General features: G+C 33.4%; 2 protein-coding genes and 1 pseudogene across 2 annotated transcripts; 2 read left to right on the top strand and 1 right to left on the bottom strand.

Annotated features, from left to right (window-relative positions):
* Positions 1–3348: 3348 nt before the first annotated feature.
* Positions 3349–15996, top strand: LOC148598915 (melatonin receptor type 1A-like). Its single transcript, XM_088560266.1, has 3 exons — positions 3349–3393; positions 12206–12491; positions 15158–15996. The coding sequence occupies exons 1-3, from the start codon at positions 3349–3351 to the stop codon at positions 15994–15996; spliced, it is 1170 nt and encodes a 389-aa protein (XP_088416392.1).
* A 4611-nt stretch (positions 15997–20607) lies between these two features.
* Positions 20608–22493, bottom strand: LOC148598914 (uncharacterized; annotated as a pseudogene).
* A 6313-nt stretch (positions 22494–28806) lies between these two features.
* LOC148598913 (cullin-associated NEDD8-dissociated protein 1-like) lies at positions 28807–75655 on the top strand. Its single transcript, XM_088560064.1, has 32 exons — positions 28807–29007; positions 38600–38701; positions 42002–42069; positions 42490–42602; positions 45039–45139; positions 50954–51020; positions 51689–51787; positions 52786–52912; positions 54402–54564; positions 55019–55128; positions 55881–56035; positions 56787–56895; positions 57267–57452; positions 58074–58185; positions 58875–58968; positions 60515–60632; positions 60997–61128; positions 61525–61558; positions 62100–62199; positions 63095–63180; positions 64482–64682; positions 65741–65905; positions 66229–66296; positions 66694–66788; positions 67311–67414; positions 67877–67944; positions 69254–69443; positions 69898–70086; positions 71195–71266; positions 71888–72059; positions 72726–72872; positions 75061–75655. Exons 1-32 carry the CDS (start codon positions 28966–28968, stop codon positions 75189–75191), a joined length of 3720 nt encoding a protein of 1239 aa, XP_088416190.1. The 5' UTR covers positions 28807–28965; the 3' UTR covers positions 75192–75655.
* The last annotated feature ends 45461 nt before the right edge of the window (positions 75656–121116 follow it).

The raw sequence follows: 121116 nt of genomic DNA, 5'->3' as shown, positions 1-121116 counted from the left end.
CAAAAATCATACATATTTGTCTTTATATCCTTGGACTTTTAAAACCTTAAAGATTTAACCACGAATCAGGGATTCTCAAACAAAAATGCGACTCAGGGGTTCATGATAAGGTTGGATTTCGTAATAAATTTGACAATACATAAACTGTGAACTTTGAACTTTCAATGGAAGCATGTGCAAACATGTACATGCATGCTTTCACAATATTTATGTCTTATGATGTTTAACTGTGCTCCAGGCTGATGCTTATATACTCCTACATCCTAAGAGGTTGGAATTCCGTTCCTCCATACCCCAACCTCTTACGTCCGACGTTCTTTGAAATCGGCAGAATTGTAGTGAACTATTTTCCCATTTAAAACGTTTTATACAGTTTCTATACCATAACACGGGAGAAGGTGACTAAACTGAAGAAAAATAATGACCTACCTGATGAGAAAACCAAATATCCTGGAAATCTTTTGTAAACGCAATTAAAATGAACCTCACGCATTTTTGTATTTTGTTTTTAGCCTTTTGAGTGTGTAATTCCGGTTGATAAGTTACGGATTTTAAAATTTGCGAAACGAACATATTAAATTAACCAACGAATTGCCTTTCGATAGGTTAAATTTCTTCTATGTAAATAAAAGACTTAAAATATTTTAAAACACATGTTTAGCTAATTCACATCTGCGGTGGCTTTCAACACGCCAGATGCTAGAGGTCAGGATCGCACCAAGTCAGAAAATAGCTTGCCAGACAACCTCTAGCATTGCTGGAGTAATGCTTGTATTGCAATATCCTCTGCAGTGAAGGATCCACTCTGTGAAAAGGAGAGTGTCAGCTGGGGTCTTCAGAAAAGGGGATGTGTGCAAGGATATTATTTACCATTTTTTATCAATTTTACACATGAAAATGACAAATTTTCCAATAAAAAGGGGTGTGCCAATCCCACGGATTATACTAAACGAGTTGATAAAAACAAACCAGATTCCTTGTCAGAATTCTAACGCAAAAAGAAGAAAGAAGTTCAGACGCAATAAAAAATTCAAAGATTTTTTTTTACCTCTCAAAACGACTCCAGTTTTAGTAGATGTGTGAATAGCTCACGATGGTAACATAGTTGTTATAGAAATTCAATATTTGCTCAAAGGTAACATCATTGTCCAGGCCAGGGGCGGATAAAGAATATTAAAAAAAGAGAGGGGCTCTGATCAAGACGTTTAAAAACAGGGGAGACAATCTATCGTTTGCTATATCTACTGTCTTTAAGTTGTTACATACTTACTTTTTTACTGCGTAAACACACATGTACAGAGCAGTTGTAATAAGTGGTTTGTACATTGAATTGTACGTTACTTTTGACAAGGTAGAAAAGTTGTTTTGAACATTTAAAATATCATAGTTTAATTTTCGGACAGCTAATCATGTCTGTCTGCTTCACGCAAAGAATGAATAAGTGAGCCCCTTTATGGTTCACTCTAATTCTGATTTGTTATAATCTAAATACCAATAAGAATTAAACTGAATATGGAATCACAAATGTAAAAGCATCTTCGCTACCATAGGGTTACGGTCTTGCCTCCTCCCTTCATGCTATGGGAGGGACAGGACCGTAACCCTTGCCTAATGAAGATGCTGTAAAATCTTGGAATCGGAAATAAGTCACTCATAACTTGGAAACTTCCTCGGTTTATATGATAGTAAAGGCCGATTTTATTGCAAATAATCCATTTACAAATAAAAATCTTTGTAACGTTCTCTTTTTCACCGTCATATACTAGATGACTTTTAAGCAATGTCAGAGTTTCCTTCTTTCGTTTAAACCGGAATGACATCATTTATATAAGAACAGATCGACGGGCGCTGAAGGAAACACAGAGAAAAGGCATTAAAATTAATAATGAACCAATGCATCTGGACCAAACCCCCAGTTCTTTTCATCAAGCCTGCCTTGCTAGTTTATTCTTTAAATTTATATATGTTATTATTATGACTATTTTTGTATTTTTGGTGATTTGTCTTGACTATGAATATCCTGTTCTTTATTCCAATTTCCTCAAAACGAACATTGTTGGGCGGTCGATCATTGAATAACAGAAAAAAAATATGTTAAACTTTTATCTATCTGCTTAAAATGCACTTAAAATATTGATCATGTCAAAAATAAGTTACTTTGGATAATATTCATGCTTTTCTGTCGTACCAACAGTTCGGAAACAGAACAGATTGTCCGGAAAATGACTTTGTATTTTACAATTTTAGTATAATTAGTAGTTAATATGTAACTTCAAACACATTTTGTAAAGCTCACCTTGTAGATCGAATAGAGAACGTTGTGTTTATTTTATTTTTTATTCAGTACAAAATACTTAGATAATATTCAACGGTGTCTTATTATCTCTTAATCATTGAAAAATGCACTGAAATGCACCAATTTTTAGGGGCAATTTTGTTCTGTGATTAAATGGTCAACTTTTGACGGAAAAAGTTCTTTTTCACATTTTTGAAATTCTATACATGTGACTTTTACATGTTTGTAGGTTTCCTGAAATTATTTCACTTAAATTACTTATAAGTGTATTGGGGTCGATTGATCTTTGACACCTCCTCTAATTAATGCAAAATAGAGGAAAACTTTACTGTTTTTCACTTTGATAAGTACGATATTAAAAAAAACTATATTGATTTATCTTTCCATTGACATATGATTTAGCCGTATACCCTCTAGGCCCACTAAACCCGAAAACTAAAGCATTTTTTATGTCTGTTCGCAGTACTATATCGAGGCATAGACAAATTAGGTGTATTTAAATCTGGAAATGTATTTGATTTCTTTAAGAGTATGTAGAACTATACAAGGTAACTGTTCATGGTAATAGTGCATGTGAAATATGACGGTAGATAAATATTCCCAGAAATGAAAAAAAAATGAACAAAAGTACGGTTTAATGTATTAAACGTCATCGACGAAAACAAAGGTTGGAAACACCTGTCTAATAAGTTAATTAGAATAATTTCACACAATTATCTATATTCCTACACGTGTTAATTCCGTTTATAATGACTGCAGTCTGCAATTAGCGCCCAGTTAAAAACATATAATAAGTAAACGTTTGCGAAAAATAGTCCCAAAATACCAAGGGAAGTGAAAACTATTAGAATGACCATTTTTTAAAACACATTTGCAGTTAACAAACTGCTAAAATGAAATGAGTATCGATTTTCTCCTTAACAAATAATCAACTCTAGTCCAATCATGTGCAAAAAGTGATAATTTTGTTATTTTCTGTAAAACGGTATTTTCTTGTCATTTCAAAACCTGAACACATTGACAAAGGACGGACAATACGTCAGTTTACGCTCATGGCGATCGAAGACCAAGAAGGTGTCTTTGATTGTATAGATCAGGTAGGCAATGAGTTTTTTTTTTATTCTATCAAAAATAATTTTAAAGCGTTCATTATCGTATGCCGAGGCACCTGACACATTTGCCATATTTCTTGTTATGCAGCGCGTACACTATAACGGGACGCGAACGAACATGTACTTTTCTTGTGAACAACGGATTGGTGTAAACTTGTTGATCACCTGTCAAACGATGAATTTATCAAAGAACGACTATGTAACGAAGCACATTGACAACGATTTTTTTACCTTTTTTAACGAATATGGTATAGCAGGTAATTTTGCGCGGTGTTAATTTTAAAATTTTTAAAAACGTAAAAATAAACTGCTTGAAAGATTTGCAACCATGGACGAAAAGGGATCCCCCCCCCATCTCCACAAAGTGCTTTTGACTTCGAAAAAAGATACAGAACCCATATTTTTTTTTCGAAAATACAGACTCACTACAAGATAAGCTCTTACTAAAATTAACAAAAATATACGATGGCCACAGTCCTCAGTACGATCATGTTATCTATAATTAGATTATTTTAAAGTATTTTACATAATTTTACTTTCATAAATCAATTGATAATAATATTCATCACCTAGTTCCTGGTTATTTTCGCAATCGAAATTATATTATTATTTGTTGAAAAAAACACACACCTATTTAAACTATAAATGACTATTGTTAAGTAGCAGTCCGCCTAAGAATCATGCAATTTTCACTGAAAATGATTTATTGATGTCAGATGTTTTATCCAAATTGACTTAAATCAGTTGGATATATCAGAAAAACAATGAATAAAATGGAAAAATTAAAAATGTTTACACCGTTACCATAGCAACAACCACTCCTTGGCAACCACATATTTAGGGCCTAATAATCACAAAAATGTCACAATTTGAATGTATTTTTTATATCTAATGGTGGAAATTTACCAAACTAAATAATTATATTAATGAAGTGTGCATTATGGAAAACAATTTCCAATAAAGGACAAAGCAATCTGATAGGTTAAGATCTGGTTACCATAGCTACAAAAATTCTTAATTTCTGACAATTTGAAATATACGAAAATAGGCTATGTTTAGACCCGTTTTGCTAACAAGAGCAAGAAGATATTATCCAAATGTATGCATAAATGTGTAGTAGGTGCTCTCACTGAAACATATCAAAAATAAAAATATGTAGCATATCTTTGTTTTTTGCTCATTTGGGCCTTAAATCACTCCCATAAAGACTTTTCTTCTTCTTAACGCTTTTTATACAAACTTTGTCCAGACCATTACTTTTCTGTCTTTTGACCTAGACTTCTAATATTTGGTATGTTGGTATATCCTCTCGAGGCAGAGTGTCGCGTTCCAGAGTGGGTGACCTTTGACCTTGACCTTTATATCAAGATCAAATAACATTCAAATTTTGGCAAAATACGATACACAATTTTTTCTGTGCCATTACTTTTTGGTCTTTTTACTTAGATATCTGACCTGTTTGACAATTAAGTAAATCACATCAAGTTAGAGTGAAATGTTCTAGATTGGATGACTTTTAACCTTAGCCTTTGACTCCAAGGTCAAATGACATACAAAATTTTGGCCAAATATCACACAAAATTTTGTCCGGGCTATAATTTTCTTTTGTCTTTCTTCTGAGACATCTGATATTTGGTATGGGGTTATGTTTTCTCAAGGCGATGCGCCTCGTACTAGATTGGTTGAATTTGAACTTGACTTTTGATCTCATGGTCAAATAACATATCAACTTTTGACTTGATGAGTGTTAATGAGGACAGATGTCATATGACTGATTCTAGATTGTTTTTTTTTTTTATTTCTGTGTTTTGAGAGAATTCAATCAGACCCAAGTAGAATATTTCTTGTTTTTGTTGATCAACTCATGACATTATATCCCATTTCCACTTTTAACTCCTGTTTTACTGAAATGCACATCTTCTTATCAAAATGTCCCAGGATTACATTCTTTTGATTTCCGCTAGAATCTTGGTTCCCATGATTATTCTTGTAAAGATGAACATGTAGGTTTTTGTTTACAGAATATTTCCAAATGTTTTATGATTTTGTTGTTTAAAATAATACACAATACTGTGACTTACTCAACATGGAATTTTGTGCCAGAAATTTAGATAAGAACAATTGGAAAATCAACATTAAATTTTATAATATATTATAGAAATATTATAAATGGATAACTAGAGTCTTAAGAGAGCCTGAATCGTTCACCTTGTTTACCATTTGCTTATATAAGAAAAAATGGCAATGAGATAGGCTAAGTTAAAATTAACTGAATAGTCAAATGCAGGAAACGCTTTTGATAGCATTTTATGACCTGAACCTGAATTTTGCTGAAGGCAACAGTTTTTGAAATATTTTTATAAAACTCTTCTGACCCCTATGTTCCATTTTTAGTATAGGCAACCATATACATTTTTAATGGATTATAAAACACAAGTCATTTCAAGCACAATATACTAAAAAATTAATATGCTTTATTTCCATTAACTGATCATAAATGGTTTAAGAGAAGATTTTCAAAATTGCACATATACATGTGGAAAAATTAAGAATTGTTTCAGGAGCCATAACTCCTACATTAGTAAACAAATCGTTTCGAAAATGTCGGTATTGGTCAATCTTTTAATACTGAACTATATAATCCTCCAAAAAGGGCATCAACCTTTGAGTTGTTTGCAAAAAATTGCCTTCTGACCCCTATGTTCTATTTTTAGTAACAGGGGTTATGTTTTTATCACGGATCAAGAATCCCAACATTTATTTTTTGTGGAATACCATACAGAACAATTGTTTTTAGGAGAATATTTTCAAAGTTGTACATACGAGGAATACCAAAAAAACTTTTATAGGGGTCATAACTCCTACATCAGTTGTAAATATCGTTTGCCAAATTTCGGCATAGGTTTTCTCTCAATCCTGGACAATATTATCCCCTGCAAGAATTACGCTAAAGGCAACGGTTTTTTGAGTAATTAAAAAAAAATGCCTTTTGACACCTATGTCCTATTTCTAGTAACGGCGGTTATGTTTTTTTCACGGATCATAAACCCCGACAGTCATTTTGTGCACAATTATCTAGAGGAAGAGAATTTCGAAAATTTGTCGAGGAGGACGCCAAGTGATGGCATAAGCTTACTTGGCCTTTGGCAAGGAGAGCTAAAAATAACAAATGTTTGTTTACTGGCCTGTTACTCTACATATATTAGTTGTAGCTGTCTAGAAACTACGTGAGAACCAAACATGGGTAACCTAAAGTTATACATTTCATATTGTATTGGCATTCAAGAATAAATTGCATAATTATAAAATATGAACTACTTTAACTTATAGTTAAGAAATTTACATGATCTTTCTACTTATTATTGCCCATACATGAGATCAGAAGTAAACTTTAATACAGTCAATGAAATGTAAAATATAGGTTGCAGACTTCGTTTGGGTGCTGATTTAATATCCTAATGTATCCGTATATGACTTCAGTTATATAATCCTGCCATTTATATTTAATGAGGTATGATACCAAAAGTACCAAATCGTGATGTTTTTACAAAAAAATAAGTTTTTCGTCTTCTTTGGCATATTCCTTTATATATTTTCCCTATATTCAACTATGCTGGAACACAGACATAAACATGTAGGTAGATTGATAAGAGAAATACATTTAAAACGCCAGACTTTGATTAATTTAAGTTTTAATTAATCTGAATTAAATATCATCTATTGGAAACAGAATGTAAACTTGACCTGTAACTTATTATTGTGAACTTATCATGTCATTATCTGCAAGCATTTAGGAAAAAAGTCCTTAGAACGATTATTTCTGTAAATTTTGCTTAGTTCAAGTCCCGTAATTTCAGTAAAATCATCGAAGTGAAACCAAACACAAACTTGTATTGTAACTCATCACGGTTAATTCATAATAAATATCATGTCAATATCTGCAAATGTTCAGAACAAAAATGTCAGGAAAACGGTTATTTCTGTGACTTTTGATGATTACAGAGAACGTAATTTTGGTTAAAATTATCGAAAAGTATGCTTGTCCTTTAACTTATCATTGTAAATTATTAACCAAAAAAATATTTCAATATCTGCAAGTGTTTAAAAAAAAGTCCGGAAAACTTAAGATGGACTGATGGACTCACGGTCAGACGGACAGGTCAAACACAATTTACCCTACGCAACCGCATTGCGTGGGGTATAATAATTTAAGCTCAGAGTTCTTCTCCTTTGAAATTAAGAGAACCCATATTCCATAACAGATGTAAAAGATTAGTACTGCTACTGGAGTTACGCACAATCAGGTGATTAAGGACAACTGATTCTTTACATTTACGACATACTGTAAGGTGAAATATTGCATGAAATCAGTCATCAACTTAAGCCCAAATTGTGTATGTCATTTGACCATAAGGTCAAAGGTCATGTTCAAACGTCACACATCTTAATTGGTACATGACACTCAACCTTGGCGTGAAATACACACATACCAAATGTCAGATATCTTAGTAAAAAGGCAAAAAAGTTATGGCACAGGGAAAACTTTGGTGGTATTTTGCCAAAATGTGTATCTTATTTGACCATGAGATTGACAGGTTAAATTCAGGTAAAATTTCATCTATTCTGGTACGCAATACTCCACCTTGAGAGGATATACCAACATACTAAATATTAGAAGTCTAGGTCAAAAAGACAAAAAGCGTTATGGTATGGACAAATTTTGTATGAATGGCAAAACTTTGGTATGTTATTTGAACATGAGGTCAAAAGTCAAGTTCAAATGTCAACCACCCTAGTATGTGGTGCCTGGCCTTCAGGTTTTATAATTCCATACCAAATATCAGATGTCTAAGTGAAATGTTTGTCTGGTATTTGGCCAAAATTTTGTATGTCATTTGATCTTGGAGTCAAAGGTCAAGGTCAAAAGTTATCCCATCTTGAACATTACACTTTACCTTCATGTGATTTACTTACATACCAAAAATCAGATATCTTGGTAAAAAGACAAAAATCAATATGACCAAGACAAAGTTTTTTTATGGCATTTTGCCAAAACCTTTATGTTATTTCTCCTCGGGGCCAAAGGTCAAGGTCAAAGGTCACCCACCTAAAACATTGTGATATACTAAAATGCCAAAGATCATGTATATAAGTAAAAAGACCAAATAATAATGGCACAGATAAAATTATGTATCGTATTTTGCCAAAATTTGTATGTTATTTGACCTTGATGTTAAAGGTCAAGGTCAAAAGTCTACCACTCTGGTATGCAACAATCTACCCTGAGAGGATATACCAACATACCAAATATTAGAAGTCTAGGTCAAAAGACAAAAAAGTTTGGTCTGGACAAAGTTTGTATGAAAAACGTTAAGAGGAAGAAAAATCCTTACAGGGAGTGATTTTGGGTGCAGATGAGCAAATAACACAGATATGCTACATATTTTTATTTTTGATATGTTTCAGTAGAGAGCACCTACTACACATCCATGCATACATTTTATTAATATCCTCTTGCTCTTGTTAGAAACACGGGTCTGAACATAGCCTATTTTCGTACATTTCAAATTGTCAAAAATTAAGAATTTTGGTTGCTATGGTAACCAGATCTAAACCAATCTGATTGCTTTGTACTTTCTTGTAAATTGTTTGTCATAAGACATACTTCATTAATATAATTATGTAGTTTGACAAATTTCCTCCATTAGATACAAAAAAATACATTCAAATTGTGATGTTTTTTGTGTTTTTGGGCCCAAAATTGGTGGTTGCTAAGGAATGGTCGTTGCTATGGTAACGGTGATATATTTTTCATTTTTTTATATTAATTCTTGTTTTTCCATTAAATCCTACATTTTGCAAATCAATTTGGTTCAAATGTCTGACATCGATAAATCACCCACTGCATGATTCTTAGGTGGACTGCTACATAACTATCAAACATGTGATTAAGTGAAAGCTGTATACCGTTGGAATCAGGACAAATAATAAGTTCTGAACATTTGTCACAAATGGTACTTCTAGTTCTTTATAATCAATTAAACTTTCCAAAAACCCGTAAAAAACGTCATAATTCCGTATGTCAGGTGTAATACAGTGTAGGTGCAAAAAAGCTAAAATAGTGAATTGCGCTATTGCAGAGGTTACAAAATTCGCCAAATTTTGCATGGAAGAATAATTTTATACTTTCTTTTTGAGATAATTATCGAAATTGCGTTAATTTTAGGCAAAAAAAAATATTCAATGCAAAAATGAAAGTGTTGGTAAATGGTCAGATTTCTAAAAGTATTCAGTAATCAAATTATGTTATTAATGTAAGAACTTATTTACACAATATTCTTTTCCGATTAATGTTTCCTAAAAATGTACACACTTTCAACAATTCTACGTCGGCATTTGATAACATTTTCAGTACAAATAAAAAAGTTACGTCTTTCTGAAAATTTCTACCGAAATGTCAGCTGTCAATATTTTCCGGGTTCGTTGAGAAAATGTCATGCTCCAATTAACGCAATTCTACAATCAATTGGCGATTTCTTCTATGAAATAATGATACTTTGTAGTTGTACATACACTTTGGAATACACATATTTCATTTTTTATGGTTTAAACTGTTTAAAACGGACAAAATTCAAACAAAACAAATGCCTAGCAATTTGTCGAACTTTCACTTTTTGAACGTTTTGAACGTTTTCCGTCGATCGGGAAATTGGTAAATAAAACGGAAATAATTTCCGCTTTAGATAACAATAGACACTTATACTCGTCTCTGCAATTACAAGTAAAGAACATGCAACTGAAAGAGACAAAAAAATCGAAATGAAATGGATATAAAATGACTAAGAGTATCTGTATTTTGTGTTATTAACAAACGAAAGAATAAACAAAAACAAAAAAAAAGAAACAAAAAGAATAGAATATTTTTTTATACTTAAGGAATTCGATCGGAGTAGAATGACTGAAATGCAAAATAGGATTGACAGAACTTTAAAAATGTATAGAAAAGTAGAATGCTAACAGATAAAATGAATGCAGGAAAGGGAGTCATAAACATTTTTTTTAAATTGGAAAACGCAAATGAAAAAAATATCAATGAGCGGCTATCTAATGGGTGTTGATGAAAGTCCGATTCTCTGATGGATAGAAAGCGCTTTCATTCGAAATACTAAGTTGCGGAAGGTCCAAATTCTGTATATTAAAATGCACATTTTAACTTATCGCAGGAGAAAGTTGCTATGTTCTCTCTCGAAACAGAGTTGCATTCCACGCTGCGGTGCACATGCAAGTGTAAATTTAATTTACCGGTAGTACTGATAATCAAATTAATTAATGTTTTCGATTTTCTAAGAAATGTTCAAGATGTTTCAATTGCTACCAATAAAAAAATATTGTATATTTTGTTTTACTGTACCCGTGTTTCAATAAGCAAGCAAGCAAGAAACGAAAAGTGTCAACAAACGTCGAATTCTGATGTTACGGAATGTGACGCAATAGTGTGCGTAACGTCTTTTAAAATTAAGTTGCTGTACTTGGGCATGAAGGCGGCAGCAATGACATAGTCAGTGCGCCAGTGTTCAAACAAGCATTCGAAACTCTAATAAGTTTGAAACTGTGAATATTATAACTTTTTTTTAACAAAAATACAACTGTTCTGATAAAGTGACTTTTCAAGAATGTTTCGGTGCTCCTACATTTGAAAATTGCTTTTAGGGAGCAAACACTTGATTTTTATAGGAGCCAGATCAATTTTTTTATCCCACCTTTTTATTTTGAGAAGCTTTTTTTCTTCGATCCAATGCGCCGAATATTTTTTTTCAAATATAAAATAAATATTAGTATAATATTAGATCTGCGCTTCCTTTTTACTTATTGGCGGGCCTGCTTTTTCATTTCAAAATTTATCCGAGCCCCCATTTAATGGTAGATCCCTTAGAGCCTTCCATTTATCGGCATTGACAGATTTTTTATGATGACCTACCATATAATATCATCATGTTCTTGAGCAAAACATCAGCTCCAATCGCCATGTTTAAAACACAATGATAAAGTTGTATAGATGAAAGGCAAAATAAAATGTGTGTCACTAACGTTTGAAACAAACCAAATGTATTCACACAGAAAATAAACAGGCCAAAACATCATATTCACTTCTAGTCCGAATTTCCTCTGACCCTGCAACCCTGCTCTTTTTTATTTGGGTATTGATATGTCGAGTTCGGACTAATTCACTTCTTTTGATTAGTAAAAAAAAATAGAGGAAGACTCAAAAACTATCAGAAAATATTAATTTATTTTTTTACGGAAACGTAATCTTAACCTATGTATGTTTATTTGTTTGAAGCGATGAATTTTCTCTGCAAGGACAGTCACTTTTTAATACTTCTGGGTCATTACTTTTTTTTCGTTAGTATATTGGGGAACCTTAAGGGAAATTAAGATAGTACATGTAATAGCCGTAGAGCACACACCGCTTCGCTGTTCGCTATAATTGAAATAAATGAATTATGAAAACAACAATCAAGATTAATAATTGAAGTTATTTTACCTTCCCAAAGAAAACGATCATTAGACAAAAACAATTTCAAGAAGTCGCCCACTGTTCAATTTCTTGTGTGGTAAATTGGATATCAGGGCTTCCTTTTCATCTTTCATAGATTAATATGACGTAAGTACGTTAGACTGCATTGTTTACTGTTGAATACTAATATCCCCTCGATTAATTAGATGTCCAAGTAGTTAAGTTGTTTTCGCCTCGACGCCCTATATCTATTTGTACATTTTGTTCTTATTTCTTCAGCTGCTGTCGAACACTTCATTGACACTTAGGAACCAGTCATGTCCAGTCATAGAAGAGAAGAAATTTATTCCCTTACCAGCTTTAATAGATACCGACGTCTCCTTGGCAACACTGTATGTCGCCATCATGGCTGTTGCATTGTTTATCGGAACGTTTGGAAACATAATGATATTGCTGATAGCTGGCTTGGCAAGAGGGTTGAACAAGATCGGGAAAGAGTTCATGGTGAATTTGGCCCTAGCTGACCTGTGCGTGTCAGCCATCGCAGACCCAATGTGTATAATAGGTAAACAATATTAAAAAGTTTGGTACTGACCCTCTCAATTTAAAGTATTTTCAGCAGATCAGTTTTCAAATTTAACACATTTTCCATATCAGATCCTCCTTATCTATTTTTTAAAAGTTCCAAATGTGAAATGTTGTTACAACCATTAAAATCACCTTAATCTCTTTTAGGGTGAATGGGTGAAGTTGGATGTACTGGGATTTAGATGGATGGAATGGGTGTAGTTGGATGTACTAGATAGATGGAATGGGTGTAGTTGGATGTACTAGATGGATGGAATGGGTGTAGTTGGATGTAGTAGATGGATGGAATGGGTGTAGTTGGATGTACTAGATGGATGGAATAGGTGTAGTTGGATGTACTGGGGTTGTCATTATTAGTGTTGTAGTATGTGCTTTGGAGTGATGTAGCTATTCAATTTTATAGCTCAAACTCTATAAGATATAAATTAAACAAAAATCAGATAAACTACACGGTCTCTGTAAATGTGTTTTATCAAACTTTCGAGGATGACAATTCAATACTTTACTATAACTAAATTCAAATTCAAAATTTTAATAAAACTAATGCACATTATATATGTAACACTTTGACCACAAGTAATTTGCCATCCGATTGTTTATACCTTTTTTGAGTCTTCCCATATCAAAACAATCGCTGTGCATGGTGTGATCAAATGCATATGATGATGATTGGGGTTTTTTTACGGTCTTGACTATCCTTACGGATCTCGCACGACCGCCCCTTACGGGGATTCTGTTATTAAATGTCTGTTAGCAGTTGGAGGTAGCGGAGCCCAGCCTTCGGGATATCCAACCGAAGAACACCGCCAGAGTATGTCCTACTAGCGGCTGCTCTGTTGACGCTCTAGCCTATTCCCAGACCCCACGTGGGTCCGAGAGCGTTTTCCCACTCTAACTGTTTGGGAGTACGTCAACGTGAAGAGTGATGCATATGATTACATTTATTGATTGGATAATCGTCTTTATACCTGATTTTTCATGAAAACACATCTTCGAACTATTATATAGGCCACGCCTACAATTAAGTGGGTGGACTACTTTTATTGATCACTATGCATTGCCTATTATCTGCGTATATCTAAAAAATGAAGGAATAAAATAACTTGAAATAAACATATGAAATGTAACTATAAGAACTGAATGTTTCATTTTTGATCTTTCGTGGGTGTGTAGAAGCGTTGATCGGTCGCATATTTTGGACATTAATTCATTAAAAATGTGCTAAGTTCAACACTTTTCCACGCCGATGAAACATCAAAAATGAAAAATGCAATCAGTATTTGAATTTTATATACATATCGTATTTAATAATTTGTAGTAAAACACGGTAAACGCGTTATATGGTTTTCTCTTAATTGAACGTTCGTCAAACACGCATCAATCGGCGGGTAGCTTGGTTACGCAGTTTCTCCGATTTAAATTTCGTCGTCTCTTTTTATTCGATAAAATCAGAAAACGAATGTATATTAATTGATCATCTTAAATTTCAACTTCAAAATTTATGTTTGATCTGGTTCAGACAAAAAGATCTTTAATTCTATATTCGGTGTAATTTTCGTATAACTGTAGACTACTGTATAACAGTATGGACCGGGAGCAGTAATCTACAATTTCTTGAGATTCTTCAGTTTCCAAATTGTAAGGGTTTATTAATTGTCTATCCTTTTTGTGATTTCAGCTCAATGTACACCGACATTTTATCCCTGTCTGTCGAGGACTACCTTGTACGCTGACGTGAAGATATATTCGCAGCGAACCTGGTGTGTTTCGACAGATGTCGGGATGTTCCCGACAAGTTGGATGGAATGATATTGTTTTTTTTCAATTTATCCTTCCGTAAATGTTATCACATATTAGATGAGGAAAGGCTTGGGGTTCCGAATAAAAACAGGAAAGATTCGAAAGCACTGCTTTTGTCTGGTATGCACAAAAATATTAATATGTGTTTTGGTTTGAGCTGGCTATTCAATTTTATAGTTCATACCTGTATCGTATAGGGTACATGTACCTGTAGAAGCTAAACAATATAATCAGATATACAACACGGGGAAAAATTGCAACATATGTGTTTTTCATATGTCAGGCCTTTCATTAAGAGGCGGTACCAGGTAATTTTACCCTTCTAAACTACTGAAAGGTACCTCCAGAATTTTAAAATTTTATACAGTTTTATTAAACAAAATGATGAAAAGTATCTCCTACAAAACCAAAGGTACCTGCATAGTATAAAAATAATGAAACCCCTGATATGTTTAGGACCACCACGAAAAACATATGAAAGACATGTTTTCAATTACAATATAAATATATTTATGATACACTCTCATTAAATAAATAATAGGTAATGTTTACTAGATGATTTCAACCATTACATGTACATGTTTTCATTTTAATTGGGGGCAAATTATGCAGTTCACGAGTTTTAACGGGCAAAAAAATACATGTAGACATATGTTTTCATACCGATCCTAAACATGTGTTTCCGTATGTTTTGAAACATATGAACATATACATATATTGCCATTTTATTGACTGTGTAGAACTAACGCTTTGTACGTTTTATTTACAAATATAAATCGCTACGATTAACACGAAAACCTGAAAGTTCTTCTGTAAAACTACCTTGAACTCTTAATGTTGTAGGTGTTGTGAAAGGGGAACACTTTTTCAACGGAGCCCCATGGCTTTGCCAAACCGTAGCCAGTTTGTGTCTGACAGCCTGCTTCTGTGCATTTGCTAGCTTGACCATGTTGTCTCTGAACAGATACATCTATCTTTGCCACAACAACGTGTATGATAGGATGTACGGACGGAAGACCTGCATCGTCATGTGCCTTATGTGCTGGGTATTTGCCTTCCTCTGTGAATTTCCCAATTTCTTAGGGTGGGGAGGGCATTACTTTGACCAAAAGAGCCATCAATGCATCTGGGACCGAACCAGCAGTATAAGTTACACCCTTTTCGTAGCGTTTGGTCTTATTGGTTTTCCTCTTCTGACGATGATGGTTTGCTTCATTTTGATATTTCGTCGGATTTGGAACACCAAGAAGGCCCTCTACGAAGTAGACATGGAGAGAGATGGTAGGATGGTAAAAGTGATGACCGAAACAGCCCGAACAGCGAAGACCATCTTTGTTATATTTCTCGTGTTCGTCGTCTGCTGGACTCCGTACGCCACAGTGATTGCGATTGACATAGAAGACAAGCTCAATATGAAAGTTCATCTTTTCATCACTCTCCTAGCTCATCTTCATTCCAGTGCTAACTTCGTCGTCTACTTCGTTAGTAACAAAAGGTTCCGAGTAGCTTTATCGCGAATCTGGGGATGTTATACCGACTTGGCATCATCTACAACGTCAGAGACGAAAAGTTCAAACGTTCGAGAGTCATCGGATAGTGGTTTCAATAAATTTTACCAGTGCAAGGGTCTGAAGAATGAAGGAAGCAATAAAAGTAGCTTCAGTGATGATTGTCACATGTAGTCCTGACTCTCCTTCAAATAAAGGACTATCCACTTAAAACTGGTTGATTACCAACACTACCCCTACCTAAAATTGCCAATATATACATGCACCTCTTCAAAAGTAGAGAAAATATCAATTTGTGTTTACGTGACAATTTTTAAGTGATCTTTCAACCTCCGGTGTTATCTCTCGGTTCCCTGAATTAATGACGTTGTCAAGAACTTATGATTTTCTACATTACAATGAACGATGCATTAAAATACTACTTAATCAGACTGTCTTTAGTTATACTTTAGTTGAATTTTAGAGGATGCAGCAAGAATCCGATTTATGTTTTCCTACTCGAAATAGAACATGTAATGTTGGTACAAGTAGGTAGGAGGTTTTATAATTATACCCTCGCTCCGAAGGAGAGGGAGGTGTACTGTTTTACCCTTGTTTTCGTGTTTCCGTAACAATTGTTTCCCTGACAGTTTTCTCAGCAACTACTGGGCACAGCGGCTTGAAATGTAACACTTTCTTTCTGTAGGTATGCCATAATGTAGAATCCATTTTCGGAAAAAAAAGATAACAAGTTCTTTTTTACCCAAGGATTTTGTTTATTTTCCTAACATCGTGATTAAAAGAGGGGATTTCACTAGTGAGCCATCGCTTTCTCGTTTTTCTTCTGCTAAAAAGTAGGTAGTTTTTTTGTTTGTAAATCGAAATCGGTTGATAATTTCTAGCCGTGTTTTGCATCAAGAATGGCCGGAAAAAAATTACAAAAGTTATTCTAAGCCTCCATAGAGATGCTCTATATGTCTGACTTCCCTACTTGTCGTACTTAAAACAATTTTGGTCATTTCTATTATATGTAATTTGTACCTGGCTTCAAGGAAGAAAATTTAGTATTTATACATGCTACTGCTTTTCCCAACTCTTCGTCTCGTAGTAGAAACAAATAGAAATTTAAAACCAATCAAATAGAATCAAAGAATACTTACATTAACGTTACAATGGCATGAAATTAAAGATGTTAAATTCTATTTTCGTTTCTTGTACAAAAATAGACAAAAATCAATAAAAAAGGAATTACTTCTTGTTTGAATCAAAATGACGGAACCACTTTTCGGTTTGATTAAAAATTGGCCCGAAGTATAACTCAACTTGTCATTAAAGTCGACAAACGATAGATAGAAGTCTTACAAGTGGTCTGATGTTAAGGTCACTGAGATTCTAAGGTCTGTATATCCAAGAGAATCATTGGGATAGCCCTGGTTTTAGGAGTTTTCGTACAAAAAATCTGACAGCGGACCATTGAGTATCATTCTCTTTAGAGAGGAACTCGTTCGCAGCAAGATTTTTTCGTATCATTCTCCAGTGGTGGACAGCTATTCTTTTCACCATGATCCTCTGCCCATTAAAATAGTATTTTTGTTCGTTCTGTTATTGCATGAAACGCATTTGTGACTGGACGTTAAACAACAATCAGTCATGGCCTGCTAATATTTCAGGTTATGATGTCGCCCGATAACTTGATGAAACCAGATTTTTACCAGATGTTTCTTTCATTGTTTTGCCTGTATTATTTAAAATGTTTTATGATGTCTAGTTATGTCATAATTGATTCCCTATAGTAAATGACGAAGGCAGAATTACATTGCCACCAGGAAAACATGGGTCAAGTCAGTATTCACAAAATGTCTATAATTTTTCTGTCGGAAACAAAAATAATTCTAAATAATAACTGGATATCAGAAATAGAATATGTAAGACAGCATATGAGACGTATATTATATAAATTTGGTCTTAAATATAACGAGTTATGGTGAATATGTTAAAGAAACAACATCCCATCGGAATGAAAAATGTCAGCTCAAAGCAACCCATGGGTCCTCAATGAACGACGAGGAAACCCTCACACCACAGGGTAGAATGCAGCTGGCCCTAAAACATATTATACCCATAGGTACAATGTACAGCGAAATAGTTGCCCTCGTAGACTCCAGGAACATAAAAGAAAACTGAAAGTGAGCCAGAAATTCCTGACAGGCGCAAAACAATTTCGGCGGGGTTAAAGTACTGTAAGTGTTATAACATCCCCATCTTTAAATCTGGCCTCTATGGAAAGTATTATACAATTAAGCACACCTAAAAAGCCAGTCTTTCAGGGAACGATGGCGCATCGTCAGAAGTCAGAGTAGTGTCTTGTAACTATTGCATAACTTAACAACTGAGACACATTAACACTTTAAAGGAAACTTATCATTTAAAACAAAAATCGTCTCATTTGTCGTATATTTTTGAACAGAGATCATTACTACTACCAGTAGCTTTGTCTGTAGGCTCTTTGATTTCTAGATCTGGTGGAATAATGAATGTAACTCGTTCTCTAAATTTAGAATCGCCAATATATCGATATGCGTAATTACAGGATCTTACTTCTTTAACTAAGTCTTATTCCTTTGAAAAAAATGCGGACGCGTAAGTCATTTGTTCTACAAATCAGTTAATAATGTTTTATTTTATTGCAATCCGCTTTTAATTGTTCTTCTTGGAAACCAATCTGCTAATATACATGTAACCTACGGTGATGAAGGTAATATGTCCTCATGTGGACTGCCAGATGACTGTTTTGTGTTGTCTTTAACGGGAGTATGCAGATCACATGCAATTTATTTAATGCATTTTCAATATCATTTTACATATCAGTAATACTGTTTTTCTCCACAATTCTTAAATTTATAAGTTGAAGCTGCATGGAAACTTTAAAACAGGCTTAAGAGTTTAACTTATCTTCTTCCAGTTTTCTATTGAAACAGGTACATTTGTATGGTTTCATTTGCATCTCTTACGGGGCGCCGAATGGGACTTGATCTTTTTGTAATCAAAATCAATTTTGTGTCACAAAAGTCTATTCTGTACCACAAAATTCAATTTTGTGAGACAAAAGTCAATTCTGTGGCGATCACAAAATTCAATTTTGTGAGAAAAAAGTCAATTCTGTGTCGATCACAAAATTCAATTTTGTGACACAAAATTCAATTTTGTGAGACAAAATTCGATTCTGTGTCACAAAAGTCAATTCTGTGTCACAAAATTCAATTCTGTGAGACAAAATTCAATTTGTGTCACAAAGTCAATTTTGTATGCAAAGTAGTTTACGGATATGCAAATGAATTCAAAATATGAAGCATCATGTACACGTATATTACAAACTTAAAGCATTCACTATAATACAGTGGATAAGGTACGAATGTGTACGGGTTATAATAAAGCACATGAAGAAATATCGGATATCGTAATTGTATAACCCACTGTGTCACTTTATCTTGAATCTAAAGATAGATCACTTGAACATTTGTAAACAAAAGGGAAACGAAATTTAGACACATACTATGTCGGTTTTTCATCTCGCCCGACTTGTTCCACCGAATTCCTTGTGTCAAGCATCAATAGTATCGGGATGAAATAAGGATTCTATCTGTATCAAGCAAAAAATCGTGAGGGATAGTGGAACCAAATAATATTTCGTCGACTTGGAAAGTTTAACAAAGTTCACCGCACAACATATTTCTAATATGACTTTCTTGGCTAATCTGACGATTCATTTCTTTTTCCATCAAAATCTGGGACAAATACATTAATACAAACTATCTTGTCAAATTTTAACAAATTCTGTTTCGATTAACAAGTCCGGCAAAAGCATTTTATAGTTGAAGAAATGATCACATGATTCACCAGGGGAAAATCCAAATAAATCGAAAGTAGAAAAATCGCGTATTTTAAAACCTGTTATATCAAACAAATATCATAGAAAACGTATAATAGCAATTTTAGTAATTTCAAAACAGTTTTTCTGTATAATGCAACTTAAGATTTTTTTTAATTTCACTTAAAACGGCCTTTATTTAACCGTCCTGCGTTGCTTGAAGTTATCGGAAACTGTAACCTGCGTCTGCGAGACCCGCGGTTACTCTAACTAATGAGAAACCTTCTGACAAAACTCGTGATGAGAGAATTCATTTTCATATCCAAATGATTCTGTAAACTAATTTGCATACAAAATAGACTTTTGTGACACAAAATTGTCTTTTGTGACTCAAAATAGACTTTTGTCTCATAAAATTGATTTTTGTGACACAAAATTGAAAATTTGTAGTATGTTATAAATTTTGTTAATCAGAATTCATTTTTGTTGAACAAAATTCACTTTTGTCTGTACAAAATTGAATTTTGAGTACAAAACCACAAGAGTCCCAATCGGCGCCCCGTAGGCAATACCGATAAAACCAAGATGACCGTCTGTGTACTCAAATCTATCTAGTTACTCGTGGAAATGTCAAACAAAGTTCGCTTTTACCCAACTATATTTCTACCAGGCCACTAGGCTAAGCATAACACCTCGAATGTTAATTAAATTGTGCTGGTAGAGTACAGAGCCAGAAGTGTCTCATATGATTAATACATATTGCTCGATTCACATGATTATCATAAATATTCGGATTCAGATTTAATATTTTATCAATGTCTCACCACTTGTACAACATAATACATGTCAATGTTTTAATAAAACATAGTGTTATCTATACTTTAAGACATCCTGACGACGGACATACAAAATGACCTTTGCATAGACAGAACGCTAGTAATGGCTTGAAATAACCTGCTGATAGACATACAAAATGATGGCTATTTTGCATATAGACAGAACGCAAGTGATGGATAACTCGCATATATGTATAAATAAAAACAAAGACAAATTTTCAATTTGCCGACAGCCCGTCGTACGTGATAGAAAAAACATAGAAAGTGCACTGTCTACAGTCCCAAAACCTTGGAAATCTTGAGGCGATTCTCGGTAGAATCTACTATGTAACCGTCCTTTCTAGAGTCAAATTTCCATCTGCCATGTTTCTTCAAACATCGATCACTAACATCCGCATTAGCCCCTGCCGTAGCGCCACCTGACCTAAAGGAATGAAGACCCACATTACAAAGGGCAAACCAATTTAAATTTACTCTTCTCAAAATCGACTCTCTAGCCGCCGTATAACTTAGTTTCTTATTTTTACTAATAAGTTTGCATGTTTTGCCTGATCTATAGACTGGTCTAAACAAATAATAATTATTATCGGATTGACAATCAAAACCTGCCAAATTTATATATCGTAAAAACATATTGTACGGACAAGCAACTGTAGTACCTTTAGAAATTAAAACTTCTGAACTCTTTGCCTATACTTTTTTGAATGTGTAAAACTAGATGCGACTCATGTATATCAACATCAGAAAAATATAACGAACTAACTTCGTCATACCTGAGAAATCCGGCAAAACTTAAAAGCATCATACAAAGGTCCCTAACAACAAGTAAATCTGCAGAATGTTTGAAAGTTTCACAAATGTTTACAAGCGTCTGGGTAGACACGGGTTCCTTTTTATCTGTCTTTTTAGGTGCAACCCTTTTTGAAGATTCGAGTATGGATGTAACAAAAGTGTTAGTAGTAGGATCTCTAAGTCCGTTTATCTCACGCGCCCATTTTATACCATAAATTGCATTGGATACAGGATGAAAAGTCGAGCCATTGTTCAATAAATGTGTCAGATAAAGTGCTACGTGAATGGACTGAGCGAGTAATGCAACAAGACCTTGTGAAATAATAAAACGTTCCCATCTTTTAAAAGCTTTAAATAACAGTTCACTGTGTTGTCACTTTTACAGCTGACCAAAAGTTCGCACATTTTTTGATACAGTTTATACATGTAGCTGTCAATCCTGACTCCACTGTCTTGACATGCTTCCTCCACTGTACGAGTTAAATTTATGCCTTGTTCTTTTGATCAGCCAAAGCTTTTGGGCAGTTTCTCACCCAGTGTCCATAAACATTACAATAAAAACATCTACCAGGACGAACATCAGGATTTGGCCCATCGCTGATAACTGGAATAGAATTTCCTGCCTGAGGTTGTGCTGTTCTAGAATACGGAGTACTCCTACGTGCATCTGATCGTTTTTTAATTTTTTCTTTCTTAATCTTGTTGTCGGCGCGTGTTTGCGCTTTATGTATTCTTTTCTCGTCTTCCGAGTCCTCTGCCAATGGGTTAGAAATATATTCATCTACCACACGCCAACCAGATTCTGACGAATCAGCTAATTTAATCAGTTTTTGCCTATTTTTAATCAAATCCATACCTTCTGATATCTTTCTTTTGGCATTAGTAACATTTTCCGTCGTCATATCCTTTTCTGTAATCTCTGCGTGCGCTTCCCTCATTTTAACGAAAACTTTCTGGTTGTGCTTATACTGCTCTTCATTACCGCGTGTTTTAAACTTGTATGATTCGGCCATATTTTCGTCAATTTTTGCAATCTGTGTATCAGACAGTGCCTTTTGGTTCTCGTGAATGCGGCGCTGAAATCCATCCAAACGTGTATCTAAAAGATTAGACATACTGTTGAGCGTTTGGTGCTGTGAGGAATCAATGGCATGTTGTACTTTTGGTCGAATTGCTCTCTGAATATTGGCGTCCATCTTGCTAACTTGAACGACGGCTAGAAAGTGAGGAACGAATAGAATACATCTAACAATCACGGATAAAAATCAGTCCCCTGATTGGACATAAAAACCCACGTGACTACCAAATATCATGCATATGCATACCGACAATACAATATTTTCCGCTATACTGCGAAACACGGGAAAATACTAGTATATACAATAATTAAATATTATCATATACTAAAAGTACATGTGCCATTCTATAAAGAATTATGAACGACCATAAAATATAAATTAGTTGAATAAGACATATATAAACGCACTTGTGAAATTTTAAAGTGATTAAGCCTAGAAGGTAAAATGTTATCATCAATACAGACAACTATTTCTTCTAAAAAAATAAAGCATGTTTTGGCAACTATATCAAAGCATTCAACACTTTGAAACAAAAAAACAAATTTATCATCATCAGATCAAATATCAAACTCTCGATTTACACCTTTGACATCATATAATAATTTTTCTCGCAAATCTACATATAGAGGGCAAGCAAATAACACATACTTCTCATCCTCAATCTGATCATTACATATAAAACATACTCGTTCATTGACCTCTTTATTTTCGTAACGACCTGCTTCAATACGTAAGGGGGCTACGCCACATCTAAATTTTGCAAATGCACCTCTATATCTTTCAGTAATAGTTTTACTTAAATATAATTCTGTTTCAAAAGTAGTTTTAAAAAGTTTATAATTTCTTATTTTTTTACCAACATCATAAGGATAAAATTCTCCGTTGCCATTCAATTTTATACTAATGAAACAGCAAATAAATTCTTATAAAATATATTATGTAAATCAGTATATAGATCTAAGTCACATTCTCTAAAACACCAATTTTTCTTATTACTGATAGCATTTCTATGGCACCATATGAAAACTCTATTATTAATTCTATCCATGGGCATAACATTAACTTAAGCCCAGTGTCTAAAAACACAGCTCCATTGTTTAACACTCGGAAGTCTCCAGCCCATACCCCTATTAATGGCATCATTAGGAGTATATTTACCTAGACCCATTAAATAACTATCGGCTCTGTGCTGGACAGCATTTGTACATGTAAAATCTCTGGTGCCCCAGATCGCTGCACCGTAGCTAACAACTGACCAGACTAAGCTATCATAAAGTTTTGTAAAAGTTTTATACTGGAAATCTCCGTGTGTTTTACTCTTCATAATTAACAAACTAAGAGCTCTACTGGTTGACCTTGCAACAGCTTTTGCCATTTCGTAATAATCAAGGTGCTCAGTCAATAATAAACCAAGATAAATATAGCTAAGAAGAACACATATTTGTTTGTCACCATATGAAACAATTCTACTTGTTCTATTCATAGAAGGAGTTCTAAAATGTAAAATTTTAGTTTTATCTAAGTTAACATTAAGTAGCTTTTTATTACACCATGTATTAAGCAGATCTGATAACAACTGAAGGTCATTTTCTGACTCTGAGTGCTGTATCATCTGTATATAAAGGAATCCAATGCCTTTACTCTTTTGTTGAACAAGTATAAGATCCCGCCATGTAGCTTAGATTGTTTTTGGATTCCAACACAAATTAGGTGTCTTCGGACTTCTCTCTTGAAAGAAAATTCGACGATGTCATAAGGAACTTGTGAACGTACCGCGTTTGTATGTATGATTACCCAAATTATCTTTGAATCTTTTTTCTTTCATTAAACATTCGTAGTAATATGCTTTCCATACAAAATCAATGTTGCTAGAGGCTTTATCTGCAGGGACAACATATTTCTCATGAAGGGGGAAGAGACATTTTTCAGCTTCTTCGTCTTTTCATTTAGGTTCCGACGTTGTACCAAAGATCTATTAATTATTACATGGCATTATCCATATCGGTCCAGGTATCAACCCGAGACCCCAATATCAGACTGAGGGTTTTCAGTCCGCTGACATATGGGTCGAGGGACGATACCAGGGCCAATATGGTAATGCCATATAATGATCTATTTAACACATATTTTAAAAAAGGGAAATAGTTTTTGTTCCATTGACAATGTTAATGTTAACTAGATTCAAGTAGATCATTTTTATATCAACCAAAGGTGATCTTCCAGTCTTTTTAGCTTTCCTTCTTGTGTTTGGGTTTTTCATGTCACTGACGAATGTATAAGTGTCATCTTTATTGATATCTCTCAAGTGCCGGACATCCTCTTCTTCAGACATGTTTTGGGTTGTAGACGACCGAAAGCGTGTCATAACTGAGGTCCAATTGCACGCCAAGGTACGATTCTAGTGTCCTATGGATTTTCTGTAGTAGAGCCATATTAGGCACTCATAAAATCCATACCATAATGGAGGGCATAATATGCATGGCATATACAGTCATGGTCATATCAAGCATGCAAAATGGTACATATTACTTTTCAAGATGTGATAACTGCTTTTACACAATCTGAGAATTCTGGCTCCTGTTTCCTGTCTTTTATTATTTCTCCACGCTTTTTCATAATCTTCAACTGTATCTATTGTGATGTTAAAATTATGGTACGAGCAACTATCGGTTTACATGCTGTAGTTCTCTGAACTTATGACCTTTTCAGAGATTTTCATTTTGATTACTTTTTAGATCACCAAAGATGACATGACAAGAGGGTTTGAAAAAAACTACAGTAAAAGCGTACACTTTCAAGTTTGGTACGGCCTGTTGTCTTTTGTCATATTTGTCAAGATTTGTGTATTCTGTATCGATCTCAAGAGTTCAACAGATTTTTATAGTTCGTTTTGTTGTTTTATCCCACCACTGTCTCAGGTATGTTCAAGCCCTCACAAACATTTTTAACCCCACCACATACTTTATGTGCCTGTCCCAAACTAGGAACCTGCAATCAAATAGTCGTCATTGTTTTTTTATGTTCTTCGTTATTCGTTTTGCGATTTTACTATAGGTCGATTTTCGTCTTATATGAATAGCTTCATTTCATTTGTTTTGTGGCAAATTACCACTTGTTTTAGGATTTTGAGACTGTAGGGTGACCCGTTTTATTGTTAGTTGCTTGGTATTTGGTGGATGACTGTCTCGTGTGCAATCATACCACGTCTCCTATTTTTATGCTATAGATATATTTGAAAAAAGTGCACAAAAAGCGTGTAAAGTGGAACTCCTGTGGTTTACAAAAAAAGCATGAAATAAAAAAAAAGAATCAAAAACAAAACGAAAATAAAATCGACACAAAGCAAACAAAACAATAACAACAACAAAACAAACACAAAACAAAAACCAAAAAAACAAAAAAAAAGCAACAAAAAAAACCAAAAAAACAGAGCAACAAAAAACCCCAAAAAAACTAAAACAACAACAACAACAACAAAACAACAACAACAAAACAGAAACAAACAACAACAACCACCCCAAAAACAATTGCAAGGCATAAGAAAAAACCGCTCGCGCGCACAAAAGACTAACGAAACAAAACGACGCACATGCGGTATTATGGGTCTCATATGATGCGTCTCTTTCCATAAAAAGTCGTACGTCATCAAATATTGGTTAAAGAATATTACTATGAGTGTTACAGATATGTGGTGAACCGGATAACAGTTGGAAATAAAAAAAAAAACATTCACTGTTCATTCGCAATCTGGCATTTTTATATTTGCATTAGTCGTGTACCAATAAAGTAAAGAAAGCTTTTTATCAAATGTCCCTGAATCGTCTTTCTAAAATGTTCGGGGAGTTAGAATTCCTGGTAATCTGTGGAAGTTTGTTTCACAGTTGAACAGATGCTGGAAAAAATATTCAGAGTAGAAATTAGTATAAAAGAAGAATACATTTTATCTAAAGTGAATTTTTAAATCTATCAAGAATGAAACGCATCTTTTGTAAGATATTAATCCTACAATAGGCATTTTTTTTATTATTTGTAATCAATGTGGTCATGCCAAGAACCATTATTTGAAAAATGATACAAAGATGTTTATTGGATTCTACTTCCTGCTGATCCTCGCCATTCATTATCAAAGTGGGTGTAATGACTTTACTGACTTAGGTGAAAGAATCAATGTTTCAGTGGGTGTAATGACTTTACTGACTTACGTGAAAGAATCAATGTTTCAGTTTTTGTATTATATACACATACAATTGTACAAGTATTAAAAACAATCAACTTATAATTATAAAGAGGAAATTTGTGTTTAGTCCACGAATATATTTTTTATTCTGCTGGATCCAAGTTATGCCAAATATTGGACTAAAATGAGGAAATGATAAGCTGCAAAGTTGACCTGGTCATCTTGCACTAGAGTCGGCCCGGGTATTACACATTCGCGTACTTTGGTTCTGTGAAAAAAAAATACTAAGAAAACCCCCATGATCTTATCTTGAGATTTTAAGATAAATTCATAGCAGTCCATATTTTTTCGTCGAAATTCAGATTTGTTTGAATAAACTGTTTTATTCAGATTCGTGACACAAGTCATAGAATTATATATATTTATTTATATATATTTAACTCCTTGCACTAGTATATGTATACATGATATTCAAGCGGCGAAAATTGATTCACTGACGAAGTAGAAACACTGCTATGTCATTTCGTCTTTGCATGTACATGTATATTATAATAGAATTGTAATGTAATATAAATATGTCTAAAATGCGATTTTTATTTCTTACTGAACAAGTTCAACGGTACGCATGTGTAGTTAACTTCATTACACATTCAAACATTATTTCTCAACCCAGACAGCATTCCTACGTTGGGCCAACGTTGGTTCAACGGAGTCATTTACGTTGGGCCAACGTAGGGTACAAAATGTTGGCTCAACGTTGTAAGTGCAAAGAGATCCAACGTTGGTCCAACGTAATGCCAACACTGACTCAACGAATCCCCAATGTTGGCACAACATAAGTGCAACGTTAACCCAACCACGTGGCCAGACGATTGTATTCCTTAAGATATTAGAACATGATTTTATTGTGTATTTCCTGGTCATGCCGCAGAGTGCTGATGCTGTGCACTCCTACAGATTAAGTGCTCTCATTTTCCCTCAGTTTATCATTTAAAATTCTTTACAGTACGAATATATCAATGACAAGCTGATTGTAGTTCACAAGATTAAAACAGGAAAATCGATTATAAAATTAGCTGATTCTATGAGCATTGGCATACTAATTATTGAAAATTTGCAATTGTTTTTGTGATATGAACACTCCATACGCAGGTGCTGAAGGGATGTTGCCACATATGAAAGGAAAGTTGACAATTTTGAATGAAAAGTCATCACGTTTGTCGTAAAGTTTGGTGAATAGTTTTTCTTTACCATCGATTTCTAAGAGTAGGTCAAGATATGAGGCTGACTTCACTATGTTATTAAGTTCTAAATATTAAATGCGAATATTTGTTGCATGAATATTAAACATGCAGTTAACAGAACCCAAGAAAAGAGCCAACAAGACTTTTTGAAAGAAGTAAAATTATATTAATAAATATATATATATTTTGGTTTTTTAAAGTTGGGCCAACGTTGGCCCAACTTAGTATCGCAGTTTAGATGCAACACAATATTTGCTTTCATACATCCTGATTTGCTTTCTAGTTTTACTTTCTTGAGACCGACATACATTTATGCATCAAGAATAATATTAAGTCTTTTTAAACATATTTGTTACCATAGTCGTTTCGACGTTGGTTCAATGTTGGTTCAGTGTTGGCTCACTGTTTGGCTCTGGGTTGGACAAATGTAGAATAATGCAAATAATGTAATCATGGTTTTGATTTAAAATCAAAATTTAACAATACCCTCACGCAGAATTCGCTTCTTAAACAAGTTTTTAAAGAGAAACATAAAATGAAAGGGTTGTTCAAATATAGTAAGGTCAACGTTGGACCAACGTTGGACCTACGTAGAACCTTTTTATGATATGAAAGTATTTAAAATTTAAAAATGTCGTGTTTAATCATTTGGTTGTCAAATAAAAACCATTTTGGTGAAAAATAAATCAAGAAGAAACATTTCCATAACTACGGACTACTACATTGGGCCAACGTTGTCTTGCCAACGCCAACTAAAAGCCAACGATCCAACCATCAGCCAACGTTGGCTCAACGGAGGCATGCTCTCTGGGAAGGAAGGCGTATTGAATCAATGCTGTATTATGTGGCAAAAAATGGCTTTCCGACTATAAAGTTTCGGCAAGGATTTATATTTAATTCCTTGGTTTCAGTATCAATCTCAGAATCCCATATTTTTTTCAATAAAAAAAAACGGTGTCGTTCAAATATCATCAGATTTGGCGGGAAATATCAGTGTTATGTCCCCCTTGTCAGCAGGCGGCGCTGTTGATCGGAAGCTGCCATTTCTCTCCAGTATAGAAAATTTCTGGCATGGAAGCCGACAAAAACTGAATAACAAGAGTAACGCATTTCGATCTTCGACATTTGTTAATCTAGAAGACAAAAGAAGTCCACAGAACCGTCCACCATGGCGAGTGTATCGTATCACATCGCTAATTTGTTGGAGAAGGTAGCAGACTACTTATGACAATTTCAAGTTATGAGCTAAGGTTTTGATTGAAGTTTTTTTTTAAATAACTATCATATTTCAGTACTGAATTTCAATGCCTTTATATACATTCTATTGCTGTTTTAATGCCATTTCCTCTGTCCCTGACTGTGCATAATTATATGAAAACTATAACATCATTATGCTGTTAGTGTTAGACTATTAGTAATACTACTACTAGAGTATATAGATCTAAAATGATTGCAGATATCTACTCGAGGTCCATTTGCCTTAGTATCTGTCCCCATGTTATTTCTTTTTATCTAAGCCTGTTTTATCATAAACATATAATTGTCCGGTGTATGGTTTAAGTAGGAATATTGTATCTGCTTATTTGAATCATATCATGAATAAGTGAAGAAACAAAAAAGAGAAATACATGCATATTTTTAAAATTTTGTTGCTTCTAAATCAATAATAAAGTTTTAACAGTAACCATACATAGAAAAATCAGCTTAATACTGTGAATTTATATGTATGTTTCAAACAATGAATAGATCCATCAGCTTGAGAACAAGACCTGAAATTATAAGGGTTAACCCCCAATTATACTGGGGTACCCCCATTCCATTGGTCAAATTGATATTCTTCCGATCGAGTTACCGATCTGACCAGATGAGGCTAATGTTAATTATAGAAATAAAATTCAGACATTCTATGTCTGTAAATTATGTCATGTGCATGTCTTTATTTAATAATTACATCAGTGAATGGAAATCAAATGTCAACTATCTGCCATTATTCTTAATGTACCCCAAGTCCGTGCATTTTTGGTGCAGAGATTAAACAAGTATGGGTATAATTGGCCACAAGCCAAAATTGTGACACCACCAGGTGTTTACTTAGGAATTGATATAATTAGATTTTTATATGAATTAAATGCTTTAAACTCTTGTTTTTTTTTTGTTTTGTTTTGTTTTTGTTTTTTCTATTTCTTACGGCCCTCAACGTACTTAAGTCTACCATTATTTAGTATCGTCAAAATGTAAACCTGGATTAATCGGAAACCAAAGTTGATATAATTTTTAAAGAAATTCGTAAGGCCTTAATTTTATCATTTCCTGTTGCTACAATACATGTATCAGGTAATAATATTATACACCTGACCTGTCACCAGATTGTTATGAATTGTAAATTACAATGTTCAAGAAAATCGAATATTTGCGAACTCCTTATTTTACTGACAATCTATTTAACGCAGTTGTATTTTCTAAGTGAAAGAACGGATTTGAAGCAGACACGTTCAACTTTAACTTATGGTCTATAAATAACCAATTTAGATATCGTGTCATTTCAACAAAATTTGAAAGTGGGAAGCATCGTTCGAAGATAATATATGATCCAGAATTATTGAACCGCGTACTTCATGAGTTTTCAAATGGCAACAGATTTAACCGTGTATTATCCGAGCACACGTTAGCCAACTATAGTGATGGGTAAAAATTTACCCTCTTAAGTTGAATATACAGTTAGTTCTTTTAGATTTAGTGCACCATAGACAATTGAACGACATATTTCTTCTGTTTCTTTTTTTTCTTCACTTAGTTAAACAATTTTGACTACGATTACTGTGTCCGTTATTATATAATAACAGTAGCATACAAATTATAAATTGAAATGTTCAAGAAAATTGAGTACTTGCGAACTACTCATTTTACTGATGGATTTCTTATTTAATAATTCTAAAAAAAAGAACAATTTTAAACCAATAACTATTAGAATGCTTTGAGTGTGTCAGTTTCTTATGCAAATTTGATAAACGCCTTTGTAATATCGTCGACCAATCAGTGTGTTTCACATTTTATCAAAAGGTGTGTCCCTGTGTTTATAGCATCGTATGAGGTAAATTGACATTTCGTTGACACTGCAACAATTATCGATTGACAAACTTGCATAATATGCCTTAATTGCATAGATAATAAGAACAGTAATAATACTTGAAAGTATTTAAAATTCGACACCATCATTCAAAAAACATGTAACTTTAAGAGACATACAGAAATGTAAAATTATGCTTTCTTAAATTTTTCATACCGTTGACGTTAAATCATAACTTCATTTTACGAGTCAGACTTTTTAATTAAAACTAATTTACATGTAATTCCCACAAATAATTGCATATCAAGTTATTAATTAAAATGCACTTCGAAAGTGGATTTCTTTTAAAGTGTTTTATTTTGAAATCTCGTGATTTTTTAGAATCTTCTGAAACTTTATTCCAAAAACATTATTACTTTCATTTTCAAAATATCCATTGTTAGTTTATAAATATACAAATAGATGAATGACACAAGGGCAATCATATTTTTATTTCAATAATTAAATGTTCAGTGTTCTTGTAAAATCATGCTCAAAACAAGTATTTTTTTTCTTTTTAATAAACGTAATAATCTTGTAAAGTATTTGTGATTTTCATATTATAGCCACCTAGAAATAAAATTAATTAATGTGTTTACAACATTAACTTTAGTATTGTCTGTGTAATTTCACTACTTAATACCTGAGCATGTCACACTCAGCCAATATACAGGAAGTGGTGGATTAACTGCTAATTGACAAGAAGGAATTGTTTAATAATATTTAGATTGAAGAATAAAAAGAAACTGAATTTAATGTTTTATGATTACAGAAGCGTATTAGGGACATCCAAAATTATATTTTTAAATCAAAATTTGGCCATTAAAAATCCCTTATAAAATAGTGTTAGAATCCCCCAGATATATGTAATCTGATAAAAAAAAAAAAAAATTCTTCTATTATGAATTTTATGACTAACTGTATATAGAATAAATTAAACTAATTGGTATCTTTATTTACACTGGTGTGCCGACTTAGTAGGCCTTTTTTCTGAAATTCTCCAATACATTGAAATACTAACACGAGACAAAATTGAGTTAGAAAATTTCGTATTTTTGTGTTATTTTTGCCTTTCACCTGTGGTTATTGAAATGGATACATATTAAATTAATCATAGTAGAGAGTATTATTCAAATTTTAATATATTTAAAATTCGTAACACCAGCCCACAGTCGTTTCGATTTTATTTTCAAATTTCATGAAGGTTGCACTCATCATATATCTCGTTTAGTTCTTTACGGTTGATGACAAAAAAAAGAGAAAAAAAAACAATTAATTATTATTACTCCTCAATCTTAGTACACACGTGCACGAAGGGCTAATCATGATTTAATCACCTACATGAATATGTCTTCTAAGGTACATGTAAGTGTCGTTATCTAATAAGCGCCGGTTAACTGTCCAGTTTCATTTCACAATACTTTAAACCACACCCTCAATATTCCTATAATTTATTACCTGTCAATCAACGTTACTGCATCTTTACTTCAAACCACACCCTTGACATTTTATTTAATTGATTACATGTCAATCAAAGGTCCGAGATAGAACACCTGCATCTTTAGCCACCGTGAGAAATTCATAGCAAAATAATGCAGTTCCTTAAAAGGGGATGCTGTTGTAAATAGATTCATCTTTCAAAGGTACTGCACATCCAATCTTAGCTGATTTTCTCTAAGAATTTTTAATATTATAAGCAAAAGGAGGGTGCACTTTTTCCACCACATGGTTGTTAAAGTATTTTTCTCAGAATTCATCTTACAAGATTAGCCCCGTGCAGTTCCGGGTGTTAAAAGAATAGGCCTGCAGCAGCGCTAAGCTTGTCGTAAAAGACGACTAAATAGTGCTCAGAAACCTAGCCGGGGGCTAGGCGCTCTGCCCACAGAGCAACTGGGATGTGTGCCCCAGGTGGTGGAATGGGGTACCCCTGGCATGTTACATGCTGGGGTTGTCAGGCTATAATACGGAAAACCTGATCGCAAACCATAGTGGTGCACCGTGTTGGGAAAGATGCCACGTTCCTCGCACGTTAAAGAACCCTGCTGTGGTATTCGATAGGAGTAGGAACCTTGGCGCTCCGCCACAGGAGGCTAAATTGCCCGACCTTACCCATCCCCCCTTTTTCCAGTGGCAATCAAAATTTGTCGACCCTATTATCCTTGTGTCCCATCCTTTTTTTTCATTTCATGTTCATTTAATCATCCATTTCATGTTCATCGTCTGAATATAGCTGAAATATTGCTGCTCGGACGTTAAACCCCAACAAACAAACAATCTTACAAGATTAGTTGTTGTTTCCAAATTCATATAAGTTATGTTGAACTAATTGATTAACTGTCAATTGAAGATTCAAATGGCACCTATCAAAGGTTACCACGATTTCCTGTATTTATTCCATTTGTTGGCAAATGCTTACGCTTCTCTGCTTTAATACCGCCCACAGGTAATTGATGACTGTCAATTATAAAGAAGCTCTATTGACCCCTGTGAGATATTGTTACCCTTAGTTCATACAATTAGATATGCTTCTTATAATACAACAGGACCGTAATAATTATTACATAAGAATGAGTTTTTAACTCTGATTCCTGTTAAATCGAAACAAGATTTAAAATTGACCACCAGAATGCATGTGCAACGTGGACAGCGACCAACCACGTGTCCTCCGTGGACCGATGGGGACGTGTCCAAGGGTGGACACAAATTGTCCACCATTGCCCACGCCCACCGTGGGAAAAGGGAATCGTCAAAATAGTCGTTAGCCATAGTGTATACATTTGTATTAAAAATATGTTCACTACATATTAAGAAGTTTAGCTTGAATATGTCAAGTGAATTTTTGCATGATATGCCCAATTTTAATGACTTCTAAAGCATTGTTTATGATCTGCCATTTTAATTTACAGTAAACGGGATGTGCCAAATTCTACGCGACAGTCCCGATCTCGTTCGTATTAGTATTCAAATGAAATAATCTTGGTAATTTATGATATGTTACCTTGGAAATTAGTTGCTTATTGTCATAATAAAAATGAACAAGAAGAAAATGATAAAAGATTTTCTTGTTTCACAGTGATGAATCTGTTGAAATATAATTTTATTTTTAAAGTATGAGTTCAGAAATGGAGTACTTATTTTGTTACTGTAAAGTACATGAAATACTTCAGTGGGAGGCAATATTCAAAAATGAAAAGTTTTTAATAAATTTAAAAAGGAATGAAAAATAGTAGTTTAAGAAAGAAAAAGAAAGGCAGAAGATAGTCAAATCCAAGAGAAAACAGATGATAGTACAGACAAAAAAAAAACACAAAAAATTTGGCTGGTTGAATTTCTAATTGGCTTGCAAGATCAGCATTCCACTAGCCAGAATGGCAAGTTGGGAAAAAAATGGTTTCGCACACTGCATATCTATTAATTTCCATTGAATTTTTCAAAGTTAAATATTTTTAAGATGAGGGAAAATATGTTTGATATTTTAATTTGTCAAATCCTCAGATAATGTTAATTTTTTGTTAATCTTGCTTTGCATAGTTTTTTTGTATGACACATGATGTATTTTTTTCATGTGACTGTTGTTTTGGAAGCTTTGCAAATGGCAGAAGATAAATCAATATTGATTGATTGGTTTCATGTGTATTTTCTACATTTCTAAAGGGGATTAAATAATATGGCATACAGAAGTTTTGGAAAAGTTGGAAATATTCTATGTTGAGCTTGAAATTTGAAAGTTACCTGGCAATCTGATCTTAGTTGTTTTCATGAAACAGGCCGAGTTCTGTGTTGGCAACCTCTGACCTCTGATCCAAGTATGTGCAATCAGTTGTGTACAAAAAGAGATATTAATAGTACATGGGAACTAGTTATACATCGGAAAGAGGGTACAGCAATATAATGATAATACCCCTCATACTTGTGGGTTTTCTATCCATTACAAAAATCTTAAAGTTCTTTAGATATGAAATATGTTTGATAAAAGTGAGTTTATTTGCAGAATTTTAAACTTTCATATTTTTATTTTCATTATTTCAAAAGTTACAATCCCAAGTAAATTACTATATTTCAAGGCCCATGATAATTTAGTTATTAAAATCAAGAACATACATCTTCAGAAAATATACTTCAAACACAATAAAAACTCCCATTCATAAATAAATAATTTTGATTTCCAAACTTTTGAATTTTACAATGCATAAAAAACCCACCACATGACGAGGGTAGTACTCCAAATGGCGGGTTAATCCTTATTTCAGGTGTTTTTCCAATCTGTTAAAGTGAGCACCACAAAGCGGTGTGAGCTTTGCAGTTATCACATACATTGTACATGTATATCTTAACCGTTGCGATACTTTTAATAAGATAGCTGTGATTGGGATTACCACCCAATCACTGAGATATGAAAGGTGTTCATTAACTGATTGAAATTTATGATGGTCAGTTGCATCTAGAACATTCGGTTGGCATTTCTTTACGTCATACACTACAGTCAACCAAAATTTGAATTTCTCCACTCTTCACACTGGAGTCACTCATGTCCTTACCTGTGACTCCACCAAAGTAAAAACTGTGATAAAATTGCCCCATTTCAATAGTTTTCAATATTTTTTTCTGTCCTTTACTGAAATGTTATTAAACTGCTAGAACCTTTGAATATACACTACACTGAGGGCTCAACGTCTTTTGTTTCTCTAACACTCAAGTCGGAGTTTTAAAACCATGATAGGCCAAATAAAAAAATAAGAGTGTTTCTGGTTTCCCGACCGATCTTAGCATTTTTTTCGTCAAAAATCGGAAATTCAGGAGTTACTCGGATCTCGTTCTGGCATTTTCATACATGGATCGCGCTGGGCTTTGCCAATATTTACCCAAATAATCAAGTCATTATATTACGTTCCCTACGATTCCTCCATTGGCATTGAAACAGATATGGAGAAGGGTTATGCCAATGTTGCAATTTGTGATTTTTAATAAGATCTGGTGACAAAAATAACCTGTTGGAGATTTTCTCTGTGCCTAGGTTTTGTATACAGTATTAAAAATAAAACCGACAGAAAGTTTGACAGCAACGGATATTCTCTCTAATTAAACAATTGTGTTGACACCTGGTCAGAGTTGAATGACCATTCTTATAACAGAATAAATTAAATCCAGTTAACAATCATTATTCCATCAGGAAGTGTCTAAAACACTTCGAAATGCAAGAATTGATAAAAGAAAATGGATGACATTTGTTTACACATTTTTGGTGGGAAAATCGGTAAACAAATAGAATAGGGATTCCCAAAAATGTAATTAAAGAAATACTAACAGCATTAAGTAATAACGATTCTAAAATGTAGTAGGAGTAAGGGATAATTTGAAAGGAACATAATTAATGGTCCATAGTAGTTTGCTAGAAATTTTGTCACTTGAAAAAAGAATCCAGTTTGTTGAAAATTTATAGATAAAAAATCAAATCATAATTTTAGATAAATTTAATTAGACCACATAGGATAAGGGTCAACATGTCTATATGTGTATAAAGACAGGAGAAGTCAATTACAGATAATTTTTGAAATGGTGACTCCACTGTGGGGGGTGAAGACACAGACTCCACTCAAAATATCTCCACTGTAGAGAGTGGAGAAATTAAAATGTGTTGACAGTTGTGTATGTTATGGGTAAAATATTCCTGCCTTTTAATGGAAAACTCCAACAAACAAACCAATTGTTCAGGAGTATGTACAAATTGTGAAACTTATGAAAATAGATATTGCTGGAGCTGCTCAGGGTAAAATGAAATTTCAAGTATGGTGAATACCATGGTGCTTGCTTTTATAGGCAATGCTTACTCCATATTAACTTTATAAGTTAGACTTTCATTCATATACATTTGCATGACATTTAAAAATTGTAGGTCTGTTTAAAAATAAATTCTTAAGAAAGACCAAGGAGACCATTCACCTACATTGTACATGTACATGTACCTGTCCTCAAGGTAAGTTTTTATTTCCAAATTCTGTGTCAATTCTTTCATGAGCATTAAAATTCCTATAACACGACTGGGAATCTTGCTAGTTTCAACAAAATATTGAGCAAAGAAAAATTTATTGGTTGCTTTGGGTCACAACTTGAGGGATTCCCTGAAGCGGAGTAGGTATCTGTTGTTTTGTCTTCGTACAATAAAGTAAAGCACAATATACATGTGAAAAAAGAGATGGTCAGTCCATGTAGAAGTGATTCATTGAATTCAATGAGCCCTGAGTCTCATTAAAAACCTCGCCATGCAGTCTGAGTTACATTTTTTTATTAAATAGGTTTGGAGGAATCAAACACAAAAACAAATTTTAAGATATTATAGACTGTAGTGCATGCACAATTTGTTCAACTGAAAAAGGCCCTTTAATGCTTTAGTGATTGTCTCATTGGTACATTACTACAGTAACACCCATGCAGTTTGCAAAATACATGTATGTTCCGAAAATGTCGATTCACATGTTGTCCCACATAAACACCCCCATGGGTATTTCAAAACTAGGCGGGTTTGTGAATTTCTCAAATTAAGTTTTAGTTCAGATAAAATGGTTTTAATTCAGTGTGTCTTTAATTTTTTAAATTGTATAACAATTTTTAAACAAATCAATGTGCCCTGAAAAATCAAACATCGCGACAAAAAGTGCCCTTCAAAAAAAAAATTACCATGCCCTTTTCTAATCCTAGATTTAACACTATTTAAGCAACTCATCTAAAGGCTAGTCAATAGGTATTGTAAATCATTGTACATATATTGAAAGAAGCATCATTCTGCTCATACACATTCGAAAAGTGTTTCATACAACTTTAATACATGTATAACACAAACTGTTGATTGATTGATTGATTGTTTGGTTTAGAACACAAACAGTCTGAGTGTCACTATATTTACAGACCTCAATGGTGAACCAAATTAGAGTGAACATGTTACAAGGTCAAATGGACCCAATAGCAATGTTTGCTGAGGAATTTATTGTGTTCAATCTGATGTTATGCCTTGGAGGTGACTAAGCAAAATGAAAACTAGCCTTCCAAGTAGGTTTAATTATTTGGACTACATTATAACAGTATTAATTAGCATTACTGTCATTAGTCCAAATACATGTAATTATTACATTTATTGAGGAATTTTTAATCTGATATTTATGTCACAAACTAAACAGTGAAAATTAGCCTCCAAAGATACATGTAGCAATATTATTTGGACAACTTTTGGCATCAACTAAGTGTTTAAAAATAAATTATCATTCCATGTGAGCCCCATGAAACTACAAACCTACTGATATCTTAAGAGTTTCTTACTTTCTGCACTGAATGACAAGCATAGAAATGAATTAGCCTGGAGATCAGACTACGTGTAGGTAGTATGATCTTCAATCTAGCTATTATAAGTGAAATGTCATGCTCCTGTGCTTTCTTGCCATGTAGGTACATGTACATGTATGCATTGGTTTCCTGTCTCAGGTGGTTAGTAGAGCGTCAGCTAGCAGGGTTCCCCTGTTCAATTCTGGGCAGGTACCCTCTCGTAAATTTTGTATAGTTGTTACATTTATCACCGAACTGAAGAACTCATGGTGATACTAAGTGTGACTTACCCAGTACTTTGAATTGAGGGCTTAAGGCGAAAGGTCAAGAATTGGAGAACTTTGGAATCCCTGATATGAAATATTTCCTATTTTATTTTCAGATGACATCAAATGATAAAGATTTCAGGTTTATGGCAACAAATGATTTGATGACAGAACTTCAGAAAGATTCTATTAAGCTGGATGATGACAGTGAGAGAAAGGTACAAATATTATGTGTTTTGTTCTAAAACAAGTTACAGAGATGTAATTGTACACCTTATGGCATGTGTTCTTCTGTCCATCCATAGGTTTTTCAGTTTTCCCTGCAACTACTAATCACTGCACTATAAATGTTGACAGTCCCTTGATATACATGTAGGTATGTTATACATGTATTCAGTTGAAGAGACATTGTCTGTTTGGTGACTTTTTTTACGTCATGGTTACTGGGTTGGGGAAGGTGTATCCTTTACTGAGCTTGCTCACACAGTTTTTCCGTGGGTTCCCTTGTTTATGACTACAGACGAAGCCAGAGGTGTCATCCCAGTTGTCCCACATTTTATAATTACAAGTAAAAATGTGTGGGACAAGTGGGAATTGTGTACATGTTAATTAGTTACAATAGGTAATTATGTATAGTGTTTTTCTGAATATTATCTAGTTGTATTATGTAGTATCTATAGATAAATTGAAGTATATTTATTGCTGTAAAATATGTAACTTATTATAAAATAAAATAGATCTTTTCCAATCCTTTGTACTGACGCCTGGTTACAGAGGGAGATATTCCATGTGGATAGTTTGAATGCATTTTGAACTGTGCTTTTTGATGATGCTTTTTCCATATTAATATTTTTCTCCTTGGGTGATAATTGAAACAACAATAATTTTTTCTAATATTTATTAATTGCTTTATGATATATTTCAATATTTATGAAAATAACAAGATTCACAAAAATTAACAGAGAATGATAATAATGCACTATTACAGTATAAAACAAACAGTAAAATGTTCATACACTTCTACCCAAGGTGAATAAGCTGAGATGCTGCATCAGCATAATTGATAACTGTAAATTTCCCCGTTGCGTAGTCTTTGTTTGAGTAGTTGCAGTCTGTTGTCAATATTTCTGTATTTGCGGCGCTTTCTTGTTGGTAGTCCCCCTGCTCTAATTTGGATGATATTTACTTCATTGGCTGACTGGATCTGCTTGAGATGAGTAATGAATGTGTAGATGTTCGGATGTGCCTGCTGTATTTGTTTCTTAATCTTGGAATGCCATCCCTCTAAGTGGTTAGTTGTTCTGGATTCATCATGGTCAAAGTGGTTCCAGATTTGCTGATCAGACTCTACCCACTGCGTTGTTACATAGTCTGTAAATGGTATTGAGTTTATGTTAATATCGGCATTTTCCAAGTCAGTCAAAGCATTAAACCACACATCTTCTACACTCTGCAGAAGAACTAAGGGTAGCACTGCTTCTCTGCATACCAGTGTCTTGATGACTTCATTTTCTTTGTACTGTGTTTGTAGTCCTGATTGCTGTGTCTTCCTCCAAATACACTGCGTGAAATGAAAAAAACACCCTCGAATTGCAATGTTAGGAAAGACAGTCTTTGCTGCATTGATTGTCGCAGTCTCGAAGTCTAGAACAAAAGTTGAAGGCTGAAGTTGAAGTTGCTGGTTTTTGCAGTTGTTATATACAATACTAAAAAACCTTCTGTAAACGTCTTCACTCTTGCCAGGGAGTAGACCATAAACAAGAGGATACATGTCACTTTGCCATGAATTGTGTAGAGTTGAGTAAATACAGAAGGGCAGGTGAAGAATGTACCATCTCCAAAGATGGTGTCGTTATTGGCTAGTAGTTGAAGATTCTGTTGCGTTGCAAAGACCAATATGCGTTGTCCATTGTTGTCATCTGCAAGAAGGAACTGTTCACCAGCTGATGTTTGGGTCCATTGACCTTGTAAATCAATGTCGTTGGTTGATGTTGGCAACTTTGGTAGTAGACGGGAACATTGTCTATAAAGTATGCTTCTAGAAGACTGGAATGTTGGTAGTTTTTCAACCATATTTTGTACTTCTTCATTCCATTCAGGTGTTCTCAATTTTGCTACCTCTTCATCATAGAGTTTTGGTACAGCTGTTGCTTCTTCTCTACATCTTTTTTTGATTGTGTTTAACACCTTTGCTGCCTCTAACTTATATGGCTCTGCTCTGTGGTTGTGTTGAATGTTGTAACCTACTGGTATGTTGTTTAAGGTTCTTATAGTAGCTGGGCATGTTCTGACAGCACAATGCCTGTAAACCCTTTCTTTACGACGATTCTTTACCTGGAAACGGTAATTGTTGTGAACAAGACTTTGTCCACCTCTACTGTTCTCTATGAATTCTATGTTTAGCTGTGCATTAGCTGTGCATTAACTATTTTGACTTTGATTCAAGTTGACATTTTTACTTTCTATATATACCTCTTTTGAGATGTGTTCACATTAATTTCAACAAACTGAAGTGGCATGTTGCTCATAAGCAAGCCCACTTAGAAAGAAATTGATTAGCCAATTAATGTGGTCAGTTATTAAAAGTTATTATATGACTGCTGGTTTAATTAGTTAAAATAATTAACTTCACTTATTATTTTTATTATTATTTTTTTTTAATTCCAATCAAAAATATGTATCTACATGTATATGACTAAATGGTGATAGTGGAGTACTAGAAAAAGACTATAACTTTGTCAAAACACTAATTAATTATTTGTTGTTATAAGAATGTTGGACAACTGGGAATATAGTTTTTTTCAAATGTGGGACAAATGGGAATAAACCAAGCTAGATATTACCATAAAAATTCTTTATTTTCGTCTGATTTTGTCAGTATATTTATTTTATCTCATCCTAAAAATTGTTGGTCTGTAGACACTGATAATCCATTTAAATTTTCTTCAACTTTAACCCTTTCAAGGAAGATGATGAATGAAGGCATCGTCGTAGTCAGGCCAAACAATGCTTTCAGGCATTGTCAAGAACATGATTTGCGTAGAAATCAAATTTTTCACATTGTTTTTTTTTTCTCCATGAATCTACATTGAAATTTCCTAGGAATCTTGCATAATTTCCAAGTTGAAAAATACCTATTCAAGCTATCTTTAATGCCGATTATAATTACTAGATCAAAACAAACTGTCTGTCACAATACAGTCCTCACAGCGTAGTATAAACAAAAAATCAGTAATTAAAGTGTTAGAAGACAGAATTTTGCTTTCTCATGTTCAGATTGTTCCATTCTCTTTTTACTGTGTATTCACTTTCAAATTTGGCAACTTTTTTCTTGGGTTTGTAAAATTATACATCTTTTGTATATGCATTGTTCTCGTGGCTAGATTAGTTATAAGTTTTCCATGTTGATATCTGATGTTTGAATTTTAAAGCTAAATTTTGCTTCTGAAAGCAGAAATTTTCAGAATTCAAGAGCACTTAATACTTTAAACTGACTTGATTTTTTTAAAATTGAACAGGTTGTCAGAATGTTGTTAAAGTTACTGGAGGACAAGAATGGAGAAGTCCAGAACTTGGCTGTTAAATGGTTTGTAATATTGAAAATGATTATCAGGCCATATAAAAATATTGTTTATTTACCCTTTCCAGCTGATATTACACCTCACACAAATTGGGTGGTATATTGGAATCACCTTGTCTGTCATTCTGTGTGTCCTGTCAAAATGTTGTCACAATTATCTTAGATCTCTATGAATTGATTAATTTCAAATATGGTGTGTTGCTTTATATGGATGTGAGATATGTTTTAAGCTATTTTGAATTCCTTATGTCAACTTCTGTACTATTTGGAGTTTGCCTATCACAACACCATGCAACTTCAGGATTTTTTATTTTCTAATCATTTCAGAATCTGTTTTTTTAATATTTATGAATTGATAACAGATATTTTTTAGACAGGAATAAAAAAACAAATTCGTTTGTATACAGAGTGTATTTTATATTTCAGCCTTGGTCCATTAGTGAACAAAGTTAAAGAGTTCCAGGTTGAGACCATTGTAGATACTCTGTGTAGTAACATGATTTCTGATAAAGAACAACTGAGGGATATATCTAGTATTGGTGAGTTTATAATCTGTGATTAATGGTGACCAACTTTAAAGGGGAATACTTGCTACATGTAAATGCAAGTTAAACTTAAATTTTGCTTGTAGAAATTATTTCCTTTTGCAAAAACTAATTTAAATTGATTTTTGCATGTGGCATTCTGTATGTATTATAAGCACAGATCAGAAATAAGCCAAGAAACTTAGATTTAGTAAATGTAAATTTTCAGCAATTGCTAAATTAAGCTGGTATAGAAATTTCTTAAATGATGGAAATTCATCCTCCTTCATACCAAAGGCCATTATGGTTGAGTTTAGAAGAAAAATGACATACAGCTTGTAGTTATTAAGTTTGGCCTAATTCATGTATAAAGAATAAGCAATGGCTATATTACTTCCGGTAGTTACATGTATATTTATGCCCCCACTTAGAGTGGGTTCTTTCGTCCATCCATACTTTATTCCTATCATCCTTTCTTCCTTCTGTTACCCAGAGGGTTTTAATGAAACTTTCACAGAATCATTATTACATATTCCCATCCTGCACCTATTTTAGATTTTGAATCAAATAAATTTTGAGGTGAAAAGGTGCATTGTTTCAAAAAGGGGAGTGGGGGTAACAAATTAATGAACATTGCCCATTTTTTCTAGTTAGCTCACCTGGTCAAAGGTCATTTGAGCTATTGCCATCACTTGGCGTCTGTCGTTGTCGTCGTTAACAATTTTTCAGAACTCTTCTCCTCTGACACCACATGAACAACTTGAACTTAACTTGGTATGAATGTTCCTTGGGGTATCCTGCATAGAATGGTGTGGGGATTTTTGATCCCTTGAAAAATATGGCCGCCGTTACTAAAAATAGAACATAGGGGTCAGACAATAGTTTTTCACATATATCTCCAAAACCGTTTGGTTCAGCCAAATTCTGACTGGGACAAAAGTTTTCAGCATGATGAGATCTATCTGTGGCCAAATTTTCATTTTAATCTGTTAAGCCATGTTGGAGTTATTGCCCTTTTTCACTGATTTGTTGCTATTTCTCTCAAAAATCTTCTCCTCTGACACCATGGCCTCTTGACCAATTGGAACCAAACTTGGTATGAATGTTCCATGGGGTATTCTGCATAGAACTGATGTGTGACGATTTTTGATCCGTTGAAAAACATGACTGCCATTACTAAAAATAAAACATAGGGGTCAGACTAATTTTTCCCATATATCTCCAAAAACATTATGTTTATGTCAAATTCTGAAATGACGGAAAAAAGTGTTCAGCATGATGAGATCTATCTGGTCAAATTTTCATTGTAATCTGTTAAACCATGTTGGAGTTATTGACTTTTTTCAAAGTTTTTTTTGCTATTTTGAATGTTGTTTCTTTAAAAAATCTTCTCCTCTGACACCACTTGACCAATCGGAACCAAACTTGGTATGAGTGTTCTTTGGGGTATCGTGCATAGAACAGTTGTGGTGATTTTTGATCCGATGAAATACATGGCCACAGTTACTAAAAATAGAACATAGAGGTCAGACAGTAATTTTTCGCATATATCTCCGAAACTGTTAGGTTTAGCATAATTATTTTAATTGTTGAAATGACCCTTATTATATTCTTCAAAAGTCTTCAGGGATCAAAGTTGTCAGGCGACTCCTTGTAAGAGTTATTGCCCTTGAAAGATGAAAAATGCCCCCCTTTTTTTTTTTTTTTTTTTTTTTTATAAAGTTTTCAGCCAATATCTTGATAACCATATAAGATAGAAAGAAACTTTCAATTGTTGAAATGATCCTTAAGATAGTCCTACTGAAGTCTTTTGAATCAAAATTGTTGGACAACTCCTTAATAAATTTATTGCTCTTGATAGACAAACTTTAACTAGGTGAGCGATTCAGGCTCCTAGGAGCCTCTAGTTTTGGTTATTATGCTTGATGCTCTGTGCCATAGAACAAAGAATAAAGTGTTGTATGTTGCCTGTTTTGTTTTTCATTTCATTGTTTTCTGGGTTGGACCAGCTAGAATAGTCAGGTAGAATACATTGCAATCAGAATAATGTGGGAACACTTTATTTTACATTTTGGACACAATTATGAGTGAATGCAATTCTAAAATAACCTTATGATTCAATTAAGTACTGTATTCTTCAGTGATAGTAAAATTAAATAGAGAGGGTTTTAGATCAGTAATTTTTACAGAAACAATTTCCATTTTGACAGAAGGGACAATCTTAGAAGTACAAATGTAAGAGGAAATGCTGTGCCCTTTCATTCAAGCCTAGTTTATATATCTATTTTGTTATTTATAATATAAACATGGTTCGAGAGAGGAAACTGAAATCCATGTAAATAACAGATTTCACGTCAAATCTTAACTCCAAGCCCAAAACAGTCATATCTTCAAGCAGGGATTGGCTAAGGCAGTAGTCTTTATTATGAGTTATCGTTCTTTGTATTTCAGGTCTAAAGACAGTGATTAGTGAGTTACCGCCCTCTTCTACTGCTCTGGCATCAAGTATTTGTAAAAAGATAACAGGAAGGTTGACAAGTGCTATCTCTAAGGTAAGATCTCCAAAGTAGAGAACAAGAGGGGAAAAACTACTGTGAAAGAATTATTGTTTGTGGGGTACCAATTTTCGTGGGCAGGCCAAACCATGAAATTTGGTTACCATTGTAAAAAAAGGTTTCCATTGATGTGTATACTGAAAACCTCAAAACTATGGATTCTAGAATGAACAAACTTGTGTTTCTTCCCTAATTCACAAAAATTGGTATCCATGAATTAAAGTACTCTTCTCTGTATTGTATTATTAGGTTACTAATATCAGAAATACAAATCTTCAATAGAAATATGCAGGTCTTTATGAAGAAATCAAATTATCTAAATGGACTGTTTACAGTGATTTTCCAACCCTTATTTTAGGTCCGAATTTTGGCCCCATTCCTAATGAGAAAAAGGCTTTAAACATCTCAATTGTTGGTTGTAAAATTCCCAATTGTCAATAGAAGTCCGGTCGCCTCGAGATCGCGATCGTGTTGTTTTTTTTCTTCCGTATCATACTTTGTTTATTTACATTTGGATCGTCTTTTGGGGTGTTTTGTTAGTTTTCCTTACACTATCAATGCCATTATGATTGCATTGCAATCTATTTGATTTTATGCCATCGTTGTAAAACGTAGGTAAGACGAAAAATGACCCATACAATACGTCAATAGTATATTTCTGACTGGGTAATTCAGTTGCTGGCACGGCAATGTCCCATAATTCCAAGTTTTATTAAAAAAACTGGGCTCAGCTGATAGTGCTAAATGTTGGAAATTAGATTCATTTGGCTTAAAAAAATCAACATGAAAGAAATCTTAAATTTTAATATACTATCAATGATTCAAATCACAAATGTTTTATTAGTGTTTGAAACTAATGATAAAGGAAAACAATATGCATTATTAAGATGAATTTTTGATGAGAGATGTACATGTACAAACTTTTCTTCAGTCTCTGTTGTATCCATATTATCTTCCAAACGAGATTTGCACTCTTTAATACTGAGGGAACTGTAGTGTTTCTCATTTATATATCATTTCCCAAATTAGCAAATTTACACTCTTTTTTCCCAATTGCATGGGCCCAGGGCCCCTTCCCTAGTACGGAAATCGATGGTTGACCAGGTTGTTTTAACAGCAGAGCCCAGTTTCATGAGAAAAATCACAAATTGAGAATTATCTTAAATCCTTTATCAACTGAAAATTTGACTAATCAGAACACTTCAATTCAAAGTTTTGAGGTATGCTCAGTTTAACTTTTTTAAAGATTAAGCAAAGAGATGCTTGATTTCTAAACGTCAGCATTCCAAGTTTAAGTCTGATCCTTTTTCTGGTCTTACAAATAAGAGTCACAACTTTTTGGTTCTGATTTTGGAAAAATATATACATTTGTATGCTAGCTTAGGTTCATGAAATGGTAAAGATGCTAGTCTGACCATTAACTGTAAAAAAAGTGTTCCACACTCATTTGCTACTCTCGGATGTCCCACACTTATTTGCTACTCTTGGATGTTCCACACTCATGTGCTACTCTCGGATGTCCCACACTTATTTGCTGCTCTCGGATGTCCCACACTTATTTGCTACTCTCGGATGTCCCACACTTATTTGCTACTCTCAGATGTCCCACACTTATTTGCTATTCTTAGATGTCCCACTGGCACATTAATTTTCTATTTACATACACCAAATATGTATTATTTTTATTCATCATCGATCCTTTGTTCAAAGTTATAGTGATTATTTGTTGTCTTAACAACCTGTTTTAAAAATTCCTGTTTTGTTTATTATTTTTTTGGTGTATGTGTCAATTTGCAGTCACCTTTGACCCTGTAATTTACTTGTGCATGTGACTTCTTTATTGTTTTATTTAATTACGAATCAATAAAATGTACAATAACACCATCTGCATTAGCAAGTGTAACATTTTTTTCTGACTAATTTCGGTGCCATGGGCACAGTCATCAGGGTACAGAGATAAATTATTTTTGTGCATAGGCCACATCAAGTTAATTTGTAGATTCTCATCCACCAGCAGCTAAAAAAATGGGGCAGGTAGGAGGATTTTATTTTTTACTTTTTCCAAGATTTGTAAAATGTTATTACCACTGACGAATTCGTTGAAGAACTCCTTGAAACGTGTACTTTCGGTTATGTTTGTGCCGTACCAAGGCATTATTTCTTTAATTCCCCTTATAATGCAACTAACAAAGAAAACCGTCCTGAGATTTGCCGAAAAATATCAAGATATTCTGTAAACATACACTACGATAATTGGTTTTCGACCGTAAGTCTATTGTATTGTGTATAAGTAGAGTTGTGGCGGATACGGACATAAAAGAAATCCACAAATTTGAACTACTGTAAAAAAAATAGGAAAAAAAAGGGGGGGGGTTCCTTTTGAGTAGGGGTGGGTGGGTGGGGATGAGAATCTACAAATTAACTTGATGTGGCCTTAGGTATAAACTCTAGTACAACTATTGCAACATTACTATTATAAGTCCATAGAGATCTTTACAATGAAAGTATTTCTTAAAATAGAAATTATAAATAAAATAGGAAAATGCTAGTATAAATTAGTAAAACATGTATATAAAGTTGAATTATTGTTTATAATACTGCCCATCTGAAAATGTGTGGTGCACTGTTAATTGGCGGTCCCTAAGTTCTTTTGGTAATTGGTCCAAGCAAATTCTGGAGCATGATGAATTACCTCTTGTGATTTCTGATTCTGTGTCCATCATACAGTGTTCATATTCATTCACTCTTAATTGTTCTGTGCGGATATTTGAAATTTGTGATAAGGAAATAACAACAAATAGCAATACAACGAAGAATGATAATAGGTAATCAAACAGTACAGTGGACAGTCTCACAGAGTAATAGATACTTAAGTAGCAACAAACCAATGGTAATTTGACTGTTAAAGCTTTATAAACAGCTCCTGAAATAGGGAGTCATTTTTTCTGAAAACAACCGTAGTATATATGTAATCTTAATCTCATCAAAATATAGAAATAGTTTTAATTTACAACTAGTAACATAATAACTTAGTATTTTATGTTTGTCAGGTAATATTGTACATTGTCATTGAATATTTGTTAATTTACTATTTCTACAAACACCTGATATTTGTGTTGAACACATGATTTGAGGCATTGTTTGATAATAGGAGGACTGGAATAAAGACTTCATTTTCTTACTAATGGCTGTGACCACTTACTTAACCACCTGCGGTCTTCTGAAGTTTACAATAGGAGTGATGTAATGCTATTGATTTATTGCTCCTTAATTGATGAGTCAGAAAATATGATTTTTGTTTTGATACTTTGAAAGTTTGTCAGTTTTATTAGCTCACCTGGCCAAAGGCCTTATGAGCTATTGCCACCACTTGGCATCCGTTGTTGTCATCATCCGTCGTCGTTAACAATTATACAAAACTCTTCTCCTCTGAAACTACTTGACGGTTATTAGAACCAAACTTGGTATCAATGTTCCTTTGGGTGTCGTGCATAGAAGTGATGTGGGGATTTTTGATTCGTTGAAAAACATGGACGCCGTTACTAAAAATAGAACATAGTGGTCAGACAGTAGTTTTTCACAAATATCTCCAAAATTGTTAGGTTTTGCTAAATTCTGACTGGGTCAAAGTATTTAGCATAATGAGATCTATTTCTTGTCAAATTCCCTTTTTACTCTGTTGGAGTTATTGCCGTTTTTCAACGATTTTTGCTATTTTGAATGTTATTTCTTTTCAAAAATCTTCTCCTCTGATACAACATAACCATTGAAACTAAACTTGGTGTGAATGTTCTTTGGGGTAGCCTGCATAGAACTGTTGTGGGGATTTTTTATTTGTTGAAAAAGATGGCCGTTGTTTCCAAAAATAGAACATAGGGGTCAGACAGCACATTTTTGCTTATGTCTCGGTAACGGTTAGGTTTAACTAAACTCTGACACTGGTAAAAGTGCTTAGCATGATGAGATCTATATCTTGTCAAATTTTGGTTTTAATCCGTCAAGTCATATTGGAATTATCACCTTTTTTCAACGATTTTTGCTATTTTGAATGTTATTTCTTTTCAAAAATCTTCTCCTCTGATACAACATAACCAATTGAAACTAAACTTGGTGTGAATGTTCTTTGGGGTAGCCTGCATAGAGCTGTTGTGAGGATTTTTGATTTGTCAAAAAAGATGGCCGTTGTTTCCAAAAATAGAACATAGGGGTCAGACAGTAGTTTTTCGCATATATCTCTTAAACCTTTGGGTTTAGGCAAATCACCCTTATTATTAGGACTACAAAAGTCTTCAGGGATAAAAGTTGTCAGATGACTCCTTGTAAAAGTTATTGCATTTGAAAGAGGAAAAATGACTTTTTTTTAACAGTTTTCAGTCAATATCTTGAAAACTATGATAGATTGAAGAAACTTTTAATTGTTGAAATGATCCTTATGATAAGCTCTACCAAAGACTTCTTGAGTCAAAATTGTTGGACAACTTATTGTTAAATTTATTGCCTTTGAAGGCAAAATTCAACCAGCTGGGCGATTCAGGCTCCTGGGAGCCTCTTTTCAATTAAGACTATTTGAATTTCATCACTAGAACCTCATTTAACAGTAATATGTTGAGAGTATTATTTAGACATCTGAACTATTTACTAGTAGTCTAACATGCCCGCAGAAAAGTCTATAATTTAAATATTTTTGTAGCCATCATTCTCAACGAACAGATACCATACTTCAAAAAATAGATTAAATATTTTTAGGGCTAAGGGTCTATTTGTAAAATGTGAAAATAAAGGCTACGAAATATAATCTTTTCTTTAAACTTTCATCTAGCAGTCTGTCTTGATCTGTTATTGATTTTTCACAGCCACTTTACTTTATATTAACTTGATTTTACTGGTTAATTGAGAAGCTAGTACATATTTTTGCAATTACAAGTTGCATGAAAATGGTTCTACTTTAACACAATGTTTAACCTTACTTGAAGCCCATACAAATTTCTTTATAGACCACAAAGGCCCTATTGAAATATTTTTTTACTGAAATAGTATATTAATTTTCTAGGTTGCTATTGGTGAATTTTCTTTGCTTCTGTTACATGTAAATAACAAGTTACACTGGCATTATTGTTTGTGTTTTGGATGAAATGAATTATTTTATATGATGAGAAATAATTCTCACTGATACAATGATTCTTGCTTATATGATAACTAGCAGAATCAGGGATTCATTTTTTATTTTGCAATTGCAGTTACAAAATCAGGAAATATTTATGTTAAATGCAAATTTGCAATTACAATTACCATATTTTAAAACTATAAAACACACAGCAGTTTCTCGTAATTTTTTTTAAAAATCTACATTGCTAACACAACAGATCAGCAAGAACCATTGAGCCTTCTGAAAACCAAAAATGTTATTACTTAATGCCTGCATTCCAAAAGTATTTAACCTGCACATATTTTCTACAAATTTCACACATAACTAGGCTCTATAGATTGTGAATCTCTTTATAGTACCTATGCTAAAATTCACAAAATTCAACATTTTTGGCCAAGTGGCACTGCGGTAGCAGTGGCAAGCAGGCGGGGAAAATATTTTCATAACACATTTCTCAGCAACTAAAAATCACAGTCACAAGATATTTGCTACACAACTTCAGCATTGGGTCCCATATTTCAAGTCTGTCACACTTTTACTTCCTGTTTACAGCAACCTGGCCGTTTCGGTCTTCAACCCATTTTTATAAAATACAGTTGAAAATGCTGATAGCTTGAAGAAGGATAAATTGGTCTAGAATTCAATTCATTCTATTATGATTATAGCAAGAAGACATGTCAGTTCAGCTAGAAGCATTAGATATTTTAGGAGATTTACTTAGCAGATTTGGAGGTAAGAAATAGTAATTTTTCTGGCCATTTTTGTGATATTCTACAAGATTATGAAAGGATCTGCTCCTTGGTATAAAACACTGTCACAGTGATCTTAGAGCATAGTATGACAATTAACATGTCTAAGCTGAATCCTGTCAGGGTTTTCCCTGATTTTTGCTTGAACTGGCCGAAAACAGCTATGAACAGGTCAAAAATTAAAAATGTTGCATTCAGTTGAAAAGAAAAAAAACTCAGTTTGAACAGGCCAAAAGTGTGCTTGAACCATTTCAATTTGGCCTTCAGTTGCTCCTTAGGGGAAAACCCTGCCAGTCTATATCAGTTTAAATGTACTGGTATTTTGAACCTTAGTAAACTGAACACTTATTGTTTAACTGAACCAATTGTAACAATTGGTGTAATAAAACCCAGAGAAATCCTTTTCCAACTAAAATTTCAAATGCTTATATCACAAAACGAGCACATTTTGTATTGTTTTAACATGAAAAATTTAAAAAGATTTCACAACCTTTGAAATTTGACATCTTTTTAATTTTTAAACCCTTGAGCAGCAAACATCCTTTAGTCCATATGTTTGCTTTTTTGTTATGGATTCATATTTAACACTTTCAATACTTACAGATACAACCCTTAATAATGAAAATGAAGGATGGTTTTATGTTTTTTCAGGATTGTTAATCAGTTTCCATCCTAGTATTATGCAGTCTCTGTTACCACAATTATCTAGTCCTAGGCTTGCTGTCAGAAAGAGGGCTATTATAGCATTAGGTTTGTATATGTCTAAAAGTCACAGGCCAAAATTAAAAAAATTATATATTTGTTTGCTGTTTGCTTACGTACTTTTAATGAGCACCTGTGCGGGTGTTTCTAGAAAAGCAGAGGACGCTTACCGTACTGGTGCACCTGGTCCATGCTCAATAATTCAGTACTTGACCATAAACTCGTACCTGTATGGTATACTGTCTTTCAAAAAGACAGACCTGAACTTTTATACAGAAGATACACATTGCTTCCAGTTTTTAGTGGAGTCCGAGTAGCTCATTTGCTTTTGTTACATTGTATGTATGATTTTAGTTACTTTATGATCTTCGTTGTGTATGTCTGTTTTCCATGTCTGGTCTTTGTCCATGGATTGCATTCTTTTGATTACCGCTATAAACTTGGTTCCCTTGATTACTCTTTAAAAGAGATCCTTCAAAAAAAGTAATTTGTTAAAAAAAAAAAAAAAAAAATTCTACCCTAGATTTGTATGTCAGGTAGTAATAAATAGTAGGGTTTTAGTGATTATAATAGGTTTTAGGTGTCTATCCCCCAATGTTATGTCCATCCTTCTCATGTTCTGAAGTCAGAGTAGTGCACTTCAAACAAACATATTATTCTGTTTGGCCATGCTCCATTTTGAAGATCAGTAAATTAATCACCTGTGATGTTAAATTAATTTCTATTGTCTTGTTTTGGTATGGCATAAATAAGAGGGTAACATCTTGTAATCAATTTTAAATGCCAATGTCCACATCTTGTTCTTTCTATTAATAGCTTTAAATCCATCTTTGATATTTGCTATACATAAAATATCATACTGTTTTTCTTTTACCCTACCGGTGCACCTGGTCCATGCTCCCAGTTTTTAGTGGAGTCTGAGTTGCTCATTTACTTTTGTTACTTTGTATGTATTATTTTAGTTACTTTATGTTCTTTGTTGTGTTTGTCTGTATTCCATGCCTAGTCTTTGTTCCTGGATTACATTCTTTTGATACTCTTTACAGGTTATTTAGTGATGAGTTGTAACAACACTTTGTTTTTCGAGTTGATAGAATTCCTGTTATCAGAACTAACAAAGAATACATCAACCTCTACCACCAGGACATATATACAGTGTGTTGGAGCAATTAGGTTTGTATTCAGTATATCCTCACTCAATGAATTGTTGATATTATACACATACAGCCTGCAGTTGAGGATAGTATACTAGATTACCACATGAAAGAAGAATATTGCATGAGACAAAGTCGAGGGTGATATTCTTGAATGAGTGTGGTGATCTAGTGTACTATCCTCGACTGCAGGCAGTATGTTTTGTATTATACTGGATATCACCAAGTTTGTGATCTTTACTAGTTGTTGTGCCTTATTTGTGAAAATCACTGATTATTTCATCATTTACATTTTAACTTCCATTTTAACAAATTGTCATCTGATGTTTATGTTTGACCCAAAGTATGAAAGAGGTTCAGCAGAATAAAAGGATAAGAAAAATATCTGGCTGGAGCAGGTGGTATTCTGAATAGAAGGGTGGTATTCATGTTCAGGGTAGTATACTCAAATATACCACCCTGAACATGCTGAGGAAGGGTGTCTTACCAAATAATTCAGTATTAAATGGGGGGTTACCTAGCATGCAAGTTTGTGTTGTTGACATTTTAACTAATGTGCAGTCTGTAAAATCTGTGTCTTCAGTATTACTGACTCTTATATTATTCATACAATTTTACTGCCTGAGACTTGTCAAGAATGGTACCATACTTTGCTAAAAATGTTCATATCTTCTGACTATTAGAATAACAGGATAATCAGTTGGAAAGAGTGAATAATGAAAATGTAATGACTAGTGCCTAGATTTAACTTTTGCAATGAAGTTATTCCATGTTAAATGATCCAGCCTTCTTGGTATGAGTAATTATACCGTGGTTATTCACAATATCATTTTGAATATACTATTTATTATAAAATCTTATTTTATTTATATTTTCAACGTGTTTTTAATTTTGTAATTGGTGGATAGATATCCACGTTGTGATGTTTTTGAAGGAGAAAAGAAAGTTTGAGATAGAAAGTTACTGAATTTATTTCCCAGTGTGAATTATCAAAATTGTTTGCACTGGGAACATTAAATTAATCACTGCTGTCTATATGATAGATAGTGTACCACTCACTAGAGACTTGTTGTTTGTTCAGAAAAGTGATTGGTTTAAATTCAATTGTGACATCATCAGAACTAGTTGTTTTGCTTTATGATGTTACACACAAAGAACACAACTTTTTTGAAGCTACCAAAAATGTGATACATACAAAAAAATGTTAGTAAAACAGAATCTTTCAGATTTAATTGCACATCTTTGCAATATCATAAGTTAGATTTCATTATTTGAAATATTGTTTAATAGGGGTCTATACATGTACATTGTATATTGATTGCCTTCCTCCATTTTTTTGTATCTCCAGAAAAACACTATGATGGATGCTTTCTGTATTGATGGAATTGTTGAATATGTATATTTTTTGCTGTATATTTTTGAATCAATCCTTGTTTCTTTATAAGTTAAGTTGAGAGGTTTAAAGTTCAATGTAAACTGTAGTTATTGAAATGTTGGTTTTGTTATAGCCGACAAGCTGGACACAGATTTGGTGAGCACCTTGAGAAAATGGTACCACCTGTTATGAAGTATTGTCAAGAAGATGATGATGAGTTAAGGGAATACTGTCTCCAGGCTTTTGAATCATTTGTCAGGAGATGTCCAAAAGAAATATCTGCTTTTGTTCCAAATGTAAGTTTGTATTAACTATCTACAATACTGTATGGGTAGTAATTTTGGTGGGCATAAAATGAAACTTTGAAGCAGAAAGGTATGCAAAATTTTGATAATTATATTTTTGCTGATGATAAGTGATGCACTAAGAAATTAAGCCCTAAGTAAATATTTTGCTGAATTTATTTTGGAATTGTAAGACTGACCCCTAAGATATGCAAAAATTAATTAACACCCCACAAAAATTACATGCTACAGCCAAAATACAGGTATGAAGTTCTAAATAAAATTTCGTCTGAATATAGCTGAAATATTGCTGCTCGGATGTTAAACCCCAACAAACAAACTAAATAAAATTTGCTCTGCAGATAGGATTTTGCTTTGTCAGCAAAAGGAATTCTGCTTATATTGAATTATGATACTTTAATTCAAATTATGATATTACACTAAAATAATTTTTTTTTCCTTCAAGATTGTGAAGATTTGTTTAAAGTATATCTGCCATGACCCAAATTATAATTATGATGATGATGATGATGGTTATGGTGATGAAGCAATGGATGAAGATGAAGATGAAGATGAGTAAGTCTAAAAGAATAATTATGATGAGGCTTTTTTGTTGACTCCTTTTTAATTTGAAATTTCAGAAATATGCAGGAAATCAATATAAGGTGACTAGAAAAGTTTATTTGAATCACATGCACCTGTATATGTTGTTTTTATAACTTGGTATTTGTACTATTGGTTTGGTTATGTCTGAATTTGTTCTCTTTGTATTGAACTAAGGCAGTTCAGACACAGTTTGGGTCCAATTTTATAATTTGAATTCAGAACTGATAATCAAAATTTTGTTAATTGCTCAAGTATTTTTGGAATTTGAATTTGCTGTATGTAAAAACTCAGCAGCTGATTCTGTGATAAGTGACATATACATATAGATAAAATATCTTACTTTACATGCATAGTGTTATTTTCATTTCATCCAAGATTTGGTTGTGTAATCAAGGCATTTTATAGACATTTTGTAGTAATTATTCATTTTGATGCAACAAAATCAGTCAGGGACCAGAAATAAATATAAGATATGTCAGTTTTATGGATAAATAGTTCAACAGGAAAATATATGAATATATATTAGACGAGGATATGATTGGTAGAATACATTAACGGCTATAGTGAAATGTAACAAATGCACCAGTGAATAACCTAAATACAAAATAGTCACCAAAAGGTTGTCAGCAAGTTTAAACATACCTTATAGTAAGCTTTGGAAGGCCCAGATAACAAAAGTAAAATCTGTGGGAACAGACAATGAAATTTTGGTCTATTTATAGGGATGGTGATGAAGAATACAGTGATGATGACGATATGAGTTGGAAAGTTAGACGAGCTGCGGCTAAATGTTTGGATGCCATTATAGCCACCAGACATGAAATGTTAATGGAGTTCTACAAAACAGTTTCACCATCACTTATTGCTAGATTTAAAGGTAAAGTCTATTTACTTGAATACTGTTGTTATACTTCAATAAAATAAGCCCCATGCAGGTCCAGGTGTCAAAAGAATAGGCCTGCAGCAGCGCTAAGCTTGTCGTAAAAGGCGACTAAATAGTGCTCAGAACCATAGCCAAGGGCTAGGGCGCTCTGCCCACAGAGCAACTGGTTGTGTGCCCCAGGTGGTTAAATGGGGTACCCCTGGTGTGTTTCATGCTAGGGTTGTCAGGCTATAATACGGAAAACCTGACGGCAAACCATAGTGGTGCACAGTGTTGGGAAAGATGCCACGTTCCTTGCACGTTAAAGAACCCTACTGTGGTATTCTCCTGGAGTAGGAACCATAGGGCTCCGCCACAGGAGGCTAAATTGCCCGACCCCATCCACCCTCCCTATTTGCAGTGACAATCGACCTCATTATCCTTGTATCCCATCCCATTTTTCATTTCATCATCATCATTTCATGTTCATTTTACCATCCCTTTCATGTTTATCGCCTGAATATTGCTGCTTGGGCATTAAACCCCAACAATCAATCAATCAATCAATAAAATAAAGGTACTAGTTTACCTGCGTGTGGAAATTCAAGTTATGAATTGTCAAATTTTATCTTTTTTTTTCAAATCTTCTATATGTATCCAAAAAGTCACGTGTTGTCTCTTGTTTCAACCTTTTACTATGATAGATTCATTTTTTTTATGTCAGACTTGAAATAGCACAATCACCATGTCTGTATTTATTATTCAGAGAGGGAAGAGAATGTTAAAGCGGACATATTCCATGCCTACATCACATTACTGAGACAGACAAGGCCAACAGTATCATCTGATCCTGATGCCATGGAACAAGATGGAGGGTATGTCAATAATTTTGTGCATCTCTATTGTAGGACAGGTTATGTGTATTGCTGTCTGTCCTCACATTGATTAATTACTCAGAAACACTGAGATGGATTTGAAAAAAAAAATTAAACAATTTTGTGTTTGAACAAGGCAGTTGCTTATAAAATTCCAGTTTAATATTAGACTTATACATACACAATTATAGCTAGGATAGTGATGTGGTTTTTATTGAAGTTGTGAATGAAATCAAAGGTCATAATTAAAGCAGGACAAGTTATATAATTTTTTTGGCAATATTTCAATAGGATTGAGTTATTGCTCTTAGTATGTCACATTGTTGTAAGGTTTGCCTTTTCTTCTTGCTAGAATTAATCTTTATTTTTAGGCCAGTATCAATGCTGCAGACACAGGTACCAGACATTGTAAAGGCCATTCACAAACAGTTGAAAGAGAAGAGTGTGAAGACAAGACAAGGCTGCTTCAGTTTACTGACAGAACTTGTACTGGTCCTACCAGGAGCACTGACTGACCATCTACAGGCTCTGGTTCCTGGGATACAGTACTCTCTGGGGTAATCTGGGCATATGTCACTAAATAATCAGCAGCTTTATCTTTTTTTGTTGTTCTTACTGCCAGAAATTTTGTATCTCAGGGTACTGCAGTGATACTGAAATATTAGCAATTTACAATTAGTCTAATGTCAATAATCAGAATAATGCCAACTTTGAATGACTATGCAGAACATCACATTTCACCTTATCAGATTTACAGTGATAATTTTCTGTATTTACTTTAAAACTGCTTTTATTCTGTATATATTGCCTCATTTGGAAGTGTACTTTTCCCAAGGCCTTTGTTACTTATCAGATGTGAATGAGAGGTTTCACACATTTATTTAGCACAATTCTTTTATTGAAAGATACATTTAGATTTTTCACAAATTTGAATTTGAGCCTTTCTGAATTAAAACAAAATATAAAATCATAATAAAGGTTTTATAAGAAGAATAATTGATTTATGCAATGCAAAAACAGAAAAAAACAGAAAAAAAAATATGTATTGATAAAAGAATGTAAAAAATGCATGTACAACACACATAGGTGGTTTGGTTTGTAAAATGACTTTCTGTGGGTCAAAGTGTAATTGGTAGAGCTGAAGACCTTCACACAAAAATCATTTTTTATCATTGCAGGGACAAGAATTCCAGCTCCAACATGAAGATTGACACATTATCCTTCCTGAACTGTATCCTGTTGCATCATAGCCCTGTTGTATTCCATCCTCATGTTAAAGTCTTGGTACCAGTAAGTAATTAATCACTGGCTACAAAAACTGAAATAAACATTCTATTATCTAGGATTTTCATGCTATACTATTACTGGCATCTACCCTTGACCCGTATTAATTCGGATTGATTTCTGACAGCTGCATCGCTAATATTCTTTGATTACAATGAGTATACCTGTTTGTTTTGATAACTTCAATAAATGCTGAAATAAATAATTACAAGCCAGGGTTGTTTTTATAGTAGTAAGTAATTCAATTCTTGACAAGCCATGTGGATTGTTTTGATATGGCCATTTTCTCATTCATTGTTATTTTGGTACAACTAATTTTTGAAATAATTTTAGAAAGTTAAAGAGGTTTTTTCTTAAAGAAAAAGATATGCATAAATATAATTGCCATTACCAACTGAAGTATTGATTACTTTTGTCGCGAATTATGGTACGTTATTGAGTCGTGTTTCTATTACACCTTTGGGTCTTGGCTATAAAAATCAATACACAAAATGGATGATTAGGAAATACGAATAAAATCATTAAATGCTAGTTTTGTGGCTTTGAGATATGTTGTATTTCACTACCAATCAACATGCATAAATTTCAGGTATCATTGAGACAGGTTTTAACCCCAACAGAATCTATTTGACATTTAGTATATATTGAGAATTGCATTAATTGTTTCCACAGTGACAAATGGTTTCTTTTTGCAGCCCATTGTCCATTCAGTTGGAGATCCATTCTACAAAATAACGTCTGAGGCTTTACTGGTTACTCAACAACTTGTAAAAGTTATTAGACCTTTAGGTAAGTAAATAGTAAGGCCACAATAAAAAAAAATTCTTAGATTCTCATCAAACTTTTTTGGAAAATTGGGGTGGGAGACAAATTTTTTATTTTTCATTTGTTGTTTTTCCTACAGTAACTGTCACTCGTTCTGAAGAAAACAAGTTTTGTTGTCATCAACATCTATGTGTGCTTGGGATCAATTTTATTAGCACAAATGTATTGAGAAAGCTCTATTGAATTGCATATGTCTCTGTTGCTACACCGTACCAGTATCAATTTGGAACTATTTTTCAAAGAAATAGCAGTGAAAAACTATGATTTACAAACAGGAAGTTACTAAATGACAATAAAGACCCAGAATATTTCCAGTACTTAAAGTCAAGTATTGTTTTTAAAAATGCATTTTGAAATATGAAGAAATTGGGGCAGATGTGAAAAAAATCAGACTAGGCTGGGATGAGAATCTAGGAATTTTTTATACAACTTCAAAAAATTTGCAGATTTTACTACCCACTATATGAAGGTTCCTATTTTATTTTGACTTTTTGGCCCCTACTGATTTAGAAGAAAGGGGCCTAAAAGGATAAAAATCTAATTTTATTAAAACCCATGTTGAATGTTTGTTTTTCTTTCGATTTTAATTATATTTTTTATTGTGTTTCTTATTTAACTGTTGTAAGATTTTTTTGTATTTTGGACTGTTTTCAAGTTATAGAGGGTCAGTGTTGGGCAATGCCCCCCCTTCTAAAATGTTTACCATTTTATTTTTGGCCTGATTTCAAAATTTTTTATTCGATTCCTCATAAAAATCTGTGCTTGCGATTTAATCAAATTTCAGATATCTTTAATATTTTGAGTTACAAGGGGTCAAAGGGGCTACACCCGGAAAAATCGACTTTTTTATTTTTGGTTGGATTTCAGTTTTTTTTTTAATTTAAAATTTTCTTCAATATAGTGTTAAAACCATTTGTTGTGTCCATAATGAATTGTAAGTCCCTATGCTTAAGTGTGTCAAAAACTAATATTGTGTCCAAACTTACCCCAACTGTTCATGTTTTGACCACTGTGATCGTATCATACTGGGCTCACCAAAGCTTTTTATCTTCTTATAACCTAAACAACTTGTAAGACTCATTTTGTCCCCTGTTTTGTTTTTGTCCTGACATTCTTTTTGTACGCTTGTCAGACTCTCCCAAAGTTTGTGCTTTTTTATGCCTTTACAAGCAATTAACAGTATGAAAAAACCGATTTTTCATGACTTAACATATTTGGGTTTCTTACATCTAATGATGGTCTTAGACTGTAGATTCTATTGGGAAGGGGAAGGTGTTTTTGACTGAAAACAGACTTTAAAGCAACATATTTTTATTTAAAGTATTGGTGTTCAGCATACCGAAATTAACAGTGCTTTTTTCATAAGATTGGTCTTATGGTATTTGGTGTCACTTAAAAATAAAACATTTTGTGTGTTCAGATAAAGCCCATTTTTATGACATTGTTAAGTCACATTTTATAGGTCTGTAGGCTCGGGAAAAAAATATGAAATACTTGTGTCCATTTGTAGATATACAAGTTAGTTTTGATTACAAGCCATATGTCAAAGACTTATATAAATGTACACTGAACAGACTTGTTGCTGCTGATATAGATCAGGAGGTGAAAGAAAGGGCAATATCTTGTATGTAAGTACCATCTATGGATGATATTGATGGAGGCAAATGAATGAGGATAATAGATCTATGCTGAAAATGATTAAAGATAGTTTTGTAGAAGATCTTCATCATGCTTTAATATAATTATACATCAGTGTATGACATTACTTATTATACATCAGTGTATGACATTACTTATTATACATCAGTGTATGACATTACATAAACAAGTGCAATTACATCATCAGTATGTTTTTACTGTAAACTTTCTTATTAAGAAATATATATATATATGGAGAGAGACTGTACATTATACAAGTTGTAAATTTGAAAACAATGCATTTAGTTGGATGTAAGTTCAAAGTTTATGTTGCCATGAAAACTGTTATTTTAGGGGTCAGATGATTTGTAACCTAGGCGATTGCTTGTCTGCAGAATTAAAGAATTGTTTACCAATTTTCCTGGAGAGATTAAAGAATGAAATTACTAGACTTACGGCCGTGAAAGCACTCACAATGATTGCTGGGTAAGGATCTTTTATGTTAGATTAATACATTGTTTTGTTCCTCTTACTAACCTTACCATATTGGTACTCTAATTATATGGCAAGTTTCTGTTATTATATCTTTTACAGATCCTTCAACATAATATCATTTACTTTTATTAACTGCTTGAGATTTTCTATTATAAATTCATACCTTTTTCATATATATAGGTATATAAACAATGAAAATAACTGGAAATGGTAATCTTTGTTGCCTAAAGAGGTCATAATGGAACAAATCACAAGTCAGGCAAAAGAATCATTGAAACCAAGCAGCTCCCAGATTAAATAGGGATGAATATGAACATTTTTACTTCAGTATTTTGGGAGCATTTCAGGTTTGACCTACTTCATGTCTTTATTAACTGTACATTGTAGATCACCTTTGAAGATAGATTTAAGACCTATTTTGGTATGTATGATATTATGATATTGTGTATTATCAGTTAGTGTACTAAAGTAGAACTCTTTAATAAGTAGAATTAAATTGAATTTGTTTTCAGCTAAAATGTTTTCAAAATTTTATAAGCATCAACTATTTTTCAGTTTGTCCATTGTTTGTCAATGAATGTTTTCAGTAAGTGTTTGCTTTCTCTAATGTTCAATCAACTCTGTATAAACTACATGTACACGTATTATACAACTTATTTAGAACATCGTGACTTGGTGATTTTCAGGTATAACTATATTGGCGTCATTTCTATTTTTCAGGATGAGGGTATACCTATATTGACGTCATTTCTATTTTCAGGATGAGGTATACCTATATTGGCGTCATTTCTATTTTTCAGGATGAAGGTATACCTATATTGGCGTCATTTCTATTTTTCAGGATGAGGTATACCTATATTGGCGTCATTTCTATTTTTCAGGATGAAGGTATACCTATATTGGCGTCATTTCTATTTTTCAAGATGAGGGTATACCTATATTGGCATCATTTCTATTTTCAGGATGAGGGTATACCTATATTGGCGTCATTTCTAAGGAAGAATCAGAGAGCTCTTAAACTAAGTACTTTGACATGTTTAGATGTCCTGGTTAAAAACTATGGTAAGCTGTTCAATTTAAACATATGATATACCCAGGGAAGGCACTTTTTCACAAGGGGAGCCACCTATAGAAGTTCTATTGATGTTTTGTATTAAATTTTTTTTGTCAAGAGACCTGAACAACCACCCATATACAAAAAATATAAGTGCCTTCCCTCTGTCCGTCGTAGAACAACCTTGATTTTCCAACCCTCATTTTGGGTCCTAATTTTGGCCACATTTCCTAAGAGAAATATGTGTCAAATTATATTTTCCAAAGTCATAATTTTCAGGATGGTCTTTTTTACTATTGCATTGACCACATTCCAAAATAGTAGGAAAATCTCTGTCTGTGTTCCTGCTAGTATATTAAAGGAGGATGGCAAAACCATGGAAAATAGAATGTGGCATATGGCAAACATTGTATATCTAAATATTCATGGCCTAATGAATTTTTGTCTTAAAAAAACGATTCAAGATATTTGTACTCCATTAAGTAGGGAAATTAAAAAAAATAACAAATAAACTCAAAATTTATACCCTTCAATAAAAACACCTTTTCAGTAATACCAGATGTGTATACTTTAAGGGTCTAGATATTCCGTATTTTCTGCAAATTTTGAATGCAAATCAATCTCAACCTGTTGTGAATTTCTTCACAGTACCTACTTGCATGTTAAAATCGCACAGTGTAGAATATTACAGATCATTTTCATAAATTACAGATTGTCATCAAGTAGTATAAACAGGTCTGTTAAAGAGAGAGTACTTACATGTATATCAAATATAATCACTCCTTCAAGAGTATATTTTAACTGGTGGAAGAATTGTATAATGTGTTGGTTGTAGGAATCAGTAGATTCATTTTAAGTTGAAACTATTCTAATTTGTGATATGGACATGTACACTTTTTGCAGGTTCTGCTCTGTCATCTGGTATGATTTATGAAGTAATGAAAGAAATGCCAATACTGATCAACGAGAATGATTTGCATGTTTCACAGGTAGGCCACACCCACTAAATTCAGGGGTCACATATATACATGTACATTTATGCAATGTGGTCAGTACCATGTTCACAAAACATCATATCTCTCGGACATTTTCATCACATAGGCAAACAGCCGAAAACTTCCGAGTGATGGAAAAAAATGTTGATTATTTATAAAAGAAACTCGCGAACACATTTTGTATATTGATTTAAATGGTCTGTTGACTTCTGTGTTAAAACGATTTAATTGACGAATTAATAATTACAAACTACAACTGATTCATAGTTTCAGTTCCATATGCTTTCATTACCTCTGAAAGATTGGTGGGAAAATGGTGGACTTGTCAATCTTTTTTCTTAATTAATCAACTAATAAATGTATGGAGATTCTCCGAGTTACTTCAGTTAATTCGTATATGCAATGGGGCTCCATGTGAACGGTTTATACAATTATACAATCAATTAATCAGTTACAGGTAAATCATAGTCACAGGTGGCTAAACATTGGCTAAAATTGACACACACACTTGCCAATTAATTTCCGATAAACAATTAGGAGACTGGTAGACAGGATGTTTATACATGAATTAAACCATGCAGACTGTAATTTATAAGGGTTGACAATTTTTTTATGTCCGACACTGGAAAACTGTTGTCGGTCATATGCAAAATTTGTCGGTCAATGACCGGCATTTTTGACTGTTTCCGGATCCATGACCATGTTCATACATCACAAATATACATTTGGGCCATGTGGCCAGCACCTTGCAGATAAACCACACCCATTAAGTGCTCCAATAATTCATATACGAACAGACGAGGCATTATTACACAATACAGAGATAAATTCAATAGAGACAACTATGTCAATATACATGATAGTTCATTGCACGTAGAAGTTCCACTTTGTCATCATAGACAAGCAAGTACTATCTTTAAAAAAAAATAGCCCATACAGTAAAATTTTGTTCTTTTTACTTCTAAGTTTCTACATTTCTTTCAAGAAAATAACACATTGCAGGTAATTTCAAATTTTTGATGCAGTTTTTGTTAATGCAATTTCAAATTTTCAATAGTTTTTCGAACGTCACTAAGTTAGCAGTATTTGGCCAATCGGGAAACAGAATTGCGATCAGGTGACTTGCTTTTCAGGAGAACGGCATCCCTAAGGTCAAAGGGTAAAAAGCGAAACCATACATACTGCGTGGGAATAAATTTTATATGCAGTAGACAGATCATTTTACTCTTTGATGCCTATTTTGAAAACACAGCAGTTTTTGTCATTTCGTGATGTACTAATTTTTTTTCTTTCAGCTTTCCCTCCATTTGCTTACCTCCATTTCAAAGATCCACAAATCCTGTATGGCTACAATACCTAATGAGATTTTACCACAGATTCTTGTGCTGATACAGTCCCCTCTCCTGCAAGGTGGTGCTCTCAATGCATTACTGGAGTTTTTCCAAGCACTGGTGGCTACTGGATTACCTAAACTAGGTTTCAAAGATTTGCTTCAGGTTTGTAATGTTATGGTGCATTCAAGCAATAACAAGAAGACTGTGGTAAAATGATGATTAGCATATCAGTAATCAGGACGACGACTGGACCAAGAAAACAGATATCATCAGAAATAACACAAATTAAACTTTAAGAATGTATTTAGAAATTAAATGATAATTGAGCAACCTTGACCTAAGCAAAACTTGCAGATCTTTCAACATTCACTTACATTTGTCAAAAGCAGTAACGTGATAGAGAAATTTTCTTCAAAAAAGATTGTAAAAAGTTTATCCATATTGGTATAGAAGTGAATAGGGGATTATGGAGATATGGTAACATTAAGGGACAGAAAATGAGGCATTATTCATATACAGACCTAGTTTCTGACTTAATTTATCCCAAGCAAAATGAGGGTTGTGGGGGGAATAGTGACAGTATTCACTAAAATCAAGCAAATCAAAGCAAAACAAGGAATGATAACTCATGCTAAGTGCCAATTTCATACACAATACTGTGAAATTAATATTGTTCGTGGAGTACCAATTTTCATGGTTTTCGTGGGTAGGCCAAACCACGAAATTTGGTTCCCAAGGAAATGGAGAAACACTGAACTGTATACTGAAACATCAGAACCACAAATTCAAGAATCCACAAACTAGTGTTTCTTCCCTAAACCATGAAAATTGGTATCCATGAAGTAACGTACTTTCACAGTATATATAATCTCAAAAGTGTAACAACATAATGACAAACAAAGAATGGTTATGTGGTCTGTAACTGTTTCCTAATGATAATAAGAAATGAACATGAATTTGGTGGGTTGTTGGGTTGTTGACATGCATGAATCACCTTCTTTCTGATCTTCATAAAGTGATTTGGTGGTATGTGGAAAAGTTACCTTTCAGTTTTCATAAGTATGCTGTTTTGCTAGGTATTAGATGAAAAGGTACATTGAATGTACATAAATTTTAACACAAACTTACCTGCAACAGGAAGACATTTTGTATATAAAGTTGTGGCCTTAGTCAGTACCTAGCCATTCAAAAACTTATGCGGGTAGGATTTTTTGTTATAGATGCTGATAAATCCAGTATATAATCCTACCCAGAACACTCCTACAGCTCTGTTTGCTGTACATAAACAAGCTTTCCATTCCATTGCTAAATGTGTGGCTGCTCTGACTGTCAAAAGTTCATCTGATGCTAGCGGAGTTGTTAATCAGTTCGTCAAAGATGTTAGGGTAGGTTTATTAGTTGTTTTGATTATTTTTGCAGATTTTCATCATTTTCTAGATATATTGTGTAAGTTTGATCGTTTATATCAGCTTGTGTTCTCAAGAAAATCAAAAGACGTTAGGATCATGCATTAGTAATCTATTTATGATGTTCATGTATCAATACTCTTGTACAGAAGTATGATATTTGAATGTTTGAGAATTGATTTCACACAGTATTTTTTTGTCAGCCATGGATAATAGTGGATATTGATAAAACTATATTTTCACAATTCCATTCCATAAAATTGTATAACGAATTATTTTAATCATGTTTATTTACATTTTAGAATGCCAAGTCATCTGATTCAGTGAAACTCTTTTCACTTTTGGCTTTAGGTGAAATAGGAAGACAGATGTAAGTAACACAGATTTAACACTCTTCCGGGCTTCATAAAAACATCTGAAATACAAAAATACCAAAATTGTAAATATTGCAAATGTTGATAATCTGTACAAATATTTCAAGGATAACCTCTTATCTGCAGTATTAGAATCATATACTTAGGAATTCTTTGAACTTAATATTGAAACACTCTGTAGCATACACACAGAGTTGTGTATATTGAAAAAAATTAAAAAATTTGTAACAAAAATCTCTGCTCCCAATTACTGGATTGATATCAAATTAGTTGTATGGCTTCATGGGGCATACCTTGTAAATGATTTTGGTTGCTCTCTGATATGAACTTTCTATATGAGTGGGGTATGCCCAGCTTGACAACTTATGTAACTTCACGTATTGTTTGTTGCAGTGATTTAAGTAGCCATGGTGAAATACAGTCAGTTATTCTGGAATCATTTTCTTCACAGAATGAGGAAGTTAAATCTGCTGCCTCGTATGCTTTAGGTAAGACATTTTATGATTGCAGTTCTTGTAGAGACTTGAAAATTTCATTTTCTAATATTGGAAAATAAATTCCTATTGGAAATAAAATCAACGTAAACAAAGAAAGTCTTTTTTAAAATAATATTCTTGTCTCCTAGTGCAAAACTATAGTTCTCCTGAAGACTCAATACAAAATTTGTATTTGAATAGATAGTAATGCAAAAATGAAGTTCATCAGAAGATTTTGTTCACAAATATAGTTTTCCTATTTTTTTTTATATGCAGGATAGCAACATGTTTGGTGTTGAGGCAGATAATCACTGCAAGCTTAATTTGCCCAGAGGTAATACTGTGGCAAGAAGTACAAATCTAATGATACTGCTCTCATTTTGACAAAGTCATTGGAAGTTGATATTTTTGTTGTATCATGGCAGTAAGAAATATTAGGGAGATTTGATAAAGTAGCTAATTAGTGAATATTTAAGTTAAAAGAACTTCAGAAAAATAGATTTAGGCAACCATGAAATAATTTTTTTTTCTTAGGTAATGTCAGTGTTGGCAACATGCAGAAGTTCCTACCATTTGTTTTGAAAGAAATAGAAAACCAACCTAAAAGACAGTACTTACTGCTTCATTCTCTCAAAGAGGTAAGGTTAAAGTTTACTTTTATATGGAATCCACAAGTGGAACTTGAATTTCCGAGAAGTTTTATGAGCAAAATCAGACCTCATTTGTTATTATTTCTTTGATGTTGACATTTTTACAAAGAAATCAGAAGACATATTTTTGACACGTAAGATTGCATCTAATTGGCTAATACTTGTGACTTAAAGATATATTAAATGCATGCATATGGCTTGCAGATAAATTTAGTGATGGATACAAAGGAAAAATTGCAGCATACTACAATGTATGTTTTCTTATATTTTAAACATTTGGAAACATGTTTAAGAAAGGAATAAATAATAAATAATAACCTTGAATTTGTGGAATGGCATACACTAAAAATGATTTTGAAATGATGGTTAAAGGAAAGAATTGTGATATCAAACAAGTATGCTCAATATTTAAAAAAAAAAACCAAAAAAAAAACATATTTTTTATTGCAGATAATAAGTTGTGAGTCGTCTTCAGCTGGAGGGGTAGATACACTTAAAAATTATGTTAACACAATTTGGTATGTAATGTTTCGAATAACTTATGTACATATGTGTATTGACCATAAATTGAAAAAAAAAGATCTGTCTGTCTTCAATATTTTCTTTTAACAGGGATGATTTTTTCCCGCTTTTTAGCGGTATTCTGCTATTTCAAATCCAGATTTTACTGTTGCGATTCTTTTTTTACTGCATATTTACTTCGATTTTGCCAATTTGCGCTTAGTTGGTAAACCTTGTAAAATCAGCCCTGCTTTAAAGCATGGGATATTTGGATTTAACTAATGATGTAATGCTATGAAAAAGTATGAACTCGGAAAACTTTTAAAAAAGAAAATAAAACAAAACAGAACAGCATCAAGTATACCAGTAAACAGTCTATCAGAAATATGCAGACATATTTTTGTTTACTCTGGCCAATCTCATTGGAATTCCCTCCAAAAAGTCGGTGTTTTTTGGTGTACAGATGCATTACCAACATAGCATCACAAATTCATGTCAATTTTATGCATATACCCCCGCAGTCATGGTCTGTTGACTTAGAAAATTTAATGTCAAAGTTTGATGTTAAGTTTTCTGATAATTTCATTTCAACATGAATCCCTTATGGTAAGTCAATGATATTTGGTGTATTGATGCATTATCATCATTGCATCACAAATTCATGCCAATTTTATGTATATACCCTCACAGCCTTTGTTTGTTGACTTAGAAAATTTAATGTTAAAAGTTTAACAGTAAGGTTTTTTATAATTCATGTAGACATTTTTTTTTAATTCTTTCTTTACTTAAATCTGTACTATCTCAATATGATGCTATAAAATGAACAATTAATCCTCAGCTACTCACATTTTTGCTATTCATAATCTCATGTTTTTTTAAAAAGAATTTTCCACTTAAAGTATTTTACATCTTTAATTTGTAAGATATTCCAGTTCCTCAGTCCTTTCCTATTTCATAATATTATATACCTTTAGTATCAAACATGTTGTAATTATGCGACCACTTTTTATTCCCTGCCACACGGACTGGTGAGGTATTTTGTGATGGCCTCCAGAAAAGTTTGAGTGTTCATCCATTTGTCGCCATTTGTAGTGGTAACACAAAAATGATAATTTTGTAATGTCATATTATTATACAAAATATGAAAGCAACACAAAAAAACAAATATTTAACAAACACACCATTATATTGACAATATCGAATAGGGGAGTCTTATCTCTGTGGTAACAGTTTATTGTTTTTGTGTGAGGGCCTCAGGGAAGACAAACTGTGTTCAGATTGGGTATGAGTCAGCCATGATATTTATTAGTATACTACGTATTGTAGGAATATGTTATTTCACCATTGTGAGTGTCCGGAGGAAGGAACGAGAAATGTTGTATCTGAATGTCTAGGTAAACTGACCCTGATAGATCCAGCTAATCTTCTGTCCAATCTGAAAAATCATCTCAATTCGCAGTCTGCACTGACTAGGTCAACGGTGGTCACAGCTATCAAGTTCACTATATCTGATCAGGTATGATTAATTACAATGTTAAATTCTTGTTTATGTTAGACTTAAAATCCTGGTACTCAAAACTTACATTGATATGGAATATGACTGATTTTTCTCAAAATTTGGACTATAAAAACAGAGAATAATAATTTTATTATGAAATGAATTACAAATGTGATTTTATCATGCGTGACACTTGCCATAAGCAGGAGTTGAATGATCAAAGTTTTGTGCCTGTGGGCTGGTACAGTAAATAATTGACTCGACATTTTGGACTAGTACAAAGTATGGTCTGTTCAATTGGTCAGTTGTTCTTGTACTGAAGTACAGGAAGTATCTGTCATAAGACATTAAATCATAATTAACTATTCAGTATTCTGTAGTGCTCGCCTATCTTTCATAATAAATTAGTTGGTTCTTTTAGATGGACAATTCATTAACTTGATTAACTTTTGTATTTTTTTTTACTAATTAGCCACAAGGAATAGACTCTTTGTTAAGAACCTGTATTGGTGACTTCTTAAAGACTTTACAAGATCCAGATTTAAATGTTAGAAGAGTTGCCTTGGTAACATTTAACTCTGCAGCTCACAATAAACCATTGTTGATCAGAGATTTATTGGACAGTGTATTACCGCACCTTTACAATGAGACGAAAGTCAGGGTGAGTCATGAAATTTGTTCAGTAATGTTTTACCCTATATTTCCTAGGAGACATCTAGTTAGTTTATTATGGGAAATTCAATGAGAAGAAATTGGATGTGGAAAATGATTCAGTAATGATTGTTGTATCGAGTTAATTGAGTTACAGAGCTTTGAATAATCCAGATGCAGTTTAGTAGAGGAAAATAAACTTAGCCTGGTTTACCCATGGCCTGATTCATGACAAAGTCTGCACTTATCTATAGAGACCTAATGCATTATATTAGCCTGGTTTACCCATGGCCTGATTCATGACAAAGTCTGCATATATCTATAGAGGCCTAATGCTTTATATTAGCCTGGTTTACCCATGGCCTGATTTATGACGAAGTCTGCACTTATATAAGAAACTGATATGAATCATGTACATGTAAACGGCACACAGGTACCACATACATGTATATTGAAAACATTAAATTTCTATCACCGCATTCAATACTGATTGAATTATAATCTAAAGACCAGGAACATCATCTCAATTTATTTTTTGGACATTCTGTCACTAATTAGAATACTTTTCTATTAATCGCCTCAGTGGTAGCATGCTCACTTTGAATGAGGGAAGTTGCGGGTTTGGACCCCTACTGAGTCACACCAAAGACTTAAAATTTGGTAGTCATTGAGTCTATGCCAAGCTTGGACTATTTAAGGCATTGGAGTGATGACTGCTTGGCTCAGAGGGTCAGAATAATGTGTCCCAGTGAGGGGACAAGACCGTTGGCAGGTTGTTGTTTCTGTGAGAGAGTAATCAAGGGAACCAAGGTTATAGCGGTAATCAAAAGAATGTAATCCAGGGACAAAGACCAGACATGGAAAACAGACATACACAACAAAGAACATAAAGTAACTAAAATCGTACATACAAAGTAACAAAAGTAAATGAGCAACTCGGACTCCACTAAAAACTGGGAGCATGGACCAGGTGCACCAGTAGGGTAAGCGTCCTCTGCTTTTCTAGTGAGCTCCAGTCTATAACAAAGCGAGTTTATTCAATTTGTCAGTCATTGTTGTCCTGAAATATGTTTCATAGGATATTAAACCATAATCAACCAATGGTGTTCTATTTACAGAAAGAATTGATAAGAGAGGTAGAGATGGGTCCATTTAAACATACATTAGATGATGGTCTTGATATAAGAAAGGTACTGTTAGCAATCTTATATACATTTTATTTTTGATGATTATATATATTGCTGTCTATATGTTTATCTGTTCATTCATATGTCAATGCTGTAGGATAAATAAAAAAAAAATGGTTTGGGGGACAAAGAAATTTTAAGTACAATATTTGTTGACAGGGAAGGAATCACTCCTTTATTTTCAGTTGTTTTCCTGTTTAAAATAGACATCAAATAAGGGGTCATTGAAGCAAGTGTTGTTGATTTCATCACTTTATTTTTGGTCAGTTGAAAATTAACAAAATAATGTTTAATTATTGTACTTATAGTCTTATAAACATACAATTTGCTGAAAAAAGACTTTATTAACTTGACATTACTGCAAATGAACTTATTTTCAAAATTCAGTTCATGATGTCATTTTATTTTTGTCCCTTTTTCACTTCAGGACGATCACATTCTCTCACTTTTGTACTTATTAATAAAGGATCATTTTATATGTCATTATTTCTGTGGATTTTCCTTGTTTGCTAAAAAGACAAGATTAGATTGCTTGCAAATTTTGTTGGTTAAAGATACTTATTAAGGACCAAGACAAAATATAGAGTATGAACGTTTTATAATGAATTGTTGGCTATTTTGTAGGCTGCCTTTGAGTGTATGTATACCCTGCTAGATTCCTGTTTAGATAGACTGGATATATTTGAGTTTCTGAACCACGTTGAAGATGGATTAAAAGATCACTATGACATTAAGATGTTAACATATTTGATGTTAGTGAGATTGGCTCATCTGTGTCCAAGTGCTGTTCTTCAGAGTAAGTTTGTGTAATAATCTGTGGTTATTTGGTACATTATTGGGTTAAATCAATAATAAGAATATATCCAGGAAACAGGAAATATGAAATTCATATCTTCTACAGAAAACAGTCGTACATGTTGTAATTTAAATAACATATTTAAGTAGCACTCCAGTTAAGAATCATACAAATTGTGATAAATGGTTGGAAAGCCTACATATTCTTATTTTTGATATTTTGTTTCAAACGCAAAAGTGGAGAGCAATTAAAATGTGGTTTTTTATTTAACCCTTGTTCTTAGGAGATAAAAATTATATAGAATGCACTGTAGAATTCCAAATTAAGGGCTTTAACTCTGTAAATGACACTGAAATACAATAGAAACTGTTGAATTTTCAGTGTGAATTATCTTCTAAGAGCAGACAGATTTGAATGAATAATAATACTACATTTCATCATATAGACTTATAAAACAACTTAATGACAAACAAAAAAAATGTGAAGCCTTTTTTTGGGTGTATCACATGTTACAGAATTTGCATGATTCTTACAAAGACTGCTACTTAAATTCTTCTTTGATCCCCTGACATTACATTATAGGTGTAATGTCCTTCTTTTGAATCATTTAGGGGATTAGATGGGTTATTCCACCTTTGACAGCAACTTTTACTTTTGTTGTTTTAGGATTAGATAGGCTGGTAGAACCATTGAGAGCAACTTGTACAACCAAAGTGAAGGCCAATTCAGTCAAACAGGAGTTTGAAAAACAAGATGAATTGAAAAGATCTGCGATGAGAGCTGTGGCTTCATTACTGGCCATTACAGATGCAGGTAATTATGTCTCGATCCTTTCCAAGGTTACATTATTCTGTATCTATTTTGATCTTTCCAACGGGGAGTTCTCCATTAACTCATGTAGGGGTGTTTACCATATAAATTTTTTGTAATTTCTATGAATTTTTACTACAGTTTACACTCTGCTGTTAGTGAATCTCTTGATACATGAAGTACCTGTGTTAAAAATTGATTTTAGGGCACACTTTTAAGCTCACCTTGCCAAAGGCCATGTGAGCTATTGCCATCACTTGGCCTCTGGTCCGTCCTAGTGGTCGTCTTTAATAATTTTTCAAAACTTTTCTCCTCTGACACCACTTGACCACTTACAACCAAACTTGGTATGAATGTTCCTTGAGGTATCCTGTATAGAAATCTTGTAGGGATTTTTGATCCGTTGAAAAACATGGCCGCCGTTACTAAAATAGAACATAGGGGTCAGACAGTAATTTTTCACATTTATCTCCAAAACAGAAAGTTTTAGCATAATTATTTCAATTGCTGAAATGACCCTTCCTATAAGGCCTTCAAAAGTCTTTAGGGATCAAGGTTGTCAGGCGACTCCTTGTAAGAGTTATTTCCCTTGAAAGATGAAATATGATTTTTTTTTTTTACAGTTTTCAGCCAATATCTTGAAAACTATAATAGATAGAAAGAAACTTTCAATTGCTGAAGTGATCCTTAAGATAGTCCTACTAAAGTCTTGTTGAGTCAAAATTGTTTGACAACTCCTTGTTTGTTTGTTTGTTTGTTGGGGTTTAACGTCCGAGCAGCAATATTTCAGCTATATTCAGATGATGAACATGAAATTGATGATAAAATGAACATGAAATGATGATGAAATGAAAAAGGGATGGGACACAAGGACAATGGGGTCGACAAATTTTGATTGCCACTGGAAATAGGGAGAGGTGGGTAGGGTCGGGCAATTTAGCCTCCTGTGGCGGAGCCCTTTGGTTCCTACTCCGGGAGAATACCACATTAGGGTTCTTTAATGTGCGAGGAACGTGGCATCTTTTCCAACACGGTGCACCACTATGGTTTGCTGTCAGGTTTTCCGTATTATTGCCTGACAACCCCAGCATGTAACACGCCAGGGGTACCCCATTTCACCACCTGGGGCACACATCCCAGTTGCTCTGTGGGCAGAGCGCCCTAGCCCCAGGCTAGGGTTCTGAGCACTATTTAGTTGCCTTTTACGACAAGCTTAGCGCTGCTGCAGGCCTATTTTTTTAACACCTGGACCTGCACGGGGCGACAACTCCTTGTTAAGTATATTACTCTTGGAAGTCTAACTTTAACCAGGTGAGCAATTCAAGCTCCTGGGAGTCTCTTGTTTAACACAGTTTGGCCACAAATATTGATTATTATAAAGTAGCATAATCAGGACTGTTCATGTAATATATTCAGTTAATGTTTAAACTAAACTTTAATACAGTGAAAAGATTTTGTTGTTTGGCTCATAATCAACATACACAAAAAAACAGACAAAGAGTAGGCAGTTGTTTAGGAAGACACAACCATTGCGGTGCTTTAGAGATTATGTTTATCTTGACACAACAGACCATGGAATTTGATATGTCCGCTGTCATTTGTGGCTAGTTGAACATTGACTCTATAGTGCCAAGATTATTATGTCTTTCCAAACAGCTCTGTGCTAGTTTTGACACTCCGGTTTGTTGTGTTAGGATACCAGGCATGATAGAAAAAAAATGTCACTCCAGGACAAATAGGTCTTCCACAGTATCATACATGTACATGTAAAACAATACATTAAGGTTGATCATCACAATTTCTTGTTGGAATCATTACTTTAGTTTAGTTCCTGCCTGATTGTAATATTTTTCGGTTTGTGTGAAGAAATGACTTCATTCATATGGTGCACACTCAGTAACTTGTGTAGTAAGTTCTTTATAATAACTAGTGTAGCATGTTATTTTCAATATACATATGTACATCAGGTGCTTTGTGGAGATTTTGAACAGACAGGAAAATGTTTCAGCCATGATATAGAATTAATATTATATAAGCTATGATTAAAAAAAATCAACCTGTAAATCAGCCAACAACAGAAAGGACTAAAATCACATGGAAAAAACAATGAAATGTCAACCAATCAGAAGAGACATTAGATCTGAAGTTTAATTATAGTTAGTTAAAAGTAAGAATTTATTTTTCATTTCAGACAAAAGTCCACAAATGAATGAGTTTCTCTCTCACATCAAATCAAGTGCAGAAATGTCAGCAATGTTTGAAAGTATACAGAAAGATGCTCAAGCATCAGTTTCAGATACCATGGTGATGGATACCAGTTGATAAGTTGCCATGACAACATCATTAAGTGCTAATTATTGACCTTATGTGACCTGTTTTTTATGTGATTAAAGAACAAACTGTTTGTTAAGGTTTATTTTTATCTACAAGAAGTTTATGTTTGTCCACTCTATATGGACATAGATACCCTATCCATCTTTTTTTTACTGTATACATTTCTCAGCTATAACAAACATTGCCTTGGGAAATGTTTATAGTGGTCTTGCCATATATAGTAATGCTAATAAGGAAGTAATATTATGGTTTATTTCTTTAGAACCTTTAGAAACTTTAGAACAAGTCTTTATCAAATTTTTGATTCAGATGGTAAAATATGCATGTTAAAGCCGATTAATCTGAGAATATGTTCTCACGGAAATGATGGAAAACAACTGTTCAATCTCTACAGCTTTTCTGATATTGTGATTTGTTTAAATAAAGTATCAGAAGATATCTTTTTAACAGAATTAATAGCTCCTGAATTTTTTTATTAGCCAAAATAACTCGTTTTCACATAAACAAGGTTGACTCACCTTATGTGTTACAGATAAAGCTGATAACATAATACACTTTCACTTTGTAAAAACTGCAAATAATTAACAGAAAACTATAACATGTATAACAAAGTTCAGTTATCATACCTGTCAGAAATACTGAAAACTTGAAACAGCAGAACAATGCACGCACATCTGAATTCAGTGTCATATCCAAAACAGACAGGAAACCAAGATGATAAAAAAGACCTGTAGAGAGCAGAAAAAAATATTGTTCCATGTAAAAATGAAGAGAAGAAAAACAAGACAGCACAAGAAAAAACAAGAAAAAAAACTAATTGCTTGGAATATGAGTGACATCAAATGCTTTGGAAAAGTAAAAATGTTCAGCTCCACTAGCAGTACCCATCACAGGGCAACTGATTAAAGTCTGGTAATTGTAATAATTAGTGGTTGGTTGATTGATAAAAAAATGTAAATTACCCCATTTTTAGCTCATATGGCTGTGGGTCAAGTGAGCTATTGCCATCACATGGCATCTGTCATCATCAACAATTTCTTCAAACATCTTTTCCTCTAAAACTACAGAATGGATTTGGATGAAACTTAAGATGATTGTTCTTTAAAGTATCCTGAACAAAATTTTATTTGTATTTTTGATCTGTGAAAAGACATTGCCACTGTTATTAAAAATATATTATAGGGATCAGACAGCAGATTTTTGCATATATCTCCGAAACTGTAAGGTTTAACCAAATTCTGACATAGGGTAAACTATTCAGCATGATGAGATCTATCTGTGGTCAAATTTTTGTGAAAATCTGTTGACCCATGTTGGAGTTGTTGCCCTTTTTTGGACGTTTTTAGCTGTTTTTGATGTTATTACTTTCAAAAATCTTCTCAGAAACTACTATACAGAATTCATTGAAAGTTGATATTGTTGTTTATCAGGGTATCCTTAACAAAATGACCGTTTGGATTTTTGGTCGGTTAAAAAACATGACCGCCGTTACTAAACATAGAACATAGGGGTCAGACGGCAGTTTTTTGCATAAATCTCCAAGACCGTTCGGTTTAGCCAATATCTTTCAATGCTGAAATGATCCATATTACAGTACCTGAACCAATCTGTGCAACAAAAATTGCGATCGGTCATTGATCACCAATCAGTTTCCGATCAGATCCATCAAACCGACCTATCAAACCAGTGATCGCATTACATGACCACAGAGCGATCAATATATTTTACACTTTCCAGTGTTTTCTCTGTCAATTTTACTCATATTTACATTATGCAATAAATTTGAACACCAATCTATACTTTTGTTTAAATTTGTTTTATTTTTAACGATTCATTCGTCATTTTACATAACAAAACTGCGATCGGATCGGTCACCGGTCATCCATCATCGATCCGTCAGCGATCAATCAGTCAACGGTCATCGATCCGTCAAACTGTTGCGCGGATCGGTTCAGGGACTGTATAAAGCCTACAAAGTCTCCAAGGGATCAAAGTTGTCAGTATTCCATGTAAGAGTTATTTTGCCCTTGAAAGGCAAAAATTACGTTTTTAGCAGTTATCAGTTAATATCTTGAAAACTATAATAATGTTGAAATGTGAGGTATTGCCATCGCTTGGCGTCCATCGTTGTCCATCGTCGTCAACAATTTTTCAAAATTTTTCTCCTCTGAAACTAATTGACCAATTGGAGCCAAACTTGGTATGAATGTTCTTCGGGGTCTCATGCATAGAATTGATGTGGGGATTTTTGATCCGTCGGAAAACATGGCCACTGTTACTAAAAATAGAACATAGGGGTCAGTAGTTTTTCGCATATATCTCCAAGTAAGCGTCAGTTAGAAATGTCAACAAAAGTTTATCCAAAATTTTCTTGCTTATCTTATTTGAAACGAGTTTTATTTGATAAGAAAGAGTAATTAAGGGCAGAAATCTAAAAAAAATAATCCAAGGTTTAAGACCAAGAATATGAAATAACCAAAATGACATTTACAAAGGAACAAAAGCAATTAAGCAACTCTGACTCTACCTGAAACTCATTATCGCTATCCAAGGGTTCCGGTTCTGCACCCCTCTCTTCGCCGTAATCAAGGGAACCAAGGTTATGGTGGTAATCAAAAGAATGTTATCCAGGACAAAGACCAGACATGGAAAACAGACATAAACAACAAATAACATAAAGTAACTAAAATCAAAGCGTCCTCTGCTTTTCTAGAAACACCCACCGAATTGTTCAAAAAAGTCATGTCCGGGGTAGACGTATAGGAATATTAAATAATTGGTATGGATTTATTTTTGAAATATGGGGGACTTTTGTTGGTAACGTTTTTATGATGGAGGATGTTAGCCAAATTAACTGCATCTATACCTTTGTTGACCAACGGTTGTGGAAGAAATGATCGTTTTTCTTCATCTTGATTTATTATTATTATTATTATTACAAACATTTAAATAGCGCATTATATGATACAATTACTCTAAACGCTTTACATAAATTAAAATCACAATTAAGAATGCAAAAATATACAAAATAAAATATCACAACTTAAAAAATGATAAAAATAATATTATGGATGCATAAAAAAAATAATATCATATATTTACACAGACCAATTAAAATGAATCTTAAGCAAGAATCAAGATCAAGAAGCCATTAATAAAAATGATATGGAAACTGTCATACAAAATTAAAAATTAAAAGTATAATGATTCAGAGAAAAATGAATAAAATGTATGTTATCTAAGAAGCAAGTTCAAAAAGATGTCTGGAGATCTTTTTTAAAAACGTCCAGGGAATTCACATTTCGTAGTTCGGAGGGCAAGCTGTTCCATAAAGTGGCCGCAAATTTATCAAAACATCTCTCTCCGTACGATTTAGTTCTTACTTTCGACACCTGTAGTAAGTTGCTATTTTCAGATCGCAAAGTTCGTCCAGGTCTATAAACAGATTTAAGTTCTTGGAGATATGTTGGTGCTTTCTCGTGTAGAGCTTTGAAAACATACATTAAGATCTTGTACTGACAACGAAACTCGATCGGAAGCCAGTGGAGAGCAACAAGAACTGGAGTGATATGTTCATGCTTTTTCGTTTTTGTCGCTAGTCTTGCAGCGGTGTATTCGCTGAAGTTTCGTTATAATCCCTGCATTAACACCATACAACAGAGTACTGCCGTAATCCAGCCGAGAAGTTATTAATGAACAGATTTAAGTTTTACAGGCGTCCTCTGTTATATGAGATCGGATACGACAAATATTACGCATATGATAGAAACACGATCTGCTAATGGCACTTGATTGATTTTCCATACTCAATGTATTGTTAAAAAGAAACACCAAGGTTTTTAACACATGGTACGTCAGTCAGTATAGCCCCATCGAAAGCAAGCCGAAATTTTGACGAGTTGGTTAAACGATTGTTCGGAGAGAAAACGATAAGTTCAGTGTTGTCTTTGTTCAGTTTAAGTAAATTAGAGCTCATCCACGCACCTGAGTATCGTCTGTATATCCATGATACGACATGTAGTGAAGCCTACAAATCTCGCCCACCGGTTTGGCAAACATGCAGTAAAAATTAGGCCCCAATACTGAGCCTTGAGGTACACAAAATTGAAGTGTCATATCATCAGAGAGAACATTACCAACAGCTACACATTGAGTTCTATTAGATAAGTAAGAGCGAATCCATGCAAGAGCACTGCTAGAGAAACTATATGCAAATTCAAGTGTTTTGAATAGAATGTCGTGATCAGTAACGTCAAAAGCTGCAGATAAATCGAGCATTAGAAGAACTGTACAGCGTACAGCAGTTGTTGTCCAAAGCAGTTATGTCATGGTGGACCCGTATGAGGGCGGTCTCGGTTGAATGATAAGCTCTATAAGCTGATTGTAGTCGATCGTTTAGGTTGTTTGATTCCACATAACGCTAAAGTTGAGATGCAACTACATTCTCGACAACTTTCGACATGAAAGGTAGGTTTGAAACAGGCCGAAAGTGTTTTAACACCTCTTTGTCTAGATCCGGCTTTTTCAGCAGTGGTCGTTATATAGCCCTTTTAAATGTTGATGGGAAGATTGCATCGGGTAGCGATTTATTCACTATGCCTGTGATGATCGAAAGCAACGCATCTAAACATGGCTTAATTCAGAAAGTTGGCATCGGGTCTAATTCTCATGATTTACTTGGAGCAGATATTATGATCTTACGAATTTCTTCGCATGACGTCGGTGAAAACGAAGTTAGTGTTTCGCCTGTAAATTCGATGTCAGCTCGAAGAACATCATCATCAGTTTTTTCTCGCTAAGTTCTTTACGGATAGTTTCAATTTTTCCAAGAAAGAATTCTCCAAATTTATTTGCCAAGTCTTTTTCACTCGTGTGCGATGGAAGGATCGTTTCTCCTTTATTTCCCATTAGATGGTTCGTAAGTTTGTAAAGTTCTTTTTGATCGTTTCCAATTTCCTCGATCTTGTTTGAATAACAATCTCGCTTACATTTGAGAAGAAGTTTGTTTGTATACACTGTTCTTTATAGATTTGACGATGTATTGTTGAACCGGTTTTTCTTCGGTTTGATTTCGCTGTTCAAAGTTCATCGTTGTACCATTCGGTGTACCAACTCTTATATCTTTTGTTGTAATCGGAGCGTGGTCGTCAAAGATGGCTTTAAGATCAGAATTATATGAATCCACTAATATATCAACCGATGCATGATTTTGATTGTATGTCATCAATTAGATCTGATTTTACATCATCTCGATACTTGCGAAACGACACATGCTTCGTTTGATTCGTAGGTCTTGTAATCTGAAGTTGAGAATGAAGAGCCAAGTGATCACACGCTGAGTTTCCATGATTGTCATAGAGATGTGGATCTTCAATTGATGGTTCACCCGACAAGATACTCGAGTTATCACGTATTATGACTACATCTAGTGTGTGGCCTCGAATGTGAGTCGCACCGGGAACATGCTGTACTAATCCGTGATCATCTAGTGTTTCTATTTTTTTGTTTGTTTGTTTGTTTGTTGGGGTTTAACGTCCGAGCAGCAATATTTCAGCTATATTCAGACGATGAAAATGAAATTAATGATAAAATGAACATGAAATGATGATGAAATGAAAAAGGGATGGGACAAAAGGACAATGGGGTCGACAAATTTTGATTGCCACTGGAAATAGGGAGAGGTTGGTAGGGTCGAGCAATTTAGCCTCCTGTGGCGGAGCCCTATGGTTCCTACTCCGAGAGAATACCACAGTAGGGTTCTTTAACGTGCGAGGAACGTGGCATCTTTCCCAACACGGTGTACCACTATGGTTTGCTGTCAGGTTTTCCTTATTATAGCCTGACAACCCCAGCATGTAACACGCCAGGGGTACCCCATTCCACCACCTGGGGTACACATCCCAGTTGCTCTGTGGGCAGAGCGCCCTAGCCCCCAGCTAAGGTTCTGAGCAGTATTTAGTCGCCTTTTACGACAAGCTTAGCGCTGCTGCAGGCCTATTTTTTTAACACCCGGACCTGCACGGGGCTCTAGTGTTTCTAGGAAACGACGAGAATCGTGATCTTCTACGTTGTCAAGGTGGAAATTTAGATCACTGGTTAAACATATTTCATCAGGAGTTATCACAGGTTTGTCAAGGAATTCATTCCATTCTTCAAAGAAGGTAGAGTTCTTAAAATTGTTTGTTCATGACGGTGGAGGGCGATATATAATGCACAATCGAAGATGACGTTTTCCCGAGGCAACATTGCTCTGTAATATTTCAAAATGAGTAAACGAATGGTTTTCGTTGATAACTTTAACATCAAGGTTTGTTTTGTATATAAGTGCAACTCCGCCGCCTCTTTTGCTGTTTCTTGTGGTATGTCTGATCGCAAAACCATCAGGTATTAGTTTTGACAATACACTTTTGTCTATTGATGTCCTGAGCCAGGTATCGGTAACCGCAAAAAGATCAGCATCACTCGACAACAGGAAATCCGAAAGAGTTTTTTTTAAACAGATCTGGCGTTGAGTGAAACAAGTGTCAGCATCTGCTTTACATGGGATGGATTATTCGTCAAAGATTTTGGTAATACTGAGAGGTTCGATTTTCTACTCCCCGTTTGAAAATTTTCGGTTTATGTCATCGCGTGGATTTATAATAACGTCAATAGGACACGTGTGGTTAGCGCTGTTATTTTCCTTCACGTGTGGTATGCTGACCAGATTTGCAACGTTCACTCCAGAACACAGCCACTTTCGCTTTTATTGGTCGGAAAACGTTCCTGCCTGCTTTTGTACCGCGTCTGGTGCGACGAAACGGATTCACTCTGGACGTACTGTATTGATCAATACTTGTAGTGCATGGCTGATTGAATTTAACAAAGTTTAAAAATAGGTGCCTTGATTTTGAAAAAGTCATGGTTGATTGATCACTATATGTACTTTTAGGTTACAGACCACCAATTCAACCAATGAGCATTTGGAACGTACGCAAAAATAGTCCTACGCAGAAATTACCCCTGTTCCTCATAGTGCTGTGAAAAAAGTTCTCATCTTATTTAAAAAAATTAAACAGTTTCTGAAAGGAAAAACATTTCTGTACATTTTATAGGTGCATTTTGCTTCTTGTGATGTGAAGCCTAATCTCCATAATGATTTTTAAATATACCCCTATCTTGTGAAAACACTGGGATTTCCCATGCTATTTATAGACCCTTCACTTCCGGTGACCAGTACTGCACTGCAAGTCTGCTAACCCCACATGCCATTCTGAGGATTGTGAGCTGACATATGTAGAATCATGCTGATATATAGTCATCTGCAGGTTAAAGTTAAGGTAAAGTCCAGAGAAGCCATTGAATATTGTGAAATTAGCATAGAAGCTTATGGGAAGTGGAATTAGTGGTTTTTAGCCTTAAGTTGAAGCCATGGCAAAATGAAAAGTTTCTTGAAATAGCTTTAAACTACTTGAAGATCTTGTTAACTTTGCCATGAGAGGAATATACTATAGAAATCCTTCAAAATATGCATTTTGTTAAGTTATAGGTCCAAATTATGGAAAATTGGTCTTTTTGGCTGATTTTTATGTCCTATCTTGTAAAAAGTGAAGAAAATTTAGTAAAAATATCAAATATTAAACTTTGAGGGCTATATTTACCTAAATATGGTAGTAATAAGCACTTGAAATCAAGTTTTGTGTAGATTTGAGCAAAAATTAGGTTAGAAATGAGGAAAAACTCACTTTAATTACTGCGGTTAAGGCCATATAAGCATTCCCCTATGGCAACATGGAAAATCCATTATTGAGCACTTTTTTTGCTTTAGGTGCCCTTTACTGGTCATGTTTTAATGTGAAAACACTGTATTTACAAATTTAAAGCCAAATATATCACCTTTTGTGAAAATTTAAAGATTTAGGATTTTTGACATGTGATCAAGAAAAAGGGGGAGGCATGTCAGAAATAAATTTTTAAAAATAGACCAATTTCTCAGAAAATGATTACTTTTAAAACTATTTCTTCATTAATATTGTTAAAAAACAAGTTGTGATTGATATTTTTTATTTGAAAAGTCAGAAAAAGTTCTTTGCAAATATTTAATGCATTTCAGTATGGTAGAATATTGTCACTTTTTTGCTCGCACAACTTGGTTACCCTATATTTAAAAATCAAATATTTAAAAAAGTGCTTGTCACATTTCACTGAAACTTTGCAAATGCATTCAGTATGTGTGTAGGAAGATACCTGTATAGCTATTTATTTTTTCTGAGACAAAAAGTGACCCTTTAGGTTACAGACCGCCAATTCAACCAATGAGCATTTGGAACGTACGCAAAAATAGTCCTACGCAGAAATTACCCCTGTTCCTCATAGTGCTGTGAAAAAAGTTCTCATCTTATTTAAAAAAATTAAACAGTTTCTGAAAGGAAAAACATTTCTGTACATTTTATAGGTGCATTTTGCTTCTTGTGATGTGAAGCCTAATCTCCATAATGATTTTTAAATATACCCCTATCTTGTGAAAACACTGGGATTTCCCATGCTATTTATAGACCCTTCACTTCCGGTGACCAGTACTGCACTGCAAGTCTGCTAACCCCACATGCCATTCTGAGGATTGTGAGCTGACATATGTAGAATCATGCTGATATATAGTCATCTGCAGGTTAAAGTTAAGGTAAAGTCCAGAGAAGCCATTGAATATTGTGAAATTAGCATAGAAGCTTATGGGAAGTGGAATTAGTGGTTTTTAGCCTATAAACAATAGTATATGTGTATCATTTGTTACACTTTCCTCTTAAAATTTCATAACTTAAATTTATCAATCGATAATTCATAGCAAATGAAGTGTCTAGACCAAATTTCACAACAAAATGTTCATTTAATAAGACGAATTTCACTTACTTCGTGGGAGCTGCCATACAGCGCTAATCACTACTCCAGTTTTCATACAAACTGGTTTAAAGAGTCTGTGGAAAACAATATCAAAAATGATGCCAACAAGTCTGTATAATGATGAGGTAGGGTCTGAAACAGGAGTGAAGACTGAAGACTTGTTTTGTAAAAGGAGTGTAGTAGAATGAGAGGTATAAAATAGAGTTTGGATCTTACGTGATGAAGTCCAAGAGGTTTTTGTATGAAAGGAAGGAGACCATCTATGGAGCCATCATGCAACTTTGGTGACGTATAGTTGGGACGGCCATGACTCCTTTCCCGTCTTGGATTTTTGTCAAATAAATTCATCGCATTTATGCTATTGCTATATTGGCTTGAAAGGTTTCCTATACTTTTGATTTTGTCATTGCAGTACCTAGTCTGCCTATCCAATACTCCTCTCTTTCCCTACGATAGTTTTTACTTAGAACGTGTCTAATCGTAGGATGGTAATTTTTTTCAAAAATACGAACTTTCATAGAGGGGATTAAATGATCTTGTTGATTAAAATGTTGATAAACTGTCAGGTGGTATTTATTCCCGAACGATGACCGCACATTCTTTTTTTTAATCGTTCTTGTGTTTCACCGACATATGTCAGACGGCATCAGTTGTATGCGTGAAACAAACCAGGCTCTCTTTCTAGAAACACCCGCTGAGTTACTGATAAAGTGCTCGGCTGACTCCATAGTGTCTGTAGTGTCCATTTTTTTTTAGTTCTTTGATGTAGGTGAGATGTATAAAATCCCGAAACTAGGAATGTTATACTCATATATATAACGGAAACTGATATCAATGGATCTGGCTTAACGATGCTCCTTTTGGATCGGATCAGTAATAGAGTCAGCCTCACGAGAGTGAAGGAATAGATCAGTAGGTAGCGGGGAACAATTTATTCCAATTGGAATGCCGACCATTTGTTGAAAATGCTTCCACCACACTGGGCAAATATGTTGTCGATGAACAATTCCAGTATTTTAATATTTTTTTTTCTGGTATATTTTGAAGATGATTTCGAATCGTATTTTACAACGTATTCCCTATTAAGTACTAGGTGTACTGTCTTTTCTGGTGAAACAACGATGTATTATCGTTTTTGAGTTGGGACTTTAACTGAGTATGGGAAATAGTAGTATAAAGGGTTTAAAAATCATAGATCTTGATGCTATTGTATTCTGATAATATACTAGCATTGATGATTTATACAAGATCTTCCGAATTTTTCAGGATCTACATTGAATTGATACCACGGGAGTACAAGTGCCCTGGTAAGACTGAATACCCTCTTTGACAGCTGTGATTATGGCAGTTAAACATTTCGAAAGAGGTTTTGCAGTACATTTTGCAAGTCAAGCTACAAAGCGTTGTTTGTATTGATTCTTGTGGAGTTTTGGAATCCAGTACATGACAAGCAACGTCTTTATTACTGAGAACAAAAGAAGACAGCACGGATTTATTGTTTTTCTCTATCCCTTCTTTGGAGAGTGTGGTATCAGTATAAGTCTTATTACTTATATTATTTCTACGCCTACCTCCGGTAAAAAAACATAGGATGTAAAGTTTCCTATTGACATAAAAATAATGTTGTTTTGGGCTTTCTCTGCTGGTACTACACATATTTGTCACGCACAGAGTAGACAAGAATTTGAATTCAAATGGGATCTTTGAAAATTGATACAGCGTTGACACTCATTGACCTACTTAAAACTTTCATACGTTTCAAGCCTTTACTCACTCTGCATGACAACGAATGTGTTCTTGTTCTCGTTTTATCAATTTTTATGCATAATCCTCCACAGCATCCATAAAGATTTAAAAGTATAATTACAATTTATGCAGCGTTATTTACGGTACTTGGGACCTTTAGGAAAGATTTTTTTCTATGATGCTTAATCCTCCATCCTCCTGTAAAGACGTGACCAGAAAATACCAATATTAAGATACATTTTACAGTTTGATACTACAGGGAAAACTTCCTTCAATTCTTTGAATAAATAAATAAGCAGTCAACTAATTCCTTCTTCCATGAATTTTATTATCAAATCAACACTTTCAAGATTGCATTTTGATGGATTGAAATGAAGTGAATTGAAATCACATTCAATGCAAGATTCTAATGTTTTCAACACATTTCCTATTACCAATGTCAATACGTACAGTTGTAATCTATGTGGGAAGGTTATAAAGAAAAAGAAACTGTGGCTTGGGTTAATCAGTGCCTCGTACTGATCAGTAAGATCATAACACAGAACAGTGAAGGGTTTACCCTGCTTAAGTTGAATCTACAAATGTAATACAAAAGTTTCCTTGTACTAGAACTTACTACCGGTGTGGGTAGATGATAACACAGTCTGTAGGTTGTGTTAACTAGTGCCTTCATTTGATCTTTAAACAAGAGAAAATTGGTCATATTGTAAAGAAATATGAACTAAGAAGTGATTTTATTTACATCTCGACACACAGCGACTAATGGCTAATTTCCTGTTTTTGACGAACACAATAACTTTTCTATGTAATTTAGCAGATATTTGACGTTAAAAGAAAGAAATTATAGAACTGTTGTATTATTATTCAGCAATATATTTTCCCTTAAAAAGCTAGGAAAAGTAGGTGAGCAATATATTTTCATATTTTCACTGAGTGCAATAAAGTGCAGCATGTGCTGTACAATAAAAGGGTTATTGCATACACATTGGGAAATAATTATACCCTTCATTTGATATGCCTGATTAAGCTACTTATGTAAGTTCAAATAATGATCGAAGTAAAATCTATTGATATTTAAGATGTTTTTAGTAGTATGATTGTGAAAAATGGTTCTTGAAAGAAAGACTAACTTAAACAAAGACGCTTTCAGAGAAGTACACATTTGATATCTCTAGACTTCTAGGACATTTGCAACACTGAAACCCTACTCTTATGATAATATTACGAACAGCTCTGTATTGACGTGTGAATGGCAGCGATGAGAAAGCAGTTTTCATTTATTTGTTGGCAACAGAAATATGGAATAGTAACAGTCTTTAGAAAAAGATCAGGTGACCCATGAAGGTCAAACATCCTAACAATACAACCCAGAAACGGCTACAAATCACGTAATCAGTCTTCGCTTTTTATTCGGTCGTTGCACTTTTGTTATACAAAAATTCACTTTGCGAAAAAAAAATGTGGCTTGCAATTGGTTTAATTAGTGCTTGTTTTGAACGAGTAGAAAATAAAGTCCGATTATAACACAGTGTAAAGAAGCGTTTACCCAGGTTAAGTTAAATTTACAAATGTTATACTCATTCGTGAGATCGACCTTTTCTTAACTTCAGATATTTTCACAAACGGAATAACTGAATGAATTTATCAATCTAATTATTTTCCTCTAATTGTAAGTGATGTGTTTGGTATTGTTTTGTTCGAGTTTGTACTACCGTTTCCCTGTTTCGGTACCCACCGCTTGTACTTGCGAGGTACCAAATGTATGTGACACACCTTGTAATGTTACATATGTGTCTGCCCCTTGGTGGTTTCAAGAGAAAGGATCGGAAGATTGTATTCAAAAGTGGTTCAATTTTTCAGTAGTATACAGATGAAATTCAATTTTTAGCAAAGTCCCAAAGTTCTGCTGTTTAACAAAATGTCTTACCCATCTTTTTTATTGTATTTGTCAATTATCAACATTAAAGATACATTTTGTCAAACTTAAGTGATATGTTTAGTACTATATGCAGATCAATCAAATACGATATAGGGTTTCTGGAAACATTTATAATGCATATACAAAAATGTATATTTTAGTCTTAATTTGTGATATATTTTCATATGTTCGCTGAGTGCAATAAAGTGCAGCATGTGTTATACAATTACAAGGTTATTGCACATACTTTGGGAAATAGTCGATCATACCCTCAATATTAATAAACACATTCGATATGTCTGAGTAAGCTACACATTTAGGTTCAAATAATGATTGAAGTAAAATGTATCGCCCTTTTGCTTAATACAAAATAGGTACAAACTTTGATTTTTTCCCGACGCAGTCGGTATAGTTTCGCTTTTTAACCTTTGACCTTAAGGACTGTCTTCTATGGAAACACGAGTCAGTTGATCGCAATTCTGTTTCCCGATTGGGCAGATGCTTATAACATAGTGGCATTAAAAAAACGATATCGAAAATTTGAAATTGCGTTCGAAAAAACTGTTTCGAAAATTTGAAATTGCGTGCCATGTGTTATTTCCTTGAAAGAAATGTAGATTTGTAATACAATTTTACTGCGTTAGCCATCTTCTTTTTAAATATAGTACTTGCTTATCAATATTATGATAAAGAGAAATCAAGAGAACCAAGATTCCACTTGAAATCAAAAGAATGTAATACAGGGACAAAGACCAGACACGGACAAAAAGCATACACAACAAAGAAAACAAATAACAAAATAGAAAAAAGTACATACAATGTAACAAAAGTAAATGAGCAACTAGAAACTAGAAACATAAATGCTTCTTGAAAGAAAGACTAAGTTAAACAAAAACGCCTTCACAGAAGTATATTTGATATCCTTAAATTTAAATACCTCTGCAATATTAAAACACAAACCACACTCTTACATGTCTTATGTATAATAGTATATTACAATATAAACACCTAAAAATTATGTTATTCATAAATATCAAACACCCTAAAAATACAACTAGAATCAGGTACAAATCACATAATCAGTCTTGTTTTTCATACAAAACTCAATTTGCAACAGTTATCGTTCTTGTTTTGATTGATTTAAAATGGAGTTGAATCTGTGGTTTTCTTCAACATACAGATCTGCATACTTTCATTAATTAATAATAATAGTTAATGTCCATGCAGTCAACTTATTCCATCTTTTATGATTTTTTTATTATCGAATTAACACTGTTTGGAAAATTTTAAATTCTATATTCACAACTGTCAAAGAGGGTCTGCAGTCCTACCACAACACTTGTTACTTCCGTAGTGGTATTAATTCAATGTGGGCCCAGAAAAATTCGAAAGATCTTTTGGAGACATGAGTTCAAGACAATTATCTGAATATAATAGCGTTAAAACCATTTTTTTTTCAACACTGTATACTTCTATTCCACATACTCAGTTAAAATCCCGACCTAAAACATTATACATCATTGTTTTTCCAAAAAAGATGGTACACACAGATACAAATATATAGTTCTTGGTAGAGATTCCTCATACTTACGAAGTAAGAAATAATTCCAAATCATCTTGCATCTTCCAAATATGCAGAGATGTTTACAAAATGCTGGAAATTTTAACATAGGAAACATAATTGTCCGGTTTGGTGGGCGTGTTTTTCAACAAATGGTCGGCATTCCAATGGGAACAATTTGTGCTCTTTTACTTGCTGACCTATTCCTTCACTATTATGAGGCTGACTTTATAGTTGATCTGATCCGAAAGAAAGAATATCGTTTAGCTAGATCCTTTAATCTCAGTTTCCGCTATATAGATGACGTATTATCTTTAAACAATCCTAAATTTGATACATCGCAAAGAACTTGAGATAAGGGATACTACAGACACTGTGAAGTCAGCCACATATCTTGACCTATACTTAGAAATCGATAGTAAAGGAAAACTATCGACCAAATTTTACGACAAACGTAATGACTTTCCTTTAATCTATGGCACCATCCCTTCAGCACCTGCGTATTGAGTATTCATATCACAACTCATACGTTATGCCAGAGCTTGCCAAAACTACGCAGACTTTTTGTATCGCGCTAGAACTCCAACAAATAGGCTTCTGGAAAAGGGTTATGTTGCTACAAGATTGAGGGCATCACTACAGAAATTTTATGATAGGCATCATGAACTCGTGGATCGTTATGGTGTATCCATCTGCACCATGAAAACTGATTTATTCAACGGGGCATAGTTTTTCTTTCCTCGTTTGTCTACCCCGGACTTGACTTTTTATGAGCAACTCGGTGGATGTTTCTAGAAAAACAAAGGATGCTTACCCTACCGGTGCACCTGGTCCATGCTCCAAGGTTTTAGTGGAGTCCGAGTTGCTCATTTGCTTTTGTTACTTTGTATGTATGATTTTAGTTACTTTATGTTCTTTGTTGTGTGTGTATTTTCCATGTCTGGTCTTTGTCCCTGGGTTACATTCTTTTGATTACCCTATAACCTTGGTTCCCTTGATTACTCTTTGATTACCCTATAACCTTGGTTCCCTTGATTACTCTTTGATTACCCTATAACCTTGGTTCCCTTGATTACTCTTTTGATTACCGCTATAACCTTGGTTCCCTTGATTACTCTTCAACATTTAGTTTTTGATAGGTTGTAGTGAATTGAATTGGAATATCAACATCTTATCAATTATCATGGCAATACGTACAGTTATAACTGTTGCTCGGTTTCATCAGTGAATTGTTTTCAAATGAGTATATTTAAACAAATAGCATAAATCAAATTGCAGTAGTATGCTAAGAAATATGGAACAAATATAAAGAACCCAAATACCCACAGTTAACTATGATAGCACTCAAAATGACCAATGCCGTTCATTATAAGTACTCATTATATCAAGATATTTAATTATCAGTTCAACTAAACTGACTTCATAATACTCAAAATCAATACAATAAAATAGTAGAATACAACTTTGAAATACACAAAACTTTAACTCACAAAAGTGTTAGTACGAGAAATGAAAAGTAAGTAAATGGAACATTAACACCATACCATAAATGCTCTGTTTGTTGGCTGAACATTGTGTATACATCTTGGCTTTCTAGTTTCACATTGAGATGTGCACAAAGCTCTACGTATAAAATAAGATACTTCTTTAGAGTAAGAAGTAGAATAGTACCCTTAAGAATGTTTTAACCAATAACACTCGGTGAGCAAATATCGTGCACAATGTGAAAAAAATTCAAAATGCAATGAAGCGTAGAGTTACTCAGTCCGTTGTAGAAAATACACTAAGTTGAATACAATGAATTTATAATAATAACCTATATGTATAAGACATGAAAAACATACATTATCAAGCTGAGTAAATCAGCTTGTTCACAAACACAACAATGTTGCGTATGTATACAAAAAAAGCATCGTGTGAGTTTGTCACTGCACATTGAGTGCCTGACTCTTATCTGGATTTGTGCTGAATGATATAAAAGGTTACATTGCAGACATCTCATTTATAGGTTGTACATTGTATAATGCTTGTAATTATGTCTTGAATGTAGAGCGCCGGAGAGTTTTTTGTAAAGCACAATTATTTTGTTTTATTACTCGTTTCTCTTCAATTCATAAACGCATGTATCTATTCCGACAGAACGAATTTGAGCCATTTATGTTTCAAGTCATTACAGTATGGGACGACACTAAAGGTCTGTCCTTCATACACTAATGACAGTTTAAAAAAAATCAGTCGACTTGGGAAATTCTGTCCTGACGCAATTAACACACATATTATATTATCGGCAGACTTCTGTCTAATCAGATGCAGTTGTCAACGATTATATTAAGCCTATCAAAATGTCTGAATGTATAACCAGTATAATGGAATAACTAGGAGATTGAATGGTTATTATGGTCTACTCATTTTATGTATTTTGTATGTACCTTTTGATGACAAATGGAAAAAGAAAAAATGAGCAAAATAAATATCTTTAATGTATACTAAAATCAGTAACTGTTTCAAGAATAATCGACAAATTCACTTAAAAACTTAGCATAGTAATAGATAGACCACACCAGGAGAAAACACCAAACTCGTTGTGCCTGAGAGGCATTTAATTGTAATGTACAAGGACACAAAACAAATGGGCACCACTGGAAAAAGAGTTGGAAAATATTGGCAAAACCCGAAATTAGTTAGATGGAAAACGACTCTAGCGACCCATATGCTCCAGAAGGAACAATTTGGACTTATTTCTCCACACATTCAGGCTTCATTCAAACAATAAATAGATACTGATAAAACTGTAAAGTTTAAATACGCAGACGGTTAGAATGAGCGGTGTAATCTGGGATTTTAGTCCCAGTTTTACATTTGTAAAACAAATCCTAAACAGTTAATGTCAAATATTTTTTGTTATCTATGCCATTTGCCATTTAAATAATGCATTTGATCTGGTTTATGTTGTTATGTAAGACTTTATAAAACTATATGAGTAATTTACTGAGATTTAAATCGTTCTACAACATCAGTACTTTCTGTTCAAATTTGAACAGAATTACGACATGTTTAAATCATTTTTGTGTTTTCAACATAAAATGTGTGACAGGCAATTCAGTGGTTTAATTTCGACACACCGTAAATATTGGATATACAAAATCTAAATAGTAACACAAGTGTAGACCAATCAAACAACTTGAAACCATACACACATTGGACACGCAATTATATAAAAACGAAGCAAAATGCACATGAAACAAACGATCTTGTCTAATTGCACAGCAGTACTTTAAACGTGTTCCTTTCATAACTCAACTTTGCTGTGACACTGACACGTTCTTTCAATGCTTTGGAGCGTTGATGATTAGAATATTTTGCAACTCTTTGATTAATTTCTTCTTATGCCAATAACATCTTTTCAACTTCGTCATCAAACTTTCAGTATTTCCAACATAATATATAACATACAAAAATAAAGATCTTCCGAAATTACGAAGTGTAAAGTGAAATACATGTACATGTAAAAGCACAAAAAATGATGTAAATACAGAAACAATCATTGACCAAACTACTAGTATTTCCAGTTTATCATCGACCTCGGATTACTCGAACCTCGGATAACTCGAACATTTTTGCATGGTCCCTTCGACTTCGGCTTAACGAGGTTCGAGTAAATATGTATATATTAGAAAACAAACAGAAAGATTGATGTTTAATTCGTTACTGAAATTAAATTGAAGATAATAGAAGCAACGTCAAACCATAACGTATAAAAATCGATACACATGGATACTTGGAGGAAACGTTGAAAGGCAACGAACAACTCTCTGAGATTCACAAGCCAAGAGGCCAGAACCTGTTTTAGTTTGGGTCGGGGGTCAGAGGGACGAAATTTTCATCGTGTAACCATTTTATTACAATCTCTCTAAAACATGGACACAAATAGAACCTAACTGTCCTTATTAGTTTTAATTGATAAAACTGTGTCAATATAAGTTTAAATAAAATGATAAAGACTCAAGTTCAAGATTATCCCGAAAGTAAGTTCACTAATTGATATGACATCCCTAAAAAACTAAGAACAACATATTAAATTATAACAGAAAAAAAAACGCACATAGAAAAGAGAAAAAAACATAAACAAAAACAAAAACAAAAAAACAAAACAAAAAGAAAAAACAACAAAAAAACAACAACAACAACAACAACAAAAAACAAAAAAACAAAACAAAACAAAAAAAAACATAAAAAAAAACAAAAAAAAAAAATAATAAGACCAAAGTCAAACAAAATAACAGAAAACGTTACTGGGCAAACAAATATGAAAACGAATTAACGTATTACAAACATCTTACTGTGACAATACATGTGACAATACATGCATTCAAAACCTGATAGAATGACAGGTAGTATGGTTTTTGTCAATTGTTTGCCTTAAAAAAAGAACATGGTATAAACTTTAGTCAGGTCTTTGAATTTCAAGTAAATAATTTGGAAATTATGAAATATCGAGAGTGAACGTATTTGTGTATGTATTGGTGCCATCTTAAATTTTAGTTTGTATTACACAGGATATGACACTTTTGTTTTAAAGAAAAGTACATTACGCTTTCCCTGATAGTCTCAACTAATGCATTTCCCAAATTATGTTGGTTGAGTTACGGCGACTCATTTACTCTCATTTTTTTTGTGTGTTCTCATTCGGTTTCTGGATACTATTTCGTGTTTCGTTGTCCTCATTTTTGGATTATAATAATTCGATTTTTCAAAGTGGATACCCGGACTCAATTTCACATCATTTAGTTTTAAGATCACTACGGATATATATGAAAAACTCTCAACTTTATGTTTACTGCTAGACCAACGATGGAATCATTTCATTGCATTTTATGTTAATTCTATACAGACAGAAATAGGATGACAATTGAGTCAATGACATTTCTCGCACTACAAAACTGTTTTTATTTGTCCATGAACTGAATTGACAACCCACGATAAATATACCAAAACAAACATATTTGGTTTTTGACGTTTTTCAATAGAAGGATGGTATACGGGTTAAAAAAAATATTCAGTATAATATAACACATACTGCCTGCAGTTGAGGGTGGTATACTGAATCACCACACTCAATTGCAGGCTCTATGTGTATAATAACGACCGTCAATTCAATAATTCATTGCTTCAAACGATTAATATGATAAATTTATCGTTTGTAGAAGTTATATCCAATATATACTTAATTTAAAGACTAGTGAATCGGTAAAATGAAATTTAAATGAAACAGCTGATAAGTACATAGCATAGTGTATATTGCAAACATTCAAAACATATAAACCTTTACCAAATCATACCATTCCATTACTTTTCAAATTAGTAAAGACTAGTATTTTGTATTTCTTTACAACTTTTCAACCGTGATTTTACCTTGTATTAGTAAATGTTTGACGTGAATCGACACCATGAATGAGAATATGGTCTTTACTCACGAAAAGCTCAAATTGTTTATTTCCAAAGATCTTTTCCTCAAATTAAAAAAAAAATATCAGTTGCTAGGAGATGTATCTGTTTTTTTTTTCCGAATAATTGACTACGATCTACTAAAGCATACAATTTCGACATCTGACTAAAGTCAAGGGTAAATCGTGTAACTGTTTAGAAATATTGGTTGCGTTTAGGAATGCTTAACATACAGAATTGTCTATTTTCATGACTGGCAAACTGTAATCTAATAGTTTAATGAACAAGGCTATAAAAGCGTTAGTTACTGAGATACGAAACTCAAGGTTAGACAGACAATAGAAAATTACAATACTTCTTTAATGTATGACTTGACTCTTGGTGTCTTCCGTGAGAACAAAAAAGAAATAAATCACTTATTTGGATTCCGTTGAGAATTGACTTTTCTCGAAGATGCAAGATCATGATAATGAAAATATAAGATTTCTTTAGTCTTGAAATAAAAAACATAATAGGCTATGATTACTTTGGCACTGTCGTTTTTTCATTACGAAGGTAAGACTTTGAGCCAACATATTTCAAAGAAAATGTAGTTTGACATAATATCCTCATGAGAAAAGTTAACGAAGGAACCACGACTCAAGAGATAATAAAAATAATGATAATAATTTCCCAATGTAAAGACTAGGCAGGAAAAAGACGCACACAGCATGGAACACGAACTAACAATTATATATATAAAAGAAAAAAGAACTTTATATATATAAAAGAAGAAAGAAATAGATCAGAAAATCTATGACACGATGAACAAATCGGTGCTCATTGAGCAGACGAATATTCTATTAATCTACGAGTTCATGATGACGACCATAAAAGTTTGTAACGATGCTTTTAATCTTGTAGCAAAGTAATCCTGATCCATGGGCCTTCTTGTAGCACAATACAGGAAGGCCGTGTGGTTACGGCAAGCTCTTGCATAACGTATGATATGAGAACTCAATACGTAGGTGCCGAAGAGATGTTGCCACAGATGAAAGGAAAGTTTACAATACTGAATGAAAAGCCATTAAGTTTGTCGTAAAGTTTGGTCACGAGTTTTTTCTTTCCCATCAAGCTACAAGTGTACGTCAACATATGAGAATGACTCCAACTTCTTACTTTATCTTACGCACTGAGTGGAATTTTCCTTATCTAAATTTCTACCAACTATTTTGAATTAATGATAACTTGTGAGTTTATTTTGAAAGAAAGAATAAATTGTTAACGTATATTTAAATGTTTTTTTTCAGCAATGTAAAAAGTAGTCCTTTTCGTCAAACGCGCAACAAATTGGTTAATTAATCATTAACCATATATAAAGTTTCATTTTGTAGGTCGATTATCAGTAGTTAGATACGAAAATTAACTTTCGACGCGTTAAAACACGTGAAACTTACTGAAGGTTTAACTGTACGCAGAAATTAATCAATTGATATATCATGTAACTCATTGAAATTTACACCCATGATGCTAGCAGATCTGATATAACACCACCATATCCTTATTCAAGTAATAACATCGTTTTACATATCTATGAGGTCAAGCCACATATATTTAATTAAACCCTTACGTGAACACTAATGAAGTCTTTAATGAAAACAAACAATGTTAGGGTTTATTTTTACAGTCTACCAATTTTCGCAGTTTCATGTTAATATCCAAAAATGGTCTTTATACTATAAAACGATAATCGAGCTTAACAATCGTGAAATCTTACTTAACCTCGCGGTTATTTTTGCTTGAATAATCCGCAAAATTAAGCAACTGCAAAAATTAATACATTTAAAGTAGCTAGATTGAGATAAATACCACATACAATACTGTTATTTAACATGTAATATTTGTTAAACCATGCACAATGCTATGATTATAAAGAGTACACGAAAGAGTAATCAAGGGAACCAAGGTTATAGCGGTAATCAAAAGAATGTAATCCAGGGACAAAGACCAGACATGGAAAACAGACATACACAACAAAGAACATAAAGTAACTAAAATGATACATACAAAGTAACAAAAGCAAATGAGCAACTCGGACTCCACTAAAAACTGGGAGCATGGACCAGGGGCACCGGTACGGTAAGCGTCCTCTGCTTTTCTAGAAAAACCCGCCGAGTTGCCCATAAATGTCAAGTTATGTTTCGAAGTTCTGTTTCAATTAATTGTGGCCAGTAATATGTGTAACGATCTTTATTGTTCATTCATTTAGTATAAACATTTAGTAGATACAATAGTAAAACAAAGAACACCTATCATGTAGTTGTGATTTGTTGAAGAGTAATCAAGGGAACCAAGGTTATAGCGGTAATCAAAAGAATGTAATCCAGGGACAAAGACCAGACATGGAAAACAGACATACACAACAAAGAACATAAAGTAACTAAAATGATACATACAAAGTAACAAAAGCAAATGAGCAACTCGGACTCCACTAAAAACTGGGAGCATGGACCAGGGGCACCGGTACGGTAAGCGTCCTCTGCTTTTCTAGAAAAACCCGCCGAGTTGCCCATAAATGTCAAGTTATGTTTCGAAGTTCTGTTTCAATTAATTGTGGCCAGTAATATGTGTAACGATCTTTATTGTTCATTCATTTAGTATAAACATTTAGTAGATACAATAGTAAAACAAAGAACACCTATCATGTAGTTGTGATTTGTTGAAGAGTAATCAAGGGAACCAAGGTTATCGTGGTAATTAAAAGAATGTAATTCAGGGACAAAGACCAGACATGGAAAACAGACATACACAACAAAGAACATAAAGTTACTAAAATCATACATACAAAGTAACGAAAGTAAATGAGCAACTCGGACTCCACTAAAAACTGGATTGAAGATTCTTATTCAATTTTATCAAACATACATTGTTTATGATTTTTCTGTCAGTCTATGAGTCCATATAACTGTCTTTTTAACCTTGAATAAAGTGCTATAACAAAATAACCGAATTGACATGATTAATTATTCAGTAAAAGCTATCAATTAAATGTTTTATTCTGTATTTTGTTTTATTGTTTTACATTACCATAATCTTCAATATCTGAAAACCTTCACTATCTTTTTTCTTTTGGTTCATGCATAAAAAAACAAGTCAGATACATATTAAAAAAAGAAAATTAACCGTACTTTGCTGCAAACAAAAACTGCGGTTTTTGGGAAAAACTTTCTCAAATATGAGTGTATAGAAAGATTAATTCGTTTATATCAATTTAAAGTCAAGCCAACGTATTTGGACGACGACTGATTATTTCGTCATTTAACAACCACCTGGTAAAAATGTCAGTATTGCTCAGTGGGTTTTATTTGCACTTTCAAAAACCATTTAGACGAAAAGGCAAAATATGAAGTGCACAAGGTCATCATCTGATGTAAAGTATGTTCAATTTTCATCATCGAATTCTATTCAGTGGTTTCGGAAGATATGCGGACGGAATCAGAGGATGTTTGAACGAACAGACGATGGAAACATATTAACGTACCTACGATTGGAACAAAGCACTCCCACTTATTGCAGCGTGTAAAATTGACATCGAAATTGTTGTTTGCATAATTGTGCAAGAGATAATTTCATTTTAATATCAATAAAGTCAATAAAAAATATCATGAATGACAAAAATACCAACCATATTTAATGACAAAATTTTGAAGGATTTGAACGGTACACATTTTTGCCAGTACATGTCTGATTTTATCCTGATAAATGAAATGAAAAAAATCTCTCTTTGTTTCATTAGAAACTTATCACATGCTTATTTCAAAAAGATCTGAACCACTTCGAATCTCTTGATGATGACCTCGGCTTGTAAAATTTTATATGAACATATCAGTTATTCAATTTCTTTTCTGGTTCATTCGTGCAAACGATTTTTTGAAGATACATCTTCCAAATAAGAAATATAGCACTTGTTTTATTTTACTAATGCAGAATGCATTACGATATAGTGTAGACTCTCCTCTTAAAAAATCTATTACAGTTTCGGTTATTTCGAGAGTGCCGTTCATGCAACGTATGTGTGTGAACTAATTTTCACAGTTCATAAGATTTGTCATAATATGAAGTATTTTTGTAAGCTACGTTTAATTTAATAATAAATCAAAAGAAGCGAAATTCAAATATGGTCGTGTCTACACTGAATACTTGAACATTTAGTAATTTTATGGTTATTTAAATATGAAATTACAGTATATAATAGAACGCAATTTAGGTTATCAATTTACAATATAAACATTCTGAAATCAGATGGCGATTTGTTTTCTCTCAGTCACGAAAGTATCACGACATAGTAAAATCTATCAGACAATGTGACACTAGCTGTTTCATGACGGACCGTGCTTTAATACTTTGAGTTATTATTAGAATGCATCATTAATAAATCAAATGTTTATACAAAATACAAGTTAGCGACCTGAACAATATTCATGGACATGAATAAAATACTTTTGTAATGGAAAGCGAAAAATACAATTTTAACATGATATTGTAGGAAGTGTAAATCAAACACTTTCCCGACGAAACGATCGTATTCATCAGCATGCGGTATATACGCAAAAACAAACAGGACCAAACAATAAAAAAAAAAAAAAAAAGAAAAAAAACAACGATTCTCCGTATAAGAATCAGGCAAAACTAGTATAAGGTGTGGCAAAATGAGTATAAGGTGTGAAGGAAAAAAAAAACAGAGATTTTATAGCATTAACCAAGTATGTATATCCTCATACCTTCAGGAATAGCCATCGAAGGTTTTGTTAAATTTGTCTTTTTAAGATATTGATAGGTAAAAATAGTTAAAATGCACTATAGAAAATAACGGGAAAATTCTCTCGCAATTTTTCCTAATATACGCAGTCAAAGGACTACTTCACAGATGATTCAGGATACATTTAAATAACTTTTCAGGAGTTTTCTAGATGTATTGAATATATTTGAGGCAAAAAAGGCCAAATCGGGAAATACGATGTGCCATCCTTTGCATGATTCTTACACAGAATGTTAAAATATGATCTAATTAAAAGTATATAAGCATAAAACAAAAAAACAAAAATAGATAAAGACAACACTTAAAAAAATTAAAAGTCAAAACAAACAAGACAAAAAAAAAACAAAAACAAACAAACAAATAAAGCAAAACACATACACACACACAATACAAAACAAAAGGTCAACAACACAGGAAAAATAGATACATCAAGACATCAAAAAGAAAACACATATTGCGATATGTGATAATAAAAACAAAACAAAATAAATAAATAAATAAAAATAAATTTAAACTTTAAAAATCCTTCGCTTAAAATTTCTTAAATTCCCTCCGTCGACTATATTTTAAAAAATTAACTATTAACTATCTCTTTTGACGAGCGCGACGCTGTAATTTACCATTGTCAACTACAGTATTCATTTCTTTGAAAAAAACATCCAGCTGCTCAAGCGTATGAAGTATTTATTTCATAGGTCGTAATTATAGAATAATAAACCTTTTTCATAAAACATTCTAGTTAACATGAACGCTTCATGAACAGGGCTATATTTCAATTTAGTTAAGACCGACTTTTCATTGATTTTACGGTTGTCGCCATGAAATAATTGAAAACTATGAAGTATCCGTTGAAAGCGTGACTATGACCTCCATCAACAAATAAATTAAGGTGTTCATTCGACGTGATATCAATTAAGCAGCAAGGCAGCTTTGTTGTAAGAAATAAAACAATCACCCCTTTTGTGAGTTTGTTATAAATAATGCCCGTTTTTGTGTTTTTGCATTTCTATTCACATTAACTTATTTCTATCCCCCCTTTTTTTTAGGTATAAACGTACTTGGGTTGAAATTATGTTAACTGAATAATATCTATTAGCCGATGTACACATTTCTGTAGGTCATGATTTTCTTATTAATACAGCTATCAATTCTTCAGGGAACCCATTATTCCATAATTGTCGGTAAAATTAGTAAAAGAGTAATCAATGGAACTTAGTTTAAAGCTGAAATCAAAGAAATGTTGTCCAGGGACAAAGAAATGTTATCCAGGGACAAAGAAATGTTATCCAGGGACAAAAATTTGACGTGGAAAACAGACAAGTTGTTCATAAAAAGTCAAGTCAAGATGAAAATATGCGACGTGTTCTACATCATTTATCTCATCAACCAAGTTAGTATTTAGTATCATTTGCTTCGAAAAAATCCTTTTGCTTTAGAAAAAAAAATAATTAAAACAATTTACAACTGTAAATTGTTCTTGTTAGTGTACCTAGACAACTGATGTATGCAAGGTCTAACGTTGTCTGGACAAAAAAATTGTATGACTTTTTGCACTTTCAAGCAAACATTTGATATCATATTTAACAATAATAGTGACATCTTTTTCATAATGAAAGCTATCGTATAATTTGTGTATTGATTTATAGAAAATTACGATTTTCGGCAGCTAAGTCATCAAAGATAAAAGTAATACAAAAAATACAAATTTTTCGCATGCGATTTTATTTTGAAAATTGGTTCTTATGCTGCCGATGATAAGAGTTGGCATTATCAGTGCTACTTTTGATATTAAGTAACCTCCATATGCACATCACTACGGTGATATAAAAAGCAACTAAGTCTTTCGTTATTGTGTTTATAATTAAACTGAAACACGCAACTCCATAGAACAAACCACTATGGCTTTGAACATTTGTTAATGATACGAAACTATTAAAAACCTTTCTCTGTATAACAGGTTAACTTAATCTCAGACTTACATAGGGCTTAAAGTGCTTCTAAGGTCAAAGTTAAAGGTTCGTGTTGATTACCGTTATGAGGACTTTGTCTTCTCAGAGAAATCAACTTGGGACGTGTTATAAAACACGTGCTGCAGACCAGAGGATTAATTTACAAATTGTCATGTCATGCCATGCTTGTTCAAATTTATTGTAAAATTCATGATATAATGATATATAATGATATAAGATGTGACATATAACTACCATAACCTTCTGTAAGGAATGATATTATTTCACATATTTATGATCGATGTCTAGGAAAATATAAACCTAGGCCTTACGTACACATCTTCGAAATTGTATTTACAATACTAAACCACCAAGAACAAAATTGAGATAAAATTAACAATACAATACTGTTATTTAACATGCGAAAATTCTGACATCGTTCATACGAAAATACAAAATACAAAATTCATACAAAATTTGTTGAATTAATTAGTTTCTTAAGACTCGCGGATAGAAACTGAAGACTAACGAGTCAAGGAGACGGCGGAGGAACTAAAGAATATAGGAATCGGCAGCGGGACGTACTGGTCTACATAATTTTGTGATCAACGACTCCAATCAAATGACAATAAAGTTAATATATCAATAATGATATAGGGCGACATCATGTAGGATTTCAACTGTACATATTTGATCTAGTGATAGTCTGAAACAAAAATACCTCATATTCAGACAAATATCAAATCTCATTTGATACGACTAATGAAACCAACTATATTTTCATTTTAAAATTTTCAAACCGTTGAAAATTTCTTCTTGAATATTTCATTATGCAACACATTACATCTGCAATATGTAAAATCTAATCCAATTTATTGCCTGATTCTGTTCGTTATTCTCAACAAAGATTTCTTGAAAATGCCATTATTAAAACTGCCAATCAGTGTTTTTATGCTATAATACTCAGACAAATATCAAATCTCATTTGATAAGACTAATGAAACCAACTATATTTTTATTTTAAAATTTTCAAACCGTTGAAAATTTCTTCTTGAATATTTCATCTGCAATATATAAAATTTAATCCAATTTATTGCCTGGTTCTATTCGTTATTTTCGACAAAGATTTCTTGAAAATGCCATTATTAAATTAGCCTAGTATGGCTTGTTTTCAAGTCACAGATGTTTTTTTATGTGATATGTTTGAAACAAGTTTTCCTATTACCATTACTAATAAGCAGTAAATACCCTTCCTCCAAGGTAAGCCAAACAATTAAGTAGGAAGTAATACCCTTCATCCAAAGTAAGCTAGCCAAACACTTAAAAGGCAGTAATACCCTTCATCCAAAGTAAGCCAAACACTTTAGTAGGCAGTAATACCCTTCATCCAAAGTAAGCCAAACACTTTAGTAGGTAGTAATACCCTTCATCCAAAGTAAGCTAGCCAAACACTTAATAGACAGTAATACCCTTCATCCAAAGTAAGCCAAACACTTTAGTAGGCAGTAATACCCTTCATCCAAAGTAAGCCAAACACTTTAGTAGGTAGTAATACCCTTCATCCAAAGTAAGCTAGCCAAACACTTATTAGATAGTAATACCCTTCATCCAAAGTAAGCTAGCCAAACATTTAATAGGCAGTAATACCCTTTATCCAAAATAGGCTAGCGAAACACTTAATAGGCAGTAATACCCTTCATCCAAAGTAAGCTAGCCAAACACTTATTAGGTAGTAATACCCTTCATCCAAAGTAAGCTAGCCAAACATTTAATAGGCAGTAATACCCTTTATCCAAAATAGGCTAGCGAAACACTTAATAGGCAGTAATACCCTTCATCCAAAGTAAGATAGCCAAACACTTAGAAGGCAGTTACACCATTTATCCAAAGATAGCTAGCCAAACATTTAGTAGGCAGTAAAACCTTCATCCAAAATGAGCCAGCCAAACACTTAAAAGGCAGTAATACACTTAATATGCAGTAATACCTTTCATCCAAAGTAAGCCAAACACTTTAGTAGCTTATTTTGTATTGCGCTTAGTATTTTGTAGAATATGAAGTTTCTACATACGCAATTTGCAATTTAATTACAAACCAAAGAGAAAAAATGTATCTAATATTTGTCGTGCATCAACCCATACATGAAAGTTTTTTTTTTAAAAAATTAATATAAAATTACAGCCTTCGAGAGAAAGGCAATTTATATTATCCTTTTACAAAGTAAACATATTCAAATTACAGGGTCGGCGACTCGTTTTCTCCAATTCATAAAAGTAAGAGCAAAGAACAAACTATCAGACCTAGAGGGGAATTATGCTGTTCGTGATAATTAGACCCAAAGCAATCTTTGTTATCTTATACAATAATTAAAGTGAGATTACGCTGCAGACAATATCAATCTACATTTATAGTTATCGAAAAAAAGGTAAAACAAAATAAACGTCGAAGACCTCAGTGACATCAATTGAATAAAATAAGTTATTAGAGGAAAACGGAAAATAAATAAAATAAGCATTTCAATCAGGCAAAAAAAAACAAAAACAAAAACAAAAACAAAAAAAAACAATAATGTAAAATACTAATATACATAATATCATAACATTCAACATTTGAAAGAAAGGAATGAGCGGTATTGCAAAATATTGCAACCGATAGTAAACACATTACCGAAAGATCTCTCGGTGACATTTTCTTCAACAAACTATATCTGGTTAAAAAGGGAAAACTATTTACTAGACTTTCAGACAATCGCAACGTCTTTTATTTATCTTGTCAGCTATCGTTTTCTTCAAAGTAATGTCTGCTCGGGCATATGGAATATTTTTCAGTATACCATTTGTCGTGCAAAATGTTTTACTCGAAAACTTCTTGGACTAGGCTATTTTATATTCAAACACCAAACATCCTTTGGTCCACAGTTGGCTTATGATTGGTTCATTTGGCATTTAGTGGACATTGAAAAGACAATAGGGTGTCAATATTTGCTCAACAAATAGATTCATTGCTATGAATAAAAAATCGTTGTGCATTACAGTAAAACTTGTTTCAACCGAACTGTGTATAATACAAAAATCTGTATCAACCAAATACTTTTTATATTCTCTTGATATGAATATAAATGTATTTCAATGAATATATTGAACATTTATCTGACAGGAATCAATTTTAAAGTATCCAAGTTTGATTAAGGCAGGTTTCAATGTTTAATCGAGAGTTTCTCTCTAGAAGAGCAGAGGACGCTTACCCTACCGGTGCACCTGGTCCATGCTTCCAGTTTTTAGTGGAGTCCGAGTTGCTTATTTGCTTTTGTTACTTTGTATGTATGATTTTAGTTACTTTATGTTTTTTGTTGTGTATGTCTGTTTTCCATGTCTGGTCTTTGTCCCTGGATTACATTCTTTTGTTTACCGCTATAACCTTGGTTTCCTTGATTACTCTTTCTCGAAGAAAGGCTTAAATAGACGCATAGACCGTTTTTATACATGAATGTTCATTTTATATAAGAATAATGTTTTCGTCCATCGTCCGCTCGCCTATTTATTAAGTATGCTAAATAGATATAATTTCATCATAATAAACTACAGAAAATGAAGAGTAATAACGAAATTTCCAAAATGATAAAATCTATTGAGTAGTCAAAAGGAATAATCTAAAAGGAAAGTCTGTTTAACAAATAGTATTATCAAGGTAAAACGAGAAAGTTGGAAATCCCCGCTGTGACAATGGTCCTGACTTGGTACAGGCATTTCAAAATAGAAATGGGTTAACCAGTTTTTATAGCAGGCTAAACCCCTCTCCTCCATTACGGTTAATTATTTCCGGTATATTTCAACACAAATGGGCAGCAAAAAGTTGTCACCACTGTACATCGGTAAAACCAGTAGTCTAAACAATACCGAGGATATGAACAATAACTAAATGAATATAGAAAGAAATTAATACAATGAAATAATGTAAATCATAGCCAAGAGTTTTGAACTTGAACTTCGTGTGGAAGGTGCGACAAGTTAAACCTAGTGCTTATGTAGAATAAACGTTAAACAACTTTGATCAAACAAATTTAATTTTTTATATTGGACAAACATTTGTTCAATGCTGGCGTTGCGTTGATCAAAGTTGACCCTCTTTGCATTGCATGTGCACTTACAAGTTAGGCATAACATCGGCACAATTGCTGGTGGACCAAAGGTTCCAAAGGGTATCAACAAGCCGAGTGGACAAAACACGTTTGAATGGATTTATATGATAGGATATGAAAAAATTCACACTTTTACAAAGACTGGTGTTTTATTTGATGTATTGCATATGGTAGTAGAACTTCTCGTCACTCGAGTGAGCTTCCTATTTCGATTACTTTAGTTTTATAAACATTTGTATACATTTGTTGTTTGGATCGTCATCTTGCAAAGCACTCCGTTCAAATGATACTAATGAAAGGTTGTTCTTTGAAACACTTGTACAGCATGACGAAATTTGCAATATTTAGTTATTTATATTAGAACATTTTTCATTTTACACGTTCTGATTTCTTTTTATTATTACCATTACTGTACATGAATTTAAATGATACGAACTTGAAAATATAAACTACCCTATATTAACACATTTCCTTTTTATCTATACATAGGCAAAATTATTTTACATGATTTTCACACGAATTTCACATGATTTTCACCTGAAATGAGCAAATAAACTAAGTGACACAGTTCATGAGAAATTCGGGTGAATGGAGCCTTCACGTGAAATTCACACGAAAAGTTCACATGAAATTCGTGTTTAACGAATTTCACATGAACATCATGTTAATTACATGTGAATTTCACATGAATTTCACGTGAAAAATATTTGCCTGTGTACAACAATCAATTCTTCATGGAACTATTTCTTATACAATTGCCAGTTACAGCTGTAAAACGACTTGACATTATTTAGTTCTATTTGCTGTGCAGAAAAAAACTCAGGTGTTTTATCGCATAAAATTGTGATCATATGGTGTTTTCATCATATCAAATACATTTTATATAGATATTCAACTTGACAAGTTTATTATGCAAAGACTGAAGTAGATTGGAATTTATGAATTATGAATAACTTAATTGCGCTTTCTAGCAAATGGTATTGATTACATGTTCTGTTATAACCGTGAAAATATTTTCATAAAGTCAATAATCAAATTTATAGTTAATCGATTTGCAGCAAATAAAAGGAGGGATGTCTATAAGTATATTATAAAAATGGAAACTGCCAATCAGTGTTTTTATGCCATGTATTTGGTTCTAAAACCTTTGAAGTTAGACTTATCGCCTTAAAACTTGTATTTTCAGTTGAATAAGAGTAAATATCAATCTTTAACCAAAAGAAATACTAACAATGCTGATGAATATGATAAAAAATGAGAGGTTTAAAGAAGAAATTTTAAATATCTATATCTATACTTACATAACGGCGGGAATATTATAAACAACACAGTTTCATTTAAAACGTTCGTCAGTTATTGCGGTTATAAATGAATAATCATGCAACCGCACAAAACAATCTATTTTAAGTGTAGAATGTAAAGGATCGGAATGCCCTTCCCATTTGCCAGTTCACAAAGAGCAGCCCAATGAGACAGGTGAACCATAATATATAAACAAATTACATATAATAAGAACAATACAGACTACACGTTGCTGTAGTTATCTATTATCAAAGGACAGCTGAAAACAAAAGTGATTGATTTATCAAAACCTTTTACTGAAATGTTTTATGAACGTAAGGACACCGGTATTGTTTTTTGTATAGAACCTTAGTATATGTTTTTAGCGATACGCATTAATAATCTGTGCAATGCAGCCTTACAGGACCACATTAATGTCGTATTGAAATAAAAAGCACTTCGGTAAAACATTCTTTCAGACACATAGTCGTCATATAATTGGTAATAAGTTCTCTGTTTATTTCAATGTTGGTTTCAACTATTACAAAACAAACCTTATTGATTACTTAAACATAACTTCTAAAACTTAAATATACAGCATATCTAAAATTTATTCTGAAGTCAGGTGTAATATCTTTCTACAGCTGCGTTAAATTGTTTTTTTTTCCAAAGAAGATAGTACGTTTTTGACGAAAATCGACCTTGATCTTAAATCTAAAAAAGATACGTTTTGAGCATTGATAAAGAAGAAAGTGTAATGAAAGCAAAAGTAAACCAAACTGTTCATGATTAAGACTAATCGCATTATACTGCATAACTGAACTTTGAATACAATCACTAAAATACTTTGTACCATGCTGAAATCAAAATTCAAACCATATCATAAGGTCAAATGTAAAAATCAATTATTTTATGTTTGCAGTTACCATACCATGTGGTCACCAGACGCTTAAACTTAAAATATTCAACTTTTATTCAAGGTGCAACGGTAGGATAAGTGTCCTTTGCTTTTCTAGATTCATCCGATGAGTTGCTCATAAAAAGTCAAGTCCAGGGTAGACGAAAGAGGAAAGAAAAACTACAGATGCGATCACTTCTAACCTCTCTTAAAATCTGTCAGAATCTGTCAGGAAAACTGTTCTATGAGAGCGGTTAGAACAGAAATCCTGACAGGGTCTGAAAGAGGATGTCCTGTGTCAAGACACACTTTGTCCTATTCCCTGACAGATCCTGACAGAAACTGTTCTGGGTCGAGACAAAGAAATACAAAAAGCTGTTCTAAACTGTCAGACCCATAGAGAGTTCCTGACAATAAATCTATATTCTGCGTGACGTCATTTAGAACAGGAAGTTTATTCGTTTCTACTTTTCGGTGAGTTCTTTGCACTTTGTATATTGGGTGTGCAATTTGTCGTTTCCGAACCTTCAGTCTGGGTACCTGCAATCAAACATAACGTGCGAATAGAGAAACTTAGACTCAGTAAATTGGCATTTAAGTGTGTGTGTGTGTGTGTGTGTGTTTGTGTGTGTGTGTCTGTTTCCTTGTTTGATTTGATTTGATCTGATTTTTTTTTGTTTGCTCTCTTTTATGTTTTTTTTTCTTTGTATTTAAGTCTTTCATTAAAAAGTAATCAAGGGAACCAAGGTTATAGCGGTAATGAAAAGAATGTAATCCAGGGACAAAGACCAAGCATGGAAAACAGACATACACAACAAAGAACATAAATTAACTAAAATCATACATACAAAGTAACAAAAGTAAATGAGCAACTCGGACTCCACTAAAAACTGGGAGCATGGACCAGGTGCACCGGTAAGGTAAGCGTCCTCTGCTTTTCTAGAAACACCCGCCGAGTTGCTCATAAAAAGTCAAGTCCGGGGTAGACGAAAGAGGAAAGGAAAGTTATGACACGTTGAACAAATCAGTTTTTATGGCGCAGATGGATACATCGTAACGATCCACGAGTTCATGATGACGACCATAAAACTTTGCTTTTCTAGAAACACCCGCAGAGGTGCTCATAAAAAGTCAAGTCCGGGGTAATAAAAATGAAAACTGATCAAAAAAGAAGATCGTGTCTGTGTGTCGTGATTTAGAAATACCAATTAAAATTGTCGTTTTATTTCAAATATTTTTATAAGCACAGTCACGTACATGTATCCTGTAAACGCAGAAGTTATACCGTCTTCGGTTTGCGACTTTCATAGTACGTATAAACGTTGGCAGAAATTAGTTAAGAGAGCGCTTGACGAAGTAGCAAAAAATCGTAACACCATCACACGAACAAGTTCCTCGCAATTTTCGAAGTAAAGAATTAGGAATGGCCATGGACATGAAAACGTATTGGGTGATAAAATTGCCCAATAGCCTCTCTGAAAATAGATACTCTTTCAGAATCTACTAAAATCTTGGCAATTTCCATATATGATGTTCGGCCTTCTCGTAAATTATCGATCCTCTGTCTCAGATAAACTAAAATTCGGTGCACCTTTACGACTGGCATTACGATACGTGTCTTCTGGTGAACCAAAACAGTTCTAAATGACGTAATTTAGAAGAGTAGTATTATAATCTGTCAAGAACTGTTCTCGTTAGAAACTTTTCAGTAATAGAAACTGTTCTACGTAGAGCAGTTCCTGACAGAGCAGTGTCAGGACCCAGGAAAGTTTATGATAGAGATTGTCTGAAGTACTGACAGAATCTGACAAGGTGTTTCATGGGTCTGGACAGTTCCTGACAGATTAGAACTGTTCTATGACAGCAAACCCTGACAGAATCGAAGAGAGCTTAGACATGATCGCATCTGTAGGTCATGTTGAACAAATCAATTGTCATGGTGTAGATGGATACACCGTAACGATCCACGAATTCATGATGATTTCCATCTTATAGTAGCATAATCCTCTTCCAGAAGTCTAATTGTAAGAAGCCTGCGTAGTTACTTCAAGCTCTGACAAAATGTTTGAGTTTTGATATGAAAACTCTTTACGTAGGTGATGCAGGGATGTTGCCACAGATGAAAGGAAAGGGCGATACGAAATAAAAAGTCATCGCGTTTGTAGTATAGTTAAGTCAATAGTTTTCCTTTACAATTGGTCTCTAAGTGTAGGTAAAGATATGAGGCTGTCTCCACAGTGTCGGTTGTACTATTGTACTATTGAAACAACTACCCCAGACAAAAATTTTAGCATTTTGAAAATTCTTTTTCGGTATATTTGTAAGATGATTTGGAATTATTTTTTAACACAAATATGAAGATTCTCTATAAAAACTACGTATTTCTATCTAGGTGTACCATCTTTATTTGAGTGGCAACGATGTATAATGTTTTTGAGTTGGGATTTTATTTCATTATCGGAAATAGAAGTATAAAGTGTTGAAAAAAATCATAATAATGTTTATTTTATACTTCTAATAATCTTGAATTGAGGATTTTCAGAAGATCTGTCAATTTTTTTCAGCATCCAGATTGAAGTAATACCACTAGAGGAGTAACAAGTGTCATGGTAGGACTGGGGCCCTCTTTGGCAGCTATGAGTATAAAAGTCAAAAGTTTGAAAGAATTTTAGTGGTACATTTGCAGATCCAGCTATGTAGCGTTGTTTGTATGGATTCCTGTGGAGTTTACGAATCCTTTTTTATAGACATGATCGAAGCGTGTAAAGTACCATCATTTCTATTTTCAAGACTTGTTTATACTTTGTATATTAAATATATATCTTACAAAACTAATAATGAAAAAACAGTCATAACTCTTTCCGTCATTTAATTTCTAGTAATTCAAATTGTATTTCAGTTGGTTTATTGCGTTCTTCAATGTATCTTACTGCTATAACTTTAACGACTATAAAGCTCAATCTACACTCGATTATCCTGATGTGATATTTTCATACTCAAACATTTAAAGTTCTATAAACACTTGTTATAGGACAATATAATTCTTGTCAAAAATTTAAGGTACATTAATCACAAATGAGTAAATATTTTGTGCTGCTGCATACATGTTCAAAGTAATAAACTCATATTTCAATAAACCATATTTGAAAATAAACAGACAAAAACAAAAAAGAAAAAAAAACACAAACATACAAATAGACAAACAAACAAATAAACATAACATAACATAACAAAATAATAAACAATCGCATACAGGAACAGAAGACGCAAACATACTTCTTTACAATAACTGATTTTAGAAGTCCATAAAATAAGTAATTTAAGTATTTTAATGTGAAAGTTGAAATGATGATAATAAACGTAAATCTGAAATGAGTAACTTTATATTGTCTGACTTAATGTTTGTCTATTTATGACAAAACCCATGTCAAACAATAACAAACAATAAAAGACCTAGAGGAAAGTTAGGCATTGTGTGATAATTAGCCATCAAGCCAATGATAGGAATCATGTACAAAAAGAACAGAATATTTACCATGAACATTTCAGAAGTTTCGAACGATTTCTAAACCAGTTAATGGAAAAGTTTTAATTTTTGAACTTTTAAGTACCGACCGTCTTAACTAATTATTACTGTGTTTTTGCTATTTCAAAATTAAAGAAATAGGCACCGTAGTAGTTTCCATCACATCACCGGAAAACGTTTGTTCTTGAGGCACAGTTCAATGTTCAACATCAAAAGAATAAAGAATATGAACCAATATTGCCTTTATTTTGCCATTTTGCCAATAGATGTCTAGTTGTCAATTATCAAAAAAGAGTTATTGAATTTATATTTAGCTTATTTATTAGTTAATTACTCTGATATCAACTTGTTATTGGTCCTTGGGTTGCTGTAGTGATCTTCGGTAGAGTCTCCGACTTACACATAAAGCCTCGGACAAATAATTCGACCGACACAGATATCATCATTTAATGATATCATAATATTGTCTTGAGCATGCGTAATATTGTACGAGCTTTCACATGTATAGTTATACTCCGTGAGGGATTATATTTACTGTTTTAAAAACAAAAAGCCATAAAATAAGTAATGTATTTTTGACATCTTTATATGTTTGCATAAATACAATGCATTTACACATTCAACTTAACATTAAACTATATCTGGTATCATTTAGATGGGATTTATGTCAGTACATGCGAGTGGGGAGTTAAATGTTTAGTGAAAGGAAAATTAACAAGTATATTGCATTTTGTACTGGTTTCAAGTCAAAGTTTTAGTCAGAATTGAAAGTACAATATATAAAATGTAAAAGCAGTTGCCCTACAACATTGTATACCACAATGAAGAGTTACCCCTCATAGAAACCTGAAGTAAACATATATGAATTATAATATTAAAGTAATGCAAACATAACTTCAATCTCGGAACATGACATAGTATTAGTATTTGCTATTGTATCTCAGGCTGAGAGAAATATTTGCATTAATTTCTTCATTGTAGTGTTATATTTTGCGACGGTTGTCTTATTCGTTTCTAAGCTTATAACCCATCTGTACGTACCATACAATTCAGGAACCTAGAATTAGTATAGGCAAAACGTCATCTATATTGCGGAAATTGAATTCAAAGGATCTGGCTAAACGATTTTAGTCTTATTTATAAGTTATGAAATAAGCCTCAAAAGAGCGAGCCAGTAGCGAATATATTGAGTAAAGTCTACTCAGTTACTTATGACTTTTGAGAGTGATTTTATTATCTTAGTTTGATAAACTGTGGGCACATTCTTTCACTTTCACTAGTCTTAATTGTCAGATATGAGGTAACACAGTTATGGTTCAGGTTTAAGGGGAAGCTACAAAGCCTTTTGTACGGTTTTATGCAAATGAAGAAAAATCCATTCGCCATTGATAAAAAATATTTGAATGAAAAACATGCAAATGACCATAAAAGGAAAAGACATAACCAATGATAAACAAAATTTGCAGAATGACGTTGAGACTCATTTAGCTCTATCGATGAAACGAGGCACGCAAACCATTTGACCTAGACAATTCAATCACGCCACCGGTCAGTGTGTACATTTGAGCTGGACGCCAAGACAAAAATAGTTTTCACCTAAAACCACTGTATGTTTACCAAACAAACTTTACAGAAATATAGTTCGATACAAAGATTAATGTATTTCCCCATCATATAGATAAGAAATAGGACTATGTTTCTTGACGATATATATAGCATAAAACGATCATTTCTTCCACTACCGTTTGTCAACAAAGGTATAGATGCAATTAATTTGGCTAACATCCTCCATCACAAAAAAGTTACCAACAAAATTCCCCCCCCCAAAAAAAAAAAAATTAAAGACAAATCTATACCAATTATTTCATATTCCTATACCTCACCCATTGTATCCAAAATTTTCAATTATAAAAGGCTATTGTAGAACCTCAAGATTGAGGACTTCAAAGCTAAACCACCTGACTGTTCATGCAAAAACTATCCATTCAAATATTGTCATTCCGGTCACGTCGTTACGGGAGATTTATCCATCATCGTAATATCATTCTAAAGGTCCTAAGTACCGTGAACCGCACTCCATAAATTTAATTATAACTTTAAAGTTCTAATGGATGCCGTGGAGGACTACGCATGAAAATGGATAAAACGAGAACAAGAAGACATAGATTGTCTGTCAGAGTTGTTAAAGACCATGAGGTCTTTAATTTTGAAACGAATGAAAGTTTTGAGTAGGTCAATGAGTGCCAATTCTAAATCAGTTTTCGAATATCCCGATGTAGCAAAAACATTGCCTACTATACATGACAAAAATGTTGTCGTACCAGCAGACAAAGCCCAAAACAACATTGTTTTGTCTGGAAAATGTTTTACATCCAATGTTTATTATCATAGGTAGACGTAGAAAATAATAGCGGTGATAAGACCTATACTTCTACCATACTTTCCAAAGAAGAAATTGTGGAAAACCATAAATCTGTGCTATCCTCTTTTGGTCTCTCTACCAAGGACGATGACTGTGATTTACCGTCTATGTACTGGTTTCCTAAACTCCACAAGAATCCATACAAATAACATTACATAGCTGGATCTGAAAAATATACCACCAAACTCCTTTCAAAACTTTTAACTTCTATACTCATAGCTGTCAATGAGGGTTTGCAGTCTTACCACAAAACTTGTGACTCCCGTAGTGGTATTAATTCTATGTGGATCCTGAAAAATTCGGAAGATCTTTTAGAGACAATCAGTTCAAGACAATTGTCAGAATATAAAAGCATTAAATAGTATGATTTTTGAACATTGTATACTTCTATACCGCATATTTAAAACTTAAAAGACTTAAGAACATTATTCATCGTTGTTTTTTTTCCAAAAAAGATGGTACACCTAGATACTAATATATAGGTCTTGGTAGAGATTCCTCATACTTTGTAAGAAATAAATCCAAATCATCTTCCAAACATACAGAAGAAGATGTTTACAAAATGCTGGAATTTTTAATCGACAACATATCTATCCAGTGTGGTGGACGCGTTTTTCAAACAAACGTTCGGCATTCCAATGAGAACAAATTTTGCTCCTCTACTTGCTGACCTATTCCGTCACTCTTATGAGGCTTTTACAGCTGATCTGATCCGAAAGAAAGGATATCGTTTAGGTTTAGATAGATCCTTTAATTTCAGTTTCCGCTATATAGATGACGTATTATCTTTGAACAATTCTAATTTTGGGGATTTGATACATCGCATCTACCCCAAAGAACTTGAGATAAAGGATACCACAGACACTGTGAATTCAGCCTCATATCTTGACCTACACTTAGAAATCGATGGGAAGGGAAAACTATTGATCAAACTTTATGACAAACGTGATGACTTTTCATTCAAAATTGTCAACTTTCCTTTCATCTGTGGCAACATCCCTTCAGCACCTGGGTATGAAATGTTCATATTACAACTCATACGTTATGCCAATGCTTGCGGAGAATACGCAGACTCTTTGTATCGCGCTAGAACTCTGAACAAATAGGCTTCTGGTGCAGGGTTATCTTGCTACAATATTGAAGTCAGCACTACAAAAGTTTTATGGTCGTCATCATGAACTCGTGGATCGTTACGATGTATCCATCTGCGCCATGAAAACTGATTTGTTCAACGTGTCATAACTTTCCTTCCCTCTTTCGTCTACCCCGGACTTGACTTTTTATGAGGAACTCGGCGGGTGTTTCTAAAAAAGCAGAGGACGCTTACCCTACCGGTGCACCTGGTCCATGCCCCCAGTTTTTATTGGCGTCCGAGTTGCTCATTTGCTTTTGTTACTTTGTATGTATGATTTTTGTTACTTTATGTTCTTTGTTGTGTATGTCTGTTTTCCATGTCTGGTCTTTGTCCCTGGATTACATTCTTAGGATTACCGCTGTAACCTTGGTTCCCTTGATTACTCTGTAATGAAAGACTTAACTACTAAGAAAAAAAAACAAAACATAAAAGATAAGAAAGAAAGCAAAAAAAATCAAATCAAATCAAATCAAAACAAGGACACACACACACACACACACACACACACACACACACACACACACACACACACACACACACACACACACACACACACACACACACACACACACACACACACACACACACACACACACACACACACACACACACACACACACACACTTAAATGCTAATTTACTGAGTCTAAGTTTCTCTATACGCATGCTATGTTTGATTTCAGGTACCCAGACTGAAGGTTCGGAAACGACAAATTGCACACCCAATATACAAAGTGCAAAGAACTCACCGAAAAGTAGAAACGAAACAAGATTTAAAGGCTTTATACAGTTTTACATTGATTACAAAGCTAACCAAAAATGATTTTTTTTTGATATTTTTCAAAGAAAATCCAATAATGTCTAAACAGTATTTAATACACTAAATTCATCATCATACGAATATCAATAAAACAATTTATATCATATTGCAGTATGCCGAGAAAGCTAGAAAGACATCGCATTGTATTTTTGCAAGTTATAAATAGTTTAACAATAGAATAATATAAAGACTAGTTATAATTAAAAATGAGATCACGCCGGCCAATCAACTACTATTAAAAGAATGTGAAAAGAAAACGTTGAAAACCTATGTCCACAACCTAATGCTCAGAAGACCGTCTCAGGAAAAATACTTTGGACAGGGTATTTTGTTTACAAATGACGTCAACAGAAAATAATTGTACAGAAGATAGAACATAAAACATAATCAAACGTGACACTACTACTGTAGGGAGAACATGACTAACTACACAAATCACATGACAAAGCAATCGCAACCTTTAATACAAATAAATCCCGCCATTCGATATACACCGGAAAATTCCTTATATTTACGAGTAAAAAAGAAAGCATAGAATCACTATCATAAGACGGTAATCAAATTTGCACCAGGTGTCATTGTATTTTAGTACACGAAATATTGCCCACAGACAAGTGTACTGAAATTCAATATTCTTGCAGTCTGATATGTCTGAAATTACATTCTAAGACAATGTCTGGGTTTATTGATTAGGTGGATAAAACACCGGTATTTACGCTAGAAATGAGCCTGTTTCTATAAATGGCATGTACACCTCTGTATCAACATCAAGCTAATTAAGTAACATGATTAAGGTATTTATATCTTTTAGCAAACTTTTGCCAGATTTTCTAAAGTAGAAAAAATTATTTTAAAAGTCGTGATTGATACTTCTCTCTATTAGCGCGTATGGCGTACATATATATGCACCATTTAATTTCTATCTGATTAGATTTACAACAGCCGCAATTGTAAGCAATGTAACCTTGTCCTATTTTAGATTTGGGACTAATGCAAATAGGGGTCATGTTTCAGGGAAGCCATAAAGCCCTCTAGCGCGTCAGAAATCAAGTTTCTATTATAATTGTATAGAGGTTGTTTTAATTTATTCATAAACAATAAATCAACATCCTTAATTACTTCATACACAAAAGTTTCATTATTTTAAGTCACGCACATTGACAATGTCAACAGTTCTATTGACTAAGTTATGCTTAACCACAAAAGGGCAAAAGGTAGTGAAAGCCAAACACTCATCAAAATGTACTTTTAACATACTACTTAACAAAGAAATAATATATCACCGACGAAAAGAACAAATAATCCCCCCTTAGTTTAGGGAATATGAAAATAAAGTAGTAAATTGTACGTACAATACAGCATATATGTTGCTAACTGTAATACCAATCAATCAAATGAAATGTGTTATCAAGAAATATATAAGAAAATGAATAGTCTCATTCGGATGCTAATTATGTATCAACAATTTGTAGATAAGCCTTGACAACATCTTTCATGAATTAAAAAAACTTTTTACATCTGAAGGTCAAATCAGTTCAAGGCAAATCATTCCCCTATACCAAACCCATTGCAGCTTCTGTTGTTCCAAATTGTATTGCGCAATGTTAGACGTAAGTCCAGATCACACCATCTGCCTAAGTCTTTTCTTCTAAACATATCATCACCAGCGACATTAGCCGCGAACAAAACATTTGAATTTTGAATAATACCCTTGATATAAATACCAGAAAATGAACAGAGAGAGAAAAAAAGTCATGACAATTTCTATCAAAATTAAGCTTTTTAAAATGAATAATTTCTATTCGAAGATGTTGCTTTAACTTCAAATAACTACACAACTGACTGCCTAACTAAGGACATGGGTCTTGACAAATTGGCAACACAACATACGTAATCAGCACAACACTTAAGGAGAATATAGAATACAAATTACCTGTCTGTTTTTACGTCCTTTAGTATAACTTATAGTGAGGGAAATATACGGCTTGTATTATATTGGCTAGATACCAAAACTTAACTCACTCACAAACTTAGATATATTGCTGGGCCTACCAAGTGCATAAATTTGTCAGGACCAAACGTTACTGGAAATGACCGTAGATTGACAATTTTCTGACGAATTGTGGATGTTTAAAGTTATTATTTAGTTTAGCATTTCATCATCTAATTCAAATGCTACCAGCGACAGAGAAGTTGCCTCAGTTTGCCTAATTAAAATTAATAATAATAGTAAATAAATTTATGATCTGTTTTTATCAAGGTAAATATTAGTCACTGTAGGTAAGCATACACCGCATTTGTTTCTACATCTTTTGTCGTTAGATCAACAATATTATTTGCAGTCTCAAGATTAGTATTCGTTAAATTTGGGGTGTTTGGCACTTTGAAAGGAGGTGCCCAAACAAATCAAAATAAATTATCATTAAAGCTTCATTGGAGATGACACTAATCATATACAAAACTTCACTGGAGATGACACAATACAAAACCTCATTAAAGATGATCAAAGTCAATATAATGGTTCAGTGAAACTATATAAAGCTTCACTGAAAATGACCCTGTCGATGACAAGCAACACTGGAGATGACCCTAGTCAATGGCCAACCTCAATTGAGTATACTCTAGTCAATCCCAAACTTTACTGGATATGATCCCAGATAAACAATGCCAAGCTGCACTGGCGATGATCCGAGATAAACAATGCCAAGCTGCACTGGCGATGATCCCAGATAAACAATGCCAAGCTGCACTGGCGATGATCCTAGATAAACAATGCCAAGCTGCACTGGATATGATCCTAGATAAACAATGCCAAGCTGCACTGGCGATGATCCCAGATAAACAATGCCAAGCTGCACTGGCGATGATCCCAGATAAACAATGCCAAGCTGCACTGGCGATGATCCCAGATAAACAATGCCAAGCTGCACTGGCGATGATCCTAGATAAACAATGCCAAGCTGCACTGGCGATGATCCTAGTCAAAACAAGCTTTAATAGAGATAACCCTAGTCAATGGTGAACTTTGCTAGAGAGGATCCTAGTAATTTCTCCTAGCTTTCGTTGAGATGACTCTAGTCAATGGTGAACTTTGCTAGAGAGGATCATAGTAATTTCTCCTAGCTTTCGTTGAGATGACTCTAGTCAATGGTGAACTTTGCTAGAGAGGATCCTAGTAATTTCTCCTAGCTTTCGTTGAGATGACTCTAATTGGAAATGATCCTAGTCAATGCCAAGCTTTCGTGGAGATGACTCTAGTCAATGCCCAACTTCACTACAAATCCTAGTTAATGCAAAACTCAGTGGAGATGATCCTAGTCAATGTCAAACTGAACCGGGATGCTTCTACTTCATTGACATTGTCAATACAACTTCACTGAGAACACAAGTCTGTTGTTAACCCTAATGAATTGGTGCACATGTTCGTTTAAAGAGGCCAAACAACAAAAAGTTCCTGATTGCAGTGATTAGTCTAGACGTATTTTATTTAATCTAAAGGATAAAAGATATACTGTTCAGTTGATTTTGCATGCATTATGTGGCTTTGTCTGCAGTACAGCGTTGTTAACTAATTATCTTTGGTTGATGGCTGGGAGCGACCGATTATAAAGGGAAAGCTATGTTATAACGTGAGAAATAGATTCATTTTTATTTTTATCTGTCCTAGCTACAGTAAATGATAAAATGTAGTATGTCAGTGAATAATTTGTTACATTGTTCGACAAAAACAAAATGAAATTATTAACATGATGTACTTTTGATTCCACGCTTCTAGACATTAAACTTTTCCGTCTATTAATAAAGCAATATGTGTATAAGATGTGTATGGTACATGAAGAAAATAATGCGATTGTATTGCATTATCTAAGTATCTATACCTCATAACCTCCAGAAATTACAATCAAAGCGTATGTAAAGATTGCCTTTGTACGATATTGATGGGTCAAACTTAGTTGAAATGCAATATGGAAAAATGGTGGGAAATTTTTTCGCACATTTTCCTTAAAAAAACAGTCAAAAATATATAAGTCACAGATGCATCAGGATAAATTTAAATAGCTTCCAATTGTTTCTTTTTAGATGCATTCAAAATGTCTGAGGCAAACAAGAACAACTTGAGAAAAATGATTGTTTGCAGAGATAATTAGGTATAGCAAAACCAAATGTTTTATATAGTATTTTTCTACACCTACACAGTTTAAAGATTGTCGTACTACATACTAAGGTTGGCAATAGTTATACTTATCATGTATAAAGATTGGCGTACTACGGCGGGCAATAGTTATATGATAAAGCATAATTACCCTGATTGATGTTTTAGTATACTTTATATATGCTAAAAACTAAACACCGTGATGATATGAAAAGACGTTTTTTTTATTTAAAAAAAGAGGATGAAATTCTGTAATTCGTGTCATGACAAATGATGTTATACAAATGATTTATTTGTTGACTTCGTGTTAAAACCCTTTTAAAAAAACGCCAAAACAGTGAGGGATGCATCCAATACATACTATGATCAAGACTATTTGACAAGTGTAGTGAGGTAGATGTTTATGATAGGGTTTTAAAATCCTTAGATAATATTGTTAAGTGTTACAATTTCTAGTACTTTTTGTCGAATATGAAGAACTTGTTCTTAAACAGACAATTTGACTGTCTTTATAAACAAACTGTGCACCACTAGTACTGCTCGCCGATCTGTCCAAATATTTTCCAAATTCAGTTTCCGATATATAAAAGATGTATTATCTCCAAGTTGTTCTTATGGTAAGATTTCTTACCTCGGATCTTTCAAAATGAACTTAGGGCTGACATTTTCATCCCGATGGGGTTGTTGTCTCTTTGACATATTCACCATAAATATTCTCGTTATATTGAAACAAAAGTGATAACTGATACACTTTCTTCTGCTTCATACTTCGATAGTTTATAATAGAGTAATTTTGGTGGAAATGTGACAATATCTCCATCCTGTAGTAGTGTATTAATTAATAGTTTATTTGTAATTACTGGGAATATGCGTTGTAACCTACCTTCGTAGTAGAGCGAGGCTACTTTCAAATATGTTTGAAGTGAATATCTTAAATGGAGAGAATCGGATGTATACTATAAATGTTATGGCGTGTTCGTTGTTATATTTAGAACACTTCAACATAATAATGAAATAATAATGTAGAAATGAAAATGAAAATAACGGCATCCGGCATACGATTCATGAACTATATATTATTTGCCAGTATGCAGTATGCAGTGCCCTTTTGTCCACAGACTTCGACCTGATAGGACAAAGACAGGTTTTAAAAAGGAAAAGTTTTTTTGGCTAATTGTTAGCGATAGGCTCTGTATCAAATACAATTTGGATTTTAAATGAAGTAGTTATTTTTCATTCATACTATT

This window comes from Perna viridis, chromosome 14 (genome assembly GCF_037379345.1).
Source record: "Perna viridis isolate PV_CMFRI_1.1 ecotype Kerala chromosome 14, ASM3737934v1, whole genome shotgun sequence".
Taxonomy (NCBI): Eukaryota; Metazoa; Mollusca; class Bivalvia; order Mytilida; family Mytilidae; genus Perna; species Perna viridis.
Note: the sequence above shows the minus strand (reverse complement) of the source record. Positions and strands in the feature narration are given on the sequence as shown.

Bases quoted from the DNA above. Each gene is read 5' to 3' on its own strand.
- LOC148598915 (XM_088560266.1), top strand. From the start codon at position 3,349: ATGGCGATCGAAGACCAAGAAGGTGTCTTTGATTGTATAGATCAG. The intron at 3,394-12,205 runs GTAGGCAATGAG...TTATTTCTTCAG, and splicing joins TCTTTGATTGTATAGATCAG to CTGCTGTCGAACACTTCATT. The intron at 12,492-15,157 runs GTAAACAATATT...TTAATGTTGTAG, and splicing joins AGACCCAATGTGTATAATAG to GTGTTGTGAAAGGGGAACAC.
- LOC148598913 (XM_088560064.1), top strand. From the start codon at position 28,966: ATGGCGAGTGTATCGTATCACATCGCTAATTTGTTGGAGAAG. The intron at 64,683-65,740 runs GTTTGTAATGTT...TTTTTGTTATAG, and splicing joins GTTTCAAAGATTTGCTTCAG to ATGCTGATAAATCCAGTATA. The intron at 72,060-72,725 runs GTAAGTTTGTGT...TTGTTGTTTTAG, and splicing joins TCCAAGTGCTGTTCTTCAGA to GATTAGATAGGCTGGTAGAA.